This window comes from Microtus pennsylvanicus, chromosome 11, assembly GCF_037038515.1.
Source record: "Microtus pennsylvanicus isolate mMicPen1 chromosome 11, mMicPen1.hap1, whole genome shotgun sequence".
NCBI classification, from domain to species: Eukaryota; Metazoa; Chordata; class Mammalia; order Rodentia; family Cricetidae; genus Microtus; species Microtus pennsylvanicus.
Genome location: NC_134589.1, coordinates 14,031,671 through 14,173,974, shown reverse-complemented (window position 1 = coordinate 14,173,974; position 142,304 = coordinate 14,031,671). Strand labels below are relative to the sequence as shown.

The 142,304-nt window shown below is 49.7% G+C and overlaps 3 protein-coding genes across 6 annotated transcripts in view; 1 reads left to right on the top strand and 2 right to left on the bottom strand.

The window, feature by feature from the left end:
• Helz (helicase with zinc finger) overlaps positions 1-10,312 on the top strand; it is a 141,152-nt gene extending 130,840 nt beyond the window's left edge. For all 4 annotated transcript variants that reach the window (XM_075990298.1, XM_075990296.1, XM_075990299.1 and 1 more), the window contains 2 exons: positions 8,645-8,897; positions 9,765-10,312. In XM_075990298.1, coding sequence (XP_075846413.1) covers positions 8,645-8,897; positions 9,765-10,099 — 588 coding nt within the window. In that variant the 3' untranslated portion in view covers positions 10,100-10,312. The remainder of the gene's footprint in view (positions 1-8,644; positions 8,898-9,764) is intronic.
• Positions 10,313-25,292: 14,980 nt separating this feature from the next.
• Cacng1 (calcium voltage-gated channel auxiliary subunit gamma 1) lies at positions 25,293-38,306 on the bottom strand. The gene is made up of 4 exons (XM_075942154.1): positions 37,912-38,306; positions 27,778-27,852; positions 26,403-26,540; positions 25,293-25,967 (listed from the first exon to the last, which is right to left on the bottom strand). Exons 1-4 carry the CDS (start codon positions 38,144-38,146, stop codon positions 25,741-25,743), a joined length of 675 nt encoding a protein of 224 aa, XP_075798269.1. The 5' UTR covers positions 38,147-38,306; the 3' UTR covers positions 25,293-25,740.
• A 15,491-nt stretch (positions 38,307-53,797) lies between these two features.
• Positions 53,798-116,699, bottom strand: Cacng4 (calcium voltage-gated channel auxiliary subunit gamma 4). The gene is made up of 4 exons (XM_075990294.1): positions 116,270-116,699; positions 63,807-63,890; positions 58,012-58,152; positions 53,798-56,625 (listed from the first exon to the last, which is right to left on the bottom strand). Exons 1-4 carry the CDS (start codon positions 116,487-116,489, stop codon positions 56,087-56,089), a joined length of 984 nt encoding a protein of 327 aa, XP_075846409.1. The 5' UTR covers positions 116,490-116,699; the 3' UTR covers positions 53,798-56,086.
• Positions 116,700-142,304: the final 25,605 nt, after the last annotated feature.

Below are 142,304 nucleotides of genomic sequence, written 5' to 3'. Positions count from 1 at the left end.
TTACTACGTTCTCCAGCCACCTTGTTCCTTGGAGCCAAATATTATAATGGAGGAGTCTCATATTGACAAAGCATTGATAGGTTTCACCTCTTCTCATTGATAGCTTGTGATTTGTGTTGTGTAACCAACTGGAAACTCTGCTGTCTTTTTGGCTTAGTAAATAATGTGTATAGCAAACCTCCTAATCTAAGTATTAGTGATCAACGATTGATAAGATAGACCTCCATTCATTGCCTGAATCAAAGCTAATCACTGAGATGAGATGTTGAGCTTTAATTAAAGCTCCTGGCACTGTAGGTAATGTGACTTGGAATTCCCACTAGAGCACTTAGCTTTTCCTTGGTGATTAACTTTGGTAGCATAATTATAAATATAGGACTTTAATTAATATGCTAACCATTCCCCCAGTTATTTATTTATACACATCCATATTTAAGGATTTGCTAACTTAAACATTATAGATATGTTTTAGAGTAGCAAGCAAATTAAAAATTTTATTTAAATTGACAATAGCAATTTTTACACAAACTTAGTAATCATTTTTACTTAGAGTCCATATATTAAATTGTACTTGAAATGTTAGCATTACATTCTGATATTTAGAAAGAAATACTAGCAGCAAAAATTAAAAATAGTGATCATATGTTTCATATATAATGATATCATAGTTCAACATGTATCAACATGGAACTTTTTTTTTTTTTTTGAGACAGGGTTTCTCTGTGTAGCTTTGAAGCTGGTCCTGGAAGTAGCTCGATAGACCAGGCTGGCCTGCCTCTGCCTCCTGAGTGCTGGGTTTAAAGGCAACATCGAACATTTTAAAAAAGATTTATTGATTTTTGTTTTATGTTTGTGAGTGGTTGCCTGTGTGTATGTATGTGCATCATATCTATGCTTGGTGCCTAAGGAAGCCAGAAGAAAGTGCCGGTTCCCTGGAACTGGAGTTGTAGATGCTTGTGAGCCACCCTGTGGATGCTGGGAATTAAACCATGGTCCTCTGGAAGAGCAACAAGTACTCTTAACCAGTGAGCCATCTCTCTATCCCCAAAAGTCATTTATTTTAACTCCTTTTTTATTATCATCATTACTGAGTTACTGGGAATTGCGTCTAGATTCTCATGCATACTAGACAAAACACTGCCCCTCTAAGCTATATCCGCAGCCCTGTTTGTTTTCATTTTAAGAGAGGGTCTTACTAAGTTATACAGGCTGTTGTTGAACTTGCTGTCTATAGCCAGGTAGGGCTTGAACTTTCCATCCTCCTGCCTTAGCCTCTTGAAGAACTGGGATTACAGGTCTGTGTCAACAGGCCTACTTTCTTTAATTTTTTTAAATCACATGTAAGTTATTTATTTCTGTATGGGGAGGGTTCAGAGAGGGAGGGAGAGAGTTTTGGCCTGGAGGACAGCCTGCTGGAGTCATCCTCTGTGGGTTCTGTTATCAAACTCAGGCTATCAGGCTTGGCAGCAAGCACCTTTACTTTCTGAGCCATCTCACCAACCAACTCCTGGCAACGTGTGTGTGTGTGTGTGTGGTTTATTTATTTTTATTGCTTTATAAATAATATTCAAAATTTCCACTTCCTCCCCTCCCATTTCCCTCCCGTTCCCCCATTCACCCTCCTCCTCTCTCCCTTCAGTCCTAAAGAGAGGGCAGGGTACCCCTGCCCTGTGGGAAGTCCAAGGCCCTCCTCCCTCCTTCCAGGCTTAGGAAGGTATGCATCCAAATAGACTAGGATCCCAAAAAGCCAGTACATGCAGCAGAGACAAATCCCAGTGCCATTGTCATTGGCTTCTCTGCCGTCCCCAATTGTCAGCCACATTCAGAGGGTCCAGTTTGATCACATGCTCGTTCAGTCCCATGGGCAACTTATTTTTAAAGGCACCTGAGGCACCAAGCTGCTTACGAGCTCCTGTTAATGAAGTTGAGATGCATGCCTGACAGGAACATGGAGGAAACAAGGAACGACTACAGCAAATGTTCTTGGGGCAAAGAATTACATTTTCAGTCAACTAAAAATTTCCCCTTTTGTGGGGAGGGGAGGAGCAATTCTCCCATTCTGGAAATCCATTTCATTCTAGCTGCTAAGTTTTTGAATATTCAGATGGCCCCAAATCTCAGAAATTCACAATAAGCAATGAATTTCTCAGTGCTAAGGAGTGAGCAAGCCTTCTCTGACACTCTTTTTATAAAGCTGGTGTCTTAATTGTGGTCATTTTGGTCCTTCAGAGAGAAAGCACATTGTTCTAAGTTGTAGGGTAAACCCCTCTATAAACTGTATCCTATTCAGTCTGGCTTTGCTTGTAAGAGGCATCCTGATGCCTGACCGTCCACTTTGAAGAAGAGTGAGCAGTCAGGTGAAGTTGAGGCAGCCCAGAAGGCCTCCGTGGTGCAGACTTCTCTTAGCTGGAGCATTGTCTTGTTATGATCTGCTCTTTGGGGGTAGGAAAGCACAGCTGGCCAATTCACAAGTGACCTTTCCTGAGAGGTGCTTTCCTTAGGTGGCCCCAAGCTGACGAACACTCTGTCAGAGAGTCACGACCATTTCACTGCCGTGTCTGTTTGCTTTTCTTTTTCTTTACCTTTTTGTTTTTTGAGGGGGGAGGGGGTTTCTGAAACAGGGTTTTTCTGGTGTAGCCCCGGCTGTCCTGGAACTCGCTCTTGTAGACCAGGCTGGCCTCAAACTCACAAGAGACCGCCTGCCTCTGCCTTCTGCTTGCTGGGATTAAAGGCGTGCGCCACCACCGCAGAGCCATTGCATTTCTTATAAGAAGACACAATATAAGCATAGTATGGCTTTAGAAACCGAGGTAAAATTTTGCCTTTATTATTACTGAATTTTATGAAATTAATATGACACTAGAGTTGCTTTTAAAATTCTCTAATAAATCTTTTTAAATGATACTGTACAAACAGTGAAGAAGGCCATAGCTGTTCTGGTGACTGATAGTGGTGGCTTGTGCTGTGGGGTGTATTGGGAAGGACGGATACAGGATCTACTTGTCGGTGAAGTCTGAGGACTGCCTGGTGGCCTAGCTGTGGGTCAGACCAAACCGGGATTAGAGTGGGCGCCCGGAGCCCAGCTCAGCATATTTCTGCTGCCTCACAGCCACTTCAGGGCAGGCATTGCCTTCCTACAGGTCATGGGAATGTACCTCCCAGATCACAGAAAGTCCCTGGGCAGTTTTATGCCCTCAGCCATGTGACATCATCTCATCCTTTGGTAATCTTCAGCCAGCTCTTTCCCTGTCTTTCCTTCCGAAGATGAAGATGCCGGGCGTCCAGGTTCTTTAGTTCTCATTCTTTCTTGGTCATATTTCAGTATTCTTACGAGGTTTCCTGTGTTGGCGAATTGCTCCTTTTTTTTTTTTTAAGCCTGTTTGTATCATTGCTTTTTACATTGGAATTTTTCGACTAGAGAGGCTCAGTGACACAAAGCTTGCCCATCACTAAGCGAAAAAAAAACATCAAGCAATTATTCTGGATTACCTTTGTTTTTGTTCTACAATTATAATACCATGTTCGTGAAAACCATTAGAGTTTGTTATTTTGTTTTGCTTTATATCTACAATAAAACCAAGGCTATATTTGAAAAGAACTTTTAGGTTTTTCGCATTGCCTGTCACAGTGCCAATTCTTTCTTTCTGATTTTTCTTTTTTGATGTCTTTGTACCAAACTGCAGGCGCATGGCTTTAAGCATACAGTGCTAACCTTAGGGAATTTAAGCCGTTAGTAGGACATGAGAGCGTTTCATAGTTGGAAGTTTCTTCGAGTGATGGGAAAATGAAAAGATACGTTTAAATAAATATCAAATATGATGTTATAAGAGTTTTCATGACACAGGAAAATATCTCTGACTCTTAAAAAGATTTATTTTTTATTTTATGTGTATTAGTGTTTTGCTTGCACATATATAAGTGTGCGTGCCTGGTGCCCAGAGAGGCCAGAGGAGGCTGCCAGAGCCTTGCAGCTGGGTTATGGATGTTTATTAGCTACCATGTGGGTGTCAGTCTTTTGCAAAGCATTAAGTGCTCTTAACCCCCGAGTCATTTCCTCAGTCTCTATCTGTGACATGTGAACAAGAAATTATCAAGCAGAATGTAATACAATTTTGTTTTCAGTGAATATTTATATTCATATGCGTGTGGAAGGAGACGCAGGCGGTGTTTAGTTTCCCCACTTTGGTGATGGTAACTTGGCTGCTGAGATGAGGGTCAGGTATCAATCTGACCTGTCAAGTGTAGTTCCCAACTTTCCTGACCTAGTAGATGCTGATGGCTATTTCTTTTAGTCTTTTGTTTTATTAGAATGACAAATAGTATTTTTAAAAAAATTTAAATTTTTTTGTATTATTTTTGTTATATGAAGGAGGAGTTTCATCATTGCATATTAGATACTAAAATATAGTCTATATGGAAAAGGCAACTAAATAATTTATGTCCTTTATTCATTTTTTTAGGGTAATAAATCAGTGTATTAGCAGGATTTAAGGATGGTGTTGAGGCTTTCTCTTTCTGTTTTCACTTTGAATATCATTCTGAATCAAGCATCGTTATGTATTTGAATTGTCAGCACATTGTAGCTACACTTTTTGATATCTCATTCTGTATCTGGATGCTAATCTTTTAAGAATCCCATTCTGGTTCCTTTTTCCCAGATGTCTGTGTATAATGCAGATCAGTGGCTATTGTGTGTTAGAGTAAGAATGTGGTGCGCCTGAGTTCGTGCATTGCTGTCACAGCAGCATCAGAGGGGATGTATAATGCCTTAAGTAGAAAGAAGAAATTCTAAAGGAAGAGCAAGATAAACTCCAGGAAATGAGAATGATGAAGACAGATTTCAGGACGGCTAATAACTACAGAAAACAATAGACAAGAAAGAGTCCACAAAACTCACAGTTGGTTCTTTGTAAAGGGAAAGATAGCATTTAGTGAGACCAGGAAGAGTCTAACTTTCTTCCGCATAACCCCCTCTTTCTCTCTCACTAGCCATGCTAAACCTGCATACCTTGGGTGTGCCGCTGGGTAGTGTGGAAACTCTTGCTTTGAATTTTGCAAATCTGTGAGTTGAAGGTCCTGAGGTCTGGGAACTCCTGAGGCTGTTGAGGGTCACAGTGAGAAGCTGTACCTCATCTCCCAAATGCTGGTACCCTGAAGTCTTTTCTGGAATCCCTCGGAAGCATTGTTGATTCCCTTGAAATGATGATGTTCCAGTGCTCACACTCACACCCTGGTGTCCGCCCTAGTGCAGACAGGTTGAGAGGTAGGGTCATAGACATTGGAGGGATTACAGAAAATGGACTTTAGCCTTCAGCAACCCTTAAGATTGAGGGAGCCTAGGCAGTTTGGATGCTCACCTTACTAAACCTGGATGGAGGTGGGCGGTGCTTGGACTTCCCACAGGTCAGGGAACCCTGATTGCTCTTCGAGCAGATGAGGGAGGGTGACTTGATCGGGGGAGGGGGAGGGAAATGGGAGGCGGTGGCGGGGAGGAGGCAGAAATCCTTAATAAATAAATAAATAAAATTAAAAAAAAACTGTCAAAAAAAAAAGATTGAGGTTCAGAGTCTCAGGGAGAATTGAAGTAGAATAGAAAGACAGGAAAAATTATGAGGCCATGAAGGGAAAGAGTCCTTCATGCCAACTGCAAATCGTGGACTCCCTAGGCTAAAGGCTACTGTAGGTGTCCTGCTCCAGGAGCAGGCACAAAGCCCAGGCTGTTTCCTCCCATTGGAAAACAAGCAGAGACCCACACCTTCAGCCGAGTTTATTCTTCTGAGTGCCCCCCCTTTAATCCTCATGCTTCAGTCTGTATTAGAATATTTTTAGCTCCCCCACCACCAAAAAATGATTGACAAGAGGAAAAAAAGAGAAGACACTGGCTGCTGATACCAGGAACAAAAGGAACTATGTCACTATCATGTAGGTGTCTTTGCAAGAAAGTAGGAAAGTTGCACACAGTTTTCAAGAGTGTAGGTGAGGGGCTGGAGAGATGGCTCAGCGGTTAAGAGCATTGCCCGCTCTTCCAAAGGTTCTGAGTTCAATTCCCAGCAACCACATGGTGGCTTACAACCATCTGTAATGAGGTCTGGTGCCCTCTTCTGGCCTGCAGACATACACACAGACAGAATATTGTATACATAATAAATAAATAAATATTAAAAAAAAAAGAATGTAGGTGAGATGGGCCACATCCCTGAAGTCCACACACTTTCAAAAACCTGGCAGCAATGCAGAAATGTCATAGGCATGGACATCTAGCTGTTGAAGACTAGAATTTATGGTTAAAACGCTTCAAGAGAGAGCTCTCTTGGACAAGAATTGTTTCACTACTGAATTTCTCCAAATATGTAAAGAAGAAGATTTACCAATTATAATCATTGCCAGAGAATGGAAGGGAAAATTTGTCAGTTAATTGCATAAAGCCACCATTACTGTTTCCAAAGCAGGACAGAGACAGTACAAAGATGAAAACTATAGGCTTATTTCTATGGCAAGAATCTAGCTATCCTCAACAGAACAGCAAATTCAGCCAGGCACGAAGAAGAGAACAATACACCATGACCCCGTGCAGCTTATCTGGCTGGTGCAGTATTTGAAAGTAAATCAGTGTGTAACCTACCATGTTAACAGTCTGGGAAAAAGATCACATGATCATCTCAATAGATATCTCCCCTTCTGAAAACAAAAACAACCCACCATCCTCCTTACTCCCAACCCACACACAGTCACACAAAGTAGAAAGAAACTTGCACCTGCTGCAAGGGGTCTGTACACGTCCCGCAGCTACCAGTGTGGTTAATGGGAAGACTCTGCATTAGAGAGAGGTTAGGAGATTAAGTCACAGTGGTACACACCTCAGTCCCAGCTGCTGGCATGCTGAGGGTCGCTTGAGCGTAGGTGGTCAAGACAAGCCTGGGCTACGTGGAGAGACTTGTCTCCAAAAGAAAGATGGGAAAGCAAAGGGGGGTGTGGAGATTGATGAGCAATGAAAAGAACAAAAGAGGGAAGGGAAAAAGAAAAGAGAAAAGGTAGCAGGGTAGAGTGCTTGTTGGATGTTGCAGTCAGTGGCTTAAACAAAGAAATAAAAGTTAAGAATTGAGACCAAAGGAATGAAATGGCCCTATCCTTATTTGGTGTATAAGCCATTTTCATTTGCTGTCTGTTACTTCGCCCATAGCCATCTAACCTTTGAGGAACAAGTCTGATGAAGATAGCCTTCCACGTGTTCACCTTCGTGTATGCGATAGCTGAACCTATAGACCTTGTTTATTTTTCTTTCATTGTATTTATGTAATTTTCTGATAGATTCCTGTGTCTCCCCATGGTCTATACTGTTGGTCTAGGTGCCTGTTAAAGACAGGGCTTATGAAGTGACTGTGTGCAGTGTTCTGTGTCACTGGGCTCTTACGGTCTGCTCTCTTTGAGCCCCTGGCTGACATTAGTGCATTAGCATTCACATATAAAGGCTGGAGAGTGTGGTCCGTGCAGACAGCAGCAGGGCGGAATTCCCAGGATGACAATTAAAAGACACTCCATCTTCATTTCAAGAGCTAATTGTCTTCCTTACAAAAATGACTGCACAAACCATTTGATCAGTCACTCAAGGGTTGTCTGGCCTGGAGAATGAGCACTTCCGAGGGGTTGGCTTTCCTGGCTAGCACCTTTTAAGGACTGTAAAACAGGATAAAACAGTTGGCTCTTCGTAGGCACCAGGGGCCACCCTGAACACCCTCCATTTCTAGCTTATTTTCTACAGTCCCAAGAGGAAGTGGGTGCTGGAGGGCTCAATAGATATCTCCCCTTCTGAAAACAAAATCCATTATGTAGATGAATTTCCTAGGAGGGTCGACCAGTTGCCCAAGGTGACACTTGTAGGTCTAAGGCAAGACCTGAAACCGAGTCCTGCTGGCTAGGCTCTAGACAGGTTGTTCTGTACTGTCTGTCATTGCAGCTGATACCCAGTACCTACCACAGTCAGGCCAGAAGGAACTGGAGAGCCCCAGCTGTCACTACGTCTTGAAATGGTGGTCAAATAGCCCTTTGTCAGGAAGCCAAGAGAGTTTGGCTTGCATACTTTTCGGAAATTTAGAGAGGAGGAGATACATAAGCTAATTGGGTTTTAAACCTGTGAAAAGACTATTGTGGAGAAAATAACGAGTGTTCCGTATCAGCTGATTAACTGGGAGACAGACGGTGAAGTCAGTAAGGAGTGCTTATGCTAGAGGAGACGGATCTTGCTGGCAGGGCCGAGCAGAGCAACTGAGCAGAAGCTGGGATGCCCAGTGGCTCTGGCCCAGCTTCGTGGGTCGGCCGACTTGGGACTCCTATTCATACCCAAGCTCTGCTGTTCTCTGGAATAGCTATTCCAGAGAATGGCTTTATATGTGGCTTTATAACTAAAGACAGCTGGGCACAGGACCACATAGGGAGGGACCGTCCAAAGATGAGTTTCAGGCCCAGGTTTCCTGACACCAGGTTGGAGTACCTGCTGCATTTTAAAGGGGAGAAGCTGAAGAGGAGAGGGCCCTATACCACGGAAGAGAATTTCCTTGAGAATCTGTCCTGCTCTGTGAGGATCCAAAAGTGTTACGGGAGTGGGAGGAGGTGCTCAGACTCACCACGCATCCTTTTCTTTGTGTAGTATGAGCCCAGAGGACCTGGTCGGCCCTTGTACCAAAGAAGAATTTCATCTAGCTCAGCCCAGCCTTGTGCGGAAGAGGCAAGTGCTCCCCAAGGCAGTCTGGCTCAGGGCAAAGAACTGCAGGACCACAGCCGCCCGCCTGCTTTCAGCTTCCCAGCCCCTGAGTCCTGGGCTAACACCACCTCGTCTACCCCCTACCAGAACATTCCGTGCAATGGACCCAGCAGGACTGCTCAGCCCAGAGAGTTGATAGGTAAGAGGAATGGGTGAGTTTCTAGAAAGCCTATTTTGATTCCTCAGTGCCTCAATATTTATGGGCCTCTTTCTTGTCAGTCCTGACCACGTGAAATTGCTCAAAAGCCACTGTGTGCTTGCAAGGGTGCATGGGTGCTCTCTCTCTATCTCCCCTCCCCTTCTTTCTCTCTTTCTGTCGAACACACACACACTAGTGTTATGTAAGTTGTAAAAGATTGGAAACAAAGCTGTGTGTTGATGGACTACACCACTGCCTGGGAAGACAGGTTGAAATGCGATGTTTCCACGTTTTCCCCTCTCATCATTCCATGTCACTTAGAATGTAAGAGCTAGGTATATTGGTGCACACCTGCACCCCAGCACCAAGCAGGCCAAGGAGGAAGATCAAGAGTTCAAAGGCTAAGCTACATACTGAGATCTCATTTGGAAAACTAAAACATTTCTAGAAATGGGAGTGTCTGTAGCGGGTAGACCCGGTGCCCCTGAACCAGGTTTGCTGCTGCTACAAGTGTGTTCTGGTTCACAGTAGCCCAACTTCCCAGGCAGATGAGTGTTTATTTGTCAGCACACCTTCCGGCCTCTGTTGACATTGGTTTCTGTGTTGTAGACCAGGCTGGCCTCGAACTCACAGAGATCCGCCTGCCTCTGCCTCCCGAGTGCTGGGATTAAAGGCGTGCGCCACCACCGCCCGGCCTTTCTCAGTGATTCTTAAGGAGAGGGGCATAAAGTGTGGTTTTACATCCTATGGCTGAAGCTATGTGTGCTTGAGCTAAACTGCCCTTGCTTTCTCGAAGACCGAGGAACCCGTGCGCAGGCTGCGCTCCTGCGCCCCTGGTTAAACCCTGTTACTGTTCTCTGTTTCTAGCGCCACCCAAGACTGTCAAACCTGTTGAGGATCAGCTGAAGCCTGACAGTGCAGAGGTGTCCAGTTCCTTCAACTACACGGTGCTGCAGCACCTCGGCCAGTTCCCACCCCTCATGCCCAACAAACAGATCGCAGAGTCGGCCAACAGCAGCAGCCAGCAGAGCCCGGCAGGGAGCAAGCCCGCCATGTCCTATGCCAGTGCTCTGCGGGCCCCGCCCAAGCCCAGGCCACCACCCGAGCAGGCCAAGAAGGGCAGTGACCCGCTGTCCCTGTTCCAGGAGCTCAGCCTGGGCAGCAGCCCGGGCAGCAACGGCTTCTACTCCTACTTCAAGTGACCGCGCTCTCAGAGTGTTCAGTTCCTATTTGTTAGTAGAGTTGAGGTGGCAGGCTCCTCTGTGTGCAGCCCTCTGCCCAACGTTGACCGCGCTCTCAGACCCTTGCTGCTAGACCTGCGCCTAAGTTTAAAAGTATATCCCATTATTTTGCATTTTTGATGTGAGTCAGAACTTTGACAGCTTTTATGTAGAATAAAAATATTTTTAAATTTGTGTATTGTTACATATGTTTGCATCAAGCTAGCAGCTAAGAGGTTAATTGTGCAACTATAAAAAAAAAAGAAAAAAGTTTGTCTAAAATGTATTTAAAAAGAAAAAAATGTTAAGTAGCATTTACATTTATTTGATAATATTACCATACGCTGGGTTTCTGTACCAGAAATGGCCAGTTGATGTACAAATGGATGTTATTTTTGCTTAAATTCATTTAAAATTTTTTTTAAATAAAGGGGCAGCATCTTCTAAATACTTTATCAGTTTTTTTTTTTGTGACAGGATGCTGCATTCTAAAACTTTCAGAGTTTTAGACTATCTGTGACATGCTGTTCTCTCCATCAGCGTAGGGTAGAGGTCAAGGCCTTCTTTACCCATGTATTCTATATGCCGCTGGGTTTTGAAATGTGAAAAAAAAAAAAGAAAGAAATAAAGCAAAAGAAAAAAAACCCACAAAAAAATTAAAAAAAAAAAACCAAAAACCCAAAACCTAGTGGCATAACTTAGTTTTGGTCTGGTTTGGTTTTTTGAGAAGCAACACTTTTAGTTTGTTTTTAATGTTAATTTGATAGTTTTTTTTTTTAAACAAATCATGAAGCTGAAAAATTTTTAGGATTGTTGGTGCTTAGTAGACTTGATAACTATTTTAAAACTGCGTGAATTTAGTGAGACAAAACCTTCTTTCTCATTCTGCATGTGTAATGTTTGTAGCCTGGCCTCTCCTCCAGGGCAGAAAGGACTGTGCCGACTAAAGGTTTGGCTTTCTTTTCCTCCAGTGAAAATCTTGGTACCTTCTTTGATGTTTACATTAAGATATGACATTACACATGGTAAGTCTAAGATATTTCTAGTTGTTCTGTTTGAGAAAGATCATTAAAGGAAAAAGAAAGTTTGTCAAAAAATCGATCAAATCTGGGGCATGTTTCATATCTTTTGATTCTTCTGAAGTTCCCCCTTGAACTCATTAACAGCTGTCAGCAGTAGTCCCCAGCCTGACAGTTGTTTCGGGTGACGTTGAGAGGGAGGAAGAAGTTTCTGTCCTTCCCATGTGTTCTTTAATGCATTTGAAGTAATGAATGTCATTGTTTCTGACCCAGTAGCTCTAATTTTGTATTTCTGAGATATCTTGAGACTACAATATATATATAATTTTCTTTTTAAATTAAGATGAGCCCAGGGGATATTTCAGAAGAGCCCAACCTTCCTGGTGATCATTCAAGCATAGTTTTCTGGAAGGTTATTTTGATAGAACATTTTAAACTGGGTTGAAAGTGGCAAGGGGAAGGTAGAATTACATCTGTATGACTAGGAGTTAGTCTACGGCAGCCATCTCCAGCCTCCTGGAACTCCCAGTGTGGGATAAAAGGCGGCCTTGGATAAGGACTAGCCAACTCCAGGATCAATGACGGCCACCTCTCTAATTTAGTTCCCTCTCTGTGCTCGGGACTGAGCCATTGCTACCTGGCTTCCTGTCTCAGACTGAGCACTCCTTTGAGGTGGCAGATGTGGACCTACAAACTGGAGATATGTTCATGGATATTACACATCACAGCAGGGAAGTGGAGTTAGTGAGCCAGGGTACCACGCTCTGTGCATGATGTGACATCCCCATGTATTTTGGGTGTGTTTTAGGCTAAACAAGACAGCTTTTGCCACAGGACTGGTTTTCTAACTCTGTGCCCAAACAAGAAGTAGGACTCCCCCATGATGAGGCTGTCCGTCCCATTGTGACAGCCCCTGCCCGCACACATGCAGGCCCACAGGACAGCAGCACATGCTGGCTGGGCAAGTGCTCAGAGCCATTTTGCTAATTCAGATGGAACTATGCTGTCAACTCCCGGTTCACCTCTCGTCAGCGGAATATTGCCTAGTTTTCTTTTCTCATACTTGAACCTTTAAAAAAATATCAGTTTTTAAATTATTTATATTTAGCTAAAGTCACCTATGCTGTGCCCTATCATCTTATAGAGAAACACTGATGGTGGGATGCCTGGATGAGGAACCCATCAGGTTGCAGTGACATTCTCCAAGTGGTTATTTCTAAGAAATGACACTAGCTACTCCCTAGGTGACTGTCTGAGTGTTCCCATCTCTTCCTTTTTCTGCAGCAGGTAGAGGATTTGTTTCTGTGTTTTCATGTTCTGCATACAGTGCGTTTTTGAACCCAGCTCCCTCCTGTCTTCCTGTCTGGACTCAAAGGAGCCTATCACTTAAGCCCAGCATCTTGTAACAGTCTTCAGCAGTCTTCCCAGAACCATTGTGAGTTCTCACTGCTGCTCTTCGCTGTTACTTGGGTATTTTGGCAGGGTTAGTTAGTGTCATGATATAGCTTATTTCACTCATTAGATTCAACTTTAGAGCTCAGATGGAACATACATACATACGTGTGTGTGTGTTGTGTATATATATATATGTTTGTTTACATACATAAGCACACCTTTTTTTTTTTTTTAAAGAAAACTTGATAGCTCTGTGATGCTCTTTTCTTTTGGGTGGATTTCTTCTGAGGTCATTTTATGATTTCTTTCATTTCTTTGTTTTTTTTTTTTATCAGTAGAGTTTCGTTGTCCTTGCCAGTACTGTTTTTACAGTACACCACAACTTGAGATATTTCTTTTCCCTCCTCCCTCCTTTCCTCCCTCCCTCCGTCCATCCCTCCTTTCCTTCATCTTTTTCTTTCTTTCTCTTTTAGGTGATAATTCATGCTAAGTTTGGTCCCCCTTTCCCTCTTGATCTAAAAATGGATTCCTGTTGAATCTGACCAGCCTCATTCCTGTATCATGGATATTTTCTGGTGTGTTTTCTTCAAAGAAGCCCATTCTAGCTCTGCCATTGCTGCCATTGCTAATCATAACATCTTGTCTTGATCAGTCCGTGGTTAATTACTGACCATTCAGACTAACGACCTCAGTCTTCCTGGCCTCACACAGACATGCTTTCTGTGTGGGCTGCCTTGCGTGCGGAACGCATCCAACTGCCTGGTGCGGGTTATTTTTGTATCGTTTCATTCTAATCAAGATTCTAGGATGAGTTCAGGTTTGGTCTGAGCGTCAACTGATCTTTTCTGTTCAGAGAACTGCAGGGTAAGTACGTTAAGCAGAAATCTTGTGGAATAAGCATTACCCAATTAAACACAGCTGTCTCTTGAGCCTATTTAGGGAAGAGGGTTCCTTGTTTCCGAAGGCACTGCAGTCCTGAAGACGCTAACTGGCTTTAACCTCGAGCTCATATGTGGCATTGTATTGCCCTAGTGTAGCCGATGGTTCTGTTGGATTGGTTTTATTCTGAGAGCACAACTGAAAACCTAAAAGAACGTATCTCTAACCACTGTGACTAAGGGTCAGGGTGTGTAAACAATTGTAGGTTAAATCTGAGTATTTCAACTATTGTCATGGAATAAGATAGATGTCCTTAAATAGTTGATTTTTAGGAGATGCCCATGTGTGAAAGATGCCATGCGTGAAATCATTGCATAGTGGAGAGTTTTGTTAATAGAAAAATTCTATAAAAATGAAAGATTCAAACTTCCCATATAGTAAAACATATACATTACTCCTTTCAAATCTTACTAGACTGTTCATCCTTCCCCGCCCACCTTCCCCATTTCCTCAGAGTTCAGCTTGCCTTTTCGCTGTAAGTCGACAATGTTTTTCTTGCCTTCCCTTCGGCATATGGAAACCGTGCTTCTACTAGAAGCAAAAAAACCATACAGGTGCACATGTCTTGGTAGCTCTGGCTTGTCTTCTGACCGCCGTTCAGACTGCCTAGAAAAGAGAACGGTGCGTTGGCCGCTTCTTGTTCCGAAGATCACTTAGTATGTCCCCCATCATCGTGTGCCCAGACAGAGCTCATATCATGTCTGTCTGCAGGACGCTCACATTCCCTTTGAGACTCGACAACAAGGCTGCTAGATTCACAATTGCCAGCTTGATCCCTGTTTAATATGCAATCCCAAGACCGCTGAAGGGGGGGGATCTTCACTAGAATTTAATGTCCTACTATGATATCAGAAAAGTGGCATTATGACTCTAAGCTAGAATAGCAGGTTGAACCATTTTTTTTTTTAAGTTTTAGTGTAACATTCAGACATTCGAACCTACTAAAAATACTCTACTGCTTTGGAGTGATCTTTAAAGAAGGCCTCATCGAAAGGGAGGTACCGAGTAGAATCTAGACGTAGGCTTGTGAGCCACGGTTAAATCCCAGCCCATTTCTACAGTGGGAGCCTACAGCTTTCTGAAGTGAGTTTCAAGAAGTAGCCCATGTGTCTTGTCGTTTCAGTCATGAGCGTGGTAGACCAGACTTTACTTGCAATTTGTTCAACAGAGAGATTTTATTTTGATACAAATATTAAACATAAAGCATAGTAAGTTTTATATAATTCTATGAGTTCATTAAACAATATTATGAGATTTTTCAGTATGTTTTAGGGGGTCTTTTTGGCTATTTCTACCTCATATGAGGTCTGTACTTTATTTAGCGTACTAGCATGTGGTTGCCTGCCTTAGAATGATGTATGGGAGGGGAAATCAATATTACCTTCTAAGAAATTTTGATTTTTATGGAATATTGTTTTAGTATTTTAATGTTTGAAAGTAAGGGGAAAGGGTGGCAAATTACATATAGTGATAGCTATTTACAAATCTGTCATATTTTAAGATTTTGAAATTGTGAGCAAGATAGAGCAAAAAAGAAAAAGAAGAGAAAGTGATTGTGAAACTGAATGGCCTCAGCTTCCCCTGGACTGGTTGTTGACGTAAGAAGACCCCTGTCCCCACCCCCAGGGGGCCCACCACAGCTATCCAGGGACCCCACTGGTCTAGAGAAAGTTGGAGCATTTTCCATCTCTTTACTCTTGGGTCATCCCATAAGTGGCCCATTCATGGAAAAAGCTCTCTCTACCTTTAGGGTCTCTGCCGCTTCTCATTAGGGTGCAGGGGCTTTCATGTCTAGGGTGAGTTTGTCATTAGGGGCGGAGCTGCCTGGCTGTTACCTGAAAGCTGTGCGTTTGTGGGATGTGCTTAGAGTCAACCTTTGTGGAAAGAAGCCATCGGGTGCCCCGAGAGTGCATTCGCACTTATCGAGGCTCTTAGTGCAGGAGTCCCTGTCCGAGGGTGGCCCTGACGTGGAGCATCAGAAACATAGTCCCCGAATAATGGAGTCTAGAGCTTTTAATCCTTCTTCTTTGGTACGTGTGTTGGGGGCTAGGGCAAAGAATTTACTTTCATATTATATGTTTCTCAGGTTAACAAAGTTCTTTGGGTTCTCTGCCATGCCAGCAGTGGTAGGGAGAACATGGGTATTGTATACGGCGGAGAAAAAGCAATTGTTTCTGATTCCCTTGCTACCTTGAAGAACTCTGTATGTTTGCGGAAGAGTTGAGGGGAGCACACCACCTCCACAGCATGAGTGGCCCCTAAGTCATAGCAGACATGGGTGAGCAAGTTACTGTTGAGAAAGAAACTGCCTACAACAGAATAAACCTGACAGGTCTTTGGATATTTTCACATTTGTGTGTTGTGTTTAACATTCAGCCTGGGCTGCAGCTCTGCGGATATTGGGCTCCGCTTCTCTTTTTCGTTTGGCTTTGAATTTACTGTTACTAGCAAGAAAACAAATCTATGTTTAAGGTAATAGAGTGTAGAAAGGCATAGGTGTAGAGGTATAATCCACAGTGGCCATCCTAGAATGCAGTTTTAGAATTCTTAGCCCCCAGTACTTACTCCCTGAAAGGTCCGGAAGCTTTAGCTGCAGATTGCTGGCGTGCCCAGCACAGCTTCCTCTATGCACTCCCAGCTTATAAGGGATTTTGGTTTATTTGCGATTTGTCTTGCATGATACCACTTTGTATCTTTCAGGAGGTCTGAGGACTCTCTCGTCCAGGTTAAAGTCCCAGAGTGTCAGTTATAGCTGAGACTGTTTCTCAATAACACCCCTTCCCACACACACACAGAGGGAGGGTCCTGCTCCTATAAATCCGTCTTTAAGACATATACATCAGGTACTGTATTTGGTCTCTGTGCCAGCCATCTGACCCAATTCTTTGAAAACCATAAAGGTAACAGTTATATGTAATGCTAGCATCCCTGGTGAATAGAGTGGTTCAGATACTTTCTCTAAATTATAAAGCTAATAGGGTTTGCGTTTTAGTAAAGAGTCCTAATCGTTAGTGACACAGGGTCTTTCTAATGTTTTTTAAAAACTACAATTCTCTAAATGTGGCCAGCGGTGGAGAGAGTCATGTGGTAGACTCATTCTGGGTCTTCTCTGTGAGGGAGGCCACGGAAAAAGCGCCCTGGTCCATGTCTCTTGCACGCACCACTTATGCAGCATCTGGTTACGCATAATCTCTGGCAAAAGTAATAACAATGACTACGTTCCGTTGCGGTCTATCATACCTCATGTGGGAGGCCCTAATACCTAAAGAGTTTATTCTTAAAAGTCAAGATGATTTTGTATCATAGAGAACCCCAAAGCTGTCCTCCGAGGCTTTTCTTTTCTCCTTTCTTTGTCTTTCCTAACTTGGTTTTTGGAATCCCCTTAGCTTATGCTACTTCCTTAGGACATGTTTTGAGCCCAGGAGTCTATGGTGTGATCATTGTCAGTGAAGTTCTTTTGTTTTAAAAGATTCATGGTAACACAAAATGTATTTTACTGCTACAACTAAAATGTATTTATAATAAAATGCCTTTTTAATAATTCGGAGCGTGTTTATTTTGTGTGCACTTTCTGTCTTTTCCTTCCATGTTGAAAAGGGTTGGAGCCACCAGCACACACAGAAAGCCGTAAAGCTCATGGGAAGGAGAGCCCACTGTCAAGAAGGAAGGTTGTGACTTTACAGAGAGCTGTGACGTAAATCACTTCAGCAGTAGCAAAAAGCCTTTTGGGCATAAGTAATGTCACCTGGAAGGTTAAAGGCAACATAGAAATGATCTTCAAGGTGTCAGTCTCTAGGTCAGGATTTATTTATGTTTTAGCACATGTTCTTAACAAGTCTTGTAGTCATTAGTACCAGGCCTGTGTGGCTCGGAATTTGAGAGGTCATTAATCTAGTATATGCTGATGTATTAAAGAGGGGCTGGTACTACACCTCACAATACATAAAGAATTGCCCCCGAACCCATCTTGTTTCTGTTGGAGAAATGTTTATGTCTGTGGCGATGCAGCTTTGAGACGCACTAGAAGGTTGCACACTGCTCCCCTTCTCATATTTTCTGTTTAACACCCCATTAATGTGGTGCCCCTAGTCTGGCTTGAATGTACCATGCTTCGGGGCTGCCATTGCGAATGACATGGCTGGTCTTTTCCCGGGACAACAGCTTATAATCCATTGCACTGTATCTATCTTGTTAAAAAATTTTTAGGTTATCTTTTGTGCGTGAGTGTTTTGACTGCATGTATGTTTGCACTATGTGTGTGCCTAGTGTCTGTGGAAGTCAGAAGAGGTTATGGGATTCCCCTGGGACTGGTGTTATAGACAGTTGTGAATCACCATGTGGGTACTGGGATCTGAACCCCAGTTTTCCGCAAGAGCAGCCAGCACTCTAATCAATGGCTCCTCCATTGTAAATAGACAATTTGCTTTATGTTGCTTAGACAGGGTGGACACCCACCTCTGGAATTTAAAAAGAAAAACTGGTTCCTTCCACATAAGTGTGGTGGATTCAGAGACTCCTGGAGTTGTGCTTTCCGCTCTGCAGAAGTAACCCAAGGCCCATGGTCAGTGAATAAATGCAAGGGTGACCCCTAGACGGTTACTTTTAGCAGGCATGGTAAGTGGTTAATCACCAGCTTTCATCAGAACAGCAAGGTGAGAAATCCCACAGAAACCAGACGGAAGGGAAGGCTGGGCTGGCATGAGTGTGTGTGTGTGTGTGTGTGTGTGCGTGCGTGCGTGCGTGTGTGTGTGTGTGTGTGTGTGTGTGTGCGTGTGTGTGCTGTCACTGCTCTTGGTAAATCTAGAACACTCAAGCAGTCCTTAGCCTGTTACTGACCCTTCTGCTTGAATTACATGTTTTTGGAATTACATGGTTTTATCTCAACCAGTCAACCCCCTGTTAGATAGAATTCCTTAGGATTTGAAGAACTGGCCATTGCATGACCTTTTATCCTGTTTATCCCACCAACAGTAGCTGTCCCCCTTTCTGGTCTAAGCTATTCTCTGAGCACCCACAGTGGTTTTCCAATGCAGCATATTTTATTTTTAAATTATATTTTCACTATGTGGCTGGCTTGGGACTCAGTACATTGACCAGGCTGGCCTCCACCTCAGAGATCTGCTGTCCTCTGCCTCCTGAGTGCTGGCATTAATTGTGTGTACCACCACATTTGACACCACACATGTCCTGCATTTTTTAATGTGATGTTTGAAGAATCCAAGTTCTTTTGTTTTAAAAGCTCTCTGTCTCTCCATGTATGAGAGACAGCACATATGTGTGAGAATGCAGGGTGTGTATGTGTGCGCGCACACGTGCTACTACATACATGTGGAGATCAAAGGGCAACCTTGGTGTCTGTCCTCACCACTTCATATGCCAAGCTAACTCTCAGGTCCTTCTGTTTCACCTCACATCCCACCATAGAAGCACTGAGGTTACCGATGTTCGCTAGAGCATCCGGCTTTATTTAACTGGGTTTTAGGATCTGAACCCAGACCCTCACTCTTCATGACAAGCATTTTACCCACCAATGTACCTCCCCAGTCCCCATGACTGGCTCCCAAATCTTGGTCTGGAATAAGAAACACCCCCAGCCTTCACAGACCACTCACTGAAGGGACCTTAGCCCACTGGAACATGTTATAGATGGAAGTTTCTATCCTGCAGTCATTCAGTCCCAAAGAAACACACAGAGGCCTATATTAATTATAAACTGTTTGATCTATTATCTCAGGCTCATTATTAATTAGCTCTTACAACTTAAATTAACCCATACCTTTTGTTGGTGTTAGCCACATAGTTTGGTACCTTACTCAGTGCAACTTTCTCATCTTGCTTCCTCTGCAACTGCCTGGCGACTGCAGACAGCTTCCTGCCTGGCTACTGGTCAATCAGCATTTTATTGCTAAACCAATGCCAGTAACACTCTTTACAGCGTACAAAAGCATTGTCCTACAGCAGCATGTGGCTCAGGCAGGCCTTGTATTTCTCCACTTACCTTTACCTTGCTAAAGGCCACTAGATTACATTCCTAAAGCTAGCCCCAACATCTATTCCCTTCTTTGGCCACTTCCTCCTGAGGCTGACCACCAAAGTCCAGCTATCAAAGTATCCAAATCCAGCAATCAAAGGCCCCCTTTGGCTCACCTAATTAACATGTCCAATTAAAATTAAACACACCTCATCCTAACACGGGGTTCCCTCTTGTACCTTTTTCCATTTTCCTTTGTGCCACATCTGTCTCTATCCAAAGGCAGTCCTTTGTTCTTCCTAAGCAAATATGCCTGCCCCCTTTCCCTTCTCCCACTTCTTCTATCTTCTGTCTTTGTCCCTTATCCCTGCCCTCTGTCCCTCTGGGGCAAATACATCTCCTTTGTGCTGAGGACTTGGTCTTGGGGTCCAGAGAGGATACTTTCCCTTTTCCTCACCATTTGCACCCCAGGAAGCTCCTGACTTGCTTGGTTCCCTACTTGGTCTTGGACCACTCCCTTTCAGCCTACTAAGGCTACTTTGGGGTGCTCTACTTACTAATCGAGACTAGGCAAATTCTACCTCCCCAGGCTCCCCAGCTTGAACACTGCCCCCCTCCTCGGTGCGTGCAATGAAATCTCCGTCTTTGTATTAAAGTGAAGAGCGTGTGAGCTCTGTATGGCAGAGACGGCAGTCCTTCAGGAGTGTTTGCTGAGTGGAATACCAAGGTTTAGTGGGAAGAGCAATTCAAAGATACCCTCCCCTACTCCACTGGCCACAGTGTGGCTGGATGACAGCCCCCTCAAAAGAGGGATGACCAGGGCTGAAGAATGAATAGAAAGCTGCGATGTTCCTACTTGCTCCACACAGCTTCGAGTGGTGACAGCAGTGGTTAGTTCCCCAAGCCATTTGCTATCATACTGGGTGCCCAAAACATTTTCTTTTACAGTTTCACTGTGGTTATACCAATTTTTAATATTTTTATTATTTATCTATCTATATTATTGTTATTGTTATTATTATTATTTTGGGTGTTTGAGACAGGGTTTCTCTATAGCTTTAGACCTGTCCTGGAACTAGCTCTTATAGACCAGGCTGGACTCAAACTCACAGACATCCACCTGCCTCTGCCTCCCGAGAGCTGGGATTAAAGGTGTGTGCCCCACTGCCCAGCGGTTATGCTAATTTTAATGGATAGCCTGGTCTATGGGCCTGTGGTACATACCTATCATGATCATGCAGAGCTCTGAAAATGGGCTGAAATCCCCCCTTTATCTGCAGCTCTGGTTGATGTGGAATCCACAGAGGGAGGGAATTAACTTGGCTAGAAGCTGCAGCTTGTAAAACCTACGGTCTAAGCCCACCCTCGGCTCATTAAACCTGATGCTCTACCAATCGATTTAAACATTTTCAGGAGATAGTTGCTAATCCCCCAGCATGGGCTAAATGTGGGGAGCTGATGCTGAGGAGCCCGTGATGGACTCTGAGGGTGGATCTGGCTGGCTGATCACACGGAACAGGAGGAGAAGGCAACTTGGTGGTGTTTGCTCCCCAATTAAAAAGACAGGCAGATGACAAGCTGTCTGGATGTGGGTGGGTGCCTAAGAATATGGGTCAGAGACCTTGCACAGGACGCCAGAAATGTTCCAATTAGTACTGAAAATGTTCTTCCTCTCTCTCCCCCTCTCCCCTCCTCTCTCCCTCTCCCTCTCATGGTCTTGCTATGTAGCCCAGACTAGCCCTCAAACTCTTGTGTCCCTGACTCAGTCTCCCAGATGCTGGGTTTTATAACCCATGCACCATAATGCCCAGCAAGCTTTGTTTTCTATACATGGAGTCAGGTGAACTCAAAGAGAAATAAAGTCACAGGAAAAGGGGTGTTATCTTTGTTCCTGATGTTTCATAAGGCTAACCAGGAGTGATTGCTCTAGCCCGAGGGCTTTTCCAAGAGATGATCTTGTAGATTCAGTCTCCTTAATTTTGTAACCACGTTTAAAGCAAGGTTCCATAATCTGGGACAAAGTCACAGATGACTGGAAAGTAGTCATCAGTTAGACCTTAGCTTGTGGCCACCTCTGTTTCTGAAGGTGTTAGGTCTAGACAAGTATGTCCCATAGACCCATGGGCTAATGGCACAGTCCCAAGCCTATGGTACAACTGAGAGTGGTGGACCCTTTAAGAAATGGGACCAAGTTGAGTCTTTAGGTCCCTGGGAGTACAACATTGAAGGGGATTATGGGACCCTAAGGAGGTGAATGAACCTGACCTGATGTGTTGTTCCCCCACAGGTCTAAAGTGAAGGAGATAATCAGCCATGTGAAGCCTCCAAAACTGTGCGCCAAAATACTTTCCTCTTTATCAGTTGATTTGTCCAAGATATTTGTTATAGGAATGGAAAGCTGACCAATGCAAGATGAACCTACATGCAATCTAGGAACAAAATGATTGCTGTTGGGTTGGCTTAGCAACAGGGTGGAGGATCAATTGTTTCGAGGAAGAAGAAGAAGAAGGAGAAGGAGAAGAAGAATGTGATTTAGTATAATTAAAGGTGGCTTTGGCTTTGTACCTCGGTCAATGCTCTTGGGAAATCTGTCTGTACTGAAGGCTTCAACTGGCATGCTTCAGCTTGGAAAAGAATTCTATGAATTCTATCTTGTATCTTTGGAGCCCTAAGTTCCACTGTGGAGAATGCAACTGGCTCGGTCTTATTAATTGAACTTTGTGTGTGTGTGTGTGTGTGTGTGTGTGTGTGTGTGTGTAGAATCCACTGTGGAGATAGAGACAACTGAGACTGGAGACCTGGAGCAGGAAGGTGCCCTTTCACACTCTTTCCTTGCTTCAAAGGACTGTGTCCTGTTACTCTCTCTCATGGCGTTCTTGCATAGTTGTGCCTTACCCGGTCTCCCTTGTGGACTGCGCATTCTAGTTCACAGACTAGGCTTACAGGCTATCTGGACACTGCAGGATTGGGGAAATGACTGGTGTAGAGAGGGTCTAGCTACTACAGTGATTCTGAAGAAAATATGGGCCTTAGCTTCAAAGATCTGTAAAATCAGGTACTTGGCCGAACTGTGCCAAAATAGGTTAAATGTGAGGATATGGACGGGGCACCAAGAGCAGAAGGAGAGAGGCATGGATGTCCCATGGGGGATTGGAAAATGTCACCTCATGTGGTCTGGTCTGACTCCAAATAAGCAGGACTTCTGTAAGCTTCAGAGGTGCCGTCCTCATGACCCTCTGAGTGCCCATAGAATGCTCGCAAACCTCAGAGAACACAGACTTTACTTATAGCCACTCAGCATTGAAAGACAAAGAAATAGCCTCTCCCTCTGTGCCCTCACTCACACAGTACCCAACACATAGCACGCAGCATCGACCACCATGGTGGCTCACACAGTACCCAACACATAGCACGCAGCATCGACCATCATGGTGGCTCACACAGTACCCAACACATAGCACACAGCATCGACCATCATGGTGGCTTACACAATACCCAACACATAGCATGCAACATCAACCACCATGGTGGCTCACACAGTACCCAACACATATCACACAACATCGACCACCATGGTGGCTCACACAGAACCCAACACATAGCACGCAACATCGACCATCATGGTGGTAGACATAGTACTGACCCCTGTGGAATGTTTCCATCTTCCCCTTAGAACCTATGGTGTATGTCTGTATCTTAAACTCCAGGACCTTCTATTCTGTTACATGGAAGGAATGACTTTGGAGGCAGATTCTACAAAAGGCACACAGGTTGGGGAGACTCTCTAGGGTATCATAGGGTCCTTCGAAGGGGCTGTCTCTACCTCCCTAGTGCTGGGATTAAAGGCGTGGGAGTCCAAGTGCTGGGATCACCTTTCTGTGAGCTCTGCTTCTCTTTTTAGAGTCAACCTCGTGTATCCCAGGGTGGCCTTGAACTCAGAGATCAGTCTGCCTCTGTCTCTCGAGTGCTTGGCCTCTATGGCTAACTAGTGTGGCTATCTCTGCACTCTGATCTTTTAGTAGGTTTTATTTGTTAAAGCACAAATAAACTATCACTACAGTGGAACCTTTGAGAGCTTTGCCTTGCTGGGCCAGGCTTTGAGGGTTTTTAACCTTGCCCTGCTTCCATGTAGTTGGACTTTCTTTGGACCGCCAGCTCCCAAATAATGACACCAAGACTTATTAATTATGAAAGCTTGGCCTTAGTTGAGAATAGTTCCCAACTAGCTCTTAAATCTTAAATTAATCCATTTAAGTTCATCTGTGTTCTGCCACGTGGCTCATTACCTCTGCCCAGTACTACACACCCCACTTCCTCTGTGTCGGGCTGGCAAATTCCCCTCCTCTCAGATTCTTCCCCCTAGTTCCTCTCTTTCCACAGAAGTCCCGCCTATCCTCTCCTGCCTAGCTATTGGCCGTTCAGCTCTTTATCCAACCAATCAGAAGGCGCCTTAGCAGAGATACATCTTCATAATGTACAAAAAAGGTTATTCCACAACACTTCCAGTTTGCCCTCTCTGCTTTGTGTTTGGGGTTGAAAAGGTGCTTGACTGCTGCCCCGCCTCCCTGGCCTCCCCCACTGCCCTTCCCCCCTCCCCTGCCATGATGGGCTCTTTCTTTGGAACTATAAGCCAAAATAAACTCTTCCATAAATCGCTGTAAGCCATGCTGTTTGTCACAGCAGTAAGAAGTGACGAATGTGTCTGTGTCAAGGGAATAAGGTGGAGAGAGAACCTCCTGCCTCAGCTTCCTGAGTGCTGGGATTGCTGGCATCTGCCACCAGGTCTAGTAGGAAAGTAAATATTATTGACATTGCAGGCAAAATCTTTCTCCTGAGGCTTCTCAGTGCTGCTGTGAGGACAGCAGCCGCACCGAACACCCACGGGAACAGGTGTGGCTGTGTGCCGATAAGACTTATTTATGGACACCGAGATTCAAATGGCATCCACTTTTCATGTCATGAGATACTCTTCACATGCACGGCAAGTTTTTGCGATGTCTGTCGAGCTGTAAAAACCACCCCTGTGTTGCAGGCTGCACAAGAAGTTATGTGCCCCCTGGCAACTGTGCCAGCTCCATGCGGGACTCCAATGTTCACTGCGGACACTGCAGAGAGTCCTCCCTGTCGGCCAGTCAAGCCTGGCTTCTGTTTCTGGAGGCCAGGTTCAGTGCAGCAGGGGTCTGAGGGGTGTTTAAACCATGATGCCACATATGCGTGGGTGCTAAGTGTCTGTGAAGCCCTGCTTCTTAGGTTTGGTTTTGTTTTTTTGTTGGTTTGTTTGTTTGTTTTCTGTTTTCCCAACAAGGTTCTGGCTTCAAAAGCTAGACTGAGACCGTGGGGCTTCAGTGCTGAGAGGGGCTGGATGATTCTAGAAATAACCCCTCCTATTTTTAACACCCTTGCCCAAGTCACAAGGTTTCTAGTTTCATTCCAAACAATTCCAGAGCTCAGACATTCGAGTTGGAATTCAGAACCTCTAAGCTATCTCCACCTCGCTTCTCAAAGTCCTCAGTGCCCAGGCAGTGGGCCTCTACTTTTCTAATGCTGCGACGGCCCTTTAATGCAGTCCCTCATGTTGCGGTGACCCCCCCACAACCATACAATTGTATTTGTTGCTACTTCCTAAGTGTAATTTTGCTACTGTTAGGAATCATGATGTAAGTATCTGATATTCAGGTTATCTGAAAGGTGACACCCAAACGGGTTGTGACCACACAGGGTGAGAACCGCCGCCACGGAGGGATAATCCTACCTTTTCTCTTCCAGGGTTTAGGGTGCCAGGCCTATGGCCAGGAGTCTCAGCAATTGGTGTGCAAGGCACAAGAGAAAAAGGAAAGTTTTTTTTTCTGAGATCTTTTATTTCAAACCACAGATTCTATCCAGTTAAAAATGTCTGTTGGGGATCTTGGAAGCCAAGGAGGGATGTTCAGGTCACGGAAGAGGATTTTATATCATGGTAGAGGAGAGTGGGGGAGGAGCTGGCTCCGGACGCTGGCGCTGGTGAAGCTCAGGCCTGGTGAATGAGTACAGGCTGTCCTTGGGAGGTTTCTAAAGAAAACCAGACCTGTTCTTCAAAGACAACAGGCATGGCAGGCAAGCCTGAACTGGGGCAGGCGTAAGAAAGAGCCCCTTCAAACACCTGCCTGCTTCCTCTGATGCTGGGCAGGTCTCCGTTCATGTCCCTGTACAGAGGAACTCAGAGGAAGAGGCACAGAGCATGACAGTCAAGGGACCAGGGCAGATGTAAAACACCTTCCTCGCCTCTGGGAGACTCCGGTCTGGGCTTGATCTTCCCAAAGCTAGTGTTCTGGCTCAGCATCCATGCAGGACTCCCAGGGGTTCTGGGGCATCCGAGGCAGGGAGAAGAGCAGAAGAAACAGCCCGCCGAGGAAGAGCAGGGTGAACGCAGCGCAGGCACAGGCGAAGGACCATGAGTAGTAGTACTCGATCCAGACGGTGTCCTCGCTGTCAATCATGCGCTTCACCGATTGCCTCATGACCTCCACAGAGACAATAAGGCAGAGCCCTGGGGACAAAGCCAGGAGTCTCAGTGACTGATAGTGCTCCCGCTGCCACCACAGTCCTCCCCCAACCTCCGTTCCCTGCCTTTGACCTGGTCCTGAGAGGAAAATGCTTCTAGATGGTTCTAACTGGGAATCTGCAAAAATGATCCATATCTGCCACTTCCCACAATGCACTTCCCACGTCCTGCAGGAGGTTAGCCAGAGACTGGCCACATTTCCTTCCTTCTTTGTTAATTGCTTTCTGGGGCGGTTCCTCAGTGTTTCTCCTAAGCGTAGTGTCATTGGGGGGGGGGGGGAGGAACAAAGCAAGCTTTCTCCCTCGCATCCTTCCTGGGATCACCAGGGTTCAGAGTTTGATCCTGCATGGAGCCTGAGCATGGAATGGGGAGCCCTAAGGACTCCCCCTCACACCCAGGCACCTCAGGACCCCACTCTACCTGCAAAGGCATAGAACATGGATGCTGGCCTCAGCAGATAATCACGCTTATTCCCAAAGGATAGAAACGCGCAGATGGAGCCCACGATGATGAAGCCGAGGCTGAAGATGGCGATGGCCGCTGCTGAGATGCTGTACTCTGCAAAACAAAGGGAGCCTCAGAAGCAGAGCCTTTCCGGGCACTTCTTCCTGTCAGGGGGTTTAGTGAGCTCCCACAGCCTGGATTCTCATTTCACACCTGACTGAGGCCCACCCCCTTTCTTACCCCTTCCCAGTGCGGTGCTGTGGAAGAGCGAGGCCAGGTGCCAACAGGATGGAATCACCTGTGTCTTTCCAGGCGCAAAACTGCAAGGTTCCCTGAGGCAAAGACCTCCAATGGAGGCAGGACACCCTGCATCTAGAGACGTCCCTAGAGCCAAGCCTTCCTGAGTGACAGACGGAAGGAGGCACTGAGCTGTAGGTGGTCTGTCTTAGATTGACAGGGGGACTCTGGGAGATTGACAGGGTGTGGGTGTTACCTAGCATGGGAGTGTGGGTGAGGAGGATGTGAGTGGGTTGCCTAAGAATCCATCAGAGTATGTCCCCGTGTCTGCACGTGAGAAGTGTGTGTGTGTGTGTGTGTGTGTGTGTGTGTGTGTGTGTGTGAGAGAGAGAGAGAGAGAGAGAGAGAGAGAGAGAGAGAGAGCTAGAGAGAATCTACTGGCATATGAGAATGCTCGTGTGTGCTTTTCTCCTGAGGCTGTCAGCACTTATAAATACCTCACATATGAGGATCTGTCTGTGAGTGCGTGCATGCATGCGTGTTCCTGCATTAAGGCTGTCAGTGTGTATGTGTGCCTTGTGCCTGAGGACCTGTTGGTGTGTGCACGTGACTACAAGTGAGGTAGCATGTGTGTGTCTGTGTCAGCTCTGGTACCCTGTGTGGCCACCTGCTCCCACACAGCCCAGGCCCTTCCTGCTGATGTGGTCTCTGAGTTCCGTTGGTGAAGGGCAGGAATACCATGTGTCCTCAGCTCCGGGAGGACTGTTAGTAAAGGAGGGGAGGACTACCAACTGTCGCCACAGAGACTGTCACCCACCCACCCCATGGTCCTGCTCCAGCACTGTGAGCTGTACCACTTCCTTCTTCTTCTGGCTCCGCGGGCTGGAACATGTTCCTGCGGCAGCTCACAGCCTGCCAGCAAGTCTACACCAACATGTGTGCGCTGAGTACCTGGACCCAGAACTGCTTGTGTGTGCAGGGGATGCGACAGGGTACCAGCCTCCAGCTGCTTTCCATCCCTAGCGGGAGTCATCACGTCTCTGCCAAGTGACTCCTAACCCAGCAGCTGGTGACGGAAGTGGCTTCCTGCCGCCCCTGCCTTCCAGGGCCTCACCTTTCTGAGTGGTGAATTCAAAGATCTCTGAGCTCTCTCCTGGGTTGAAATGCCTGAAGTAGGAGCAGTTCTTGTCTGTGAAGGAGACAGTCTGTGAGCTGGTGGAAAGGGTGGGTGTCTCCCCATAGGGCATGCAGGGGCCTATGACTGCCTATCTTCCCCCACATTCTGAATCTGGGCCAAACATTTCCCTGACCTTTAGCAAGCCATTTCAGCAGATAAAGGATGGCAAAGGATGCTGGGACAGCATTAGGAAGTAAAGGATGATGGATTCTCGAAACAAACAGCACGTAAGCCCTGAGCCAATTAGGCAGTTGGGGTAACTGAGACCTAGGCTCAGTATCGTTCCTGAAGTGGGGGCCATGCATACTTAGCAAATAACCAGTCAATAATCTTGGCGTGTGGATTCCTCTCCTGGAGTCCCTGGGCAATGCCTAGAGGCCAGGGGTTGTACTAAAACCCTCATTTCACAAGAAAGCCTGCCACAGCATGGAGTTATCCAAGGGAAATGTTAGCAATGGTGATGCTGAGGGACCTTGGATTAAGCCAGAAGCAGACCTTTATCCTCCGTTTGCAGCGGGATCTGGGGAGCAGTCGGTGTCTTTCAAAAGATTTCCGGGGGTTAGGGAGATGATTCAGCTTGCCACACAAGCATGAGGATTCCCGGCAATCATGTAAAAAGCTGGGCAAGGGGATGTGTGTCTGCAGAACCAGTTCTGGGGAGCGGATCCCTAGAACTCACTGACAAGCAGTCCAGTCAATCGGTGAGCTCCAGTCCAGCGAGCGACCTTATCTCAGAAAGCAAGGCGGAGAGCGATTGAGGAAGATACTAGATGCCAACTCCTGGCCTCCACAAGCACATACATCCAAGTGTGTGTGAACCCCACAATGTACACTCTCGGGGTGGGGGGAAAGAGAGAGGTGGGGGAGGGAGGGAAAGGGAGAGTCCTTTCCAGAAGATTCTGATGCTCATCCAGGTTGACCGCCCCAGCTCTGCCCTACAGAGGGCTCTTCTGTCTGTCACTTCTTCAGACCCTCGTGACCTGAGTCATGTGGACCCCAGACAAAACATCCCCTAGCAAGCTTCTTGGCCACTGAGCACTGTCATGAAGCCATGTGGACAGTTAGACTTGAGACTAAGATGTTAAGGGCAGCAGGGGAGGGGTGCAGTGTAAATACAGTCATGGGGATCTTATACACGATTCTACTTCCAGCTTTCTCCTTTACTTTTCCCCATTAGTCTCTTTCACAACTTGACAAGGCACCAAAGTATAGTTGTGGTCTTTATTGAGCACATTCAATATTCTTTACCCATGAATCACTCAATTAGGAAGTATACAAATGGGTTATTTTGCTTTATTTCATGTTTGGTTGTTTGTTTTCGAGACAGGGTCTCACATGGCTCAGGCGAGCCTTGAATTTACGCTCTATCCAAATGTAGCCAATGATACCTTGAACTTCTGATTTGTCTACCTCCACCTCCCTAGCCCTGGGGCTGCAAGTCCTTGCTACCACTTCTGGTTTGTGTGGTGCTGGGGTTGGAGCCCAGGCTCTGTGCGTGCTCTCCCAACTGCGCGACACCCTCCTCCCTATTTTCTGTTTCTTAAGAAAACTAAATTAGGTTGTTTTTTTTATTTATGTGAGGCCCCACCTTGGTGTTTTTTTTTCTCTTGTGTTTCTGTCTCCTTTATTGTAAAAAAAGCAGCTCTGCTTTTAGTTTCAATGGCATTGAGTGTGGATTCAGTTTCCCTTCTAGGCCACAGTGGAAAGCTCATTCCCTAAAGACTGGTGCCCAGTTCCTTTTAGATATGTACCTGGAGGCTGCCACCATCGTGGCTTTGAACGAAATGAAGGCTTTCTTCTGTCTGGCTACATCATTTTACTGCGACTTAATCCTGTCCCTCTCCAGGCCTCCTCAGTTCAGTCGCTGCCTTTCCCAAGGCCCAGGACCAGGACGCCTGGAGATGGGGTCTGGCCTAGCAGCAGTGACTGTTCCTGGCAGCAAGCTGCCTTTCCCCAAGCTTCTATATTTAAATCCCTTTTCTTTTGAGCCGAGCTACCTGGGGTGTCTGAAGACCAGCGGTGATGTCAGACTCAACACTGTGCTTTTTCCCTCACAGCGGCCCTGGCTATTTTAAAGCATAATGCAACCCTCTTATATTCATGAGATCAGTAGCTGTAGATGCACTTGAATCACTGCCTCAAAACAGCTCACGCTATGTGACACGTCTCCCTGGGTCTCCCTCCGGACAAAAGGACATTTTCTGTTTCGTTCTCTAAGGGCCAATTTCGGTTGCCATTGAAAACCCTCCAAGAAGAATCAACTGAATTCAAGTGCATTTTCATGGTCAGCTGCTTTCCCAGCTCCTCTCTGCCTGTGAGTTAAGAGCCTTCAGAGTGAGGACTAGGAGGTACAGGCAGCCTGGAGAGATGGTGACCACGGATGATTGACCCTTCTGGGTTGCAGAAGCAACTCTTGCATGGCATGTCGGGAAGTCAGTTGCCGTCAGATAAATGCCAGGCCCCACTCAGGGTGGACAGTGATGTACAGACAGACATTCTGGATATCAGGACAGAGAAGTCTGAATCCAGGTGCACTGGAATAGCCTGCATACCTTGGGGGTGAGGCAGCTGTCCCTGGGATGACTCTTTCCCTTGGGTAGTATACGAAACGTCTCCTCCTCCTCCATTCAACACCCTCACATGTGGGTGATGGGATAGGGAGCATTGGGACTACTGGAAGCCTCAGTTTCTCCCCAATATCCTCAGCTTTGCACCAGAGGACAGACAGGTTGACCTGTCTTCTCTCTTGAGCTTGGCACACAAAGAAGGCCCACGTACTTGGCTTTCAACCTGAGAGAAACGTATCTGCTCCAGACCCAGAGGGCTGCCTGGGGGAGAACACAAATCCCTTCAGAGTCCCTGTGGGCTCCAAAGATGGAGCAGCCGCACCAGACATCAGTCTCATTCAGAACCAACCAAGCCAGCACCTTTAGAGGACAGCACAGGGGCCCACAGATGGGCACGCCTCACGTGACTTAGCTTTTCACACCTTTGCCCCATTGATGGATGGTAGTGTTTGGGAAACTCAGCATTAAAAGAGTCTAAACCAGATGGCTAAGTTGGCAAAGTGCTTGCGCATGAGGACCTGAGTCCCATCCTCAGCACCTTCAGGGCTGGGGTAGTGGTGCAGTTGGTGACTTGCCCTTGTGACGCCAAGCTGGAGGGTCAGAGACAAGTGGATTTCCAGGGCTGTCAGACAGTCAGCCTAGGTAAACTGGTGAGCTCCCAGGCTCAGTGAGAGACCGTGGCTCAAACAATAATGTGGAGACTAACGGAGACACCGCATGCAGCCCTTTGACTTTCATGTGAACTTGCGCGCGCGCGTGCGCACATGTGCACACGCACGCACACACACACACACACACACCATCTGAAGCAGGCCCTAAGAGGGCCATTTGTTCACAGGTAGGATGATAGGGACAGTCCTGTGTACAATACAGATTCCGAACCCTCCTGCTTCTGCCTCTCTGACGTCATTTCTTGTCTCCAATACCAGGTATAACACCCTTGTATAGGTTCGGGGGCTCACACTCTGATTTGATGAGCCTTGTCCCCTCGCTGTGCAGACACAGACACTGATTTAGACCAAGTAAACAGAGGTCCAGTTCCAAGAGGATCCAGGACTGTGATGGGGGGTCTGAGGTCATTGTCATCTCTTTTGTCTCTGAAACTGGCTTATAATGATTCTGAGATTTCTTTTTCTACAAAACTCAGTGGTGTAAAAATGTGAACCGGGCTATTTCTTAAAAATACACACAGCCAGGTGTGATGACATACCCTTTTAGTCTTGGCAAATGGGCAGACAGAGACGGGCAGATCTCTGTGAGATCCTGGCCAGCCTTGTCTACATTGTGAGTTTCAGGCCAGCCAAGGCTACATAGTGAAACCCTGTCTCAAAAACAAAACAAAACAACAAGATCATGAGCTCAGTTCAGGCTTGCCTGGGAACTTGGACAGGGTGGCTGGCTACTATAGTATGGTTCAGTTACCAGCTGTGCCGAATCTAGGGTGGCAATTTCAAAGAACCAGAGGATCAGGCACATGAAACCCCCAAGGTGACCTTTAGCAGGGGAGAGCTCTGAGTTATCACTAAGAATATTACCAGGGTAGCGAGCCCTGGGTAGTACAGATTTATTGTATTAGAAATAACTCATGTGTAAAACCCCAGGAATTAGTGGCTTGGAGCAGGGAGACAATCTCACGTATGGTGCCCATGTTGCTTTCAGCAAGGTTATAAAGATGTATGCTCTTCCGATCAGCACGGAAGAACTCCTAAGATGAGCTGGAGGTATCCCCAAAGTGCTGTTCTTCCATGGGGGAGCCTAAAGCTTCACGCACCCCCAACCCAAGTTCATGTGGGTAGGGGAGGGAGCCTCGGTGAGAGTTCTGTAGGTAGGAGAGGCGGCCTCAGCCTGTGGGTAGGGGAGGGAGCCCTGGAGATTCCCAAGATCAATGATGTCATGCTTTTCCTACGCCCATAATTCTTGCACTGAGGAGAGATGTGTGTGTAGAGAAACGGGCTGCCGGGGCTACCCTAGAGAGGCAGAACTTGAAAGAAACAAGGGCAGGGAATGGTCCTTCTGGGGCTTCCCAGGTGATCCATGGTCTCCCCTGGAAACTGGGGAAGCCCCTCCTCTCGCTCAGGAGGCATTGGAACCAAGCTTCGGTGCTGGTCTTGTACAGATCAGAATTTCTCTTGCTCTTTGTGGACAGTGGAGAACTCACACGGGACATCTTATCCTGCCCACCCTGTGAGGAACCTCCAACACATCATGGCAGAAAGGGTTCTAGTGAAACTGCCTTGTATCAGCTCTCGGTCTGGCTGACTCTGACCATGTCTCATCCTACGTGGGACTCCTTGTGGCCTCTTGAGTCAGAAGGCTTTAGGAGCTGTGTATGTACATCGGACGTTATGGGATGGTTCTGGAAAGCAAGGGAGCTATGGATTTAAGACCTGGGTGTTGAACCTCTCATTGTTAGGTAGTTAGCCTGGGGAAGGCCATGCTACCTTTAGTGTTCCTCCTTGTCAAGTGAAAACCATTTGTAGAACAAAAACCTCTATGATTCAGTAATTAAGAAAGTGAACATAACAGGCAAAAGTCTAGGGAAAAATTCCTGCTTGTCAATCACATAGCCACACTGAAATTATCTGTGTCCTCTGAGCTTCATTTTCCTTATCTGTGATGTGGAATGAAGATGAATGTATGGGTCTTCTGGAAGTTTCTGTGAGATTAGATGAGCTGGTGTAATTGTGTGTTGCTTAGGCAACCTTGTCATTGTGTAAATGTTATGGAGTGAGTGTACAAACACCAACTAGGTTAGCTATGACATCACCATGTGATATAGTCCCACAAGGTCATTCTTTTTCATAGGCTCCATCGTTGACCAAAATATTGATGTATGGGATACAGCTGCATATGTATGGCCTCCCATGATCTCCAGGCTTCTATGGTGTCTGGGAAAAAGAATCTGTTTATCTTATTAAGAAACTCATGAGGGGTTAGAGAGACGGCTCAGTGGTTAAGAGCACTGGCTGCTCTTCCAAAGGATACAGGCTCAATTCCCAGAATCTGTATGGCAGTTCACAACTGTCAGTAACTTCAAGACCTGACACCCTCACACAGACATTCATGCAGGCAAAACACCAATACATGTAAAATAATAATAATAAAAGGAATTTCATGTGTGTGACAAGTGGTTGTGCTGGTCAGTTTTATCTAACTTGACACAAGCTAGGGAGACTCTCGACTGAGAAAATGCCTCCATTAGATTGGCCCGTGAGCACGTCTGTGAAGTATCTTCTTCCAACTCTGGCTCCAGGAGAATTGTCTTGGTTAATTTTGGATGTGGCAGGGCACAGTCTACTGTGGGTAGTCCCGCCCTGGGCATGTGGTCCTGGGTTGTATGGGAAAGCAAGCCGAGCAAGCCATGGAGATCAAGCCAGAAGGCAGCATCCTTCTCCGTGGCCTCTGCTCACTTCCTGCTTCTGTGTTGTTGCCTCGAGTGCCTGTCCTGGCTTCTCTCCATGAGAGATCGTAACTGGACGCTGAAATAAACCCTTTCCTCCCAGAGCTGTTCTTGGTTAGTGTTTTGTCATAGCAATAGAGAAACAACCTGAGACAGTTTCCTTTTTCTGTTGCTGGGAAAATTGGGTTGGCTCAGAGTTCTGGGTCATAGTAGGGAAGTTGGAAAAGCAGGGATTTGAAACAGCTCGTTACACCCATAGTCAAGAACAGAGAGCGATAAAGTAATGCGCCTTTCATAGGCACGTCACACACCAACCCAGTACAGATGATTCCTCCTTGAGGCTCTCTCTCAGGTAATTCTAAGTTGTGTCAAGTAGACAAATCAAAGTCATCATAACCACGACTTCCTTTCTGTTTTTAGCATTCTCTGTATCTTTCACCAGGTTGGATATGATGTATGTAGGTCTAGATTTCTCCAAGTTTATACTACCTAGAATTCATTGAACTTCATGGATTTGTAGGTTCATGTTTTTCATCCAGCGTGGGAAGCTTTTAGCCATTATCTTTCCCAAAGAGTTTTTCCTCCTTTTCCCCTCTGTTCTTCCAGAGACGCCCGTGACGTATATGATGGTGTCTCACATGTGTCTGAGCCATTGCCCCTTTCCCCCTTCCTGTTACTCTGCCTGGAGAATCTCCATGAGCATTTTTTACAGCTCATAGACTTTTTCATTTGCTTGCTCAGGCCGGGCTTTGAGCCCCTCTAGTGAGCTTTCTACTTTAACCATTGTCCTTCTCAAAAGGGTTTCTATTTGATGTTTAAAAACTAATTTCTGCCTCTTGATTGGTATCTATTTCATGAGGGCACCCTCCTCCTCTGCCATTCTTTAGATATGGTTTCTTTCAGTTCTCAGAACACATTTGAAACTGCTAATTTAAAGTCTTTGTCTAACTGGGGCTGGTGAGCTGCCTTAGCAGACACTGGCCAGCAACCTGATGATTTGTGTGTGGTCTCCAGAACCCACGTGGTAGTAGGAGAGAGGTGACTTCCTCAAGTCATCCTCCGACACGCCTCCAGAAACAAACCAGCAAACAAATAAATGTAATAAAGTCTTTGTCCACATCTAGACATTCCAAAGGCTCATTCCAGTTTGTGGATTTCCTCTTCACATATTATCTTCATATATTATCCACATCATCTTAGTACTCTGCATAGTTTGTTTTCTGGTTTTTTTTTCCTTGTTTGCTTTTGAGAAAGGGTCTCACTAAACTCCCTATGAAGATCAGGCTGTCCTGAAAGACACAGATATCCTCTCCAGGGTGGGGGTCAAAGGGGTGTACTCAATGGCTGGTAGTTTTTAAATATGTACACAACATGGCAATTTGGGAAACCTGGCTCTCCTTCCTGAGGCTTGTTCCTGTTCCTGTGTTTGAGCTAATCTTGTGATGTCTATATTCTTAAGCATGAAACCTCTGCTCTCTTAGGTTGACCATCAGTTAACAGAGATATTCTAACAAGCAAGGAGCCCATTCATCCCCCAGTCACAATTTTGCAATTAAGGACTTTTGCAAAATGACAAAAATGCAGTTAACAACAGGAGAGGGACTCTGTAAGGGGTCCAACCTTATTCTGTCTCTACTGTCAGCCAGACAGGTTCTTGGTTTTCCTTTGTTTTACTGAGGAAGTAGCTTCCAGGCACACAACAGAAGAGAGGAAATTAAAGTACCCTAAAACTGTTTCCATGGGCAGGGGTGGTGCACAGCTTCAATCCCAACACTCAGGAAGCAGAGGCAGGCGGATCTCTGTGAGTTCGAGGCCAGCCTGGTTTACAGAACAAGTTCCAGGACAGCCAGTGCTACACAGAGAAACCCTATCTTGAAAAAAAAAACCAACCAACTAACCAAACAAAAATTTAGTTACTTCTCTCAAGTCTCCTGCTTTTCTTGAATAAGCGCTTGCCAGGTTGTTCTAAGATTTAGGTTAATTTCCAGAGTTCTGAAAAATAAAGAATCTTTCCCCCATTCCCAGCATCGTCATTGCCATCACCAAGGGTGAAGACACAGCGGGGGAGGGGTTGTTTCTCCCTCAGTTTTTCTTTCTCATATCGCCCAGAGTTAATACACAGCTCCTTACATGGCTCTGCCTTATCATTATAGTTGCTGATAAGTGAGAGGGCTCTGTGTGAACCCTCTTTCAGAAAAGACAGTTCCCGGGGAGCACAGAAAAGGTGGACGGGGAAGGAAAACGATGTCTGCTTGAATGCAGGATCAGGATCGAGATGACAGCTGGGGGAGGTCAGGTTCCGTGTCACAAGTGTGGGCAGTATGATTCACAGCTGATGGGGCGAGAAGGCAGACAAACAGACTCCGCTTAGGCCCCAGGCCAAGCCTTGCCTGTCGGTCCCCTGAGGCTGGTGTTCTCATCAGCTTGTCTCTGCACAGACCTGGCTCATCTGCTCTGACTTTAAAAGGCACAGGCTCGAAGGACAGGTGGATGGAACCACAGTGCCCCCCCCCACGGTCCCTGGAGAAGCTGCCTCGCCCTGCCTCGCCCTGCCTCGCCCTGCCTCGCCCTGCCTCGCCCTGCCCTGCCCTGCTCTGCCCGGGGAGTTGGCGGAGGATACACCTGTTTACGAGTGTGGAGAGTAGCCAAGGGGTGTGGGCATCAGGCTATGCGATTGATAGCCTCCAAGCACATGTTCGTGCTCATCAGGCCCGCCACCCCGAGACTCTGTGTTTCCAAGACAGCTGAGTGGTTACAAATCTCTGGTTCCCCAGCAGTGATGAGTGACACCCGCCCAGGTTTTCCCCGAAGCAAGAGCTAAGGAAGAGGGAGGAGAAGAGAAGGAGGGTGAGTTCTTTACTCCACATGCAGACTGCTGGGGATTTGAGACCTAGGACTGACCACTCGAGTGGCAAGCGTGAGGCAGGACATGGAAGGAGTCATTCTGAGCATCAGGATGAGAGCCACACATGCTGTGGTCCACGGAGGCCTTGGAGACGCTGTGAGCTCTAGAAGTGATCCTACTGTTTCAGACAGGCGAAGCAGGGGCTGAGATGGGCGCTGTCCTGTCTGAAGAGCCCTTCACAGGGCTAAGGGCGTAGCTCAGATGGTAGAACCTTTGCCTAGTAGTCACTGGGTTCCATCCCCATCATTCTATAAACCGACTAGACAGCTAGCTCAAGATGCTATGTCAACAAGAAAAAGTCCTTTAATGGTTAACGGTGTAATGGGTAAAAGGCAGTGGGTAATGACGGCGAGAGCCTGGGCCTCTTTTCTCCCTGGCATGTTCTTTTTTTTTTCCCCTGGCATGTTCTTTCCCATCATGTATCGTCTGCTTGCTCCAAGTTCCGGGGGCTCTACACTGACAAGATAGAGACACATCACACCAATCAATGCCTGAGCTCCCAGGCCAGGAACTTGCAAGCTGTGGGTAGGGAATGGAAGAATCGCAACAACCGCTATGGAAGGGAACCCTGAGGATCTGAGTGATGGGGACTAAGGGAGAACCCGTAATAGGACCACATTTGCTTCACAGCCATGCAGCCGCTTTCCCCAGCACCCTGACTCCCGAGTACCCCCGCTTAGTTTCATGCTCTGCTGTTAGCCACGTCAAGTTCTCAGTACCTAAGAAGAAGGAACCTGGTATATCCTATTTGTAGGGCTTGACAGACTAGGTGGTAGTCTTATCTGTACTTTTGCTTAGAGGCTGAAGAAGGCGCCAGCCTGACACACACGTTCCTTCCAGCCTGAGGTGTTAGGGTCATCAGCTTGTCCGTACAGGGAGAGAATGGAGCCGAGATGCCTCTGAGTATCAACTCTGAGTATCCGCTGCTGGAGCCAGAAGTCCCGGGTCTGGTAGACTAGCAGTTTCGGGAATCTCTTAACTCTAGCAACCTGCACTGCATCAAGAGCCCAGGCCTCACAAGATGGACCTGGACACAAACATCCTCATCTTCCACCTTAGTTCTAGCAGTAAAAATTACCCCAGGTCGCTCCCATCTGTTCCCGTGCAGGAAGGACTGGCAACAGCTCTGTTTGCGCAGGCAACTTATCTTGGGGTCTTGGAAGGACGAGAAATGGAAAGAGGGAGAACGGGGAACTTACCTCCCGACAGCGTGATGCGTTCGCAGTTTTTGTCTTCTTTGTCACGCACAGCGACGCGCGTGGTGCAGATCCTCCAGAGGCCGAAGTGGGCCGCCTCGCAAGTCTCATTATGGTGCTCCAGGTGTGGGCTCAGCAAGGCCCAGTGGTCGGTCACCACAGCCACCATGGCCAGCACTCCTCCCACCAGGATGAAGAAGAGGGTCACACGTACCTTCAGGGTTTTGGTCTGTGACATGATGGTGGCTGAGGTGTGGGTGCTCTGGGCAGGGGGCAGCAGTGTCTCCCAGGGAAAGGTGACAGCCGGCTAGCTGGTGGCAGCGGCTATGGAGTTGGGAGTGGAAGCTAAGTTTAGTGTGCCTGGCTGAGCCAGAGTGGGCTGGCCTTGGGACTGAGAGACACTTAGCCTTTGGAGCAGCTGCCCAGGCGCGTCAGCGGCCTGAGGGAGGCTTCTATTAATGCTTGCCTCTAGGCGTGTCACTGAGGATACCTTCTGCTCAAGTTTCAGGGCTTTTCTCCCATCTGGGGGCTAGAAATATCCCCCCTCCAGGGTGAGGGAGAAAGCACTAGATAGTGGCTTGAGAGGTCTACAGAGCAGACTTGGTGTGTGTGTGTGTGTGTGTGTGTGTGTGTGTGTGTGTGTGTGTGTGCAACAGGTTCACTAGATGTGTGGGTACTCAGGACCATACGGCATTACCGTGTAAGGGTAGGGGACCCCATGGGTCACTGGCCTCACAACCTTCCTGTCTCACACTGCCAAGGCAGCCACCAACACCAGTAGACATGAAGAACACAGGAAACTGTCTGGAGGACACCAGAAGAAACTCCTACAGTGTTCACCCTCCAAGCAAGCACTTTAGTGGCAAGTCTTACCTCATCCTCCTGCATCCACCTCCAACTGGCCTGAGCCCAGCTTGAGAAGTTTGCTTCTTTTTCTACCATCATCTGCAGCTGGGACCAGAGGAGCCGCTGGGGCCGACCAGTCCCTGCACCTCTCTGCCGTTGGCACCCAGCTGTCTGCAGCACAAGAACAGCCTAGAGGGTGAAGAGGCCATGAACTAGACTGAAGCCATTTCTTTGCACTGTTTTCAGTTTCGTTCCTTGGCAGAGGCAGGAGAGAAAGGTTTTCTATTATGCTTTTCTCACTGCTTTTCTTTCTTGACACTCTCATGTAGCCTAGGCTAGCCTCAAACTTCCTGTGTAGCCAAGGAGTCCTCTTTGTCTCTGCCTCCCAAGGGCTGGGGTAACTGGCACGTGTCACCATGCCAGTTTATGTGGTTGACGCTCAAGCCAGGGCCTTGTGCATGCCAGGTAAGCACTCGACCAGCTGGTTTATGTCTCCAAGCCATTTCACTTTCAAACAGTAGGAGGTTGATTCATAGGTGAATGACAGGAAACAAGCTGGATACGGACAGAGTGTATGTGGGGGAGTTTGGGAAAGTTTGGGACCTCTGTCTAAGGACCATGAGTTTCCTAGTTTAGCTCCTGAGGTTCTGCCATCTTCCTCTGTCCCAGCTCAGCAGGGAGCCCCTTTTGGGTGAACCCATGAGGCTGACGCATGACTGGAACTAGAACTCCTGAGTTTGGCAGGGTGTTGCACCTCAGAATCCCAGGATCAGGTTTATGACGGTTTTAGGAAAGGCTCTAACCAGGTCTGGAGAACCATTCAGACCTGAAAACCACAGAGTGCTGACCCTATTGATAAAAGTGATTGTAGTTACTTTGTGGCCCTCTCCTGGAGACCTGCCTTCAGGTTGGTATTGTAGGTGAACTTTTCTTTTCTGCTCTCCAATTCCCAAATAACAGACATGGAGACTCAATGTTAACTATAAATGCTTGCTGATAGCTCAGGCTTGTTACTAGCTAGCTCTTGCAGCTTAAATTAACCCATTTCTATTAATCTATGTATTGCCACACGGCTCGTGGCTTTACCTGTCCTCCAACATGCCTTGTTCCCTCTTTGTTTCCTGGTGACTCCTCAGACTCCACCCTTCTTCATCCCAGCATTCTCTCTGCCCCGAAAATCCTGCATAGCCATCAGCCAATCAGTTTTTTTTTTGTTAACAATGAGCAACAAATCTTCACAGTGTACAGGATTATTCCACAGTATGGTCTGTTATAAATTCAAGTGTGGGAGGCATAGCTGGGGGCTGGCAGTTCTTTGCTTTCTGATATACTGAGATGAAACAAGCTATGCCTCGAAGCTCCTGTTGCCTGCTGAGCCCTGGCTGCCAAGCCGGCATCCTTACTATGTTGGACTGTAATCTTTCAACTGTGAGCCAAAGAAATTCTTCTACCCTCAGTCACTCCTGTCAGCGATTCCTTTGTAGACAACAGAAGCGGGCTGTCACGTTAATCTTCACACTAATCCATGGGGTGGGTACAACTGTCACTCCCCCTTTATAGATAGGGACATACAGACTCAGACACACAGTCATTGTCAGCCAGGCGGTGGTGGTACACACCTTTAATACCAGCACTTGGGAGGCAGAGGCAGGCGGATCTCTGTGATTTTGAGGCCAGCCTAATCTTCAGAGTGAGTTCCAGGACAGTTAGGGCTACACAGTGAAACCTTGTCTCTCTGTCTTGAAAAAAATAAAAAAGTAATTTGTCCATTGGGAGAAACTTTTAAAGTCTCCTGGAAGAGGAATCCACAGCAGTCCAGAGCCAGCACTAAGCGGGGAAGATCTGACAAACAGGGCCACCGGGCTAAACTGGAACCTGCTGCCTGCATCCAGTAATTCCAGCTGACCTGTCCTTTTACAATAGCTCCCTGCCCTCTCCCAAGAGCTCCAGTGTAAACCTCCCTAACTCTGCTTCCCCTCCCTGTCCACAAAGCTCATCAAGGCAGACGACCCATGGCTGAATGTTTGGCTGACACCCACTGTTGTCCCCACTCAGTGACATCTGTCTCCACAGAGTCGGTTTTTTCCGTGCAGAGCTTCGAGGACCTAAGACTTCATGTCGCCTTTGAGCCCCTTTAGGCAGCCCATGCTTAGGAGATGCTGGGTGGCCTCAGGTACAGCCAATGGGAGCCACATGCCCGGCAAAGCAGCAGTTGGGGAACTGGACAAGTGTGGTGTTTGAAGACAGAGGATCCAGAAAACAAAGAGCGACTTAATCTTAGTAATTAGAGTTGTATGAAGATGTACGAATACATTTGGGATTTCCTGGCATGGGGGCACCCTTTGTTCTCCTGTACTGACTATGGAGGGATTTCTTAGAGTGTGGTCTAGCCCAGGGTACATTCAGTGTCAGTCAGCATCCCACTGTACAGCTAAGAGAGGCTAGGGCAGCCGCTAAGCAACTGCTTCTTGCATTTTCCTCTGCAGGGGGAGGGGAGGGAAGCGCGTGTTGAGTCCTCCACCCTGGCGAGTGGAAACATTAAACATTGATAGCCTTTTCTTTTTGAAGCCGTTTTTGTGTGAAGCGCGCAGCTTGGCAGGCAGCTCCAGCGACTGTAGACGAGTGGGTTCTCTTCTCTGCTAAATCTCTCCTGATGCACCTTTTTTCTGCTTAAGGGCTGTCTTGGTCAACTCACATAAGGCCTTGCTGGGCCAGGAAGGGGCTCAGAAGCCGGGACTTTGCCCAGAATCGCCATTACCCAGTGTGGGTGCTTCCTGGAGTGCCAGGCAGGGGAGGTTTTCACAAGGGCAGCCAGAGAGTGGGCAGAAGTTTACTGGGGACACAGTGGCCTCAGGATCACACCCCACTGGGCCAGTCTCCAGCTGTGTGGCTTCCAGCAGGTCCTGAGCCTCTCTAAGCCGCCCTTTCCTCTGTGAACGCAGGGCAATCAGCCTGGAGGGAGCTGGTGGGAGGATTAAGTTGATGGTTTTATCAGTTTAGCCCATGACAAATGCTATGAGCTGAATTATGGCTCCTGTAATTCACATCTGGAAGCGTAAGTGTGGCAGCGATGCTATTTGAATGGCGGAGATCTGAGGAGAGAATTAGGTTTAGGTGAGGTCACACCGCCAGTAGAGCCTTCTGATGGGATTATAAGATGAGGTCAGGGCTGTCTCAGTCCCTCTGTTGGTCATATGAGGACTCAGAGGAGTCGACAGCTGTCTGCAAGCCAAGGAGTCTGAGCTCTCTGAAGAACCTGACCATGCTGGCACCAGAGCTGTGAAGGAATAGGTTTCTGCTTATTTAAGACACCCGGCCTGTGGCGTTTTGCTCTATTAACAGCAGTCCGGGAAGACTAATATAACAAATGGTTGCATCAGGGTAGTGTTATCTGTAGACTACACATAGGTCTATTTTCCTAGATGGGCAAGAAACTTCCAGAAGGCCGACCCTGAGGCTACATCAGGTACACCTTCTAGATCCCCTCCAATGGTTCAGCCTAGACCTGAGTGCATGGTAGAATCTACACAGTGGTTATTGAGTGACTGTTGGATGGCTGGCTGGATGGGCTGAGAGAAAGGGACAATAGGTCATATACTCTAGTCCACTAGACGACCCTAAGGAAATTTCCATGTGTATAAGGTCACATAAACCTAAGAAATGGCAGTAGGGGGTAGATTTAGTAACACTCAGATAATTTACCTTTACTTTCTAAGTAATGTCCTGGGGGACACAATAGAGGCTGGCAAGCATGGGAATAACATTGCATCTTGGGGTGCCACTGGCCTTGGGCTGTGGGCAGATCGATCTTCTCATAATGCACCTTACAACCCATGACCCTCACCTACACCAGGCCATATGCACAGCACAGGCCTCTTCAAACATCTCGAAACAACAACAAGGCAGAGAGAGGAGGGATTAACTCATAGTGGCATAAGGCTTTTAAACCTCCAGGACCACCCTCGATGACACATTTCCTCCAACAAGGCCACGCCTCCTAATCCTTTCCAAACAGTTCTACCAACCAAGTATCACAGCCTCTGAACTGTTTATGGGGGCCATTTAGTGAGGCTGAAATGGTAGGCGTGGCAGTCACCAAGGTCGTGACCCAAGGCAGGTACTAAGAAGAGGGTCTGTTTGGAAAATCTACAGGTGTAGACACAAACGCCTTCGGTGAGAGACTGACTACGGAAAGGGGTGAAGACTGGGGTCACGAAGGCCTCGGCGGGCAGTAGTGTTGTTGACTGGAAGATGATACTCTAAGGAAAAACTAGGTTTTAGGTTCAGAGTCTATGCTCCTTGGGCTAGTCTGTCTGTGTTGCTATAATCAAGAGCCTCAAAGGCACTGATTTCGTTTGGGAGTGCACTTCTTTACCAGCCCCAGCCTAGGCAATCTGGCTAGTAGCGTGACCATTTTCATCCAGGAAACCATGCACCCGGGAGTCTCCCTGCTTGCTGCTCATCCATGAGGCTAGACCTGGCTCCCTGTGATCAGAGAAGGCTCAGGAAGGAGGAAAGGGTGCAAGCTCAAAGCAGACGTTCCAAATGTGCAGGGGAGACTCGAGCTGCATGAAGTGCTTGAACTGGCAAGAACTCAAACTCACTGTTGTCAATGGACTGGCGGGTCTCTTGCTCCAGTCGGAGGAAATCCTGACTTGGCGATTACAATTCCCTGAGTGTTACCAGTTTTGAGCTTAAGGTGTAGAAGAAGCCTAGGCTTTCTAGAAGGCAACAGCCAGTAAGATGAGGTGTGACAAAGGCCCAGGTCAAAAAGTGTCCATTGCTTTTAACAACTGACAGGCAATAAAGCAATGCCAAGAGCAATAATTTATGATTATAGCTGAGGAACAGATGCCAGGTAAGGGAGGATAGACAGCTAGCATAGACCATTCCTGTGACATGGTAGCTTAGGAAGGAAGGCCACGGGCCAGTGAGATGGCACAGTGGATAAAGGTGCTTGCCTCCAAGCCCGACAGCCTGAGTTCAAGTCCCAGAGCCCACCTAAAGATGGAAGACAAGATCTGACACCACAAAGCTGTCCTCTGACCTCCACGTAGGTGTCATGGTACGTGACTCCCATCACATACACACAGTGATACTAATAATTAATAAAAAGATTTAAAAAAGAAATCTAGAAGAAAAAGATTCAAGAGGAGGGGGCATGAGCAATCGGATCAGATGGGAGGGCTGGCATTAGATGGGGGAGGGGAAGGTTGACTCCCACCTCTGCCTAGGCAGAGGAGAGGAGGATTGTGGGATGGAGCAGTATGCAGGTGGCAGAGAGACTGGAGCTGTTACCTTCTGAAGCCTCCTGTTTCCTTGGTGACGCAGGAGATCAGGCCAAGCTTAGGAGAGGTCGAAGGAACTAGGAAAGCCAACACAGCTGTTGTGGGGGTGACAGCTCAGATGGGGCTTCAAGAATGATGGCCGGGAGGCAGAGGTGCTGAGGCACGTCCAGGAACCCTGTATTAATTTTCTGTTGCTCTGGGAGCAAACTGTCACACGCCCAGTGGTTCAATACTCCACATTTCATATTTCACAGTTCAGGCTGTTTTGCAGGGCTGAAAGGAAGATGTTCACCGGGCTGTGTTACTCCTGAGGCCCTGGGGGAAGAAAACAAACACTCCATGCATCTCCGCCCTCTGAAGGCCACCTCTGTCTCACAGCTCCTTCCATCTTCAAAGCCAGCAATCCTGTCTCTCTGTCCTCCACTTCTGGGCCTTCTGCTCCTCTCTTTCCTTTACAGGGACTTCCGTGAAACACTGAAGTCACATGGGTAATCCAGGGCAGCCTCCTTGCTTCAAAATCTTTAACATTTAAAAAGTGATTTACTTGATTATTTATTTAGATGTACATTTATGTATCCACAGAGGCGAGAGGACCAGAGAGCTGTGAGGCCAGGGAGTCAATGAAAGTTACTTTCCTCTCTGACACTGATCCTCACTCCTGTGATGGGGGTAGGGACTGGGGCATAGAGGAGCTTGCTGGCAAAGGCACCATCGTTGGTACGCATGCAGGTGTAGTGGAGAGGTGGTTAGGGGAAGGCATTGACAGGAAAGAATTTCTGGTGCTTTATTCACGGCTGTCTGCCTCTGCCTCCTCTTGTAACTCTGAGTCTGGGAGTTCATGACCCTCTCTTTCCAGACTTCTGCTCCTAACATCATCTGGTCAGTTTTTGGAAGCTGCACGTCTCAGGCATATCCGTCCCAGTGTCCTTTTGGACCCTACATGTAGATGGACTTTTTTGTTTTGTTTTGTTTTTGTTTTTTTAACTTTTGGGAGCCTGTCACCCAGCTCCCAAATAAACACACAGAAACTTATTCTTACTTATGAGTGCCCGGCCATAGCTTGACTTGTTTCCAGCCAGCTTTTCTAACATAAATTATCCCATTTCTCTTCAACTATGTTTTGTCTCTGAGATTTTTACCTCTCTTTATTCTATATAGCTTTCTTTCAGTCTTACTCCACGGCTGACTCTGTGGCTGGGGGCCCCTGGAGTCCTCTCTCCTTCTCTTCTCACTCTTCCCTTCTTCTGAGCCCATATTTTTCCTCCTATTTATTCCCTCTGCCTGGCAGCCCCACCTGTTTTTCTCCCCTGCGTAGCTATTGGCCATTCAGCTCTTTATTAGACCAATCAGGTGTTTCAGGCAGGCAAAGTAGCGCAGCTTTAGAGAGTTAAATAAATGCAGCGTAAAAGGATGCAACACATTTTTGCATCATTCAACAAATATTACTCAGCATAAATAAATGCAACACATCTTAAACTCATGTCCTACAAACCCTACACATCCCCACTTATCCCTTTTTCACATCACATACCCTGGGACTGGGCAGTCAAGGGTGCTATCCTGGGAACCTGGGCAGGGGCTTTTCCAGGGTGCGTGGCTTTCTTCAGAGAGACTGGGGAGCAGGGTCTTTACAGAAGGCTGTGGAATCACCTCTCCAGGCGGGGGGGGGGGGGGAGGGACTTGATGAAGAGATTTGAAGATTTGGGGAGTTCCGGAGAGCACAGTGGAAATAGAGGTTGGGAGGGGCATCGCTAGAGCTACGGCAGGGTCCTGGGATGTTCTTCTTTTCACACAGGCCCAGAAAAGGGTTTCCATCCTTTGAGACTTCCACTTTTCTTTCTTGTCTCAGGACACCTGTCCTTGGGTTCAGATGCTGTGCTGAGGGGTTTTCTAGGCATGAAGAAAGGCATTCAGTATGCTGCTTCTGACACCAGACCTTTGAGCAAGAGAGTCTCCAAGTGATTCTAGATTCAGCCATGGAGCCTGTCAGCAGAGGCTCTAGGCTGTGCAGCAGAGGGACCATGAGGCCCTGGCCCTGTTGAACTGAACTGAGAACCCTTGAGCATATTTAACGGGTGCACATAACACGTGCACACGTGTATGTGTGTGTGTGTGTACCTGTGTGTGTATTTGTACATGCACATGTGTGGAAACATGCACATGTGTGTGTGTGTGTAGCTGTACGTGTATGGAAGTCAGAGCACAGCTTCTGGGAATTGGTTCCCTGCTTGATGCAAAAATCCCAGGGACTGAAGTCAGGCTGTCACTCAGGCTCGGTGGCAAATGCCTTTACCCACTGAGCCATCTTGCCAGGCCTCCAGCCCATATTTAACGGCTGTTTAATGCTCCTAGGTTTGGAGTGACTTCCCCCACAGTTCTATTAGTTGATGGACTAGCAGGAAATGCATTTTGGTATGGCTGAGGATGGGCAAGAGTGTAGTCTGGTGGGAAGAAGCATTTTAGGATCTAGAATTCCCTGGGAGTCAAGCCTCTAGCATGTCTCTGACAATCTTCTAGAATAGGTCAGCCTCTAGACATGTCTGTGAAGCATCATCTAGAATCGGTCAGCCTCTAGGCATGCCTGTGAGGAATCATTTAGAATAGGCCAGCCTCTAGGTATGCCTGTGAGGGATCGTCTAACATTATTTTATTTGGGGCTGGAGAGATGGCTCAAAGCACTGGCTGCTCTCCCAGATGACCTGGGTTCAGTTCCCAGCATCCACATGGCAGCTCACAACTGTCTGTAGCTCCAGAACCAGCGGATCCCAACACCCTCACACAGACATACATGCGGGCAAGACATGGATGCACATAAAATAACAATAAAAAGACTATTTTAACTGAGATGAGAAGACCACCCTGAACGTGGGCAGAGCCATCCAATGGACTAGGATCCTGGACTGAATGAAAACGAGAAAGGGAACTGAGCACCAGCGTTCCTATCTCTGCTTCCTGATTGTGGATGTCATGTGACTCGTCGGTTCACGCTTTTCCCACCACACTCTGATGGGCTGCATCCTCACACCGAGCATCAAAACAAACCTTTCCTTCCTTCCTTCCTTCCTTCCTTCCTTCCTTCCTTCCTTCCTTCCTTCCACTGCTTTTGCCAGGTAGTTCCTCACCACAGTGGGGAAAAACTACGAACACACCAAGTGTGGAAGCGTGAGGTTTTCATCAGCCACTCGGTTAAAACCGGGCTGCAGTCCCGAGTGAGAGCTCACCAGATCTCCACCAAATGTATTACAAGAGTCCGGGTTCTGGACGCCAGTCAGGCGTCATCTGTGGGGAAGCAAATAGCGATGTCCAGCAATGGGACACCACGCAAATGCTCCACTCTTGGTAGCCACCAAATCGCGGTTTTGAGTTGAGCCCACAGCTCAGTGGTAAAGCTTGTGTTTAGCATGCTTGAGGCTCTGGGTTTTATTTCCAGCACGGCAAGACAAAAATACATTTTTAAAGAATGCTTAAAGGTGTGGGTAGGGGACTGGGGATGCGCTCAGTTGGTAGAGCACTTATGTGGCATACATGAAGACTTGAATTCCGTCCCCCCTGCATTATATAAACTGGACGTGGTGGTATATACCTGTAAGGCCAACACCTGAGAGGTGGAGGCAGGGGGATCAGAAGTTTGAAGTTATCCTCAGCTACAGCTACACTGTAAGGTTCCAGGCTAGTGAGGGGAACATGGGAACTTGTTTGAAAAAAAATGTAGCAAGAATGTCATGGTCAAAACCAGCAAGTACAAACAGAGGCAACACCTGAAGCCGCAGCTCCCCCGCCTCCTTTTATGGGTGCAGAGATGTTAACTCCTTTTTATTCTTGGGTAGAAGGACTTTTGACTGATGCTTTAAATTTTTCACTCTCTCAACGGGGCGGGGGTGGTCACACCTTTAACCCCAGCACTCAGGAGGCAGAAGCAGGCGGATCTCTGTGTTTGAGGTCAGCTTGGTTTACAGAGAGAGTTCCAGGACAGCCAAAGCTACTACACAGAGAAACCCTGTCTCAAAAAACCAAAATATCTCTCTCTCCCTCTCTCTTTCCACATGTGTGTGTGTGCACACATATGTGCACATATGCATGCATGCAGAAATGAGAGGTCAGCCCTGAACGACTTCCTCTATCCTTCTCCATCTTTGTTTGAGACAAGGGCTCTCACTGTTTGGCGCTCACTGATGTAGCCAGACTGGTTGTCTGGCTGTCAAGCCACATATCTACCTGCCTCAGTGCATCTCAGCCCTGGGGTCCCAGATATCTGCTGCTGCCACGCCTTAGTTTTTCACATGGGTTTTGGGTTCCAAAAACTCAGGTCTGTCGATGGACAATCCCTTATAACTTTATATATATATATATATATATATATATATATATATATATATATATATATATATATTTTATATATATATTTGAGACAGGGTTTCTCTGTGGTTTTGGAGCCTGTCCTGGAACTAGCTCTGTAGACCAGGCTGGTCTCGAACTCACAGAGATCCGCCTGCCTCTGCCTCTGAAGTGCTGGGATTAAAGGCGTGTGCCACCACCGCCCGGCTTAACTTTTTATATTTTAAAGATAAAGGTATTGACCATAGAATTTTGAAGATGTAAGTATTTTATTATTTTTTAGAGGGACTTGCATGTTGCAATTTTATTTGTAGGTTCTGGGTGTCCCACAGGAGCCTGTCCCCTAGAATGCTTACCAGGGGACAAAGGCCAGGAAGGACAATCCCCTCCCTTGCAGGCTTAAGCACACGGTGGCAACTCTCCTGGACTGCAGGCTTCAGCTTCTGAGGTTGCTTCTGCAGTTTTGTTGAAAGCTGCAAGTTTAAAAATATCTCTACTGAGAGTATCTTCTCCATCTGCCCTCTGGACTCTAAGGTCCCCCTCCCCTATTTCATGCCTCTCATCTTGGGAGCCGGGCAGCCAGGTGTGGTATCTGGTACCTGCAGCAGGGACCCGAAGTCAAGGGGCTTATTCTGGGCTCTCCTCCCTCCGGTGAAACCCGCTCCAGCGGCTTCACTTCGGTGAGCCATTGGCAAAAGTACTCTATTGGTACAGCTAGGCTTCTGGCACTGCTGGACTTTTTCAGTCCTGTGTGTGAGCTTTATGAAGCCAGACATTTCCCCATGGGGTAATAGAGGTTGCGGGATAGGACCTACAAGCACCCTAAACACTACTACCCAAAAGTCTGGGGGACATGAAAGGTGCAGGAAGTGGATGTTAGTGGAACTGGCCACAGGAGGACTCAACAGGATGCAGGCATACTATGAGCAGTATGCATGGGCAGGTCTGGTCTTCAGACTGTCCCCCTTGAGAGCTGTTCTAGAACATTCCAACATTGGAAACTCCTTGAGAGTTGTCAGCAAATACTCTATTCATTTATATTTATTTATTTGTTTGTTCATTTATTTATTATTATTTTATTGCATTGGTGTTTTGCCTGAATGTGTCTGTGTGAAAGTGTCTATCCCTGGAACCACAGACAGTTGTGGACTGCTGTGCGCTTGCCGGGATTTGAACCCAGTTCCTTTGGAAGACCAGCCAGTGCTCTTAACAACTGAGCCATCTCTTCAGCCCCCTCAGTGAAAACTCTTGAAGATTCAAACGCAGTCTTTAAAAAATCGATTTGGTTTATTATTTTAATTATGTGTAGATGTTTGTGTCTGTGTGTGGGTATGTGTTCGTGAGTGCAGGAGCTTGCAGAGACCAGAGGCGTCCGATCCCCTGGAGCTGGAATTATAGGTTGTGAACTCTCTGACATGGTTGCTGGGAACTGAACTCAGGTCCTCAACAACAGCAGTAAATGCTCTTAACCATTGAGCCATCTCTCCAGACCCTCAGATGAAGTGTTTAAAGTGGGTATTTTAAAGCATTTCCTTATTTAAAATCCAATTCATTCTCTCAAAGATCTGGTGGCAACTTCTTCCTTGGATGGTGGGGACAGAGCTGTGATAGGCTGCTCACTGCGGTTGCCCTAGGAGGAAGGCCGGAGGAACTGAAGTTTTATTGGATTCTTTCCTGGCCTTTGGCCACATCACTGCGGCTGCTGGATGTGGGCTGAGGAAGAAGACACCACCATGCTGTGTGCCCGTATGTCGCACTGGGCCATGCTTAAGGGCTTGTTCAGTTCTCCTAACATTCTGTTCCCCAAATCCAGGGACAAAGACTTCAAGGAGGTGCCCCATCTTTCGCCCCCAGTGGGCCATTTTCCCATGCCCTTCCTCAACCTCCAATTTCTATTTTGGAAATGTGTGGGTCAATATGATGCAAAAATCCTAACACGGAAGGAAAAAGGGACGTGGAGAAAAAAAAAACTTTTTTTTTTTTTTGACAGGGTTTCTCTGTGTAACAGTCCTGACTGTTCTGGATCTTTTTTTGTAAACCATAGACCAGTCTGGCCTTGGACTCACAGAGATCTACCAGCCTCTGCCTCTAGAGTACTGGAATTAAAGGCATGCACCGCCACTAATCAGATACAAAAGTGTTTTATGTTCATAGTCTAGACACACGTACCTCAAAGCTGCTGTGTGATCTTGCACAAGTGACCATCCCTTTCTGTGCCTTGGATTTCTGCCCTGAAGTCAGGCTTGTGTGGGGCACTTGGCCTTGAGTTTACTGATGTTTGAAACAGACTATTCTGAGGGCTGAGAGGCTAATTCTGGGCACTGTACAAGATTCAGAACCTTCCTTGGCGGCTCCCAGAAGATCCAACTGCAGCTGCTTCAAGCAGAACTGTCTCCAGATATTGGCGAGTGTCCCCTACAGTGCGAAATCTCTTCTCCCATTGGGCAGGTCATGAGGTCATGTGTCTCCTTTTAATGGTTATGAAATTGAAAAGGGTGCCTTCCTTTATTTCATCCACACATTCTCCACCTTTGAACTTGGTTCTTCTATGATGAGCAGGTGGGATGAGGCCAGGCCAGACCTGCTGGTCACATGTTAAATGGTGTTGTGCTCTTGGGTGATAAGAGCATGAGCTCAAACCTATTCCTCACTTGGGAAGAGAGTGACACAGGCCCATTTTATACAAAGGACATCTAGAGCAATGAGCCCAGATGCCATGTAGGATCCCAAGGAAGGCTCTGGACACATGGGTGTTGGGACTATCACGAAGATTTTACTTTTAGGTGAACACGCCTCAGAAAGTTTGGGAGTAGGAGGGCAGAAGAGAGAGGTACCAAAATTGTCCAGCACTCCCTGGGAGTCGTCAGCTGTCCCCCAAACTCTTTTCTCCTCTATAGATTACATTCCTAGTGTAGCGGTTTGAATGAAAATGGTCCCCATAGACTCATAGAGACTGGTAATATTAGAGGTGTGGCCTTGTTGGAGGAAGTGTGTCACTGGGACTGGGCTCTGAGGTTTCAGATGTTCAAGCCAAGCCCAGTGTCACTCTCTCTTCTTGCTGCCTGCTGATCCAGATGCAGAACTCTTGGTCCCCTCTCTAGCACAGTGTCTGTCTGCATACTGCCATACTTCCCACCCTGACAATGGGCTGCACCTCTGAAATTGTAGGCCAGCCCCAACTAAATGTTTTCCTTGTAAGAGTGCTAGGCAGTGGTGGCACATGTCTTTAATCCCAGCATGTGGGAAGCAGAGGCAGACAGATGTCTTGAGTCTGAGGCCAGCCTGGTTTAGAGAGTGAATTCCAGGATAGTCAGGACTCCATTCTCCAAAAATCAAAAAGTAAAAGAAAAAGAAAAAAATAGAAAAGAAGAAAGAGTTGCTGTGGTCATGGAGTCTATTCACAGCAATAGCCCTCAGTATAACACCTACCTTCTTTCTCTTGAATGCACAGATAGGATTGAGTTCCAGCCTATGGTGTGTGGACAGCCAGTCACAATTTCCTGGTCCAATAAAATCAAAATCATCCACGCTCACCTTCCACTTGCCACAGCAGAACCTCCACAGCCTGGGCCTCTGAGTGTCTGCATTGAGAGCATAGACGAGGGCTGCCTCACACTCCCTAGGTGCACCTAACATGAGAAATGAAGGTCTTTTGTCTTCAGCATTTACACTTGGGGCTGCTGAGCATGTAGCTGGCCTACTCTTAAATAACACAGTGAAGGTTAGAATGGTGGCTACTGAGCTGGCCTATGGCTAGGCTAGGAATGTTTACATAAATGTCTGGGTGAGGTAGTTCACATGTGTGCACATATGTATGGAGACCATCCGCAGGGACCCTGTCTTTCTTTCTCCTTTGAGGCATGGTCTCTCATTGACCTTGGAGGTCGTCTGATCAGCCAGAGAGTACCAGAAATCCTCCTGTCTCTGCCTTCTCAATACTGGGATTGTCAGTGCCCATTATCTTTTTTTTTTTTTTTTAGTGGGTTCTGGGAATTGAACTAAGGTCCTCACGCTTGCAAAGCAAGTGCTTTACTAACTGAGCCATCCCCCACATCCAGCCCTGGAGCTTATTGCATTAGGGAATACACTGATTTCTGTGTTGGTTCTAACAGACCCAGCTCTGCAGGTTATGGAGGCAGCAATTTTAGCTGAACTAAACACGTGACCACGTGACTGCAGGAAGTAGTGGCAAGTCCCTCAATGCGGCCTGGCACGAGAGTCTGCCCAGGATGGCTGGACAGCTTCTGCTGAGCCAGGGTTTCCTTCAGGCTAAGAATAAACAGTAGACATGGGCGTTTTGGCACAAGGTGCTAACTCCAGGCAGAACTGGCTCCAGGCTAGCGGCACAACATGGTCACTGGTGGGACCCGGCAAAAACCTGAACTCTCCAGGCTGTCCTGGTGGCTCAGCATACCCGGGGACATGTTAAGAAATATAACACCGAGTTCAGACAGGCTGGGAGAAGGCAGACATATTGGGCCAACAGTTCTTGGCTTCCTAGCTTAGTGCCCTTCCCTGGGACCAGACTGTAAGAGGCCTTCGAAGGAGCCAGAAGAGTTTGGTTTCTGAGAGACCAGAGACCATGTGAGCCCATCACCCTTGAGAAGAAAATTCCAGATCGCAGTCCTGCAAGACAGGGATGGTGGCATGAGGTGGGAAGGTCCCCATAGGGTGGGTAGGATAAGGGAGGTCAAGCCTCCGATATCCAGCAAAGGCCGCACAGGGGGGAAGCTGGAGAGCCGTAGCAGCTGTTGTTGGGCCTGTGCAATCTGCTGAGTACAGCTTGGTGGGATGGGTCACTCTGGCCCTTTCTCTCCCTCTCTTACCTTGTCCCTCCCCTGTGCCAGGGGCAGTGGCAGTTGTCTGCCCAGTTGACTGGGTTTTGGGGGTCCAGTCATCTAACAGCAAAGGGAAGCCTACTGGCCTCTTGTCTCAGGCAGTGTCTCCTTCAAGAAGACCCATCGCATCCTGGATCCCAGGGAAAGGCACCAAGCTAGGAGCATGGGGCCTGTTGTCCCCACACCTCTGCCTCAGCCTGTCTAAACTCACTGTCCTGGTTACTTAGTCCTCTTTCTTCCTGCCTTAGAAGGGTACCTCATAAAATGTGTCTCTGGCTATGCCGAGCCACTAGTTCCCATGGCTTGGGGAGTTTAGGCTTTGGTCAAGTCTCACCAGTGACTTGCTCAGCTGCTCCCAGCTTATCCATGGAAAGGCCTCTTAGTGGTACCTTCTCCAGAGGTCACAGCCTAGCCTGGTCCTCAGAGACAAGCCAGAGAAGCCGGTCTTATCCACATGGTGTCTGCCCTCACCCTGCCACCCTCCTTCTCGTGGATGTCCCCCACAATTCCTACACCTGGGATACTAGACACCCATAAGGACCCCAGGGGAGTACCCCCACCCACCTACCATATCAAAAGTAGAACATTTTAAAAATGTTTTTATTTAATTAAAAAAAGAGGGAGAGAGAGACAGAACTAACAACCGCAAACCATTGGTGGGTACAGAATCACAGGGGCTTAACTGGTGAGACACACAGGGGAGGGGTCAGGAATGAGGAAGGGTGGGAAGATGGGCTCAGGCCTCATGTCCCTTCAGAGAGGGAACCGGATCTGATCCTGTCAGCAGTGGGGCCCAGCTCCACTCCCCTTGTCCCACTGTGAGAGCAAGCTGGTGATCAGGGTCCCCAGAGTGAGGCCAACAGTCAGTGGGAGAAAGGCTGGGGGGCTGGAGCACTTGAGGTTTTTCTCTGTGTTCTAGCCCCCCTTCCCCCCCTGCCCCTGTCCCTACTTCCTTTTCCTTCTAGCTCTTTCTTGGTCCCTGGAGTGGGCCTGTGAACTCTGCCTGGGACTGGACAAGAGGTAGGATTCATCGGAACACAGTTTTCTTACGTGGACTCGTGGAAACTCCTGGGACCACAGGTGGGAAGGTAGCGTGTGTGGAAGTTACCATAGGCTGCTCTATGTCCAGAAGAGACATGAGACAGATCTTGGGTCTCCCTGGGGGTCGGGGCTTTCTTCAGCCTCAAGAGATGCTACACCGGTGGTAGAGGGGAGGTGGGTGGCTGGGGAGGTGGGTGGGGACAGACCACACACCCTGACACTGGTGTTCACTGCTGTGCAGGCTTTGACACATGCTGAGGAGCCCACCTGGCCAGGAAGGGATGGTTGTGAGCAATACATAGCACGCTCTCATCTTAGCTCCCCAGCTCCTGGGCAGCCGGCTGCAGCTATGACATGGGATGTCTCCCTTCGGGGTGGTGGGGGCAATGGAGGGCAGGCAGGGAAGGACAAATGGAGCTGGGTCTGAACTCGGTGTCAGCCTAGGGGGCTCCATGAGCAGGTGACTGAGGTAAGAATTGGCTTGTCACTTCTAAGTGAGACAGTTACCGGGGTCACAGATGACTGTTCAAGATTGGATTAAGAAGTCTCAAAAAGTAAGAAACAATTGATCCTTAGAAAGCACGTGTGTTATAGAAAAGGGGGTGAGTTCCACTTCCGGGAGAGTTCTCTCTAATCTGAACACAACTCACATGTTTTTTTCTCACCTCAAGAGGGAAAGGGGGAACGGTTGGACAAACTGTAAAACACAGAACTCATCCTTAGATTCAGGCAAAGTTAGAAAACCCAGGACGGCCCCTGGAGTCAAATGTCCACAGAGTCCTTCATGTGTCGGCGGAATAAATTATGATGACAGCAGTTGGGGGCGATGCCATTGCTACTTTTTAGGATGAGGAGTTGCCTGCAGCTTGTTCTCCTGCTGTTGTTTTTCAGCGTGTCACGATTCAGAATCACCTGCAAACGGATGCTCTTTCTTTGTTCCTCTTTGTCTCTGCTCACCCTCAGGTTCCCCTTTCTTGTACGGAAGTTTATACATCTGTCGTGGAACACCAGTCAGGAGGTGGGAAGGGCCCCACCTCCCTTCAGGGGTCAGAGTGGTTCCTCAGGCAAGTGGGAGAGAGACACAGCTAGAGGCTGTGTGCCTACCTCTCCTTAGACCCATGGAATCCTCCAGATCTCCAAGTTTAGTGAGAAGGTCTTGCCTATTCTGAACTCGGGAGAAACTTCCAGAAGCAGGCAGGAAAGCCGCCAGAGCCTCTGCCTTTACCCCAGATTCCCGGTCTCCTGAGGTGGAGAGAAGCCGGCTGCAGGACAGCTCAAGGCTGAAGCACCAGTTAGCCACAGAGCTTTCTCTTTAGGACGGATGACATTTTCAACCACAGGCTCCACCAGGCCGCTGGACAGAAGCGAGAGGGAGACACAGAGGGAAATGGAGCAAGCCTCAGCTCATTTCAGGCTCCAGGACACAGGAATGTCTGAGTGGGAAGTAGCTGACGGGGGCTCAGTGGTCCAGTTCTGGAAGAAGCCTTCCTGTGGCCCAGCGCCCAGGGAAGGGGAGGGGGTCTGACATCTTCTTCGGGCCTGACAGGTTTCCTGGTTTCCAAGAGGCAGGTCAATGCAGCTTCTGGAAAATTCTTGGGCCTCCTGGGAAATTTCAGAGGGCAGCAATACACCCTGTCGTGGGAGAAAGTTAGCCTTCAGTTTCTACCTGAGCCCTGATTCTGGTATCTAGGCTTCCTTCACTCTAAGCCAGCCCATGGCATCTTCTGGAAGCCAGGGAGGGCTGCCCTCGGCTCCAGTTCACTGTCTATAATCTTAAGGGTCACCCTGTTGCGTGTCTGGGGGAGGCCGGCGCTGAGACGGGTGGGCGGGTCACACGGGAGTTGTCCGCCGGTTCAGCATGCTAACGTGGAAACCCTCTTTTAGGTCCTGTGGGAAGAAGTCGTGCATCTGGAGGAAGCCAGCATCCTGGTCCGGGGTGTAACTGGCAGCTGTGGTTACTTTGAGGGGCTCCCTGGACAGCGTGTACATGGACAGCTCACCCATGGGAATGGCCCCGGTGATCTTCAGGCCCACGGGAGACGCATCCCTGGAAGGCGAGGCCTCGGTGGACCGTGAGCTGGACCTGGACCGCCGTCGCCGGTACCTGTAGCTCGGCATCCTGGCGTATGGTGAGGAGGAGGAGGGCTTAAGGAATTCCCGCTTGGTTTTAAACCTCAACTCTTTATTTTTCTCAATGTAAATGTTTACAGCCAGGACACCCACTGTCTCCGCCACAATAAACGACAGGGCTCCAAAGTAAAAAGACCAGCCGTAATTGTAATGGTTCTTCTTGTCTTCGTCACGCTTGTCACTGGGGTCTCCTGTGTTGCTGGAGATGTAGACGATGATGCCAATGATATTACTGAGGCCTGAAAGGGAAGAGGGCAGGAGAGACTAGAGGTCAGACTCACAGCAGTAATGACAGGACAGAGAACAGGCCCCTGAAGGTGGGATGGTGGCCAGTGTTCTCCATGATATTTATTTACTATGGTAATTTATTCATTTATTTATTTTGAGAAAGAGACTAATGTAGCCCAGGCTTGTCCTGAACTTAAATAACCAAGGAAGACCTTAAACTTCTAGTTAATTCTTTACCTCCCAAGTGCTGGCATTACAGGCATGCACCATGATACCTGGCTTGGTAACTAATTTTTCTTCTTTTTACACTCTTTCCTTCCCTCCCTTCTTTCTTTTTTCCTTCCTCTCTTTCCTTTTGATTGGGTCTCATGTAACCCAGGCTGGCTCAGACCTCCCTTAGGTAGCTAAGGCTGGCTTTGAATTCCTCATCCCCATTAAAAAAAATATTTTCTCTATCTGTGCATTGGTGTTTTGCACACACCACGTGTCTGCCTGCAAAGGCCAGAAGAGGGCATCAGATCCTCCGGAAGAGGAGTCACAGATGCCTGTGAGCCACCACGCGTGTGCTGGGAACCGTACTCCACTCCTCTGCAAGTACAGCCAGTGCTCTTAACCACAGAGCTGTCTTTCCCAGTCAGAACTCCTGATTCTTTTGCCTCCACTTCCCAGCTGGGATCAGAGCTGTGCACCACCATAGCTATCTTGGCAGCTAAGTCCCGTGGGTGTTTGTGAGAGGTAAGTTCTACACTTCTCAGCTGCACCTGAAATCTGGGCTGACCATGTCCCTCAGGGGAACACAGCCTTTACCTATAGCCCACCTACTCCCCAATCCATCTCTAACTAGTTTGTAACAGCCAACACAATCCTATGCTAAGTAAACGGATGTTATTCTGTCCTTCCTAGTCTAGTCCCTCACCCTGGCTTTACATGGCAAACTTCCTTGGGACTTGGCATCCCAGGAGTCTCCATGTTCTTTCCTGACGATCCAACTCAGCCAGCTCCCAACCCTCTTATAGGTTTGGAAAGCAGCCAAGCCCAGTACCTTGGTTGAACTTTGCATACCCACCTTTCCGAGATGAGGTGAAATTCATATACTATCCAATTAACCTTTCTGAAGGACACGGTCCAGGGGCATTTAGTGTACTTACAATGTGTGCAACCCTTCACAATGGGTGAACCCCTGTTTGTAAGACCGTCATCTCCTCCAAAGGAAACCCCATTAAGCAGCTGGCCCCCCATCCCTTGCCTCAGCCTTACACATCTGGCCTCTTAAAGTCAACCATGCTCTGACTTCAGACTGCCCTCCTACCGGGACACACACTCCTGGCAGTGAAGACCACACGCTCAGGTACACTACCATGGCTCCATCTCTAGTCCCATGGGGTAGCCCAACTTACCTGCAGCCACAAAGAGGATGCCTGCACTGAGGACAATATTGTTCTTGCGACTGTAGATCCTCCCAGCGCCGATGCAGAGCCCTCCAAGCAGGAGCAGGATGGTGCTGAGGATGGGAAAGACACTGGAGGCTCGCACGATGCCTAGGCCAGGGTAGGAATAAAACAGAGAGGGCGGTGAGTCCAGCCATCCTCTCTGTCATGGCCACAGGTGTTTCTCCCAGGGGTCCTGCTGCTGGACCTAGGCAAACGATGGCTCTAGGTTGGCCGTTGACTCTTCCAGAAGACACGTGACCAGCAGTCACACCTGCCTGCAGGTCACTGGGCCTCTTTCTCACATTGCTTTCAGATGAGAGGGACTGGAGTCTCCCTCACTGGCACTGGGGAGGCCACAGTAACGGTCACTAATGTTCTAGATGGCAGGGACATTCACGCGACAGCTCACAGCCCACCGAGTTCTCTCCTGAACGTACCATAGCTGCATTAGAAGGCTGGGAAGTAACGTGCCCAAGAGCCAGTTTGGATCAACAGTCAGCGGAACAGGCTTTGGCACACTGAATGGGAGTGGGTGTCTGTCCTGCTCTGTGACATGCTGTGTGTCCTCAGACAAATTCCTCCACTCTTCAAAAACTCACTTTTCCCACTCGTGCACATGGTTTTAGTAACTCGGTGTCTCCTCATCTCTAAGGAGGCACATTCCAAATACCAAATCGGAGAAAGACCCTGTGTTTCCTATACATACATACCCAGGATAAAATCAACGTGTTTACATTTTCATATATTATTATTGCGCGTGCATGCATGGGCCACAGCCCATGTGTGGAGGTCAGAGGGCAACTCTGGGGACTCAGTTCTCTCCTTCTGTCTTTATGTGGGTTTTGCGTTTGAACTCAGGTCACCAGGCTTGCACAGATAGCAAACACCTCTACCCGGAGCCATCTTGCCAGCCCACCATGATAAAATTTAATCGACAAATCAAACATAGAAAGTGACTGGTGGGAGCTAATGATAAAACAGAGCCACTGCAACACCACGCTGTAATAAACATGACTTGAGGAACCTACGGGCTCTTTGTTTCTGGCATTTTCCATTTCATAAGTTTGAATTGCTGCTGACTAAAATTCCACAAAGCAAAACCACAAATAAGGACTGAAATCTCACAAATTTAGACCGTGAATTAGCAGGGGCCACTGTGCTGTGGTTGGTTTTGTCTCTGTGAGGTGACCAGTACAGGGCTGGCTGCCACACGCATTTCCTAAGTGACTGGTTCTGTTCAGCAAATCACCGCTGTGTCTACAGATAAAGAAGTACAAGTTCACAACACACGCGAGTCACGGAAGAGGCAGCAGGACGTGGTGAGACGTGGCCTACCATGCTGGTCAACAGAACCATGTCCGAATCCTTGTTCTACTCCTGGTCAGCCTGTCAGGGGTGGGGGGGGCAGGGTCAGGGAACTTCATAAAAGGGTTCACTTTTTCATAACTTGGCCACAGTGGTGATACCACGCTGGAAGGGCTGACTGTGCCCTCACCTTGTGAATGTGGCTTCCTGTGGGAAAAGGTATTACATATGTGTTTAGAGACCTTAGGGTCCCTTAAGATAAGACCGTCCTGAATGGACCAAGTTGTCCCTGAGTCCAGGGATAAGCATCTTTCTAAGACAGTGGGGAAGACCTTGAGGATGAAGTCAGAGGATGGTGACATGGTCAAAATTCCAACCCTCCCAAACTGCAGAAGCGTCAGGGAAAGAGTCTCACTCCCTGAGCATGTAGAGGGGCAGGGGCCTGACAGTGTGTCCCCTTTTTGACTTCCAGTTGTCACCCAGGACTCAGTCTCTGGAAGTCAATCAGCCGCATGGTTCATAACGGTTTGCTACAGCCCTTTTGGAAGTGAACGCCCACCAGAGCACAGGTCAGGCTTCCGGTCTCCACCCTGAGCACCTGGGTGGATGGCAAGGGGGTCAGAGGAAGAGGACAAAGACATGGGGGATGCTCAGAGCTCGGCCTTCTCTGTGTCCTCCCAGCTCTAGAGAAATTCAGTTGTGTGGGCCTTGGTGGCGCCAGCGGAGGACCGTTGAGTCAGGAAGTGAGGGTAGGTGCCCCTCCTTAGCCAGCTGACTGGCTTGGGGCCTCGCAGCCTCTGAAGGCGGTGTTTGTCTCCTTTCTGTGTGACACAGTGTGAGCCCTTGTTCCACAGAGAAGGGATTGTGTGGGGGCATTAAATGAGACTCCTCTCTCCAGTGCTTCCTCCCCCACTCCTCTTAGCTTTCCTGCACTCGCAGGCTCTGGGAGGCGGCTTCGGGTGTGCTTCGGAAATATGCCTCTGAGCTGAGATGGCCAGACTCAGGTCAACACCCTGTCCTGCCTTCTGAAGACCAGTCAGGTGGTCCAGAGAGAAGGGGACTCCAGTTCCTTCAAAGACACTGGAGGCCTGTGTCTCAGAGCCCTCCATCCAGGTGAGTCCTGCAACCACCTGTCCCTTGCCACAAGACTCGGATACTTGAGTGTCTTGTCGAAGATGTGTCTGAGGGACGAGAGGCTAGAGCCAGCCACACCACGTGACCACATCAAGCTACATGGATGATATATGTCTGTCTGGAGGATGGACGGGGATGATGTTTGTCTGTCTGGAGGATGGACAGGATGGACACGATCTTATAACTTACTCTAGGCATCATTGTGGACTCACAGCTGTCTCGACACCTGTGCTGAGGCTTGGCACAGACATCCCCCCATCTAGCTGGAAATCCTGAACCTAGGAGGGAGGTGCCAGGTCTCGGGCAAGACAGGCAGGGACCGGACCATGGGGACAAGACACACCCAAGGAAGATACTACGTAGGGTATGAGGTGGTGACTCCCCCGAGCTATGAGTGTGCAATGCTCAGAGGTCCCCAGAAACCCAGCGACAAAAATGCAACTCAAACTGCATGCTTCTCTGGGAGGCTTAGGAACTTGAGGGTCAGGGTTGACTTGATTCTTGAATTTTCTAAGGTAGAGTGAGAGCCGTCTAGCCTCGGGGCCTACTGGGCTGCTGCTGTCTCAGGGGCCTTCCCTTGCCACAGAACCTTCTGGGCTCCCCAAACTACCGTGCTCTGCTACCAGACCAGCACCTGGAGGGCAGAGCTATTTCCATGCCACTGTACCCACTTGCTCGGGATGGTGACAGGCACGCGATAGAGTCACACTTTCTGTCAAATGAATGAAGAAATAAGTGAGATCACCATACGAGCCCCCAGAGACCACTCTCCCGGGCTTCTCTACAGTTTGGAGAGAACAGCCTGGACAGAAACCAGAAAGTTGAACACTGAGAATCAGGGTAGCCTGGGAGCCACAGGCCCTGTGGCTACAGAGACTACGACCTTCACAGGTCTCAGAGTTGCGTATGCAGTTGGCTCCAGGTTGCCCTGTGTTCTGGGGAAATGTGGAAATCAGTTTTCAGGGCCAAGTGTCCCTATCTCCACAGCCACCGAACGGGCACACACTAGCTTATTAAGAACTCACCTCTGCCCCCAAACTCACCAACAGCCAAAGCCTTCAGGCCCGGGGGCCATCTGTCATCTTTCCCTGGGTACCTCTGGGCTTGTTACAAACCAGCAGGTTTCCTTGGGGATCTGATACATTTGAGAACACGTGCTTTGTAGGAGAGACAACTGTCACACTGATACTATCCCTCTGAGGCACTCCAATCCTCGGGGTACCCAGGGGACACTGCTGGCAGGAGGACTTGTAGCATCAGGGCCAAAGCTTTGGTCACATGGCTTGTGTGACTCAAGACCCTAACTCTGTCCCTCTCTGTCCCATCCTGGACCCCAGGAGGCTGACTGTGTGGACCAAACCACGAGGCTTCCAACTCTGGCTTTTGGAGGACAGTGCCACTGATTGGAATTATTCCCAAGGCTTCTCTCTGCCAAACTGCAAAACAAAGAAGCTGCCACATTCTTCCCTAAAGGTCACAGCTCTTGCCACTGAAGCCCGTCCTTCCAGCTCCCTTTCACGTGCTCTGCCTCGCAGAGCTGGAAGGATGTCACTCACCCATAATTCATGTAACTAGCAATCCTTGTGTTGCATACCGTGCAACCTCCACGGTGATCCACGGCCACTCTAAGGGGATCCCACCTACCTGGTCAAGTGGGAGCCCCTAATATGCAGGATCAGAGAGCAGGAGGGCGACAGAGGAGAAGATACGGGAGGTGGGTATTATTTCAGGTTCTGGGCCTGGCTGGAGCAGCCTGGCATGGCCTTGGCTCCATGGGAACGGCACGCTGTTCTGTTTCATCAGATGACTCATAATCCAAATCCTTTCTTGTAGGGGAAAAAAATACCCACAATCAGGTGCACAGTGAATTGTGCTCTCTCTGAGGACACACTGGGATCGATTCTCCATGTGTGAGGCTGGGCCCAAGCCCCAGGGGAGCTGCGAGAAGCAGCTCTTTGTGTCTTTTGGCTGATGGGGAAGGAGGAGGGACACAGAAATTCTAGCATCCACTTCTAGCCCCTCTGGCTGCGGCTTCCTGCCGTGTGTGTGTGTGTGTGTGTGTGTGTGTGTGTGTTTAGAGGCCCACGGATGAACTCTGGGCAGACTGCAGGAACAGGAGCAGTTTATTCTCTGGAGTCCAGCATGGGCTGTGGATAGCACCTGGGAGGCAGCACTCAGCCACAGGACCAGATGGGAGCAAGGCTTAAGGGCAGCCCATAGGCAGAGTCATTGGCGGTATTAGTCAGGGTAGAAGGGACTCAGGGACACCTGTCAGGGGGTTCCCTGCTATCTCCATCACCAACTCTGGATACCCTGAAGCCCCCATCACCAACTCTGGATACCCTGCCACCTCTATCACCAACTCTGGGATTCCTGGCACCCCAGTAAGCTGTCTTGGCTGGTGAGTTAATCCCTACATAGTGTGCTTCTGATGTTCCACTCCTCAGGAAGCTGTGGTCTGGGCAGAACTTTTTCAAGACTGGGACTCCTAAGGCTCAGGGTGGCCTCAGATTCACTACACAGCAGAGGAGGCACTTGGTCTCCTGATCCTCCTGCCTCTTGAGTGCTGGTATTATTGGTGTGAACAATCACACTGGGCTCAGAAAGCTTGTATCTTCTCTTTCCCTCCCTTCCTCTCTCTTCCTCTCTCTCCCTCTCTCTCAATTTTAACTTTATTTTATGTTTATTGGTGTGATGGTGTCAGATGCCCTGAAACCGTAGTTACAGACATGTGTGAGCTGCCTGGGGATTCTCGGAATGGAATCTGGGCTCTCTGGAAGAGCAGACAGTGCTCTTAACCACTGAGCCATCTCTCTAACCCTATTTAAAAAACAAAAACAAAAAACTGGAGACAGGGGCTCATGTAACCCAGCCTGGCCCCAAACTTACTACACAGCAGAGGATGCCCTCAAATTCCTGATCCTCCACACCTCGCAAGTACTGAGATTACAGCACGTGCCATCAAGCTGGGTTTTAACAGTGCTGGGGATGGAGCCCAGAGCTCTGTATGGGTTAGGCAAGCACTCTGCCAACTGAGCTACATCCCCAGGAAGTTCTTGCCTTTAACTTCAGTTGCTCCACCAGCAGTCCCTTGAAGCTGCACCCCACTGCTTGGGCTTCACTGGGTCTGGGGTCTTGACCAACTGTACCCACCCACACTCAGGGCATCCACACGTCAGGGCACTGCTAGGCTCAATCCCACCCTCTGAGCTCAGGACTTCCCCAGGGTAAAGAACTGCAGCAGAACCCACAGGGCTCACCCCTCTAGCCCCTCCCTTCCTCTCCCCTCCTGATACAAAGCAGCTGAGGTCCTTGGCACTCACGGAGGAGGTACTCTGAGCTGTCATGGTCGTAATCGTTGTCCTCTGGGAAGTGGTTGATCCGGAAGCAGTGTCCTTTATAGATGCCTGGAAGAAACAAGGGCAAACACAGGCCGTGAGTGTCCTGTGGGTTCGCACACCGTTCATTTCAGACATGGAAGCTTTGGGTGGGTCACAGGGGCAGAGGGAAGAGAAGTCGGATCTGGAGTCCCCACTGCTGAGTGCCCTGTGGGGACACAGATACACACTGAGATGAACCGCAGTCACAACCTTATCACTTATGCTTAAGACTAGACATCATCAAGAAGGAAACGACACGCCACTAGTCAGTGTCTGGACAAAAAGGCTCCAAACGGCAGGTGAGATCCCCACACCTAAGGGGATACTAGAACTGCAGCTTGAAAAATGACCAGGAATTTGTTCCTGACGAATGGGCAGAGGGCCTTTCAGGCACAGCAAGACTCATAAAGGCAAAGGCCGTGTGGTTCTTATTCAATATGGTACGAATTCCTTATACCGATGCAAGGATGGTCTCGAGACTCCACCCCCTCAATCTGATTGATGGTAGAGAGCCAAGAAACTTCCAGAAGGGCTAAAAGACTGGAAGAGCAGGATTCCTGGTTTGTTCAGTAACTGTGGGAGGACAGGACAGTTCTCCCTTCCAGAATCTTCCATCCATTTTCTCCTAATCCTCTGCTGTCCTGTAGTGGGGGAATGCCCACCACTAAACACACCAGCAGAGAGGGAGTCACATGGCCGGGGTGGGGGTGGGAGGGTGGGGGGCGGGGGTGCGCGGAGTCATGTCACTTCGTGCCTGCCTGCCAACTCCTCTGCCTAGTCAGCCGACTGACTGACTCTAGCTGAGCTACTCCCCCCCCCGCCCCCGCCCCTGCCCATGCCCCTTCACCCCCGCTGTAACTGGTCAGAGCTGGTCTATTTCCAGCTGTAGCCTGTGCCTTTCTCGCAGCTGCTGCCAAGCGTCCTGCTGGCCTCTAGCTGCCCAGCCCGACCTCACAGTGGGTGGGAGTGGTTCTGGAGGCTGGCTGGGTGTGTGCCAGAGGCGCATCTGTCTTCCCCTGCGTCCAACTAAGGTCTCCCTGCTGAGCCGGGAGCATGCCATTTTCCTACCTGGCTAGGAAATGAGCTGCTGGCCAGCTGGCCAACACCAAGCTGTCCCTCTGTTTCCCTTCAGCTGCCGCTCCAAAGACCTGCGTGCACTGCTGCGGCCCTGTTGCCCGGGACCCCAGATCCGAGGTGCAGGGGACAGACTAAGGATCTCAGAGGCGACATCTTAGGTGGGATGTACTTTCACAGTCTTTTCTGCGGGATCACCGTTAACCTCGCATTTCCCCACCCACACAGTGGCAATCACCTCAGCTCTCACCTCCAAGGCCCTGGGAACTATGTGAGACAATACGGGCAAAGGGAATGACCGAGGCGGTTCTCGGCGATGGCAACGACCCAGGGAGATTTGCTGCTGCTGGCCCCAGAGTCACCTGTCTTTTGCTTCATGTGTCCCTGCGCGATTGAGTCTGTGAACAGATGCAGGGATTAGGGAAGGAAGGGGCAGTCCACCAGAAGAGGTTGGTCCCAGGACATCTGGGGGTTGGGAGACTGGCAGGGGCTCAGTGGGCCAGCAACAGCCTCCACTTCATTCCTAGGACCTGCTACCAGATTTAAAAAATGTCCCCATAGATCTAGAATTGGCCCTTTCTGGAGGGAGCAGCATTGCCAAACGCTGCCACTGCCCACCCCCAACGCTTCTCTTTCCCTTATTTTATTTATTCATATTTTTTGCCACTTCCTGAATCTAAAGAAATCACCAAGTCACACCTGCTTGTTGGAGCAAGTCAAATAATAAGAGGCTGGAAGAGAAGAAAACAAACTTTTTAGAGCTACAATCCTGCGGCTGATTTCTCAGGTCTGTGGTCTGTCTTCCCGCATCCTCCCACGCACACACATCCAGGTGGGGTTCTCCTCCAGTTTGAAGGGGTGCTGGGAGTTGGCCCCAAGTCCTTGCTCATACAAAAACATTTATTCTACTCCTCGACCCCAGTCTCTATATTTTTTTTAAATCTTAATTTTGAATTACTGTAGTTTCGTATGCCCTTGTTAGAAATAAGAAGGGCAGGGGCTGGAGAGATGACTCCGTGGGGAAAGTGTCTGCCACTCAAGCAGGACTTCCTGAATTGGAGTCCCCAGACCTGTGTAAAAAGCCAGGTGTGGTGGTGCTCTACCTCAAGGTGTGGGGTAGGGAGGTGGGCAGATAGGAGGATCCTGGGCATACCAGACCACCAGCAGAGTCTACCCAGACCAGCAGGCTTCTGGGCACACCAGCCAACCAGCAGAGTCTACCCAGACCAGCAGGCTTCTGGGCACACCAGCCAACCAGCAGAGTCTAGCCCAGACCAGCAGGCTCCAGGTTCAGTGAGAAACCCTGTCTTAAAAAATAAAGTGGAGGAGGCTGGGGCGATGACTCGGCAGGCAAGCGTGAGGACTGGAGTTCAGGTCCCCAGAAAGGATGAAATGTCTGATAGGCAAGGAAGCCTGTCTGTAATCCCAGGTGGGGTGTGCCTGGGAGATGTATGGTTGTGGGGGCAGACACAGCTAGTCGGACTAGCACAAACGGTGAGAGAGATCTGGTTTCAGTCAGAGACTGCCTCAATACATACGGTGAAGAACAAAGAGGGGAGACACAACAGTAACTCAGGTCTACATACACACATACTACATGCACACTCACACATACACACACACACACACACACACACACACACGAATAAGCATGATAGTAAAACAGCTGAGAGACATCCCAAAGTCTACTTCTGGCCTCCACGCATGACCATACGGGGGAACACACACATGTGCAATCCCACCCACATATAGATAAAAAGAAAGAATTAAAAGAAGACATGGAATGTTCTTTACTCAGTTTCCTGACAAAACTAGCAAGATGTCACAGCTAGGACAGTGACATTGACCTCATGTGATACATAACCTTCCATCACAAGGGTCTCCCCAGTTGTGTCTCACTTCCCCCCATTTCTTTTGCCACACATACCTTCATGTCTACCCTAGTCTGTCCGGGACCCACAGCAGCCTCTACGAGGTTCTCAATTGTGGTAGTTTTGCCCTTTTAAAAACGGATCTACTTAAGGAAGCTAAGGCATGGCATGGTAACCTTTGGGGGTGGCTTTTTGCACTCAGCACAACTCTCCAGTTTGGGTGCTGGTGGCTTGTGCCTTCCCTGGCTGGGCAGCGTTCCATGGCATGGAAACCTCATCCTCTGCTGAATCAGGACCCACCAAAGGACGTCTGCTGCTTCTAGCTGTTCCCAGCAGTGTTGCTGGGGGCGTTCATGTTCAGGTCTTGGGGGGAAATATGTTAATACCACTCAGGGAATATGCCCAGGGGTGCAATTGTTGGGTCATATAAGAGCAACAAGTTTTTTAAGAGAGACTGTCAAGCTGGACTCTGGTATGCTTGTAGCTCCCTATTTTAAATATGGAATATCATATATATTATCTATAGCCGCTTTTTGCCACTGGCCCACAATCACGAACATCTCTCCAATTAAGAATTTCAGTCTTGAGAAAATTGCTATTTTCTAATTAGAAAAAGAGTAAGTCGATAATCAATCCAAATGATGCAGAAAAAGCCCTAAAAAAAAAACCATAGGAATGAGAGAGGTGGGGAGCCCCTCCCCCCAACACTGAGGTTGCCAAGGGTTTTAGCCTCCATCAGGTGTCATGAATCTGTCTGTATGGCCAACCTGAAGACAAAGTGGGGCCAGTTTGCACACTCCCAGAAATACCTGCTCTGAGCATCCTCCCAACATTTCACTGTTCTCCGCTCTGCAGTTAGAGCGTTATTGAACTGAATTAATGAGTTGATTTTTGTGGCACCGAGGACTGAGCCTGGGGCTTTGAGCATGCTCAGCAGGTGCTCTGTCCCTGAATTGTCCCAGACCCTTTATGTATTTATTTGAGGAATTATGAACAAGATCATGCAGTCCATTTATCAGCTTTCATAGCGTGTTTGTTTTAAGACAGGGTCTCACCGTTTAGACTAGGCTGGCCTTGAATGTATGAGATCCACCTGTCTCTGTCTCTCAAGTGCTGAGATTAGCTCCAGTAGGCCTGAACTGTGGCCTTGGTTTTAAGTGTTGGGAATGGCATACAAAGTCTTGTGAATTTATGTCAGGCAAACACCCTGACACTAGGCAACACCCATAGCCTGTTAACTTATTCGGTGTGTGTGTGTGTGTGCGCGCGCATGCATGGGTACACATTGTGTAAACGGTACACGTGTGGAGGCCAGAAGTCAACTTTGGGTCTTCTTCCTCAAGGACCATGACCCTGTTCTTTGAGACAAGCTCTCTCACTAACCTGGAACTTGCCAAACCATCTAGGTGGGATCCAGAGACCTCTGCTTCTTCAGGGTGGGAACCACAAGAGTGTCAACACGCTTAGTTTCTGTCATGGGTGTTGGGGATCAAACTTGCATAGCATTTGGCTGGCTATCTCCCCAGCATCTTGTTCTTAAGCATGTTATTTTCGGGAGCTCATGAATGTCGCCAGTTCCAGATACGTCACTTCTGTTTCGTCCAGCTCTGTCCATACATGGTGGGTACCAACCTTTGGGGGAGTATGAATGCATATGTACTCTGCGGTAGCTTTTCTGGTCCTCCATTCCCCTTTCTTCGCTCCTTCCCCCTTCCTTCCTTTTTTTCTCCCCGCTTTCTCCCAAACCCAGAGGAAAGCTAGCATAGACGAGAGATCAGCGTCACCGTGGCTTAGCTTTGCTGCCCTCAACGGCATCTTGCACTCTAACTGGCAGAAGCTGGGAAGATACCTGTGCCAGCCAGCTGTCCATCACTGTGACGTGACATTCCAAGAGAGAGTCAAAACGCTCATTTGGCCCACAGTTTCGGAGGTTCCATGTAGACGGACATCTCTGTCCCACCTGGTCCTGCAGCCGTTCAGTCCCAAATAAACACAGAGGCTTATATTAATTGTAAACTGCTTGGTTTATTACTTGGGCTTATTACTAACTAGCATTTACAACTTAAATTAACCCATAGTTCTTATCTATGCTTAGTCACATGGCTTGGTACCTTTTCTCAGTAAGGCATTCTCAGCCTGCTTCCTCTGTGTCTGGCTTGTGACTGTGTCTCTGCCTTTCCTCTTCCCAGAAATCTCCTAGTCTGGCTGCTCCGCCTCTACTTCCTGCCTGGCCACTGGCCAATCTGAGCTTTATTAAACCAATACCAGTGACAAAGCCTCCCCCCCTCCATAGCATCTCCAGCTTGGGGTTCTTTGAGCCTGTGGTATAGTGTTTAGCTGCACACTGTGATGAAAGTGTAAGGCTGAGAAGCCCATTGACTTCATGGGGCTGGGAGCAAAGAAAGAGAAAGGAGCTAGGGTCCTCATCTCCTTCATGGGCACACTCCCAATAACCAACCTTGCTCCAACTAGCCCCATCTCTTAAAGACTCCACTGCTTCTCAATAGAGCCTTATTTTGAAAAGAAGTTCTTGCAGATGAAAAGAAAAAGTTATGACGAGGCCATTCAGGGTTTTGGTGGGCAGCGTCTGTTTCACATGTGGGGAGGTAGACCCACTGCAATCAATGTACCCCATCACCGTCTAAGAAGGCAGTGGGCAATGGAGCAGGTGGTCACCCATTGTTTTTGCCCCCACTGACTAGAAAAAGAAAGAGATGGCTCCCTGTCCCTGAAGGTAGGAATTTGAGTATTTTCCTTAAATGTCCTGCTTGGTTATATGTCTTTAGCTTTTTCTTTTTCCTGGTGGCTCCAGCCTTGTTCTCCATTCCCATTCCGTCCTCAGGGACAGACAGAAACTCTGTGCCCTGCACAGCACACCTAGTAGCAAATCCAGCATTCAGGCTGCACCCTCCTCCTCCTCTGGACCCTTTGCTTCTCTAAATGGGACCTAGTATTCCCGCTGCCTCAGTTTCCCAGGAATTTTTCCACAAGAGTTATCTCACCTCCTTCAACCTGTTTATGTGGAGCGCAACAGTTTCAGTCCTGAGGACTTCACATTTATCTCTGTCAAGTTTTAATTTTGTTAGCATTGGCTTGAGGCATTTAACAGGGAGAAAATTAATGGCTGATGAGAGAAGTCGGCGAGAATGCCGTTTCCAAATCACTCGAGTTCTTTTTCAGCAGGTCGGGACACTGGCTGTGTTATCTACTAAGTGATATTTAGGGTGGTTTATTTTGAGACCCTGGACTGATCCCACCACAAGAACATGGAGGCACTAAGGGCAGCGTGGTTACGGGCTTGTGTTCACTGGCTTGTGTTCACAGGGGTGCGGCGGCCCTCGGGAAGAGCAGGAAGCTGTGTGGTGGCAGAGGAGTCGCGCTCATCTGTAAGGAAGAAGCCAGAGGGGCCACTCCTGCTTGTGAGCCAATGGCTTCCTGTGGAGAAGACGTGCAGGTGTGTCTGTCAGTACATCCATTCTTCTCCTTCCACCATGAGCCAGTTTCCTCAAAAAAAGTATCTACCAGCATAGGAAACGTCTGGAAAGAAATTTCCCAAGATATGTGCTCTGTTTTACTTCCGGGTGGCAGGATAATGAGTGAGCTAAGTGTGAGAATTCCTTTGCGTTTCTGAATTTTCTGCCATGTCTTAAGTGAACTACTAAGGCTTATTAGAAAAGGATAGAGCTGCTGGGCCATGGTGGCGCACGTCTTTAATTCCAGCACTCGGGAGGCAGAGGCAGGCAGATCTCTGTGAGTTCGAGGCCAGCCTGGTCTACAGAGCGAGTGCCAGGACAGGCTACAGAGAGAAACTCTGTCTTGAAAAAAAAACAAAACAAAAAGCAAACAACAACAAAACAGAAAAAAAGAATAAGAAGAGACTAGAGCCTTTAATTTTAAGAGAAAACATGGTGATGGTGGCATAGTTGAAATGACTGCAGATGCCTTCAGCTGTGGAAGCTGCTGAGTCAGGTAAGAACCGCGGTGGCAGGGGTGTGTGTGTGTGTGTGTGTGTGTGTGTGTGTGTGTAGCGGGATAGAGTAGCTTCTCCTTCCATGATCCTTTTGAAGGTTGTACCTCAGGCTTATGCCTCTCTCAGAGAGCCTAGGTGACCAATCCCAGGGACCCAAGGAATTCTGGAGACAAGGGTGTCAGTATGAAAGCTGGGGTACTTAGTCACTCTTCAAGTCATTTCAAGGATGCTGGCATCTGACGCCAGCCTTGGGAAGGGACACCTTGCAGCCCATTCTAATTAAGGGACTCGTAGGGAAAAGGATGCCAGCTGCTGACTTAATAACAGTGATCATTCGCATAATCCTTTATCTCCTATGTGGCCCTCCCAGAGTGTCATCGCACTCGAGCCCCACCTCACATCTGTGGCAGCCATCAGCCTTGTGCATATGTCCCCTGTCCATTCCTCAACTCAGCTGCACCAATTGTTTCTTGCTTTTTGCTCACGGCAATGGGTAGGTTGCCTGGGGGAGCAGTTCTGCAGGCATCCCTGTCTACCCAACCTGCAGACTTTGTGCGGGGGAGGATGGGGATGGGATCAAGTGGGGGAAACCGTTCCAGTCTCTGTCCCTTGGAAACAGGTTCTGTGGTCCATTCTAAATTACTTCTTTGAAGTGGGGTCAGGACTTCCTTCTTCTCCAACATATCGGTAGAGGCTAAAAGGACAACTTTTGGGAGCCGCTTCTCTTCATCTCACCAGCCCCTCAGACCCCGGGCGACCTTTCTAGAGACTCCTGTCTCCAAACAAGGCCACATTCTGAGGTACTGGAATGACAGTATCAATGCAAGGTTTGGGGGCAGGGGAATCTTTGAACCTGGAAGACAGAGTTGGAAGTGGGTGCACTGGCCAGGCATGCAGGCAGATAAACCGGAGCAACGGATCTCGGTTTAGGCTCTTTATTCCGCCTTGCACCCCACTTAGAGGTCTTCTTCGTAATCCACATCCACTCCCATCTCCAGAGAAACTTCCTAATGACTGTGATTTCCCAGATTTCCCAATTGGCATGTTCTGGTCTCCTGCGGGCTGGCTGCCCTCCAGCGAGGCAGGCTGCTGGGAAACCTTTCCCTGGGTTCCTACAGAGAAATGCCAGGCTCTGAGAAGCAGGGTGGACTGGGCTGCACTCCAAGGAAGCGCTAGATTCTTGGCCTACAGTGACACTTCAAGACCCTAGTAAATAATATAGATTTCACTTTCTCAGTGCAATTTATATTTCCTGAGAAGCTGCTATTTTCTAGATGATGGAGTCTGGAGATGCAGCAGTGTATTTTCTCATTATACCTGGTCCCTTTCGCTGGGCACATGGCTACTATGAATTCCCAACTCTTCCCATGGTCACCAGTCATGGGGTAGGTGACCGTACTGTCCTTTGGGCTATGAGCAGAAGCAATACATGCCATGCCTGAGACAGGTTCCGAAGCAGGAAGCGTACCCATTTACCTCCATCTCCAAGCAACGGCGGAGCAACAAGAGTCACACTGTGGAGGATGACGGTCCTCTGATTGGACCGGTCGCTTTCGACTATTAACTCCAGCAGGTGACCAGCTATTGTGCTGGCTGCTCTCCACATCCCAGAGTATTTCTGCTGTGGCAAAAATCAATAATAAGAGAGATTATGGCGTACAAAGTCTATGCCTTTTGGAGCTTTTTATTGACAGTTCCTCAGCGGTGATAAAGGAAAGGGCTCTCCAGGACAGTCCAGGGCCTCAGAGAACACACGGCTAAGGAGTCTGGCCAAGGCTCTGGTGCCAAGGTCAGAGAAGCTGTTTCTCATCTCAATGTCATGAGGAGGAGGACAGTTTTCCACTCCTTACATCTCAGGGTTGCCTTCAGCCCGGACTAGAGTCTGGTGAAGAGTTGTCTCTGTCCTCTTCAAGGACGGCTATGTGGGGTTTAGAGCTTCCTCAGCCAAACAACAAACCTAACACTAACGCCTGAAGAAAGTCTCACGCTGCTCTCCCTTCTATTGTCTGAAACAGGCTTTCTCTTTAGCACTGGAGCCTGTCCTGGAACTCGCTCTGTAGACCAGGCTGGCCTTGAACTCACAGAGATCTGCTTGCCTCTGCCTCCTGGGTGCTGGGAGGCTCCACAGCAACTCTTATAAAGGAATACATTTATAATTGAGGTGACGGCTTACAGTTCAGAGGTTCAGTCCATTATCATCATGACGGGGAGCATGGCAGCACGCAGGCAGACACGGTGCTGGCTACATTTTGACCAGAAGGCAACAGTTAGTAGACACAGAACCGGGCAGTATCCTGAGCACAGGAAACCTCAATCCGTCCCCACAGTGACACACTTCCTCCAACAAGGTCGTACCTACTTCAACAAAGCCACACCTGCTAATAGTGTCACTCCCTATGAGCTTAGAGGGACCAATTACATTTAAACCACCACAATGTAACCACATTTGACCCTTTACCCATTTTTTCTTTAATTCAGTATTCCTATAATGATGCTAGGCCCCATGGGAGTGAAAATACACAGATCCCGTTTGGGAGAACAAACACCTTGCATGGGGAGGTGAGTGGACACCCTAGCCAACACAATAAGGGAGGAACCTGTTCAAGAGGGGTCAAAGAAGTTCAGTGCTAGACAGGGTATAAGGAGGAGCTGCAAGGAGCTGATCCCTTAAATAGTGCTGGGCAAATGGCAGCCCAGAAGACCCAGAGATTTGGGCTTTTGAAAGAGAAAAAGTGAAGGACCGAGGACTGAAAAATGTAGGCAGATGCAGATACAACAGCAGCCTGAGGGTCCCTGGAATGGGGCTGCAGTTCATGCTACCTGCTCAAGGTGCCACCAGGACAGAGAGATCATATCGTGAGACTAGAGAGTGACTGGCAGCTAGAAAAACCCCTCATGACTCATACGGGGAGTGCTACTCTCTGGAGGCTCTGGATGTCTCTGATGCTATTCCCAGCCTGCCTGGGCATCATTTGGCCTGCTAGGTTTGCCCTACCCAGGGCTCTTGGGTATCTGCCTCTAGTCCCAGAGGGGCTCAGCTCCCTGGGGGATGGCAGGCTGTGCTTGTCCAGGACTCACAAACTCTCTCTTCGTCATGCCTTCTTACACGGGAACCCTATGTAAGGACACATTTAACCCCGGCTCTAAGCCAGCAGCTTCCGGCAGCTGCCAGAGGGCCTTGGGCAGCCTCTTGCTGGCTGCTGTCAGAGCAGGGGGCAGGGGGAGGCTAGGGAGGCATGTGGATGCGTAAGAGTGGGTGCTTCAGAATCAGCTCATCTGTCCTCACAGGCTGTTGGCTGGAGAAAAGCATCACCATGAGAAGTGATGGACCACAAATCACACTGTTGCAAAAGCAACAGAAGAGGGGCTCCAGGGACTAGGACCTGGGAGGAAGGCATCTTCTGTGGTTTCGCTCCCACGGTCATATGTTGGGAACTCTGGGTCCTATAAGGAGATATTAAGAGGTGATGGATTAGCCAGGCATGGTGGAATGCACATATAATCTCAACACTCAGGACAGCGAGCAAGGAAGGCCACAGCAAACTTGAGAAAAATTAAACTCATTCAGAAGAAGAGACCCTGCATTGAGACGGCCACTAAAGAGGTTCCCAGCTTCAAAACAGCCTGGAGAGGTGGTTTCTTCGGCTCCACAGTCAAAGTGCACAGAGATTACCACAGGTAGGGGGATCACGCTAGAGATTCAGCTGACCCCAGAACCTGGTTGTGTTGCCCACATGGGGCTGGTCTTGCAGGCTTGCAAAAGCCAAGAGTTACCATGTCCTAGAGGCTTGCATCAATGTTTCAGAAAGCTGCTGAGGTTGGGTTTCCTGCAAGGAAGTCCCCAAAGGACGATTTCCTGCAAGGAGCATGGAGCATTAGTTGCAGGAGCAACTCTAGTAGGTCCTGGAGATGCCAGGACCAGAGGACATCTGTGGAGGAAAGATGGAGGTGTGGGGCAGAGCCAGCCCGAGAGATAGGCTACGTGTGCTGCCCGAAACAGAACTGAGGGGTGGGGCTACTCACCCTTTGCATCTAGACAATAGCACCACAAGGTCCAGGTGCTGGACATGGAGCTGCAGTATTTAGTGTTCTCTCTGCTGGGGTTGGGTTTTGCTTTGGCCCAATCTTTCCCTGCTATTCTCCCCATCCCTTCCCTTTAAAATGGGAACATTTCCTCTTTGTGATCAAATGTTGGAAGAATGTAACTGGCTTATTAATTTTTACAGTGACGTGGAGCGAAGAGATGGCTTTGAGTCTCAAAAGAGTTTCCGTTTCTGAACAGTATGGGAGCTGTTAACAGCTATGGAGAATGCTGAAGTTGGAACGAATGCATTTTGCATCATGAGATGACCAGAAGCCTACTGGGGCCAGGGGTAGAATATGGTGAGCTTACAAGGATATGCTTGGGTGTCAGGTTGGCAAGGGGTGACCGTGTAACCATTCATCTTAATTGTCACCTTGATGGGATTTAGAGTCATCTAAGAGATGAACCATATTTATGAGGTTGTGAGACAGGCCTTAAGGGAGAACCAACCTGTGCTCGGATGGCATCAGTCTGTGGGCTGGGGTTCTGGACTGAATAGAGAGAAGAGAGACGGGCATTGCGTCATCACCCTTCCTCTCTGACTGCAGATGCAACACGGCCAGCTGCCTCCTGGTCCTCCTGCCACCTGTTGGTTCTGATGGGCTCCACCCTTAAAGTCTGAGCCAAACTAGACCTTCACTCCCTGAAGTTGTGCTTGTCAGGCATTTGTCCGGTGACAAGGAACGTCACGAGTGCAGAGACACACCAGCCCTGTCCTTCAGAAGTGGGATTCCTTGAATCTATTGTTTTAAATTTTTTTTTTTTTGGTTTTTCGAGACAGGGTTTCTCAGTGTAGCTTTGGAGACTGTTCTGGAACTCACCCTGTAGAACAGGCTGGCCTTGAATTCACAGAGATCCTCCTGCTTCTGCCTCCCCAGTGTTAGGATGAAAGGTGTGTGCCTCCACGGTCCATCTCTTTGAATCAAACCAAGGCATCTCTTTAGGGTCTTATGCTATGGACAGCTGGACGCAGGGTCAAGTAGGATGTGAGCCACCTGCCATCCTGAAGCCATGCTGTCCCCTCTGCAGTGTGACTTCTTCCCTGGAATAAGGTCCTTGCACAGAACCACCCATGGGGACCCAGGCTGGCCAATCAGACACTCCTCCATGAATATAGATTTGAGTTCAGTCAGGAGTCACAGGAGATGCTGGGGAATTCACAAGAGGAGTATATTTGAGTGGTTCGTGATAGAGGCCTGGCTTTCCTCTTCTTTGGTCATGGCTGAACTCTTCCCTACCTTCCCTACACCCTTAAGGACTTCCAGTCTTCCACTGAAGTCATTATCTATGCTTGTAACCAAGAGGATCCCAGCTCCCAGACAGGCGAACCTTTGCTTGGGGGAAGGGTATATTGGGTTCTGGCTGACTTGGAAGCCTGGACTCTACTGGACGGGGAGTTCCGGAACATTGCATCTGAGATGCGAAAATATGCACAGGTTCCCAAGAGATCACAGACCTCGGGGGACAGAAAGGACACTGTATCAGAAGACATCCCGCCATCAGGAAAAGAAGCACGAGACACATGCCTCCCAGCCTCTCTAGGTCTCAGTCACCTTGAAGTTAACCAGCCCAGCCAGTCATCTTCCCACAAGCACCTGAGGTACCATGTCTGAAACAGGGGTATCTACGAACCCCACGGAGTTGCCATAGAAGAAATGAGACAATATAAGACCAAGAGGGAGAGGGGCCCCACAAATGGCAGATTCTATTCTATCACTGATTAAGAAGGGAAAAAAAGCCTCTCTGCTTGCTCACAGCCTACAGTGAATGCCTCGGCAGTCTCCTGCCGGGGGGCTCTGATCTCTAGAAACACAGACCTGCATAGGGACCATCTTAGTGTTTCAGGAAACATGGACCTGCATAGGGACTGTCTTAGTTTTGTTTCCTGCCAGGGTGATGAAACACCCCGACAAAAGCAACTTGGGGGGAAAGTATAGCTCAGCATAGCTCACAATTCTGGTTACAGCTAGTCATTGCTAGGAAGTCACAGCAGCAGGAGTATGGGAGAGATGGTCATGTGACATCTACAGTCAGGAGCAGAGAACAAGGAACGCATGCATGCTGACTGGGGCACAGCTGGCTCTCTCCTTTTCATTCAGTCTGGGGTCCAGACCACAAAAAACGGCACCTCCCCCATTGTGGGTAGGATGGGTTTTCCCACTTCAATTAACCCAATTAACAAAAATCCTTCCCAGGCCTACCCGCAAGCCAGTCTAACTTAGATATTTCCTCATTGAGACTTCCCAGCTGATTCTAGATCGTGCCAAGGTGACCATTAAAACTAGCCATTATAGGGGTTTCAGAGGTGACCCTGGGCCTGCGGCTCACAGCCCAGCTCCTGACCCTGGGCCTCGGGCTTTCTCCATCCCTTCTGGGCTCAGAGAGTGCTTGGAGGGCAGCACAGCCCCAGGCTCACCAGTGCTGGGCTGAAGAACTGTCGGGATTTTCCAGGCTTCCTGCCGAGATTCATAATTGAACAGAGCCAGCCATTCCCCAACCAATAGCCATCTTCTCCCCCAGCACCGAGGAAAGGAGTTCTCTGTGCTTTCTCTACTTCTATCTGCTCCATAAGGACTGTTTGGATGAAAGCTTCGGGTTGAGGGCTCCGTTTTTTTTTCTTTCCTCTTTACTTTCTTCTTTCTTTTTAAATGAGGAACAAATATAGTGTCGAATGGGGCAAAACAGATCTCTGCAGATTCCAGACTTTTCCACAGCTTCTGCAGATCTCTGGGAAGTTATGCCCCAAATAACCCGAGAGTTTTAATTGGAAGACCTGTGTCGGGGAGGGATGGTGACAGTGGAGACATACAAACTTCTAAAAGGCACCCTAGGGACTGCCTACTTCATCTCCATCACTTTACTCATTAGGAACCTGAGGCCTGGAGAGGTGAAAGGACATTTCCATGGGGACGGACTTGCTGGTGGACCAGCCAAGCCTAGATCGCTAGTCTCTGGCCTCCCAAGTTCAGCCTTCTTTTGCTCACCCTTTGCTGCCTGCTCTGGGTAAGAGCTCTCAACAAATGATTCTATATCCCTGGTGTTCCTGATATTTAGCCGGTAAGGATAGCGACATGGCCAAACATTTTCTAAGATGCTGCCCTCCCACGCCAACAAACTCCACCTTAATCCTAAATGTCAAAAGTGTCTTTATTGCTGATGAGTCAGTGGCCTGCAGTGAGTTAAGGGACCACCCCCGTGGCAGACACTGCTAACCGGTCACAAGTGCTAGTCACTCAGTCTGAATCGGGCTCAACACAGCACCCCATCCAGGGACCACTAATGAAGACGCCAGCTGCTCCTCTATGCTGAACAACCGCAGAGGTGGTGGCTTCAGCACTCTCTAGGGGGCGTTGTCTTGGCTCTGCTGTCATCCACCGGCTGTGTGACATAGGTCCTAATTAAACTCCCTGTGCTTCATTTTCCCCACCTGTGTAAAGGGGATCCTAAACAGGGGAGACCTCAGAGGGATTTCTGAAGGTGACAGCAGGGTTTGGGAAGGTCACTGAGCGGGGCATACAGCAAGTGCATCCAATGCATTACCTGCTGTTATAACCAGGTCACCAGAAGGCAGCTGTTCTAACAGAGAGAGCCCAGGTTGCCTGCCACCTCCCCGGGGCTGTCAGAGAGCCCTCCCTGCCCTCACATGGCCACAACACTGTGACTTTCAGAATGAGCAGTTTGCCTGACCGTGAGGAGGCCCTGCAGAACGACTCTTTCCCCTCCAGCTCCACTGTTAATGGACTAACAGGAGCAGCCCGCAGCTGAGCACTAAACTCTGCAAAGCCCTTAGCTAAATGCCTTCCAATTTCTCACTTAAGCCTTGAAAATACCTTAAGAAGCAAGAGCTCCCACAGCTGGGGAGGCAGTTTAGTGGTAAAGGCCTTGTCTGGCGTGCACAGGGCCCTGGGTTTAATTCCTAATGACCCCAAAACAACAACAACAACAACAACAAACCCACAAACAGCAGGCACTCCTTGTAAGCCTGTGCCACACAACAAAGGCCCAGGCCTAGAGAGGGCAAGTAACTTGCTAGCAGACTCCCAAGGAGCCACAGAATGCTCCAGGAGAGATGAGAAAGAAGTGTGTGTGGGGGGTGGGGAAGGGGACAGCATCTGGAACAGAACACACCTGCCAAGTCACTGGCGCCTTCTGGTAGTCAGGCAGGGCTCACTGAGTATACCTCAGGTGAGGCCAGCAATGCCAGCCACACAAAAACCCGATTCAAACCCAGTTTCCAATGCCCGCCCCCTCTCTCCACACCTGTGGTCCACAGTGGCAAATAAACACAGTTATCAGCGGCAGCCTGGTGCTGACATGCCCTTTGGGGAAGAGCCACCAGCTTGGACGAGGCCTCAGAGCCTCTGGGCTCATCAGCCACACCTGATGCCCACGTCCTCTGCCCCGGTCTCCAGGGAACCTCAAGTCCTGTCTATGCCAGTCCATTGGCTGCTTTCCAAGAGGAGAGTCACTATTTTTGGCCCTCACACGATCCATTCTCCATGGCAGCAGAGACAAATGTCCCCTTATCTTGCCCAGCATGGGTCCCCCAGCACTGAGGAGCAGGTGCCTACTCAGTCATGAGCTCAGTCTTGAGTTCAAGTCAATACCGACATGCCCACAGCCTGCCATGGACCAGGGGCCTGGCCAGGTTTGTGGTTCACAGCTGGCCCATCCCTGCCTTTAGCTTAGCGGTGACTTGGTGACTTGGACAGCCTTTGACCAGGCCATGGAAGCCACTGAAAGGAAATGATATCTGAACTGAGACTCATGAAGAATCAGTAAGCCAAAGACTAGGAAGATGTTCCAGATGCAGGGAACACAAGGTAGGGTCGGGGCCAGAGGCCGGCGCATGCGCTGGTAGAGTCAGGGCTAGAGACCCATATGCACGAGTGGGTAAAGTTGCTATGGACATAGAAGGGGTGGAGAGGGAGGAGAAAGCAGTGTGTCCTAGGGGGCTTTTGTGAACCTGGGAGCCAGGAAAGGTATTGAACCAGCAATGCGATGAGATTAGAACTGCTTCTAGTTCTCCGGGGTCAGGGACAGAGAAGCAGAAGGACCAATCAGAATCCAGACTTTGGGACAGTTTCTCATGGATGCTCACCTGCTGATTTGGGGCAGAGAGAGAGGATCCCCTCAGAACAAGGTATCTCCTCAGCTCTATTACCTAACCTCCCATCCCCCACTTCCAAGCATACTTGGTTTAAGACCACAGTAGTTTTACCGGTCACTTCTCCCAGATTGTACCCACACTCAAGGCCACCAATGATCCTGTATTGGCCTTGAGGCCAATACATCGCGGGTTCCCTGTTGGCGGTTCTAGATAAGTTGTTGCTGTTTGCAGCCCACCCCCCCCCCCCCCACTTCCCCAGATCTCTCTGCTTCATCTTCTCCTAGGCTTGGAGCTGAGTCTTGGGGATTTTGCTTGCTGGAAGAGAAAAAAGTAGTGAGAATGTAAGAGCCAGCCTCCTTCCCTCCACACAGGCCCAGCAGGCCCAGAAGCTCCAGGCTTTGGTGGGGCTGGAGGCAGAGAAGATAGGTTGGCCCGAAGCCAGGCTGCAGAGAAACCCCCGGGAACAGAGCAGAACAATTGCCATTGAGAGTTAAGCAGGCCATTTATGGGGAGGATAAAAGTTAATGAGAAGCTGTACTCCAGCCCCCACCATTAAGCAAGAGCAATGCTGGTAAATAAACCACACAAAGAGGTGGATTCGAGGCCACAGCCTGCTCTGCAGAGGGAGGCGCAACCGCAGCTTGCTGGAGGAGGGGTGGGAGCCACCTCCATTGCCTTATTAGGAAGACGGTCAAGGTGTGGACATCATCAATTTCATCTACTTTTCCAGGTGGCTTCTTAATCTCTCACCCACAGTCCCCTTACTAGGGACAGTGGAAGCTAGTCAGGGAAGGAGGTGAGGGCTCTTTGCTAATTTACCTAGATAAATAAAGCTTTGCTTCGTCTCTAAAAGCCATCCAGGCAGAGAGCTTTGGCTATCCGAACAGTTCGCTCTGGTTCGAGCTTTGCCTCAGGGTCTCAGAGCTGAGAAAGAGGCTTGGGACCACAGCCTGGAGTGGTGTGGGCGCCAAGTGTTACTCTAGTAATGACAATACCAGCGGCTGACACCTCATGGGGACGTCAGTTCTGAGTGCACTGTTTTAACTCTTCTGAGCCTTGCTGTGATCCTCATGTCACAAAAGGAGAAGCCGAGGTCCCCAGAGGTTCCGTAAACGTAGGGTTGTGTTTAGAACACAAACAGTCATCTTCAGGACCCAAGCGTTTAGATCACACTGCTCTACCCTCTCCGGGACCGGTGTGCAAATGGAGAAGGCTGACAATGCCCAGCACGGGAGATGGAGTATTTCACATCACCTCCCCTTTGGCCAGATTCTCAACCATACAAGGTACCCCGAGAACCAAGGAGGAACCCTTTGGAAATGTGCCTATTTATTAAAAAATTTTATTATTATCATCAGCGTTGCTGCTGTTTGTGTGAGTGACGTGGGGAGGGTGTACACGCTGGAGAATGCATGCGGAGGTCAGAGAATAATTATGTAGGGTCAGTTCTCTCCTACATATTTTTGTTTTGTTTTGTTTTCTTCTTTGAGACAGGGTTTCTCTGTGTAACCACCCTAGCTGTCCTGGAACTCACTCTGTAGACCAAGTTGGCCTCGAACTCACAGAGATCTGCCTGCCTCTGCCTCCCAGGTGCTGGGGCTAAAGGCTTGCGCCACCATGCCAGGCTCCCTCCTCCTACTTTTACAAGGATTCCAGGGATGGGATCCAGGTAGCCAGGGGTAAACCTGCTCAGGTATCTGGCCAGCCTTGTTCTTTTTTTTTTTGAGTTAGGGTTTCACATAATCCAGGCGGCCCCCAAATTTGCTATATAGTCAAAAATAACCACGAGCCTCTGGCCATCCCGTCTCCATCTCTCAAGGGCTGGAATAACGGGTATACACCTCTCTCTTAACTGGAGATGTATGTCTTCTGGAGGTGTATTTCCCGGAGGACTCCCCTCTCCTTCACTCGGCCTTGTAGATCCACCAGGTCTTCCAGCTTCACACCCAACGCTGCCTCCTTCCTTCTCTGCATGGCCTTTCACTGGTGTCCTCACTCAAAATCACCCGCCAGGGTGATCTGCTGACCCAGGACTTGCCCACCCTGCGGGAGCAGATCTGGGTATGCCAGCCTTTCTCTTGCTCTCCAGTTCTCTTGTGGGCACCGCCCTCCAACCATACTGTACTGTTTATTACACGAGACTTATTACACGAGACTGTTTCCAAGCATGCTTCCTTTGTCTTCACCCCTGCCACATCTTGCAAACCTTCAAAGGTCATCAGGACAGGTGCCACACCTTCTAAGAAGCCTGCAGGCTTCTGCTCCTCCATTTTCCCTATCACCAGCCTTCTGTACCTACAAGTTCGGCATCAACTGAGTCAGTCAACTGTAGGTCAAAAATATTCAGGTAGAGCGTGCACTCCGCACACTTACGGACATTCCTCTTTATTGCCTAAATAATACAATGTACGTATCCTGTATCAGGACTCAGAAGCTGGAGATGACTCAGCCCTCAGACAACTTTCTGCAAGTGACCTGCAAATCCGCAGCCATTTCGCACAAGGGATTTGAGCCTCCTGGAGTTTGCTATCCATGGCTGGGGTGGGGAGGAGAATCTATCCTCTATGCACCCCTCTCCCACCGTAGCCTTTTGCATTACCTATATTTAAACTGTGTTTCTAATCCCTAAGCCAGAGATCTTGGTCCGTTGCTTTCTTTATGTTGGTAAAAACCGAAGGACCCTTGAGGCTGGGGGATATAGCCAGCACTGGTCTCCTCTGAGCCCCGGTTCCATACTCAGATACAAAAGGCAGAAAGAAATGCTCACTCCGTACTCTTCTCCCTTTGGCCCTGTAGTGGGAGAAATACCCCAGGACCTAGAATGCCCAACCTAGACAGGGAGAGCCACAGTTAGGACATCAGTGTCTCTGACCCAAAGATGCCGTGGACTGAGGTGCTTGTCATTGGCCTTCCAGAGCCCACTAACCAGTGCTGGAAGCCTAGGTTGATGTAAAACGGGAAATACCAATGTTCTGGAGGTGAATCCATGGGCTGTACCCCCAAGAAGCACAGTGCAGGGTGCAATGTGACCAGATGTCTAACAAGCACAATTTTAACTGACTTGCAGTATGTGTGTGTGGGCATGAGTCCCCGTGTTTGCGCATGCATGTGGAGGTCAGAGGTCAACCTCAGGTTTCACTCCTCAAGAACTGTCCCTTGGCTTCCGTGAGGCAGTGACTCTCACTGAGCCTTTGGGCTCACTGATATGGTTGAGCTACTGGGTCACTGAGCTCTGGGGACACAGATGCCTGTCTCTATCTCCCAGTTCTGGGATTACAAGCACATGCCACCATGCCTGGCCTTTTATGTGGGTCTGGGCATTGAACTCAGGTCCTTAAGCTTGTATACTAAGTTTTTTGTTGATTGAGTTATGTCACCAACCTTTTTAAATGATTTTATGTCAACATGAAATAACCACCTTAGGTAAGCAGGGTGGATGGACAGTTCCAAGAACAAAACCCAGAAAACCCAGAGATCTGTCTGAATCCTGCCCTCAACATGTCTTATTCTCAAGTCTGGTTGATTCTGGGGTCACGCAGGTAACCCCAAGATAGCGGCAAGCGGCAGGTAGATCCCAGGCCTCAACCCCTGCCGGGTTCTACCCTGCCCTTTTCTTGCCTCCTTTTCCTTGGCTGGAGCTCAAAAGCCAGATTCCTCAGGCATGGCGAGAGGCCACCTTGTGACCGCAAGCTTTCATTATTCATTAAAGCCATTTCCCTGTCGCTGGAAATCCAGGTTCAGGCACACGGGCCACGCATCTGCAGTCCTCTGTCCTCTCCGGGTCACAGACAGAAGGCAGTGATTCAGACAGCGGCGGCAAAAATGCAGCTTGCCAGGGTGCCGTGAAGCAGGTCAGCGGCCTGAGTGCTGTGGCCGGGAGCCAGCACCGTGTCCACCCAGGTTGGATATTTTACACCTAGTGACTCCGAGTTAGAGGCTTTAGAGCTTCAGCCGGCAGATTAAACTTGATTTGAAACTGGCCCTGGAGGACATTTGTTAAAGAAAAATAAAGATGCTAGATGGAGCCTAATGTCCTCTGCAAGGCGGCTCTGTCTGCTGACACTCTGAGGCCGTGTGCTTCTGGAAATATCCAGGTGTCAGCTCCCGCCTTCCCCACCTTCCTCTTGCCCCCTTTCTGTCCCCCATCTCCTCTCCCCACCAGCAGCCTCTGCAGAAGCAGCATGGAGATGCTGACACCTCCCTGCCCCCTTCTGATGTGTCTGCGTGTGCTGTGCGTGCATGTTCACACGGGTATGGGTACATGTGTTTACACGCGTGAGGAGGCCAGAGGTCGACGTCAAGACGACTCTCAATTGATCTTTCATCTTATTCATTGAGGCAGGGACTCTCAATCGAACCCAGAGCTCACCAATGAGACTACCTAGATAACTCCAGGGATTCTGCCTCAGCCTTTGGGGCTGACGTTATAGATGGGCTGGCAGGCCCACCTGGTATTTGCTTATGCAGCAAGTACTTTAGCCTCTGAGTCATCTCCCCAAGCACCCCTCCCCCAAAGCCTCCAACTTTGTATCAATGGATCCCAGAAGTCTAGGAGATAGATACTACTGTTCCATTTCACAGAGGGGGAAACTGAGGCTTCAGGAAGAACAAGCAGGTACAGAGAGCTGGTTTTCACACTGCTTCTGCTTGGCTCCCAAGTTCATGCTGCTTTCCCATGAGTCACCGAGCTTGTGGTCAGTACTGATCAGAACAGGGCCACTTGGAGACCAATTCACAGTCTGGCTGAGGCTGTTCATGGCCACAGTGCTACCTCCTTCCCCCACCTCATACTTTGCTTTCCTGTTTCGAGGAGCCAGGATAACAGCAGGATCTCCTGGAGGGTTGGGATTAGAGATTCAGGGAACACATAGGAGGTCCTGATGCACAGCCTTGATGAGCCTCCTGGGTTTCCAGACTAAGAGGAGCAAGCACTTGGTCACCGATAGCCTCTTCACTCCACTGCCGTTGTCCTTGAGGGGCAGGAGCAGGCAGACATCTCATGCACTGGGTTAGCCGGTGCACCATGCCCTCTCGCCGGCATCGCGATGGGGGCTTAGGTTTGCCGGTGCACCATGCACTCTCGCCGGCATCGCGATGGGGCTTAGGTTGGCCGGTGCACCATGCCCTCTCGCCAGCATCGCGATGGGGGCTTAGGTTAGCCGGTGCACCATGCACTCTCGCCGGCATCGCGATGGGGGCTTAGGTTAGGCGGTGCACCATGCCCTCTCGCCGGCATCGCGATGGGGGCTTAGGCAGACGGATGGCTACAGGTAGGGATGTGTGGTGATGGCTTAGGAGGTGCGGCCCACAGTGGCAGCTGCAGCAGCAGCAGGAACCACGCTGGCAATGAAGAGGAAGAGCAAGAAGCTGGGTCTGGCCCGCCCAGCCTCTCTGAGGCCAGGCCTCCAGCTGGGCCCTAATTCGCATGGCCGCTACCAGCACTCATTCATAAATGATGAAAAAGCTCTCAGCAAATGCTGAGGAGCTCTGCATCGGGCCCCAAGGCCCCTGCTGGGGACCTGAGAGCCAAGCAGCCCGAGTCCCAGGCACTCTGGGGTTGGCGAGTCTACCCTGTGTGAACTCTGAGGGTCATTACAGCCAGTGTCTCCCTGTCTCCCTGGGCCAGTGAGCAGGGCTGACTATGACATTTGACTGCTGGGGACAGGTATGAGGCATGCTCTCAGGATTTCCCCCCAAGGATCTCAGAACAGCAAGGTTTGAAGGTTTCTTTTTGCTGACAGGGTTTGTGACGGCTGGCGCTGGAAAGGGCAGACCGAGGGACATGTTTTCTGATAGTCTGGGGAGTCAGAGACCAGACCAAGGTGAGGGAAAGCAGGCATGATGGCCCCTATTGGTGGACCAGACTTAGCCTTTGGAATTAAAGCCGGTTCCATCCAGGAGGAGTCGCCAAGACTACTGGAAACACACTAAACTCAAGTCCTAGCCGCCTACTGTCCCCATCATCACAGGGAGACTCAAAAAGGAAGCTTCACCCAGAGGTACGGATTTCCACCGTGGACCTCCACACCTCCTTTCCTAAGGGGCCCCGCAGAGCAACCCCACTCTCGTGGAAAGTCCACGTTTATCTGCAGTCTAGCCAAGGGCAGGCGTACATTGTACGGGTCCCTACGTTTGTGTAACTGGGCAGGTCCTCTTTTAAAAAAAAGAACACCCAGTAAAGGCTGAGTTGGACTAGGCCTTGGTGGGGTGGGGCTACCGAGGCAGCTGTTGAGGGCTCCCCAGCCACAGGAGTGACAATGTATGCAGAAGCATTTGAAACACAGCAGCCCTTCCTATGACTCAGGGAGCCCCGCACCAGACGGGTGGGCTCTGAATCAATGTCTGGGGGAACTTTCGGACTTACAGGTTCCTGCCTGACACCATGGCCCCATCTCCCACCACTAAATCTACCCAAGCAGGACTGCTTCAAGCTATGCAAACCTAACGTTCTCTGTCTGAGAAATGGTGTGGTGGTGGGAAGAGACGGGTACTCGTGATGCTACTGGGAAAATGTTTTTTAAGATTTACTTTTAACTTTAAAAATATTTGCCTATTTTGTAAGTCCCTTGTGTACAGAGCCCTCCAACTGAGGTGTGTATTTGAATAAAGGATAAGTTCACCATGTTGTCCAAATTAAAAAAAAAGATTTATTTTTGACTTCAATTGTGTGTGTGTGTGTGTGTGTGTGTGTGTGTGTGTGTGTGTGAGTGAACGTGGGTACAGATGTCCTCGGAGGTCTGAGGCATCAGATTCCCCTGGAGCTGGAGTAACAGGCAGTTATGAGTCACCTCACATGAGTGCTGGGTATTGAACTCAGAACCTCTGTAAGAGCTCTGAACCACCTCCTCAGTGCTCTGTAAGTTTCTTATTGCTACATGCTGAGTACCTGGGAGTATCCAAGATTAGACTGAAAAAATGACAGACAGGTGGATGGATGATTGATGGGGGCTTGTCAGTCAGACTCTGCTTGTCTCAGATTTTACAGCTTCACATAGGGACTCTTGGACTGACCCAATTGTGAGGTTTCAGGAGATAACAGATGCCCCTTTGTAGATGAAGATTCTTCTCCTGTCTATGTATGTGTGTGTGTATGTATATACATATATATGTGTGTATGTATATGCACACACATATATACTGTATATATGTATATATATATTGTGTGTATGTATATACAGATGGTTTTATTACTTCCCACACATTACAGCCTGACAATGACTTACATTGGCATTTATATTGTTTCAGGTACCGTAAGTCATCTAGAGACCGTCTGAAGTACTCCGGAGGACGGTCAAAGGTGATATGCAAATACCCCCATTTCATACAAAGGGTCTGACTATCCTCGGGTATCCAAAGGGGTCTGGAACAACCCCTATGGATAATAGGGATCTACTGAACAACGGAGAACAGTTAGGTTCCCTGCTCTCCCCTCCTTCCCAGATCCACTCAGCAAACACATTCACTTAGACCAGTGATGTGGATGCTCTGAAACCCTAAGTGAGGACCACTAGCCCCGCCCTCCAGGAACATGGCAGATATACTGTACCCAAGTCTAGGCCCAGACTTTCTCCAAGCAGAGCTACTGTGGTTCCCACCATTGGAAGAAACAGAAGGGTGTGGAAAATTATGATTTTTTTTTTTGGTGAATCCCACCCAAGACCAGGCTAGAGTCCCACAGGCCTTCAGGCTCCAGGATGCTGCGTTCTCCCTCTGAACCACCAAGCCTGTGATCTGTGTGCACAGGGGAGGGAGGAGGGAGCTGCCATTTGCTGAGCGTCTAGCACTGCCTGGGTTTGTGGTTGAGCTGATCTAATCCTCACAATAGCCCTTTAAGTCTGGCATTATCATCTTCCTTTTATAAATAGGGATACTCAGATTTAAAGAGAGCAAAAACAAATTCCCCGAGATCATGCTCCTAAATCAGGAACAAAGGCGGAATTCACAGTCAAGTTCATCTGCTTGGGAGTCACCCTTTATAATGGAGCCCCTCCATCTGCGGCAAGCAAATCCTAAGGTGGCCCCAAGATATCTCCTGGAGGGTGGGTGGAATCTAGGAATATGCTAAAGCGATTATGTAATATAGATCGCTCGTGCAGGCTGGAGAGAAAGGAACTAGGGAGGTGTGTGCCCTCTGCTCCCAGCCTGGAAGCAAGCAAAGGGCCTCACTTGTGAACTGTCAATGGGGTCATGGGGCAAGCCACCATGGTGGCTTCAAGGCCCCTGGATGATAGTTAGCAGGTCAGTAGGCCTCCAATGGACAACCACAAATGCTGTGTTTTCTGACAGCAACCAGCAAGATTGTGGATAGAAGAATCCACACTCCAGGAAGGAGCGTATCCCATCTGTATCTTTGGGACACTTGAGCAGAGGGCTTAGGGATATGTCCCCATTTCCAAGCCACAGAAACTGTCTTTGCTCTCTGAAGCCATTGAGATTTGGTGATGTGGTAAAAAGTCTTTTTTTTTTTTTTTTTTTTGGTTTTTAGAGACAGAGTTTCTCTGTAGTTTTGGAGCCTGTCTTGGAACTCGCTCTTGTAGACTAGGCTGGCCTAAAACTCACAGAGATCCGCCTGCTCTGCCTCCTGAATGCTGGGATTAAAGGTGTGCGCCACCACTGCCTGGCTTTTTTTTTTTTAATGAGTATATGTTTCACAGGAAAAGTCCATTTTGCCTTTGGGAGCTCAATCCAGACTTGAAAAGAGTTATGGTCCCAAAAAGAAATTTATGCCACCATTGGGAAACTGTTTCATCTAAAACTCAAGTTCCTACAACAGAAATGGGCCTATGGTTAAGACTTCTATCGTGTGTGTGCATGCTTAGACTCCACAGTTAACTGTGTGTGTGCACACACGTCCACACTCATGTGTGTGCATTCTTAGACTCCACAGTGAACTGTGTGTGCACGTGTCCACACTCATGTGTGTGCATGCTTAGACTCCACAGTGAACTGTGTGTGTGCACACATGTCCACGCTCATGTGTGTGCATGCTTAGACTCCACAGTGAACTGTGTGTGCACGTGTCCACACTCATGTGTGTGCATGCTTAGACTCCACAGTGAACTGTGTGTGCACGTGTCCACACTCATGTGTGTGCATGCTTAGACTCCACAGTGAACTGTGTGTGTGCACACAAGTCCATGCTCATGTGTGTGCATGCTTAGACTCCACAGTGAACTGTGTGTGCACACACGTCCACACTCATGTGTGTGCATGCTTAGATCCACAGTGAACTGTGTGTGCACGTGTCCACACTCATGTGTGTGCATGCTTAGACTCCACAGTGAACTGTGTGTGTGCATACACGTGTCCACACTCATGTGTGTGCATTCTTAGACTCCACAGTGAACTGTGTGTGTGCATACACATGTCCACACTCATGTGTGTGCATGCTTAGACTCCACAGTGAACTGTGTGTGTGCATACACGTGTCCACACTCATGTGTGTACATGCTTAGACTCCACAGTGACCTGGGTGTGCACGTGTCCACACTCATGTGTGTGCATGCTTAGACTCCACAGTGAACTGTGTGTGCACGTGTCCACACTCATGTGTGTGCATTCTTAGACTCCACAGTGAACTGTGTGTGCACGTGTCCACACTCATGTGTGTGCATTCTTAGACTCCACAGTGAACTGTGTGTGCACGTGTCCACACTCATGTGTGTGCATGCTTAGACTCCACAGTGAACTGTGTGTGTGCACGTGTCCACACTCATGTGTGTGCATGCTTAGAGTCCACAGTGAACTGTGTGTGCACGTGTCCACACTCATGTGTGTGCATGCTTAGACTCCACAGTGAACTGTGTGTGCACACGTGTCCAGGCTCATGTGTGTGCATGCTTAGACTCCACAGTGAACTGTGTGTGCACGTGTCCACACTCATGTGTGTGCATGCTTAGACTTCACAGTGAACTAGGTGTGCACACGTCCACGCTCATGTGTGTGCATGCTTAGACTCCACAGTGAACTGTGTGTGCACGTGTCCACACTCATGTGTGTGCATGCTTAGACTCCACAGTGAACTGTGTGTGCACGTGTCCATGCTCACGTGTGTGCATTCTTAGACTCCACAGTGAACTGTGTGTGCACGTGTCCACACTCATGTGTGTGCATGCTTAGACTCCACAGTGAACTGTGTGTGCATGTGTCCACACTCATGTGTGTGCATTCTTAGACTCCACAGTGAACTGTGTGTGCACGTGTCCACACTCATGTGTGTGCATGCTTAGACTCCACAGTGAACTGTGTGTGCACACGTGTCCAGGCTCATGTGTGTGCATGCTTAGACTCCACAGTGAACTGGGTGTGCACGTGTCCACACTCATGTGTGTGCATGCTTAGAGTCCACAGTGAACTGTGTGTGCACGTGTCCACACTCATGTGTGTGCATGCTTAGACTCCACAGTGAACTGTGTGTGCACACGTGTCCAGGCTCATGTGTGTGCATGCTTAGACTCCACAGTGAACTGTGTGTGCACGTGTCCACACTCATGTGTGTGCATGCTTAGACTCCACAGTGAACTGTGTGTGCACACGTGTCCAGGCTCATGTGTGTGCATGCTTAGACTCCACAGTGACCTGGGTGTGCACGTGTCCACACTCATGTGTGTGCATGCTTAGACTCCACAGTGAACTGTGTGTGCACACAAATCCATGCTCATGTGTGTGCATGCTTAGACTCCACAGTGAACTGTGTGTGCACGTGTCCACACTCATGTGTGTGCATGCTTAGACTCCACAGTGAACTGTGTGTGCACACGTGTCCAGGCTCATGTGTGTGCATGCTTAGACTCCACAGTGACCTGGGTGTGCACACGTGTCCACACTCATGTGTGTGCATGCTTAGACTCCACAGTGAACTGTGTGTGCACACAAGTCCATGCTCATGTGTGTGCATGCTTAGACTCCACAGTGAACTGTGTGTGCACACGTGTCCACACTCATGTGTGTGCATGCTTAGACTCCACAGTGAACTGTGTGTGCATGTGTCCACACTCATGTGTGTGCATTCTTAGACTCCACAGTGAACTGTGTGTGCACGTGTCCACACTCATGTGTGTGCATGCTTAGACTCCACAGTGAACTGTGTGTGCACACGTGTCCAGGCTCATGTGTGTGCATGCTTAGACTCCACAGTGAACTGGGTGTGCACGTGTCCACACTCATGTGTGTGCATGCTTAGAGTCCACAGTGAACTGTGTGTGCACGTGTCCACACTCATGTGTGTGCATGCTTAGACTCCACAGTGAACTGTGTGTGCACACGTGTCCAGGCTCATGTGTGTGCATGCTTAGACTCCACAGTGAACTGTGTGTGCACGTGTCCACACTCATGTGTGTGCATGCTTAGACTCCACAGTGAACTGTGTGTGCACACGTGTCCAGGCTCATGTGTGTGCATGCTTAGACTCCACAGTGACCTGGGTGTGCACGTGTCCACACTCATGTGTGTGCATGCTTAGACTCCACAGTGAACTGTGTGTGCACACAAATCCATGCTCATGTGTGTGCATGCTTAGACTCCACAGTGAACTGTGTGTGCACGTGTCCACACTCATGTGTGTGCATGCTTAGACTCCACAGTGAACTGTGTGTGCACACGTGTCCAGGCTCATGTGTGTGCATGCTTAGACTCCACAGTGACCTGGGTGTGCACACGTGTCCACACTCATGTGTGTGCATGCTTAGACTCCACAGTGAACTGTGTGTGCACACAAGTCCATGCTCATGTGTGTGCATGCTTAGACTCCACAGTGAACTGTGTGTGCACACGTGTCCACACTCATGTGTGTGCATGCTTAGACTCCACAGTGAACTGTGTGTGCACGTGTCCACACTCATGTGTGTGCATGCTTAGACTCCACAGTGAACTGTGTGTGCACGTGTCCACACTCATGTGTGTGCATGCTTAGACTCCACAGTGAACTGTGTGTGCACGTGTCCACACTCATGTGTGTGCATGCTTAGACTCCACAGTGAACTGTGTGTGCACGTGTCCACGCTCATGTGTGTGCATTCTTAGACTCCACAGTGAACTGTGTGTGCATACGTGTCCACACTCATGTGTGTGCATGCTTAGACTCCACAGTGAACTGGGTGTGCACACGTGTCCATGTTATACAGGCCAGAGCTTGACCGTGGGTATGGTTATTCAGTTGTTGTCCACTTATTTTTTTTTGAGACAGGGTCTCTTATGTCTTAGAACTTCCCACGTAGGCTAGCTCGTGAGCTGTAGGAGCCACGGACTCCACATTGCCACTTCTGCAATGAGCTTGAGCCACTATGCCTGGCATTCTTTTTTTTTCTTTTTAAGATGCATCCTGGGGTTGAACTCAGGTCCTTGTGCATAGAAGGCAAGTACTTTCACTGACCGAACTATCCCCCCAGCCCTTCCAAAGTGAGCTATCAACACACAGTGGCTAACAAAGTTGTGTGAATTTTAGTCTCAGAGTGATGCACAAAAGATTTTCAGGAGTCAATTGATTTTGGCAATCCTAGGTGAGGCTGAATTCATTCCGACTTCCCTTCCTGAGGTTGTTATTACTAAGTACCACATATTGGGTGGGTGGCTTCAAACACCCGATTTCATTCTCTCTTGGACCTGGGAAGCTTGAGGTGTGGACAGGGGCCAGGATCTCTGGCTCAGAGGGCAAACCTGCCTCGTCTTCTCTCTTCTTCCCTGTGTCTCTCATAAGCACTCAGGTTATTAATTCAGGCCACTTTGGCAGAGAATGACCTCAGCTTAACTTGATTACATGTGACTCTAAAGTCCCCCTCAGGTCCTGGAAGTTAGGACTCGAATATGTCTTTGGGGGTGGGCACAGTACAGTCTACAGCTGCCCCCCATGCTACATATGATGTGGCTAAAAATCCCCTGCAACCCCCGCTTCTCCGGCCACTCCTGACCCTTTGAGATGATATGGGTGGGATGCCTCTGCCGACAAACTTCTAGGACGTTCAGGCCCCTGATGGCTTCTGGAGAACAGTGGATGGCATGGGACATCCGGGATAAATGATTGATCAAGGCAAGGGGCAGGCGAGATACAGCAGGAGAGGGTGTGGGTGTGGAGGGGCAGGGTTAGGGCTAGGGCAGGGTGCACCCTGAGTTCCCAGGTTAGTTTTCTAAGAACAGAAGAGCTGTCCTGTAGCTTCAAAGAAGCACAAGCACTGCCCATGCCCAGTGCCGCCTCCTCTTCCCCGGCTCCTCTGGCTGCGTCTCTCTCATGAGCAGCAGTGTAGAGGAGGAGGATGCCTCAGACAACCAGAATGGCCAGGTCACAGGGAGGAGACAGTGGAGTTTCGATGCCCATGCTCCAGCTTGAGCTGTCCTACTATCCCACCTGAGTGTGGGTGACAGGGTCCAGGCAGACACAGCTTCAGGGGCTGTACGAGGAACATGTGTGCTCCCTGGTGGGCACCAACAGGGACTCATGCAGCCAGCCTGGGGACTGTCAGGAGAGTGGCTTTGTGGCTATGCACGTTCACATGTCGTACGTGTGATAAACAGGTGTGCAGTTGTGGGGTGTCTACACACGCATGCACACTAATTGCTTTCCTTCCTTGGCGGACCTCCAGGGCTGGCACACACACGTGTGATCTGAGGCCCATCAGCACGCAGGAACTGGCAGCGAGACCAATAGGAGACACTGCTCACCAGTCACCTGCCTCCTGAAAGTCCCTGTACTCCAGGGATCTGCGGTTCCCAGTTTCCCCTGCCTATGGTGCTTGGCCAAAGGGAGGCTATGTGTGGAGTCTGTAACAGGAGGCCACTCGGCTATGGTTCTTTGTTATAGCAGCACTGATTGGGGCGTTCAGTAGGCTCTATTCTACCCTCTCCACCTGGCCTCAGGGTCTTGAAGTCACCTAAGGAGTGGCCTGTCCCATTATTGTGCTTCGGCTTCTCCAGGGACCAGAACCAGGGTGCTGACAGATAAAGGTCTCTAGACTGTTCGTGGGGGCCATGCTGCCAAGCAGCATTGCGGGAAGGAGGCATGAACAGGGTGGGAGGAGCATGGAGCAGGGTGGGAGGAGCATGGAGCAGGGTGGGGAGGAGCACAGAGCAGGGTGGGGAGGAGCACGGAGCAGGGTGGGAGGAGCATGGAGCAGGGTAGGGAGGAGCATGGAGCAGGGTAGGGAGGAGCATGGAGCAGGGTGGGGAGGAGCATGGAGCAGGGTGGGGAGGAGCATGGAGCAGGGTGGGGAGGAGCATGGAGCAGGGTAGGGAGGAGCATGGAGCAGGGTGGGAGGAGCACAGAGCAGGGTGGGGAGGAGCACAGAGCAGGGTGGGAGGAGCATGGAGCAGGGTAGGGAGGAGCATGGAGCAGGGTGGGAGGAGCATGGAGCAGGGTGGGGAGGAGCATGGAGCAGGGTGGGAGGAGCATGGAGCAGGGTGGGAGGAGCACAGAGCAGGGTGGGAGGAGCACAGAGCAGGGTGGGAGGAGCATGGAGCAAGGTGGGAGGAGCATGGAGCAGGGTGGGGAGGAGCATGGAGCAGGGTGGGAGAAGCACCAGCTTGTCAAGTTCTTCCTGGAAGCAGAGCAGGTAAGCCTCCCTAGAAGGTCCAAATCTTCCCATGTCCCAGCTCTGGGCTCCTGCAGGCAGTACCACCTGCCCCGTGGCTTCCTGAAGAACCGTGCATCTCCTATCACCACCCCAGAGACATTCATCACTCTCATCCTGCATCTGGAGGGCACCGGCCTCCTTGGACAGTGGCTAGGGACATGACTCTGAGACCGGACTGCCTGGTTTCAAATCCCAACCTTAGCCCCGCCACTTGAGAAAGTTCCCGACCCTCATGGTTTTTCAGTTTCCCGATCTGTGAAATGAGGATAGTTAAGGCACAACAGCCTCGTACGGTCTGTCCAACTGGACCAGGGCAGTCAAGCCGGCTTATCCTGCACGTGCCCACACTATGACACGCCATCCACTCCATCACCCACAATGGGTACCCTACATTCTTGCATCTGGTCCATTTCTCAGAAGAGAAACAGAAGAAGTGCCATATTTTCTCCTTCGTTCCCCTGTCCTGACTCAGTTCCCTCTGTGCCCGCTCTGGATTCCCCTCAGATGTTTCTGAAGATGTCCTGCCCTGGGCCTTGCTCCTTCCCTCCCATTCTGCATTGCACAGAAGTAGTGAGCAGTTTCACCCAGCATCTCCTAGCCAGGAGGGCAGACACAGGCTTCTCGCGGAGCGGGAGGACAGGACCTGTTAGCTCCGGCCTCTGCCTCTTCCCAGCCCGACTGCTTGTGCTGTCTGCTCGGACACTGCTATATGTCTTAGGCAACCCAGGGCTGTGCTCACACCTTCCAGACACTCCCCCATGCCCAGGGTTGCAGCTGTTGCTGAATGGCCATGGATGCCCAGAGCATCCTCCCTGTTTCCTCACCTACCTTCTGCCCTGAACCCCCTTTCACTGTTGCCCTGATGAGTTCATGGTTACCTTCTCAACCTGGCTCACATGGTGCCATCTACAGAACTTTCCACAACAGAGAGCCCCCTTCTCCCTGTCTCACTACCGAAGCTCCTTGTGTGTGCATGGTCGTCTGCATGTGTGTGTGTGTGTGTGTGTGTGTGTGTAACCCTGATGGGGGTGGCTGTCCCTCTCTCCACACTGGACGCTCACCCTCTCTGAGGGACAGGCTAGCATTCTCTGTGTCACTGGAAACTTTGTCATTAAGTGTCAGCTGATGAACAGAGCACAAACCGTGTGACTGTATGGAGACAGGTGTCTCATGTGGCCATTCCTCCTGCCTGAGGAACTCTTGTACGCTCTCTAAAGCAAAGAGGCAGTACCACCTCCTCCGTGGAGCCTTTCCTGATTTCCTCCAGGCTGACAGAAGCCAAGGGTTCCAGCAGCTCCTCTCCCACCCGGAAGTCACCCGAGGGTAGGCTTCCTGCGAAGCAAGGGACTGGAAGGGGATCCTGCTGGAAGTCAGGTTAGGCCACACCTCGATGAGTTCAAGTCCAATTCTCTTCCTGCCGTGTAACCTTCGGAGGCTGGTAGACCCCACCTTCCATGGGGTTCGTGAGAATTCCAGGAAGCTACAGATCCTGATGCATGACCCTGTGGGAGGCCATGTCATCCTAAACAGCCTTACATCCCAGAACTTGCCCATAAAGACCCCCTTCTCCCAGCTTCCAGGGCCACACAAGGCAGTTGAAAGTATGAACAAACGAATGAATGAATGAATGAGTCCTCACATTCCTGGAACTTAGCACAGAGCTGGCTACAGACACCTCCAGCAAGCATGCGCTGGGTTTATCAGGTTCAAACAACAACAGCCAGAAACCCCAGAGCACAAATCGTTGGGGGACGAGCACCTGAGGGCTGGAGCAGGCCACCTGGGGGCCTTTGTCATCCCAGATTGCATTCTCTCGTGGGTAAGTTTTATCGAAGCTAATACAGAGAGCACAGTCCCCAGAGAAGAGTTAGACAAACAAACCGTCTACATCCATGTAACTCCCACACTGGTAGAGACAGAACATGTTCACAGCCTGGCGGGCTCTCTCTACCTCTCCCACCAACAGCCCCCAAAAGAAGCCATTTTGCTGCCGTCACCTTCGACAGTCTTGCCTGCTCTGGATTTGATCTGAATGGAAGCCTGCCTGCCGCATGGGCACACTGACTTCCGCCTGACTGGTGCCAGTCAGCAGACGAATGGCATGGCTGGGATTCAGGTGTGAGAGTGACTGCAGTGGCAGCCCCTGTGGGACCTCCTCCGGGGGTGTGTGGTGAATGTCGTCTCCAAGAGGTGTCTCAGCAGTGTTCCCTGTATCGCTGAGAGCACCCCATCCTCAGAGCCGCCCCCAGTCTCACAGTGGCCTCCATCCATGTGGGCTGCATGAGTCAGATCCGGACTCAGCATCATGCAGAGTTGTGGTTCCACAGCTCTACCTACCTCCTCCCTGAAGCCTGCCACGCCAGCCTGGCCCACAGCCAGCGTACCAGCCACTGTGATGGCCCTGCTGGGTGGGTCCTGCTCTTCCCGGGGCCTCGACTGCTTGTACTGGGACCCCCCAATCTCCTAGGGTCATTTGGGATATTTCAGAGACAATACAATCCCCTCCTCTTCCTTATCACGCAACAGGTACGTGGCAGCTTTTAGCAGAGGATGGAGAAAGAGTTCAGACCAGGCTGTGGGGCCAGAGACCCGAGTGACAACACCCACAGTGTCCCAGCAGTCACAGCGATAAGCCGGGCGTGCTGAGATGCCAAGCTGGGGCTTACCATGGAATGTTTGTGCCGTGGTTTTGGCAGGCCGCAGCCAGCACTGTTGCCGAGCGGCAGCTGGTATAGCTGAGGTGCACAGACCCAGGGTTCACTACCTGCTGGCTCCTCTGTTCCTCAGTTTCCCCATCTATGGGAAGCAGTGGCAGTGCCTACCTCAGGAGGGAAGCTGAGGATTAACCAGGTGAACGTATACTAATGTGTACAAACCACTCGGGGCAGCTGCCGGCACACAGTAAGGGCCATTGCAGCTACTAGCTCTCCTTCTGCCCACACGCTACCTGATTACTTGGTAGTTAATTCAATAATTAATTAAACACCGTTAAGTCCTAGCTGTTAGAAGGAGAAAAGCGAAATAACATAAAGGGAAACGCACAGAAGGGGAGATAATAGACATTTGTGCTGGGTCCGCAGAGAGCGCTTGGTAGTTGCTAGAAGATTTGTAATTATACTAAAGAGAAAGGTGATCGGGAAGGGTGGGTGGATAAGTTGCTGTCGTGGCGGAGAAGGCACACATCCTCAGGACAGGAATGGGCTAACCTGGGCTTCCTCTTCCTCGGGTTGACTTCTAAAAGGGGAGGGGGTTGCCTGGAGGGGCCTGGACTCATCATCTCATCAGTGCTTGGCAGCAGCCCACATTTTATAAAGGCATGTTGATTTTAAGCCAGAAATGGGCAAACAACCACACACACACACACACACACACACACACACACACACACACACACACACACTATACAACCACATACATATAGAATGTAACCATGTATAACCTATATCACAACTACATATAATCTGAAATGCAACTACCATATATTTTACATATATAGACGAACAAGGCAACCACATATATATACAATGTAACCATATATAACCTATATCACAACTATATAATCTATAATGTAATTACCATATATTTTATATATATGTGTGTGTGTGCATATATACATATAAATGCACACACATATAAAATCCAGGTAAATTTCCTTTCTTCTTCTCCAGAGATCGGCAGACTCAGGAGAAATAACCACTTCCGAGAATCTGAAGGGCCTTGCAGGGCCAGAGACGAGTGCTTTGTTTTCAGGTTCCAGGAAAGACTGAAGAAGAAAGGAGTGACGTCACTGCCAGAGGGACGGCAATTTTGATCAGAATCAAGAATAACCTTCCCAGGTCAAGAGAGGCAAAGGAGAGCTGGAGAACCTGTGCTGGCATCCACGGCCTCTCCTGCTGGGTTCATTTACACCTTTGTTCTAACCGCGACCCCGGCTAGCTGGATGCAGCGTGGTGACCTGGCCGTCAGGACGGACAGGGAGTTTAAAGGGCCAAGTGACTGTGACACCAAGAGAAAGGGGTCACGTTCACTAGCATGAAGAGGTCCCGTGGAAGCTGCTTTTCCTCCCATGGACCTCTCTATGCACAGGATTTGTCCAAACTTCACACAAATGGAAATTTTCTCCTTCCTTCCTTCCTTCCTTCCTTCCTTCCTTCCTTCCTTCCTTCCTTCCTTCCTTCCTTCCTTCCTTCCTTCCTTTTTCGTTTCTTTTGGAGAGAGAGCCCTTTACTGAAAGAGTGTGAGAAATCTTGGTGCAACGAAGCATTGTTTAAGCTTGTCACAGGGGAAGAACCCCAGGGGCTGGCGGAAGCAACAGATCGAGACTGATTCTGTCTGAACATCACTAGAGTCAGTCTGGCCTTCCCTAGGGAGGTCTCAGGACCTTCGGGGCTCGCCATGAGGTACGCGGCTTTACAGATGTGATAGAAGTCCCCGAGAGCCCACATCTGCATTTCATTTTATCAATTACTTTGAGTGCTTTTTATGGACAGAGCTACATCTCCAGGATGAAAAACCCAGTGTGTAAACTGCAACGTACAGGAAATGAAAGAGTCGGCTATGGATGGCTCCCCAGAGCTTTGATCCAGGAATCAATTTGGTTATAAGTCAGGGGTGGCCAGTCGTGAAACCCTGGCCACAAGCCATGGGCATGGCGACTAGACGCATTTAAGAATAAAGAGGTGAAACACACCTCTTCAGTGTGTTAGTGGAGAAGAAACACACACACATCCATTCATCTGTCTGGAGCCGGGCCCAGTGGTTTATACCACCCCCTCCAACATAATAAAAAATTTGGGAACCATAGGAGATAAGATAAATGACTGGTTGTCGTGACTACTGCATTAACATTTTGGTGAATTTCCTTTCAATATTTTTCCCAGCCTAATAAAGCAGCCATCGCCACAGTCCCATCTACTCTGCACCCAGATGATCTTTAAAGGGCCCACAACTGTGGGGTTTTCGCTAGCTCAATTCGTTATTTAATAGAATTCTCTCTGTGTTTAAGAACACTCCTAATCATGGTAGACTTAAAATAATACATTTTTTCTTAAATCCTGGAAATGCTTCAAGGACTTTAAAAAGGCTGCTTCGTACAGGAAGTGAATTAAATATGGCCGGCCAGGAAGGGAAGAAGAGAAATGATTAGAAATAAAAAGGAAAAGAGGGAAGATGGGAGGGGGGACTGGAGAGATGGCTCAGAGGTTAAGAGCATTGGCTGCTCTTTCAGAGGCCCTGAGTTCAAGTCCTGGCAACCATTTGGTGGCTCACAACCATCTGTAATGAGATCTGGTGCCCTCTTCTAGTGTGCGAGCAGGACACTATACATAATAAATAATTAAAAGAAAAGAGGGAAGACAGGAAAGAGGGGGAAGAAACTGACATTTATGGAAGGAGGACCTGGGATGGGGAGAGAGCTCAGTGGGTGAGGTTATTTGTGATGCAAGTCCCAGGACCCAAGCTCGATGTCTGGAGATGTGGTGTGTGTCTGTCATCTCGGTGCTGGGGAGTAAAGACAGGCAGATGCTCGCGGTTCTAAGACCAGCTAGTCTCACTGAATTGGTAAGCTCTAGATTCAGTGAGAGACTCTGTCTCAAAAGACAAGATGGAGCGAGACCAAGAGAGACACCTGGCATTGAACTCTAGTCTCTCTCTCTCTCTCTCTCTCTCTCTCTCTCTCTCTCTCTCTCTCTCTCTCTCTCTCTCTCTCCACACACACACACAAACATACATGGCAGAGGTGGTCAGGTATGTAAGTCGTGGTGGCCATGTTGGCACGGTGGTTACCCAGGAAGAAAGGAACCTTTGGGACACGTCAAAAGCCACCACTCATGGACAAAGGAGCTGACTAGCATGAGAAAAGGAGCCAGAAACTCCGAGGCCAGAGAGGCCCAGCCTCATTGCCTCAGGCTACAGACTGTAAGTGATCACCAAGGATAGGCCAGTGGGACCTCTCAGCCACCAGGCATCTGGCCTGGACTCATGTTCGGGAATCTTTGGGCTCCTTGGACTCGAAGACAACAAAAGCCATTTTTTTTTCATGCAAGAGGAGTCGGCCATCAGGAGGAATCAGAGCCCCCTTTGTATGACAAGCCAAACTGCTGAAGCGAGAAAACATCTCGGGCGAGGGCTCAGATGCGAGCCGGGGACAGCATGCTCGCCTGGGGAACCCTTGCTGTCAATGTGCACTTGTTATCAGGGCTTTTCAGTGCGAGGTCCGGAAGCAGCGCTGGGTAGCCTCACCCCACACCCACCGCATCTTAATGGCTGGGCTGTGCAGTCCCTGGATGGGAGCCTGGGTGTCCTGAGATGTCCTGAGGGAGTCTTGGGGTGGGGGTTCCTCTTTTTTTCCTTGACCATGATTTGGGGTATGGATTAGGAGTGAGATGTGCAGAAGTCCTGGGGTATAAACACCGACAAGAATTATTTCTTCCTTCTTTCTTTCTTTCTTTCCTTCCTTCCTTCCTTCCTTCCTTCCTTCCTTCCTTTCTCTCTCTCTCTTTCTTTCTCTTTTTCTTCTCTTCTCTTTTCTTTTCTTTCCTTTTTCTTTTTTTTTTTTGAGACAGGGTTTCTTTGTAGCTTTGGAGCCTGTCCTGGAACTAGCTCTTCTAGACCAGGCTGGCCTCAAACTCACAGAGATCCTCCTGCCTCTGCCTCCCGAGTGCTGGGATTAAAGTCGTGCGCCACCACCAGCTGGCTAGAATTCTGTTTCTGATACCCATGCTCCTTCTGCGCTATCACATAGTATCTCCAGGTACTGGGCATCCTGTGTAACAGCGAATGAGACGCAGATGGTTCACAGCCACAATTCCAGCCCCACGCCAAGTCCTTGCCTGTCCACCCTTCCCTCCTGTCAGAAAATGAGCAAGGCGGGGCTGCCGCCAACCCATTTTACAGAGAAAGCAACTGAGTCTCAGAGAAGGCAGAGTGATTGGCTTAGGGTTCCCTAGCTAGGAGAAGGCAGTCTGGATTCAAAACCTGACAGACCAGGTCTGGCTTTGCCTCCCTGCCCTGCCTGCCGTCCACGATGCCAATTACAGGGTTACTGTTTAGTTCAAGCCTGTCATAGGACATGCTCTTTTCACACCCCACCCTGGGAAACGTCTCTCTTGCTGTACATGGCTCTCCACGATCAGAGGGGACGTGTTTGGAGGCTTTCCGGACCCACAGTACTTAGTGCAGAGCCAGGGACTCAGCAAGGTCCTGCAAACGCTTGGGAGTGGTGTTTCCCTTCGAGGCAGTCCCGATCCTGATGGGAGGGGCATCCTGGTGGTCGCTCTTGGGAGATGCTAGAGATGTGACTTCTAGCTTTCTGTAAACAGCAGCCAACTCCATGCCCCTCCTCCCCTCAGCACCGGGTTGGGATCACTGTTGGTATCTGCAGGGTCCTCTCGTTCAGAGGTGGTTAAGGAGCTGGGCAGTTGGCTCAGTAGAGCTTGCTATATGGGCATAAGGTTTGAGTTTGGATTCCCAGATCCCACCTAGGTGTCAGGCTGGTTGGGTATGGCTGTAATCCCAGCCTAGAAAGGAAGGGACCAAGGACCCCCAGAGTAAGCTGGTCTGATGAAGAGACCATGCCTCGATGAGTACGGAGAAAGAGCAGCAGCAATGACCGCCAGGATCAAATTCTGGGCCTGTACACTCTTCACTCCCCCACTGTCCCCAGGCAGTCTGTGAACTCAGGCTAAGGAGTGGCTAAGGATGACCTTGAGCTGGTCCTGACCCCGCCCGCCCCCAGCTCTCCCAAGTGCTGGAATTACAGACACTATGCTTGGTTTGCAGGGTTGCTAGCGATCAAACCTAGGGCTTTGTGCACTTTACCAAATGAGCTGTATCTCTGACCCCTGGAATCTGGGTTTTCCTAGCAATCTTGATATCAAGTTTTCTAGTCGTCTCTGGCTTTCTTGCCCAAACTAGAAGTGCCAACCTTGAAGGATCCCAACCGCACCTTTGGAATTGCAGCTTTAATACCTACAGCAAACGCCTACCGCCAGGCCTCCCTGGCAGTTTCAGTTTAGAAGTGTGACCGCCACCGTGAGCCCAAAGCACTGAGGCTTACTGCACATCACCATGGAAAGCTGTTTCCATTCCTCCACATCTATAACTCCAGGCCATGGCTGTCTCAAACCCAGGAGACCCTAGGACTTCAGCCAGATACATAGTGAAGCTGAGCTCTCCTCTCCCCACTCAGCCCTGAAAAATGGCTCTTCTGTGAACTTCCCGGGCTGAGGGTTCCTCCTGGACTCCTGCTTCTGGACCTGTCCCTGAACTGACACCCATCACATCTCCTTCAGTCTTTGGAACAAACTCTTCTTTCTGGATATCCAACAGCTGCGGACCTCCCTCGGACCACTATCTTGGCTTCAACTCTTGTTATTTCAACTCAGGGACAGATTGGGTGGCCACCCAGCTTCATTCCATCTCTGCTCCACAGGAGGAGTGCACCCACAAAACCCACTACATGCTCAAGCTTGGCAGGTGGCACAGGGGCTAAAACTTTTTAAAAAATCTATCAATCTATGTATGTATGTATTATGTTTCTATGTATGCATGCATCTATCTATCTATCTATCTATCTATCTATCTATCTATCTATCTATCGTGTGTGTGTGTGTGATGCTGTGCATCCCATAGCACAATTATGGAGGTCAGAAGACAACTTGCAGGAGTCGATTCTTTTGTCTTCTCACCATGTGAAGATCGGCTATTAAACTCAGGCTCGGCAGCAGGGGTTTTCACCCATTGAGTCATCTCACTGGTCCATGCACCGGTCCAGCTCCTTTCCCAGACATCACCTTGTGGTGTTCCCAGCCTTCTGGGTGCACCTTCAGCATAGTACGCTCTCCAATGAGACAGTGGAACCACATATGGGCAGAGTGGGGGTCCTTGGGTTCAATCCCATTTGACCTTTGTGACTAGTCTATGACATGGGGACAGCCTACCATTAATACCCCCATTACTCAGATGATAAAACAGAGGCTCAGAGAAACAAAGGAACGTGCCCAAGCAGACTGGAGCAAGACTCCAACACAGGCCTTTCCGACCGCCTCCAACCTCTCCTCCTGTTAAGCATCGCGGGTTCACAAGAAACCCTGGGAAATACCAGAGCTGGACAGGGTTAGAGCTGGAGGCATCGGGGCTGAGCCTGGCTTTTTCACAAGTGGGTGCGTTCTCACTGGAGGGAGCTGGGGAGCGATGTGATCTGACTGGTAGCTTGGCAAGACCTTTGTGGCTGCACAAAGAGAGTGAGCAGAGGGCTAAGGACGCCACCGGGCATCTAGGTGCGGGTGCAGGGGCAGCCTGAGTAGAGGAGAAATGGCTGGGGAAGGAGGTAGAAGCTGTGTTCTAGAGGGGGCCCAGACGACCAGCAAGTATCACACACACGCACACACACACACACACACGCACGCACGCACGCACGGACACACACACACACACACACACACACACACACACACGCACGCACGCACGCGCGCACGCACACACGGCTCTACCCTGTCTCTGCAGTGGCCGCTGCCATTCCGGGCACAAGGCAGAGACCCTGAATTTTTGATGGAGGATGACGAGATGACGACAACCCGTGGGAGAGGGAAGGGAGACTCCTCCCGCTGGCAGACAGCTTTCCCCACACCTCATGTGTGAGGCGTTCACGAGCCTTTCCCTGTCAAGGTGTGTTGGGGGTAGGGGGCAAACCCAGAGCATTTCCAAGAAAAGGAGGAGGAGGAGGAAGGCAGAGGGACAAGAAAGGAGGGAGGAAGGAGGAGGGAGGGAGCCTGGAGACTAGAATGGGTATCTGTCCAATCTGATGACTGAGCAAGTCAGGGAGACTCAAGAGGTCAGCGGACCAGCTGAAGAGTATCCACTACACACTCTGCTGACCCTCTGCAATGGTCTCCACATCCCGGGACCCTGCCATTCTTTATCTGTCCCCATCCCTGACACTGGGAATCACAGCTATAGCTTTGAGGTCTGAGCAGAGTTTGGCTCCAGGCAGGAGGAATGAAGGATGCGTTGGACCATCCTTAGCTTTACCCCAGCAGGAGGAAGGAAGCACTGGACCATCCTTAGCTTTATCCCAGAGAGAAGAAAGATGCAGTGGATCATCCTTAGCTTTACCCCAGCAAGAGAATGAATGCATTGGACCATGCTAAGCTTTACCCCAGATGTTGCCTATTTGTTGTTGGATATCAGTGACCACTCAGCTTCTACCTCAGCTATCAATTTAGGGGCTCTGGACAGCCAGGTGGAGCTCTGTCTCCCAAAGTGATGATCTAGCATCACTAGCATCGATGAGCTTCCTCCATCCCCAGACCTTGGAGGCATGGAAGCTGCCCAGGTCATCTGCTCAAGTCAGTGGCAACATCCGGGAGAGCTATTTCTATTACGACAACTTCCAAACCACAGGAATGACAGAAATGGGGAAAAAAAGTGATGACATGCTCCGAATGCCGACAAGGTGCCAGGCGCAGGGAAGGGCTCTTTACATGTTTTGTTGAATGACATTAAAACAATCCTAGGAGCTGATCTCACAATACCTTGTTTTATGCGGAAAGAACTGGTGTTCAGAGGGACTAGGTCATTTGTCTGGAGACACACAGCTGACAAGTGGTAAAGCTTAGATTTGAACCCAGGTCTCTCTGACTTCCGTGCTATTGCTGCTTCTCTATGGACGGATGTGGGGAGAAGGAGTTAACTGTGATGAGCATTCAGATCTTGCTTCTGTCCCTGGCAGCCAGGAAGTAAAAGGCTGGGGGCAGGAAAGGCAGGCAGACTGGCCTTTTTTACTCATTCATTTCCCTCCTAGGCTTGATGTGGAACTCTGCTGGGTTAAGAAACTTCTTAGGCCCTGATGGGGAATCTTTGCCAACCAATTATCTTTAAGACCTGGGACCAAGATAGGGTGTGGCTTTCTGGGACCCGGATTAAAACGGCAGCACACAGCCCAGGTGCGCTCTCTCTGTGTGGTTCCCTCACAGCACAGCTGAGCTTGGACTTCTCGTTCCTGTTTCGTGAGTTTTGTCCTTATAATAAATAAAAATATAATTGTTTTATCTTTTAGCTAGCCTGGTTATTTCCCGAATTGAGATAACATATATTCACACTAATAATAATAGTGGGTAATAGAGTGAATACTTGTTAGCTATTATTTATAAATAATTTACATTGGTATAGTTTTTTTGTATATTGAGACAAGTTAAAATTATATTTGTTATTTCCGTTTACAATATTTGTATACCTATGCAAAGTTGTTCCGTTAGATTGTATACATGCATTTTTCTACCTCTCTTTAGGGCCTTTTGTATATTGATACAACTTTTAGGAAATATTTTCATATTGCATTAAATATATACCTCTGATCAAGATACTTATACATTGTTTACATTTTGAGGTCATTGTCCTCATTTGCTGCACATTTGTTTACAGATTATTTAATATTCTGACATGAAGTCTTAGTCTTTAAGTTATTTTTTATTTTTATTTTTTTGGATTTTTGAGACAGGGTTTCTCTGTAGTTTTTGGTGCCTGTCCTGGAACTAGCTCTTGTAGACCAGGCTGGCCTTGAACTCACAGAGATCCGCCTGCCTCTGCCTCCCGCGTGCTGGGATTAAAGGCATGCGCCACCACCGCCCAGCTTTAGTCTTTAAGTTATACAGGTATTAAATATTATAGGTCAATAGTTGTTCATGTTTGTTGTACATATAGTCAGATTAATTAGGTTCTTTAGATACATAGAGATTGTATTCTGCCTAGATAGGTAATCTTCAACCACTTCAAGGATCTGTAGAATGTGGTATTTAAATAACTTAGGGTTCTGTTGACATGAGACATGATCACTCCTGACAGCACCGATCTACTGCCGAGAGAATGTTGAGCACCGAAGACACTCCAATCTGAGTTTGTTTTCTTCTTGGCACAATTGGCCTTTGGGCAAGGAACTGCCCATGCCTCAACCACTGACAAAGTTGTCAGTGGTTGAGGCATGGGCAGTTCCTTGCCCAAAGGCAATTAGAGACACAAGGAAAAGGACTGCCAAACCTTCCAGCATTGGAGTGGTTCTGGTGCTCAAATTTCTCTGCCGCTAAGATGGTGCTGTCAGTTGCTAGGACTTACCAAATTGTCTCAACATGTCAAATGAACTTTGTTATTCTAAGTACCAATTCTCCTCGATACCCCTTAAACTGCTTGGTTGAAGCTTCCTCCTCTCAAGAGAATACTGTCTCTCCGTATCTAAGGCCTATCTAATGGCTATATGTACAACAAACATAGTGACCATCCTCTTATTCAGCCTAAGCCTATTTAATCTGATCAAACTTAAGACCTAAGCCTGGGCGGATGGTGGCGCACGCCTTTAATCCCAGCACTCGGGAGGCAGAGGTAGGCGGATCTCTGTGAGTTCGAGACCAGCCTGGTCTACAGAGCTAGTTCCAGGACAGGCTCCAAAGCCACAGAGAAACCCTGTCTCGAAAAACCAAAAAAAAAAAAAAAAAAAAAAAAAAAAAAAAAAAAAAAGACTTAGACTCTTTGGAATAGAATGTCTATTAAAACATTTACCATGTGTTCCTTACTTAATATTGTTTATGTTGGTTGTAATTTTATACTTGTTATCTGTTCCTATTGTATATAGTTTAGTATTGGGTTTGGATCGCTCTTATTTAGACAAAAGGGGGAGGTAATGGGGAATCTTTGCCAACCAATTATCTTTAAGACCTGGGACCAAGATAGGGTGTGGCTTTCTGGGACCCAGATTAAAATGGCAGCACACAGCCCGGGTGCGCTCTCTCTATGTGGTTCCCTCGCAGCACAGCTGAGCTTGGACTTTTTGTTCCTCTTTTGTGAGTTTTCTCCTTATAATAAATAAAAATATAATTGTTTTATCTTTTAGCTAGCCTGGTTATTTCCCGAATGTAGCTAACGTCTCCAAGTCCCTTTGGTTCTTTCGCTGAGATGCAGCAGCAATGGAGAGGGTGGCAGGGACGAATGGCACAGGCAGCAGGTATGGTGGTATAATCCCAGCACCTGGGAGGCTGAGGAGGGACGCCGCAAGAGCGCCTGGGCTATGTAGTGAGACCATCTGATGGAACCAAAACAGGCCGGGGATTGTAGCTCAGAGGCAGAGTGCTTGCCTAGCATGTGTGGGGCCCTGAGTTCAAACCTCTGCATTGTCAAAAGGAAAACAAAAGCAAGATGAGCGTGATGGTCCACATCTGTAATCCTGGCACTTGGAAGGCAGAGACAGGAGGATTAGGAGTGCAAAGTCTGCCTTGGCTACAAGGTGAGTTCAGCCTGGACTACATGAGATCTTGTTTCAAATATCCAAAAATAAAACCCCAAAACAACGAACAAATAAAATCTTGGGTTAGCACAGGGACCACGGCTTTAGTCTGCAGGTACCTTTATATCTGTATGCCCTGCCTGAGAGATTGGGGTTTGGAGGTGTTGTGGCTGCAGTCCAGATCCGAACTCATACACCTAAGAGGCCACCAGTGTCTGGGGGCAACCAGGTGAATGTCTGAAAATCCCAAGGAAGGGCTGATTGGTGGAGTCCCTGCACCCATCTTGGTTCCAGGTACTTAGCAACACTGGGTATGGCTGAGAGTCCACTCTGATGTGTCTGGAAACCAGGACAGAGAGAGAGAGAGAGAAACAGAGAGAGAGAGAGAGAGAGAGAGAGAGAGAGAGAGAGAGAGAGAGAGAGAGAGACAGAGAGAGAGAGAGAGAGGAGAGAGAGAGACAGAGAGAGAGAGAGAGGAGAGAGAGACAGAGAGAGACAGAGAGAGACAGAGAGAGAGACAGGCAGGCAGACAGACAGAGAAAGAGAGAGAAGTTGGGGGGGCAGCACTGTCTATGAATCGCACAGACCCTTGAACCCTTGAGCTGCACTGGGAAGGTCTGCTGTGTATGCTGGACGCTGTCACCGAAGTCCCTCATCTGCCTAGTTAGATTGTAGGGCTTATCCCTGGGGCCTCATGCAGGGAAGGGCCTGGGACAGATCTACCAAGCAGCCTCCTACAAACCCTCTATCTGGGAATCCCTACTCTGAAAGTGTATGCTGGTTGCTCTCCCATTCCCTTCCCTACTATACCATTTCAGTGAGACCTGGTTTCAAAAAATATAAACAAGCAAACAAAAAGATGGCTGTGGTAAAGACATATCTCAGTGGTAAAGCAGTTGCTAGTAAGCGTGGGGTACCACAAGAAAAAAAACAATTAAGGGTGAGGATTTGGGGGGGGCTGTCTTCCTGGGAGAATGGAACCAATGTGTTCCTTTTAGAAGGTGTCCCAAGAGTGACTCCTGCACACATACCAAGAATGAGGCTGCGGAGGAGAACAGGGGCCACCACGGCAGAAATGCCGCACTGAGACATGGAGCCCTGCAGCAGTGCCCGTCCCTGTGGCTCTGCATTTATGGCTGCTACCCTGATGCTTAAGCTATGGTGGCTGTTTATTGCCCCAGTGGAAGCTGTGCTGGGGACAGATCCTAACGGGGTGACCTCTGCACTCACTGGAGCTCAGCTGTTAGTGACCCTCATCGCTGCCTTATGACTTGGGCGAGCCACTCTGCTTTGCTGGTCCTGAGTTCCCTTCGCCTGTGGTGTGTGAGGACCGAGCTTCGTCAGCAGTTCACAGGCCGGCTGCGGCCTCGTGCTGGGGTGGCACAGGCAGGTGAGCCTTGCTATTAATAAAGGAAGGAGTTTGGGCACTTAAAGCAGATGCCAGGTCACCCCATTAATAGACCTGCCCCACCCCTTGCTTGAGTTCCCTGTGTGTCTCTGGAGGTTAGAGAACAGAGTAGAGCTTCTGTCTGGAATCAGGCCTGCCTGCCTTCACCCCAGACTAAAGGATGCTTCCACTAGACCAATGGGCCAGTGGGACATGGTGACATCTGAAGACACATGGAGTGGTCACAACAGGAGGAGCACAGGGCAGTGACAGAATGCCGAGGTTCAGAAACCCTACCTACTAGTGAGCCGCCGGTGGCAACGAACCTTGGGCCAGGTTAGCTATCACAGGCTCCTGTGAGGCTCCATGGAAACTTCCAGCGCTACTGCCGATTATGAACATGGAGGTTCATGATGTCCAAAACCCGAGTCAGCCCTGGATCTGATTTCCTACAACTTCTTCTTCCTTCTCCAGTCATCTCCCTTCTGGACATGGCACCATCGCCCAGCCGGCTGTACAGCGTCAGTTCCGACCAGCAGCCTCGGCTTCTCTCATTCTCTGCTCCCCACCCATCCATCCTCTCCTTCATACCTCCTATCTCTGCAGCTGCCGTTTGGCCCCAGGACTTTAGCGTGGCCATCCACCATAGGGTCCAGCTGGCCTCCTAGTCTTCTGGAATCCCCCTCGTCCACCTAAAGCCAGAGGATCTAAAAACAAATTGTCTCAGCCAAGTATGTCTGTGGCGGTGCATATCTGTAATCCCAGCACCTGAGAGGCGGGAGCAGGAGGCTCAGGGTTCGAGGTCAACCTTGACTACATACAGAATTTTGGCCTTGGCCTCAGCTACATAGGACCTCGTCTCAGAAAAAAAAATAACTTAAAAAAAACATCAGATACTTAAACCCAACCAGTCTGACTAGCAGCAGCAATCCCCAGCAAAAGGAGGAGGGACCCCTAATCCTGGTCTTGAGCCTCCCTGGGCCACCCTATCTGGACTGCCCTCGGCCCACCTTGATGATCCATCTTCATTCACGTCAGGTTTGGTTCAGCTGTCACTAGGACTGGGTTGCAGCCTCCCCCAGGACACTCCTTTTCTGACTCCACCAGAGAACAAATTAGCAGAGAGCTGTCAGTTGTTTCGTCAGACTGTGTATCCTGCTCGCATCAAGGATCTAGGGCCTCCCAGGTCTGAGGACACCGGGTTTTTTAGCGTGCTTGTGCCAAAAGAATGAATGAATGAACGAACGAACTAACGAATGAATGAAGTGTGCTGACAGGCAGGCAGCTAATATCGCAGACAGGTGACAATACAGTACAGCTGAGGTATTCAGAAGGAGCATAAAGCTCCTGTCTCTAACAGAAGCGCTCAGAGCTTCACCCAACCTGCAAGCTAAATCTGATTCTGGGAGGTGAGAAGGTTCCAATCAGCTAAATTGCATGTGTCAGATCAGGAGACAGAGGCCAAGCAGTCTGTCCTCTCCACACCGAATGAGCCCAGCTTGGCTGTGTTGGTCTCTGCCTTCCACGTTTCTGAGACCCTGGGTCCTAGGACCAGAGGTCCCTTCCCCACTCTGCTTTTCTGTGACTGCTTGCTTCCTGGAGGTCCTCAGAATCCGAGCTACCGGGGAGACTGACACAAGAGATGGATTGTAAACCCGTGGGTTGCACTGCTGAGCCTCCCTGAAAGGGACACAGAGCTTCTCCAGAGCCAGGTCTGTGGTGGGACCCTGAGAGCAGCCCTCAGACCGGGGTCCATCAAACTGTCTGGCTTTTCCTTACTAAGTCAGCTGGCTCCAATGAAAAGGAGCTGGTATTTCTTTCAAGAAGAGAGAAAGGAGGGGGCTTGGGCTGCAGCTCAGTTGCGTGAGTGTCCAGCATGCAGAAAGTCCTGGGTTTGATCCCCAGCACCTGCATAAACTGGGCGTGGTGGTGCACGCTCGTCTGCAATCCCAGCACCAGGAAGCAGAGGCAAGATAAGAAGGAGTTCAAAGTCATCTCAGTGTGCTGAGTTCAAGGCCAGCCTGAGCTACATGAGACCCTAGTGTGAGACAGAGAGAGGTAAGATGAGGACAGAGAGAAACACAAAAGACTGAGACCATCTGGTGTTACGAGCAAGTAGATATGAGAGGGGGACCCCCAAATGACTGGGGAGTGAGTGCCAGCTGCTGAGTGGGGGCAGGAAAAAAAAGCACTGTTGACATGGACTAGCTGCTGAGTGCCCCCAAGTTCCTATGGTGGTCCCCTAATCTTCAATGTGAACAGCAGGACATGCAGATGGGGCTGGGGGCATATTTAGATGAGACCATAGCGGAGGATTCTCTTAGAAGGGATTGCACAGACAGCTTCCTCCTTCTGTTACGTGAACACTCTAGGGCAAGCAGCCATCAACAGGCCTGGAAGAGCATCCCACCGGAAGCCCAGGAGCCAGCCTCTCTACCTTGGTCTTCCTGGGCTCCAGAACCACGGGAAGGAAACGCCTCTGGTTTAAACGGCCCTGCCTCTGATATTTTCAGCCAATCTCTTAGGTGAGCAGATATGGTAAAACAGTCCCTCAACTGCCCTTTCCCAAGCCTGAGTGGTTGACATACAAGATCCCACAACTGCTGGAAAATGAATGGCCTACATTGAAGCTGACGTGGGCTGGGAAAGGCAGCCCTGACGCAGAAACTCCACCCACCTTGAACCTTAACTTCTCCACCTCGAAAAGTCAGGAGAATTAATATTTACCTGAAAGGGTTGTTGACAATTACACACATCTATGAACGTCTCCAGTAAGTCATGACAGCTATTAACACCAAGAGGCCAGCGACCCAAAGGTGGCACCTCAAAGCGGTAGGATGGAGAGCCTGCTGCGGCCACTACCACCCACCACAGCCAGACTGGATGCGTTGTCTGTGGTTAGCACAAGTTAAAGAACAACAAACTCAAAAGGCGATGTGTCCCGGCACAGTGCAGGGCCTTGCAGCTGCTGTGGCAAAGCGACCGTTTGGGTGCAGGCTGAGTGGCCTGGTTCATCCCAGAGTGCGGCATGAAGACCCACTTCCCAGCTCACCTACCATGAAAGAACTCAAGATGTATGAAGAGTACACACCCCTCCCACCTGTGGACAGGTGGACAGGGCTTAGAAGCCCCGGGAGCAGGCACCCTAGCTAGCCTCTCGCTTCTTTCACACAAGGCACAGTGCTAAGAAATACATTTTCTAAATCTGTGTGCCATTGTGGGAATAAAGCCTGGGGACACTAGTATGAAAGATTCTGGCCAGCTGATGGTGGTGGATGTGACCAGGGCAAAGGAGTTGTCTGTCTTAAGGTTCTAGAACCTTCTCTACACTTTCTCCTTCTAGTGCCCAGCACTGAGCTTGCACAAAGGAGGCATAAGAGCCACACCCCCAGTGTCAAGACTGTCTTGTTAAGCTTCTGACAGAGTCGTGAGTGTGCTGGAGGCGGCTTCATCTACGGGTGATGTGGTGGAGGGGGAGCACGGGAGGGAAGTGTGCTGTTCAGGCTCCACTTGGCTCCAATGCTAACACTGAGTCTCTCAGGGGTCTGGGCCTCAGCAGCCTGTGTGTGCTTTGGGGTGCCTGATGGGTGTGGAGCCTTGGTAGATGGCTCTAGGCTTGCGCTTCTGGACCCAGGGTCTTCTACCTCCACATCCAAAGAGTGCTCTGTCTTTGAGCAGGAAGTGATCTCCACCTTCCACATCCCAACATTACAAGGGATTCAACAAGGATTTGTTGCTGATGCCTGGGACAGAACTGACTTTGTTTCCCCTTTCCTTTGTCCCTGGCTTCAGAGATAGACAGAGAGATGCATAGTGGGGTGAGGGCAGGGTGGGGAGGGTAGAAGAGCACCTGGTGGGACAAGCTAGTCCAGAACACAATGGAAGGAGAGAGCGAGGGAGAGAGGGAGGGAGGGAGAGAGAGAAGTGTGTTATGCAATTAATGCACTGGCTGTACATTCTCGCTTCCAAAGGCCTTCCTGCCAGCCACCCAACCTTAGAGCTGGGCTCCACTGAGTAGCCAAATACTTGGTTCTATTTTTAATGGCAACCAAAAGCTGCTGGGGGGAAAGGGCAGGATGACAGGGCGGGAAGAGCTTCGTAGTGATAGAGGCTCAAATCTGGCCTTGCTGCCTCCTCCCTGGGTGCCCCTGGGCAAGTCCCAGAACGGCTCCTTCTTGCCGGCACGGCACGTGTGGGTGAAGGCAGTACTTCACAAAGCTGTGTGAGCCTGCTGGGGAGTACTGTGCCCCGTGTCTTCTGACATTTGTCCAGTGGAAAGTCAGGTGGGTGGAGGAGATGCTATTTGATGGGTGGGGGGATGGGGCAAGGTCAGCTCTGCTGAAGCTGGACATAGCGGTTGTCCCTCTCAGGGGTCTCTGTGGCCCCAGCACAGAGTGTTGAGCTCTCCAGGTCTAACACGCATAGGAAAAACACAGGAAATGGAATGGGCTGTCAGTGAGTTAGTTGCCAGCAAACCCACCACCTTCCCGAAGCTGCACTCAGCTATGGGTATTCGCTGCCCGCTGCAGTAGTCCATTTCTGCCCAAAGGTTTCGTCTCTTCATCTCCTCCATCTCTTAATTTAGATGTCATGCTTGTGTGTGTGTGTATGTGTGTAATGTGTGTGTGTTGCAGATGTCATGCTTGTGTGTGTGTGTTGCAGATGTCATGCTTGTAGGGGGGACTGTTGCTAGAAAACAGGAAGAAATAGTGTATTTTACCCACATGAACTAACACAGAAGGAGCAACCCCCGAAATACCTCTCAGTGTCCCTAGGGAATGGCCCAAGGTGAGCTGCACTGTCTTGGTCTCAGACCCTGGCCACGTGCTGGCTGGCATCACAGGAGGCATCAATAGCTCTGGGAGCTGTCAGCTTCCATGCCGTGTTCTTATGAGATAAGCTGGCAGTTCCCGCCCAGTTATGGATTTGAGCATTGGACAAGGAATCCTGAACTAACTCTGGATGGCGCTGGGTCTCGGGAGGCTGTTCTGACCCGGGGGGGGGGGGGTAGACACAGCCTGCCTGTCCCTCAGAAACCCCTGAGCTTTGGGGACTAACAGAGGCAGCCCAGTTCTTCCCATGAAGTCCCCCAGATGGCTCTCTCTGCCAGGCGAGCCAGCTGCCCTGATCAGCTCCGGGCTCTCTTGATGAACAGTGAGTTCAAACGGCTCGAGGCAGCTGGCAAGACGCTAAGTGCAGCATCAATCCTAATTAGGATGAGGAATTAATACAGAAGCACTGGAGTCACCGAGCAGGCCAGGCTTGACAGCGTTCAAGTTTCCCTTGGGAAAGGGGAAGGTCCCAGCTCCATAGGCTTCTCGGGGGTGGGGGCGACAGTGGCCTGATTCCCTATGCCACACTTGGCAAGCAGGTTAGCTTGGGAGGTAGAACACGGCCCGCAGCCCTTGCTCTCTCTCTAACTCCGGTGCTGTGGCAGGTAGTGACGTGGGTACATTCTCCAGTAGAGGAGTAGGTGTTCATAATCTGAGCATCTGCATACCCAAAATGATGGTTTTCAGAAGAAAAGAGGGGGGTGTCATCGAGGGCCCACTGGCTCCTCTGTGAGGCAGGCGTGTTTTCCCCCTTAACTATTAATCTCACACTTCTGTCATCGACAGACTGCTCAGAGCTCTGGCATGAAGCTCCAAAGTGCAGAAGCAGCCCTGATCTGGAGTCGGTGTTGGGGGACAAAGGTGGATAGGAGTCCGGGGTCTGGCAGGGACAGCGGGGGCGTCACGGAGCAGACACGACCTCACAAAGCCTCCTTTCAGACGGCTTCAACTGCAGCCAGGAAGGGCCCTTTTTCTAAGAGCGGGTCCCCAACCTCCCCTCACATCCCACCACACTTAGCGGAAGGGGTCGTAGTTGCAGCCAGAGGATGGAAGAATTTCCTCAAGCACCCAGGGGCGGAGTGAACACAAGACAAAAGGTGACGGGAAAGAAAGAGGAAACACTATCCAAGGATTTTTTTTTTGAAAAATTAAAGCAATGATTGCCAACTCCCGTTCCGTACCCAGTCTCAGAGCCAAGACCAAGCAGTGGTTCAGACAACAACCTGGCAGAACCAGACCGCCCCTCTGTAGACACCTGTTAGTTCGAGTTTCACAGTTGGGTACAAGGGCGCCAGGAGGGCTAAGAAGTCGCGTGCATTTCGGGCGTCGGAGGCATCTGGTCCGCGCTCCTGGAAGCGGTTCCCACAGTCCAGGGAACCCGATCAACCTTAGCACACCTCTCAGGTCTCTTAATGCGAGGGCGTCGAAGAGCCCCGCCCTGCCCTGACAGAACGACCACGCCCCTCCCAGCCCACTATCGGTCCGCGGACGGCCCCACTCCCCAGTGTGGTTCCTAAAGAGGTCTTTTGCAGCCTTCCTGCTGAGGGGCTGTGATCCAGGGCACGCTGCTTCAGTTATAGGAGACGCGGTGTGGTTCCCCTCTTGTCCCCCATCGCGCATGGAGGAGTGAGTCTGTGGCCTCTTGGAATGTGAGAAGGGCGTCCGGCTGGAGCTACCTGGCTCCCCCAGACCCGCTCGGGGGCCCAACCTGTACCCCATTCTCACTCCCTCAGTTGGGGGCTTGGAGTGAGCACCTAGATGCCCCGGTGCTCCCCGCCCCCGACCGGCCCCGCCCCAGGATGGCCAGTTCCCATAGCAATCGCACAGACACCGGTTGCCAAGCAACCCCTCCCCCTCCTCCCGCGTCCGCTCCCCCACAACCCTAGACTCCTCCCGCCCCCACGCCAGCCTCCACCTCCCCCAGGGGCGCCGGCGAGGCCCCTGGGGATCGCTCCGCTCTCGGGTTGCGCGCGTGTGCGTGAGTTTCTGTGTGTTTCATTGTGTCTGTGCGCGAGGGGGTGTGCGCGTGCGATCGGAGAGTTTGTCGGATCAGTGTGTTGGGGAAGGTCCCCAGCCTGGAGGGACCCGAGGCTACTGCACCCATGTCCGCTCGGGGACCCACCCTCCCGGCTTCAGGTTCTTTGTGTCTCGAGTGGAGCCAGCGCCGCGCCCACCCCTCCCCCGGCCCGCTCCCCAGGGCAGTGTGTGCGTGTGCATGTGTGCGTGCGCTGGGGGCAGGGGTCGTACCTTCGATGCAACACACCCGCCACAGTCCCGAGTGGGTGAGGTCGCCGCGGGCGCGGCGGGGCGGGGGTCCATCGTCCATAGTCAGGTTGGTGCCGTTGCAGATGTGCGCGCTGGAGTACAGCCAGTAGTCGGTGCCGATGGCGATGGCCATGAGCGAGAAGGCAGCAAAGGCTCCGGCCGTGGTCAGCAGCATCTGCAGCCCGCGGTCGCATCGCACCATGGTGGGCGCCTCATAGTCCGCCGCCCGCCGGCCCGGCCCGCCGCGCCCGCCCGCCCTCCTCCCTCGGCGCGCAGCTCCGGGGGCGCCAGGGGCTGGGGGGCCGAGGGCCGGGGGGCGGCGCCGCGCTGCGCGCTCCGACCCCGCGCCCCGGGCGTGCCTGCGCTCGGGTTGCGCGGGGCTCAAACTCCGAGGCGCGGCGGCGTGTGAGGGCTGCGCGGGCTACGCGGGCCGCCGGGCGGGCTGGCGGCGGCGGCGGCGGCGGCCGGGGGCTCCTCCCTCTCGGCCCGCCCTCCCCTCCGTGAACGGCCCGCGCCCTCCGCGCCTCCACCCACCGCCCGCCGCGCTCTCTCGGCGCCGCCCCTCCGCCTCGGGCCCCGCGCTCGCACTCCCCCGGCCGGGATTTCCCCTCCCCCCACTCCCCTCCCCGCGCTCACGCGCGCTCACTTTCTCTCCCAAGCTTCATTCACATTATTAGAGCGAAGGAAGCAGAGGGAAAGGTTGGTTCCCTGGAAGGACCCTGGGGAAGCCGCGTCTCCGGTCACCCCTCTACCCAACCTCGGGGATTCTGCAATCTGTGGAATTGGGGAGTGTGTTCCCTTTCCTCCTTCCCCACAGCCATGTGTCTGTACCTGGCTGTGGAGGACTAGGCACGGATGTAGAGTGAGACTCATGTCAGTGTTCCAAAAGCCCCAGATATGGGTCACAGATCGGAGGCGTTCTTTACGGGCAAGCCAGACGCAAACCACCACCATCCCCACCCAGGCAGCCCAGGGGTTCTGGCTGGCGCTGGGAAGCTCTGGACTTCCGAGGGGGCACTGAGGATGTGACTCACCACTGTCCCTTCTGATGGTCCATTGCTGGTAGAGGCAGGGACACCGCAACTGTATTAAAGCGGAGAAGCCTAATATTGCAGCTTCCAGCTGTTTCCACTCTGCTCGCAGCTCCTTCTCCGAACCTTTACTTTTTCTTTGCTTGGCTCCGCTTCAGCTTAACCGGCATTGCCTCACCTCCCCTTAACCATGCCAGACTCTGCCTCAGGCCAGTGGCCTCTTCACTTAATTGCTTTTGGAGCTGGCGGGGTCTAAGCTGAATACTCTCCTCTTTCCACCGAGCCACTCCGGGCTCCTTCGTCAACACCCAGCTCTCCTCCTCCCCCACATGAGGCCTGAAACCCACACCGGTGCTCCTGTTGCATCCTTGAGGGATGTCCTGTGGGTTGCTCTCCCGAACCCCTGGAGATTGAAAGAGGTATCTGGAAAGCTGCTATCCTTGCAATTTTCCTCCCTGTGGCACCTTCCCAGAACTCCTCAGAGAATATTAATGACCCCAGGCTGGAAGCGCTCGCTGTTCTTTCTCCTCTGAGAGTGTGAGCGCCCCCCTTGTCTAACATGTCTGGTAAATAGTGTGCAATGTGCAAATGTGCAAATGCTTGCCCCGGGAAAGTTATCTTTTGTTGGGGGATGGAAATACAAATAAACAAATAGGAAAAAAACCGAAATAATAAAGCCCAAGGACCAGGCTGGCTACCCTCAGCAGCATTGCTGGCCCTTTATTCTGCCTTTAGGGGTGTCTATTCTGCCTTCCAAAGGACAAGAGCCACTGCTTTTTCTTGCCTTTAAAAAAATTTACTGTCACCTAGTCTGGTATGCTGTACACAGCAGGTGCCTGATATATGGCTGAATGGACCAGAAGGTGTCTCCTTGCTCAGAGCAAGGTTGTCTCCAGTATCCTCCACGATGAACTCAGAGGGTTCTGGGCTCTGAGAGAGGTGATTTTTGATCTTCTCTTTGGGAGCAAATCTTTGTTTCAGAGCAAACCCTTAACAGAAGCCCAGCATAAATAAACCTGGCCTCTCCGCCTTCCGGAAGAACTATGACTCCCTGAGCAAATAGGGAGTGGATGGAGAGGAGTAGATTTCCCCCATATCTCTTCTAAGGTAGCTATGAGAATGATGACCCCTCCAAGTAAGCAACCCTGAAATCCCACAGGAGATGGGACACAAGTCTTTTGTCCCAGGATGCAAGTTGGACCAGCTTTTGCACTACACCCTCAGAGGAGCCTGGGGAGTGTGGGAGAGTTTGAGAATGGGACCTGGGCCTTCTTGAGTATTGAGCAGACTGGTCTGGAAAAGCCATGCCCAGGTCGGGGAAAGCTATTCCTTCAGTCTGCCTTTCAGAGCTGCCTTGAGTGTCTCAGAAATAGCCTTGGACACCCATGCATGCTGGGCAGCCGTTTGTGGAAGGAGTGGCCGACGCCACTTCTTCTGCCTTTCTTGGAGACAGGGATCGGGACGTGCTCTGGGAACGCAGAGGCCGCTCTTTGTATTCTTACTCTTACCCCTCACCCCAACACACACCCTAGAACTCCTGGACAGCAAAGACAAAGAGAAATGGAGGAGTTTGCCCAAACTCTCCCATTAGAAGGCAGTGAATTCTTAAGGATCACCCACCAGCCTGCCTGCCATTGTCAAGTCCTACTTGACTGTGTCGTTATTTCCTGTTATGTTGGGAGGACCCTGATGGAGGGTTTGATGGCTTGTGGGTCTGTCGGTGGACACCCAACCTGCAGCCACACTTGGCCTTGAGCTTTTGTGGGTATAGGCCGTGGAGTCAAATAAGGACTTGACCGCCGGCAAAGAAGCTGGAGCAAACACAAGGCTGTCTGAGGCCATTCATCATGCCTGGGTGAGCACAATTGAAATCTGGAAATTTCTGCTCAGCTAGATTCGAGACTTCTAAATGGCAGAGTTTGGCTGTCTGGGGACCCTAGAGTTTTCAGTGTCTCCTGGGGCTGCTTCTAGACCAGAGAGAAGGATGTATCCACCCTTTGCTTGGGAGAAGATTCTGGACCGGTCTAACTCCAAAGCGATATGACACTTCTTTCAGGGAACCAGCCAGGACAAATAGTACAGCTAAGTACATATTTTATTGCCTCCCTGTGTGGTCAAAAGGTGGGGCACGAGACCATCAGTTAAAGGGGTTCTCTAGAACCATTCCCCCCAATTCCCAGTGGTTCCTTTCTCACTGGTTCATTCTAGTATTTGCCTTAAATCTTTACTCAAACCAGCAAGGTGAAGCCACTGTGGGTGAGGTTTTCAGTCTCAGATCCAGGGTCGGGCAGCCACATCAGGCAGTTAGCGAGGAGGGAGAGGGATACAGTTCTAGGCTGTTTAACACACATGTCAAAGTGGCTGGCCTGGCAGAGCAGGTTACCTCTGCAGCTGGAGGAGAGACCCTCCCACCAGGGATGTAGCCCCTGTGGGTGGTGTTTCCAGAAACCTTTATTAAGAGCCCCTTTGTCCTCCTGAAAGAATGACCTTCATGTGGCAGTGTTTTGTGATATCTTATTTCTATGCTCAAAGTAGATGGTTGTAGTGATTTGAGGGAGCTTAGCTAGGGGGATCTGAGGGAGCCTAGGCAGCATCTCAGGGCACCTAGGCAGAAAGAATAATTTCGAGTTTTCATAGGCAAAGGTTGGAGATGAGCCTCAGAATGTTCCAGGGCTTGACTGGGGGGTGGAGGAGGCTTATCAGCTTGGAGGCTGCTTAGCATCCTGCAGAATGCCCCCTCCATCAGATTATGCAAAGTCGCAAAAAAAATGGCTTTCTATTCCTCCTTGTTTCAGAAGGTCCTTTTGAGGGAAAGCAAAGATCAGAAAACGCTGCTTGCCTTTGTGGATTCAAGTTTATTCCATTTCATTTGCTTATCTCTGAGATCCCATTTGAGCTGGATACACAGCTTGCTTTCTCAGCTCCACCGCAATAAGCTAGAAACCCCAGAGGCGCAGCCCCCACTCCCGCACCATAGCGGGAAGGGAAGAGGCATTTAGTGGGTACCTATGGGTGAAGGTCACTTTATGGCCTCATGTTAGCCCATCATGATATCGATCTTAGAAGGTGGGTGTCTTTACCCATACTTTGTAAGCAACACACGTGTGGATAAACAGTAAACCTGGAAGTAAGATTTAAACACAGTTCTCTCTGGAGCACAGCCAGGCTCTGACAGTTACTGTACTGCACCCCACTTCTCAGAGGGTGCTGAGGCCACTCTGCCTACTCTGGTCCCTCCTCCACTTCTCCTCACCTATCCATTTAGATGAAATCAGGTTCAGAGCATTATAAAGTCATGTGGGGGTGGAGTTGAGGACATTCTTGATGGCCTTGCCTTTCTTCATAGAAGGTAGGGGTGGGTTGGGGCCGGGGGCAAGTGCTGGAAGCCACTGGCCTTAGGAGTTCACCTTCCTCTCCTCCCCTCCCTAGGATCTTCCTTAGGTTCTAGCCAGAGCAGAAAGCAGATGCTCTGTTCTGTAATATAAGAGCCCTATGGCTCCCCCACCAGACAATGTCGGCCTCTGGCTGCTGCAGTCTCCCGGGCATTGCCTGTGGGCGGAAAAGCCAGCACGTTGCTGTCGGTGTTAAACAGTGAACCAATGAACTGTGAGTGAAGTCCCTGTGGGCTTCTCCGGGACCCGTGTGCTTTCAAAGGGAATCACATTAGAGCCTGTTCTGGGTGAGCTTCCTACAAGAACCTGTTCTGGTTCCAGCCCCGCTGATGCACAAGTGGACATGAAGGGCCAGCTTGGCCAAAGCTTCCAGCCCAGCTGGAGAGTGAGGTGGTTATTCTGAGAGCATTCTTTTCAAAACACTCAACAGGACAAACAGGCCAGAGGTTCCTTTGTCCTCAGCTAGCCTCTGAAACCGAGCTAGCCGGCTCTTAAGAGGCAACTCCGAGGAAAAACGGGTAGGCACTGAGAGACAGAAAGCCTTTGAACATGGGGCATGAGCGGCAGGTGGGGAGGGTGGCCAGCGAAGGCACATTCTTCTGCTAAGGCGCATGGCGTTGGTGCTTTTACCAAGCACAGCTTTAATTCCTAAAATATAACAGCCCTGTGAAGGAGCTGGGAGAGAGGGCAGGGCTTCATGCGAGACTGTGCTGCCAGCGCCAGCTGCAAAAGGTTGGCTCTGGGGGAAGGTCCAGTCCCTTACCTCCCGAACCACGCCTTCCTTTTCATCTTCTGCCTCCCACATCTCTCTGCTGCCTACTGGGGCTGGAGGTGGGGTGCTCTTGGCCCTCGAGTGGGAGGGCGCGCTTTATGTTACAGGCGTCTTTCTGAACCATGCATGTCAGGAGAACACTTGCCCTCTCTTCCCTCCTGTCACCCTGGCCCACTTGGTCATTGAGACGCTCTGAGTCTCCCATGCTCTTTCCTCTGCAACCTTTTGAGGACTTGGAAAAGGAAAGTCACCCGATTCATGCTAACCTGGAGGTTCTAGTCGTGTTTTGCCATCTGCTCTTTGTGACGTTGGACTAGTGGCCGAACCACTTTGGTAAAATGGGACCCAAGTACCTGTCTTGGGTGGCTGCATGGAGCAGAGGCTACAGGGAAGCAGAAATGCTGGTTAATAGCGACCGTTTAGTATTCACTGCCAATATTTTACATGTTTGGCCTCATGTTGACTCACCAGCACCCCCAATTCTTCAAGGTAGGAACTATTATAACCTCGTTTTACCAAAGTGATAACAAGGGCCTGAAGCAAGCAAATGGCTTGCAAAGCATGGTGTGAGTTTTTTTTTTGAGACTTAGCAGTTTGGCCTTAGAGTCCACACTTACCATTTCAGCCTAAATATATCCTGAACGAACAGTTATTATCTCGTTTGTTGATACCTCTTAACAATTAGACTTAAGTACTCAGCTTCCTCCTCTACCAAAAACCAGGGGCCAGACCCAAGTTTCCTTTGCAAGACAAGCCCATTAATTTACCTAGCCTAGAAATGTTGGTTGTCATCAATGAATCCTCTGTGGTCCATATTGTCTCCTGGGAACCTATGAGTGGGGGACATATATTCTGGGTGACAGGCACATTGTTGTTTGTTTGTTTTTGTTTGTTTTGTTTTGCTTTGCTCTTTTTGTCTTTCGAGACAGGATTTCTCTGTGAAATAGTCCTGGCTGTCCTGGAACTTGCTTTGTAGAGCAGGCTGGCCTTGAACTCACAGAGATCTGCCTGCCTCTGCCTCCCAAGTGCTGGGATTAAAGGTGTTCAGACAGGCGCATTGTTAAAGTCGTTGCTTTTAGTCACTAAAAGGCTCTTGGAATTCCTCTCCCCAATCCAGAGGGCTGAGGCAATGCATGACACAGGAGAGAAGCTTGAGTTACATCCCTCCTCATGGACTCGTGGAGAACTTTATCTCCCAGCCATGAATGGCGTCTTGGCCGCTGTCTGTAGACAGCTGTTGTGAGATCTGGAGATGAGATCTAAACTCTTTGGTGCAAGAGCGGCAGTTAGGCGTCGCCTGACCCAGACAGAGTGGCCTGACATTAGCTCATCACATGGTAGATGCTTGTAATGAGATTCAATACTTCCTGGTAGGCATGGTGGAGTGCTCGGGTAATCCTAAAACTCAGGAACTGAGGCAGGAGGATTATTGCAAGTTTGAGGCCCATCTAAGCTTCACAGTGGGTTTCTGGCCAGCTTGCTTATACAGCGTGAGACTGTCTCAATCAATCAATCAATCAATCAATCAATCAATCAATCAATAAATAAATACCTGGGAAACTATTGAGCAGGGGAGATAGATGGCTCGGTGAGTAATCACTGTGCCAGCGCAAGGACTTGAGCTGGGATCCCCAGCACTCATGGAGAAGCCAAGCACAGTGGTGGAGATTTTATGACCCCTGTGCTTGGAGGCAGAAACAAGAAGATCCTGGGGAGGTACTGCCCAGCCAGGTTAGCAAACCCACACGGCTTCAGGATCATTGAGAAACCCTATCTCAAAAAAAAAAAAATAATGTAAAGAAGCAATTGCTAAAGAGACACTGAGGCCACCTCTGCCCCCACACCGATGCAGGCATGCACGCACACACATGTGCACATGCACACACCACAAACAACAAAAAAGCAGGAAAGAAAGTTTCCTGTGTGAACAAGCGACACACCTAGGGCCTTCCAGAGTTTCTTCAGGTGGCACGCAGCATCGTCAGGGGCATCTCCAGTGTGTCTGTCCAGAAGCACCTGCCCCCTGGCACGATTGCTGTGTCCCCGCCTCATGCCAGCTCTACTCACAGCAGCCAGCGTTCTTAGACACCACAGCCCATCTCTGCCCTCGCTGGATTTCATGCCAGCCGGGAAGAGAGTTGGCTGCCTAGATTGACAGTTTAGATGCTCTAGGTCACTTGAAATTCCAAGAGAATTAGTGTTGGGTTTTGTTTCTAAAGGGAGTGCTGTCAATTAGTGGGTAGTAATGCCCCGTAACCTGCAGTGACTCCTGCAGTGTCTGTGCACACACCTGGGACCCCATAGTGGTTCTGTGAGTAGGAGAGGTGACACACCTGTAACACCATCTTGTGATTCTCCACATCCAGGTGCGACTGTTCCCAGTGACCCGGCCAGGCACTCCAGATTCCTCTTGTCCCCAAAGTTGGGGTGCCAATGGAACTTGATCAGTTCAGCTAATCAAGTTTCTATGGGTCAGGTCCCTCCCTCATCATGAGAAAGGTGCAGGGAGCCCCATTTACCAGATGTTACTACTGGGGTTTCCAAAGGGCAATTAAAGTAGTTGATTTTCCGTCAAGACTAAGAAATAAAAATTCAAGGATTCCAGTCTAGGAGTCTCCAAGATACATATTCTTCCTAGAGTACAATACTTTTCAGCCCTAGATGCCTTGGACAATGGCTTGGGAGATTTTAGAAATATATGGTCCACTCTCCGGTGTTCTGGTTTGTCTGGAAGAGGGCCTGACATTGTATATTTGCAAGCTTCCAAGTGATTAGTAATGAAAATCTTGGAGAACCAGGGCATAGTGCCATAGTGCCTTTGGGGCCAGGTTCTCGGAGAAAGTGTTGAGCTTTCAACTGAGTCTATCATGGGTATGCACGGTCTGTCTTGGTCTCTGGGTAATTGAAGGGAACTAGAATGCCGGGGGCTCTCAGAATTAACTTGACTAGCTGAGTCTTCAGGCAAGCATCAGGGGTAGCTGTCAGGCTAGGGGAGAACTGGAAGGCTCTCCTTTATTCCTTCTACATAGCTGACTCCTGAGTGGAGCATGCTTTCCTACTACTGTTTGTCTGCCTGCCCCTACCTTGCATGCAGGAAAGGCTCCCAGGCATAGGAGAGCCTGGGGCTGCAGACCCAGTTAGCATGTTCTTTACCAACCTTCCTCCCTAGGATTGTCACCAGAGACCCTGGGAACGGATGATTGGAAACTCAGTCACTGCCCCGGTGGTTTTCCTGGGAGAGTGGGGGGCTTTTATATCGAAGTAGTGAGGGATGGGTGAGGGTGCTCCAAATGTCCCGAGTCCTGGCTGGCACAGGGTGTTAGGACTGTGGGCTGTCAGATTCCAGACAGTCTGTCCTCTTGAGTTGCCCCAGTGCCCTCCACCAGAGCATCCCAAACCCAAGGAACCCACACTGAGGCCATGGGGCCACCAGCCTGCCCCTTTCCCCTGTTCTGCCTCGGCCAGTCCTCAGGAAAGGCCCCAGTGCATTTGCCAAGAGAGGCAGCTGCTGCTTTGGGGAAAATACCTTCTGGAGTTTGTTGTCTGAACCCTCCCAGCTGACGCCCACGGGGGAGAAGACGTGCCAGGATAAATGGGAAATCTCTTCATAAATATTTGAAGAAAAAAAAAGGCAAAAAGGAAATGGGAAAAAAAGGACAAAACCCCTAAGTCCCAGTGTTGGAGAACTGCATAGCAATTGCTCCGAACAGATGGAGGAAGCCAGTTGTGATGTTCATCATTCCATAGAGCCATTTAGGCAAGAGTTCCTTTCTTGATCCTCACTGGGAGTCCTGAGGCTCCATGCTTGGTTCCTGGGGCTGTGGGTACCTGGAATGATCTGTTTACTCCTGTGGACCTCCAGAAGTAAGAACAGACCTGCCAGACCCCAGTGATAGGAGCCACGGGAGCGAGCATGGATGAAGAGCTGACGAGTGGGGGAGGGGCTTCTCTTTCTCTAGTCACACTGAAAATTTGCTTCTTCAACTCATCTGCCTTGGGACATCATGACAAGTAGAGCAGAGAGAAAAGTGGCTTTTAGGGGAGTCCTTGGGTTATGAGCAGAGAGGCCCCAGGGGACTGAAGAGCTAGCAAGACAGGGCTAACAAAAGACAGCAGTATGCCCCCGGTCAGATGACTGGGTAGGGTAGAATCTCTCTTGCTCAAGAGTTTGTCTAAAAGAGGGTGAGGGAACCATAATGTTGGGGTGCCAGGTACCCCAGTGAGAGGGAGGTCTCATTGTCAAAGAAGCCAAACACCCACAGCGAGTGCCTTGGCCTTACCTGTTTGTGTTGGAGGGTGTGTGACACCCATGGGCATTCCTGGAAACCTAGCTGGCGTCCTTGCCTGGTGAGTTCTCCCCGTTTGGCCCCTCACACATTTTGACTTGTCCTCCTGCCGTGTCACTTACCTGGTCCCTACCCACCTTGGGGTCAGGACATGCAGACTCTCTGTGGGACAGAGACAGTGGTCAGAGGCTGGGACTGGGGCAGCATCTGTGGGAGTCAGATCCCTGTGGACATAGGCCTGGGGTAGGGAGAAGCTGTATTCCTAAGTCTAGGTGGAACTTGGAAGTACAGCTCTGTAGACAGTCACCTTTGCCTCGGAATTTTTTTGCCCAAGTCATAATCAGGCTTCTCTCCATGTCTTCAGCAGCTCAGCTTAGCGGATCCTGTCTGGGATTGGTGCTCTCAAGACGCAAGGGGAACTCGGCACTGGCTGGTCTCGTAGAAAAAAGTCTGCCTTAGAGCTGAGGTGTGTGTACAGTGTCTGTCTTCAGCACCACGTTGACCTTGGCCGAGATGTATTTTGATCATCATCTTCCATGGGCTTTCTTCTTCCAGAAGGTTGGAAACCACCATGGCTTCTGGAAGGTGCGGGATGACCTTGCAGGAGTTTCTGGAGGAATAGAAGACCTGGGAGCTGTACAAGGAGTCTCAGCTGGGAGATGGTACCTTGGCTCTTCTTCATCTTGGGAGGAAGACACAGAGGCAGCTCTGGTTATAGGACTAGATCCATGTTCACCTTTGGAAGGTTCCACCTGCTTCTCGGTGTGGCTTCCCTCTTCTCCAGCGTATCCATCATGAGTTCTGCCTGGACCCCCTCGCTGTGGAGTTACAGCTGATGTAAGAAGCTGGTGGTGACATAAACACCCCGCAGAAGACTGGGCAGAAAGCCAGAATTTATTTTCTGAATTACTCTTGGCTCTTCTCTTGACCAATGAGCCTTCCTGGAGCTTGCAAATGCCTCCCTCTGGGTTATGCCCCCTGTGATTAGGGGATTGTGGGATTCAGTCCAATCATCCTCTCAATTGTTGGGTTGACTTTCTTGAAACATAAGCCCATGTCCAAACTCCAGAATCTGCAAATGTGAGCTCATTTATGGGAAAAAAAAGATCTTTACAGAGAGAAACAATTTTAGGATCTTGAGGTCATCCCAGACCAGGGGAGGCCTGAGGTCCAAGGATAAGCGTCCTTTTAAAAAGGAATGCTGGGGAGGTAGCGTGAGTGTGTGGTGGGTGGGTCATGCCTGTAATCCTAGCCCTGGGAATGTTGAGATGGGTGGATCCTGGGGACTGGTGGCTGGACAGGGTGGCTTGATCCTGAGAGCCTCTGTCTCAAAAAACAAGGCGGACAGCTCCTGAGGACTGAATCCAAGATTGATGTTTGGCTTACACACATACACCCCCTCCACCCCCCCCCACATCATTCATACTAAATAAATACCAAATAGGACTTGGGGAGATGAGCTCAGTGGGTAAAATGCTTACCATATAAGCATGCGCACCTGAGTTCAGATTCCCAGAACCTGCATTTAAAAATGTGTGCGTATGTGTGCGTGTGTGTGTGTGTGTGTGTGTGTGTGTGTGTGTGTGTGTATGATGTTGAGGCAGGCTTGAAATCTCAGCACTGGGGGAGGAAGGCAGACACGGAGGCTCTTGGCAGTTCACTCGTCAGCCAATTTAGTTGACTCCGTGAACTCTATGTTTCATGAGACCCTGGCCAGCTGCCACCGTAGGAAGTCAACCCTGAGGAGGCCACCCATGGGACAGGGGGCACAGCTTCCTGGGCGTGGCACCCCACTGCCTGGCTGGCCCTGGAGAGACCAGCCATGTGAGAGGGGACATAGCTTCACCAAACTGGTACCCCAGGAACTGAGCACATGTGATCCCCACCTCTCATGGATCTTCCCATTCAGTTAGAAGGGGACGGACCTGACTGTGTGATAATAGAGAGGCATCTAAGGACTCAGACCACACAGAGTCTCTCTCTTCTTGGCAAGCTGACTCCTCCTTCAGTTTGCCATCTCGGTACTACACAGCCATCAGCTCATTGCTCAGGCCACAAACCCATCAGTCACCTACACATTCCCACTGCCAACCTCCCCCAGACTTGTCCACTCTCCCAGATAGGGTATATTTAGAAGCTTTCTGTGTCCCCTGCTCTGAAGCCTCACCTGGCTAGGCCAATATCATCTGTCCTGTGGATGACAAGAAGACCCTCAAGCTAATTTTCCTCCTGGTTCATTCTGGCTCTTCAGTGGCCCCGTCCCTCCACAGGCTAGGGAATCTCAGTAGTGAAGCTCAGCTGTGATCCCATTGGAGCTTTCCATGTGCTCAGCATCAGCACCGATGCCTACCCTGGCCCCTTGTCCTGCCCCGATGCTTACCCTGGCCCCTTATCCTGCCCCAATGCCTACCCTGGCATCTTATCCTGCCCTAATGCCTACCCTGGCCCCTTGTCCTGCCCCAATGCCTACCCTGGAAACTTGTTCTGCTCCACGCTCAGTTTCCCCTCCCTAAGAATCCACCTTCCTCTCTTACCAGCCACTTTCCTTCCTCTAAACCACCCAACTTTGAGCTTTTACAACTGAGAGAGTCACAGTATAGTTCTGGGCACATCTATAAAGTTCTTCCTGGACTCTTTATTTCAACATCACCTCAGAGAGACCTTTCCACTCTGGTGAATGGTTTTAGTTGTTTCCAGGTCTCTTTCTTTTGCTCTTTCTTTAAAAAACAGGCTCTGATTATATACTCTTGGCTGGCCTGGGATTCAGTACTTGGATGAGGCTGGCCTTGACCTCTTAGAAAGCTTTCTGTCTCCATCTTCCCAATGATGGTATTAAAGGCACGTACCACCATGCCTGGCTCCTTCCTTTTCCTTGTCCCAAGACATAATATAAAGACTTCTGTCTTTTTTTAATGCTGGGAATGGAACCCAGGACCTGTGCATATGAGGTAAGGCCCCTCAGCCACAGGGCCTCAGTCCTAGCCAGTGGCCAACCTGTTTGATGTCTATCTTCCTACTTCCAGCAGGTAGGAACCATATTGGCTCCCAGTTCCCCGCCCAACCCACAGGGCTTTGAATATAGAAATGCTCAACAAATGTTTGCTGAAAATTGTAAATGAAGATATTTCCTGAGCTATATGAAGTCAGAAGAGTAAAGAAGAAAAACCAATAGTTGTATGGTGAGCTTCCCGGCTCCCCAGACCTTACAAGTTCAATATTGCATGGGTCACAGGCTTGGCAATGTAATTACTTTGGTTTCCTCTCTCTCCTCTAAAAGTTATGTTCTTAAAGTTGAGTTCCTCCCTTGAGTAAATATGTATAGTCACCCTCAGGGTTGGAGGAGGGGGAGGGGCCACAGACGTCATACAAGGTGAGCAGGTCCCCACATGGGGATTCTTAGGGAGGAGAAAGTGAGTTCCTGAGAAAAGTGGTTAAAATGCACTCTCAAAAGAAATGGGTTGCTGTAGCAACCACCCTTGTTCTCCCCCAGAAGAAAAACAGAAGGAAGAGGAGGGCAGAAAGTCAGCTGACTCTGTCCTAAGCAATAAAACCGTAGGACAGGGCTGCAGAATGTCCCCTTACCAGGGTAAGAGGGCACTTTGCTTGCTCGCCTGGGCAGTGGACACTTACCTCACCTGATTAGTCTTTTTTATTGCTTTTGGCCTAACTTGTATAGGTGGTGGAGGTTTTAAGGCTGCTGGACAATGCGTCTTCTATCTTTTCAAAGTCATATGCCAGCTTCCCCCAATAAAGGTTCCCAGTAACTTGGTCTTTAGGAAGACCCTATGCTGGGTCCTTGACTGAAGAGGGCTTTCGTCTTAACAAACCTGCAGGTAATGCAGATTTGTACCTATAAATGGCTTCCTAGAGGGGAAACCACCCACTGGCACTAAGAGAGTTCACCAAAGGTATCAGAGTGGGGAACCGACTCTCTGAAGTGGCTTTCCAACGAGCAATCAGAGCTCCTGGGGCACAGCCACCAGGAAATCCGTGTATGTGGGAGGAGGGTGGTAGTGGGGCCCAGGTATGGCTGAGGGACACGGTGAACATGACACCCACCCCAGCTCATCTGCCCCATCCCCTCGCAGCTGACTGGTCGAGGGCTACTTTTCATGATGGCAGGAAGGTACCTAACCTTTCTAGGTTCCCTTTAGTCTTCCATGTCTGCAGGATGCATGTGTTGAACCCTCTCTATGGTGGATAGAATAATGGGCCTCCGTGGATGCTTACAACCTAACCCTAGAGTCCATGATGGTTGAGCCGCTTGATCAAGAGATGCGAATGAGGCAGATCGAGACTGCTGCTCAGCCCATTTGGCGAGCTCGTGTCAGGGGTCGACTGGATTAGATCAGTTCAGCCCTCACTCTGGTACCCTTGGTGAACATCTTATGAGTATGAGCGCTTTGTCTTCCTGCATGTATGTGTTGTCTGTGCATGCCTGGTACTTGAGGGGACCAGAAGGCACCAGATCTCTTGGGACTGGAGTTCCAGGCAGCTGTGTGCCACCACGTGGGTGCTGTGAGCCAGGAGCAGCAAGTGCTCTGAACCCCCGACCCATCTCTCTGGCCTTTCAGTGATTCCTTTCTAATAAATCAGTAAGCCTGTTTCTACGAGTCTTGTGAGACACTAGAAAATCTGGATGTGGAAGCCCCAAATTACACCATAGGCCAGAGATGCAGGCCAGACAACCTTGGACTTCCAACTGACACTGGAAGTGGTGAGCGTTTTCGGAGATGGGCCCTCCTGCATAGGATCTGAGGCTAACCATAGGCAAACAGGTTCAGAATTGAATGCACTGGGGATATCCAGCTGCAGAATTCCAGGGTTGCTGGCAGAGCGATCCCACACATAGCTCTTGGTGACCACAGGTCTCAGAGGTCCCTGATGCTCTGAGACTGGGAGAAACTGGGTTGCTTATAGCTGTTTTCTCGATTGGACGCAGAGGGTTAGCGTGTGGAAGCAGTGTCTGGAAAATGACATGGGGTGTGTGCCCTGAGGCCTGGTGTGTAGCCGAGAGGTGTGGGGTCGGAAAGGCAGTCTCACAGGGGAGCAGCCTTCGGGCACCATAGGCTGGCTTCAGCTTGTTTGACCTTCTGGAATCTCACCCAGAGCCACAGGGAGCCTCTGCAGGGTTTCCAGCTAGGTACTGACGTGTTTTGATCAGCCTGACTGGAGATGTCAGCCAGAAGTTGAACACGTCAAAGACGATGGAGCCCAGTGGATTAAAATAAAGGTTTACTGAGGCTTTGGTCTGAGAAGGGGTCAGCTTGCTGGGGAGAGATGAGGGGGGAGGCCACACACTTGGCCCTGTCTCTTAAGGGTCCATTCTTCACCTCCTCCTGGCTCCTCATGCTGGTCTGGTTTTCCTAGGTAGTGCCTGACCTGCTTCAGAGAAATTGCTAGAACCCTGCTGCCTCTCTGTCCTGTGTCCTTTCCTCTTCCTTAAGGGATGGGTACCAGGAGAAGAAGGCGGAGGGAAGACAAAGCTGTGGTCACAGATGGGAGCACTGGGCCTGTCATCCTTTTGTAAATTAAATGTAAGCTGTAAAAATTGATTATTTAATGGATAATTGGCATTATTTTCAAATGGGAAAAGGGACGGAGAGTGCTGTGATGGATTGCTGAGTGACAAGAGGCCATTAATTAATTTCTGGACATCAGCTGTGAAACCAAACTTTGCCTCAGGCCGTGCCGTGTGGTTGCCATGCTGTGTGGCCTAGCTTCTGGTGCTGGGATCTATCCACAGAATGGTGGGTGAGTGGGACTTCAGCGGGGAACCAAGTCTGCACTGTGGTCAGGGAGGTGTTTAGTGGAGACACTTAAGGACCTCCTATTCCTGCCAGCCCTCCTGAGCAAGTCCCACTGTCCTCTCTAGCTCTGGGTGTTGTCTTGTTCCCCCATCCCTGTAGTCACAGCGACAGTCACACTTTATTTACAGCATTCCCCACTCTGCACACGGAGACACGCTGTTCCTCAGTGCCTGCAAGAATCCAACTTCCCGCTGCACAGACAGGAAGCCTGAGGGTCGAGGGCATCTAGCAGTTTCCCCGTGAGCGGATTAATCCCAGGCCCCAGGCCTGGGAACTGAGGAGACAGCATCATTGGCAAAGTGTTTGTAATGCAAATATGAGAACTCTAGTTCAAGCCCAACATCCATAAAGAAAAAAGTCAGGCAATGGTGGCACTCATTGTAATCTCAATGCTGGGAAAGCCGGAATAGGCAGAGCCCTGGAGTTTACTGCCCTGCGCCATCCTAGCCTACTTGGGGGAGGTGCTCCAGGCTATTAAGAGACTCTGTCTCAAAAATAAAATAAAAAGAAAGGACAACACCTATCCAGGCAGTGGTAGCTCACATCTTTAATCCCAGTACTTGGGAGGCAGAGGCAGGTTAATCTCTAAGAGTTTTAGGCCACCCTGGTCTATAAAGCGAGTTCCAGGACAGCTAGGACTGTTACACAGAGAAACCCTGTCTCAGAAAGCTAATAATAATTTAAAAAAAGACAACTCTTTAGGTATGAAATCTTAAGTATGACACAATTTAGGTATGAACACATATGTTCACTGACCTGTATACACACACACACACACACACATACACATACCCAAATACATATGGATACACACACACATGCACACCCACAGACAGAAAACGAACCCATGGAGAACCCTTCATTCCAATCTACCACAGACCACCCAGGTTCTGCCCTGCAGTCCCCACGGTTCTCCTCTGACAAGTCCTGGATGGGGTTGGACCAACTAGTGGGGGCTCGTTTCTAGCTTGGTGTGGCTGCTTTCAGCATTTCCCAGGTACCTTCAGAGCGTCATGTCTCCCAATCACACTGCCTTCACACATCTGTGATGGCTGAGAAGCTGAACTACAAACAGACAAGACGACTGGCTGAATTCTGGCTCTGGATCCTGTCTGTCCCCATCAGACCCCCTCTATCTGGTACACACACACACACACACACACACACACACACACACACACACTTCCATCCTCAATGCCAGGCCAGTTAACCACAAATGTCCTTGTACCAGAAGCCCAGACCTGCCCTTGTCCCAGCTGCAAACACAGTGTGAGCCACTTATAAAACTCTGAGCTAAACTCAGAGTCCAAACCCCTGTTTGCCCCCAGGAGCATCAAGCAAATAGAGGACCATTCTATATGATTTATGTATATTTAACCAAGGAACTCCGGAGAAGGAGGTCATGATCTGGTCTAGGGAGCCGAGGGCGCTTCCCAGAGTAGCAGCATTTACTAAAATTCTCTAATGGTGACGAGAAGCATGAGGGAACCTTCTGGGATAAGGGCACACAGCATCCATGCAGCCACCAGCTTTGGGAGCGGGAAGGCACAGAAGAGAACCTTGTCTCTATGGCTATAGAGTGGTAGGAGGGGGACAGCCAGGCCCAACCAGGACTTAAGTGGCAAAGGTGTCCCCATTTTTTCTTGGAAATTGGTGTATGCCATGGAAGTGATTTAAAAACAAGGGATGGGGTTGGGGGTGTAACACAGCTGAGTTTCCTTAGCATTCCTTAGATGCTGGGTGTAGTAGCCCAGGCTCGTAATTCTAGCACTTAGGAAATAGAAGCAGACGTATTAGGAGTTCAAGGTCATTCTCAGTTGCTAGTAGGTTCTTTAAGACTAGCCTGGGGTACATGAAACCCCCTCTTTTAAAAAAAAACCTGTCAAGAGCACGGAACTGAGGGATGCAGCTGGCCCTCTTTCTGGGAAGCTGTGGCTGGGTGAAGAGAAGCTCCAGTGGCCTCCGAAGGGATGCTGGGCATGAGGGCAGGAGGAAGTGCTCCTGGGCCCAGAGCAGAGGATGGGAGGGAGGCAGCTGTGGGAGCTTTTTTCTGACTTAGGCTTCCACAAGAGCCAAACTAGAGAGGAGATAAGATAGAAGCAACCTACACACCAGGTGGTGGTGGTGCATGCCTTTAATTCCAAAACTCAGGAGGCGGAGACAGGCAGAATCTCTGTGAGTTCGAGGCCAGCCTGGCCTACAGAGCGAGTTCCAGGACAGGCTCCAAAGCTACAGAGAAACTCTGTCTCAAAAAACCAAAAAAAAAAAAAAAAAAAAAAAAAAAAAAGGAAAGAAAGAAAGAAAGAAAGAAGCAACCTACTCACACCCCAGTGCCTATCGTCATTCCTGTGCCTTTTGCAACCAACCATGACCCTTTATGGCTGTGTCCCTTGAAACTGAGCAAACCACAGCTTCCCGACATTGGTGTGACATTTGGTCCCTGTGACTGGCACTCGGGTAGCTGGCATCTAATTAACTGGTCACATCGGCCAAGGAGCTGCTGCTTCCAGAATGAAGGCTGAACTCATATGAACTCCCCAGCTGTGGTAGAGAAGGACTCTACTCCAGCAGTCCCAAGGCAAGAGTAGTGGAGGCGGCCGTGGCGGAGAGCAAGGGCCGGCCCTGGAGTTGCTAGCTGGGCCTTTGATGGGCCTCCTCATAGGGAGTTGGGGTGAGAGTCTTGAAATAGGGGAGCATAGCCACTTGTAAGAACACAGATTCTGCCTCCCCAACCCTGCCTCTTACAGTGGGGGGTGACAATTATGGATGTTCTATGAGCAGTGATCCTCTGAAGAGAGCTGATTGTCTTCAATTTTCATTTTACTGGGCCCCATAATTCTTTATTACCCTTTGCTTTACGACCTGGGAGGCTTGGGCTCTGAGCTGCCGTGTAACAGGCAGGCCGTGTAATTCACACGACAATCATTCATTTGCCAGCAGGATGAACAGTGCCTTGTGTCATGAAGGGGATGTTCAGACTCTCATCTTGTCACTCCCCTGTCTCCATCCAAGACAGGTGTGTCAATCTCAGAGCTGTAGCAAGCCTGTCCCCAACTCTCCCGCCCCCTCTGAGAAGACCGAAGGAGGTGGGAGTCCTCAAAGGAGGCTCAGAGATAAATCCAATGTCAAGGCCACCTTCCCTCCTGTGTTCCAGAACAAATGGGATGGTTGGGGAGAGTAGCCATGCTTTAAGATGGTTCCCTGGTGGCCAATGGCTTGAAAAGAAAGAGAAGCAACCCGGCTACGGTTCCACGTGGGCAGGGTGCTCTCCACCCCTAAGCTGGCCGGGCAGAGATCCAGGAAGCCAGGGCGCTGGGCGGCTTTTCAAAGACTTGGGTCATCGCTGCTCTCTCCTTTCTGCAAAGATACAGAGGAGAACGCCAGTGCCTCCGGCAGCTGCCTCCCCGCCTTCCCAAATGCATGGCCTCATTCATTCACTCACTCATCCCCTCTCTTACTCCGCACGCATTTATCACGTCCTCGCAGCGGTGTGGCAGGCAGGCACCGGGGACATCGAGATGAATAACACTCGCAAGGCTGTTGTCAAGGAACTGGCTCTCTGGGAAAGGGAGGAACCCAAATGCAAGCTTGGAAGAGATCAACAGAGTTCAGAGAGGCAGCTAGGAAAGGGGCAGGTAGAGGGGAGGTGAATAAAGGGGACTAGAGAAGGCAGGTGTGCGCGCGCGCGTGCGTGCTCATCTGTGGGGGGTGGGACGGATACGCAGAGGATTTTGAGAACCATTAACAGTCTGCATGGCTGGAGAGGAGATCAAGGGGAGGAAAGGCTGGCTCTGGTGAGTCAGCTCACGAGGCTGGCAGCCTAGCTAAGCAATTTAGATTTTATTTTGGAAGCATTAGGGAGCCAAGGCAAGCCTGCAGCCCCAAAGAGACACCGGCGAATGTGTGATCTTTGCATTCTAGCAAGATGCCCCCACCACACACTTGCAATGGAGAGGGGTTTAGGAGGTGAGTGAGGCTTGGTTAGGGATGGATAATTGCCTGACCTACAAAGTGGGCAGAGATCATGGGGTGCAGAGGGGAAGACCCAAAGGAGATCTCTGGGTTTCAGTGACTGACCGATGGGCATGAAGGGGTCTGAGGAGAGATTTTTGCCCATGAGATCCTGCACTGGCTCTTCTTAAGTGAACTTGACACAAGCTATAATGATTTGAGAGAAGGGGCTCTCAGGTGTGAAAATTCCTCCATAAGAGTTCGAAGCCAGCCTGGTCTACAAGAGCTAGTTCCAGGACAGGCTCCAAAAGCTACAGAGAAACCCTGTCTCGAAAAACCAAAAAAACAAAACAAAACAAAACCAAACAAACAAACAAAAAAGATTAGGCTGTAGGCAAGGCTATAGGGCATTTCCTTAATTAGTGATTGATGGGGGGAGGAGCCAATTTATTGTGGGTGGTCCTAGGTTCTACAGGAAAGCGGGCTGAGCAAGCCATGAAGAGCAAGTCAGTAAGCAGCATCCCTCCATGGCTTCCATATTGGCTCTGAACTCTGGGTTCCTGCCCTGTTTGAGTTCCTGTCTTGACTTCCTTCGGTGATGAACAGTGGTATGGAAGTATAAGCCAAATAAACCCTTCCTTCCCCAAGCTGCTTTTGGTCATGGCGTTTCATCCCAGTTGTAGAAAAGTAACTAAGATAGACCCTGACATGGGCACCAGATAGGGTGGTGCTGCCTCGCCTGCATCAGGGCACTTCCAGCCCTGGTGTCAGCAGGGACTCGAGCTTTGAAAGCATTGGACTGTTTCACACACTAGAAAGTCTAGAGCTGGCTTGAGAATCTAAGTAGTGTCATTGAGACCTAAGACCTGTTTTTCACTCTGCTCAACCATCCAAGGAGGCCTGGCTCTTTACCTCTTGGTAGCAAGATGGCTGCTGTAGCACTAGTCATTTTTCTGTGGCAAGACAAGGAAATTGGGGTAAGAGGGGCTACATTTGCCGGGCGGTGGTGGCGCACACCTTTAATCCCAGCACTCGAGAGGCAGAGGCAGGCGGATCTCTGTGAGTTCGAGGCCAGCCTGGTCTACAAGAGCTAGTTCCAGGACAGGAACCAAAAAGCTACGGAGAAACCCTGTCTCGGAAAAAAAAGAAAAAAAAGAGTGGCTACATTTGTATCTGTTCTTTTTAATCGAGGGAAACATATCATTGACTACACCATCGATATGGAGGCTCGGAAAGTGAGGGCTTTTGTTTGCTCCTTGTTCCTTTGTTTTGTTGTTGTTGTTTTTCAGGTGAAATATCACTATGTAGTGGAGGCTGGCTTTGACCTCGGACTCCTATTGCCATAGCCTCTCCTGAGTGCTGGAATTGTGGGCATCACCACTACATTGGCTATGGGAAATAAGGCTTTTGCTTTTAATTATTCTGGTTAGGGGAGGCTAGTGAGACAGAAACACATCGGCTAAGACGGAAGAGTTGAAGGCAAAGCCAGGAGAGCCCTGAGCTCTGGGACAAAAAGCAATGGTCTACCCCAGGGGATACTGCATGGAGGAAGCCTAGGTAACCGAGGTTGGGCCCGCTGCTCACCACAGCAGCCCTGACTCTTGCACAGGCTGACCATTTGGCTCCTGTGTTAGCTGGTTCTGGATGGCACAGCCAGTGGGAGGCACTTACAGGATGAGTGCAGGCTGGGTGTCTCTTGCCTCTGTCTGTCTTCAGTGCCTGTGTTGCCTTACAGCCTCCAGTTCCCATTAGTGATGACTCTAGCTTCTGGTTGTCCCCAGGCCCTCTCTCATCTGTCCTTTCAGAGAAGGAGACATTTGGCTTCCTTCAGGTTCTCCAGTCTGGATAGCCTGATCCCCTTTCTCATTGTGAACCAAGACCCCAGGTTAAACCCTCTGTTGGAAACACCCAGGCTTCAGTAGGCAGAACCCTCACTGCTCTGTTGTCCTCGAGCAGGATGATATTCTGTGTTCTCCAGAGAAGTAAAATCCGTAGGGTGGATTTATGTTGCAAAGGGAAGTTATTAGGTTGGCTTCCATAGTAGGGCAGGGTATTTCAACAATGGCTCTGTCTGCATGCTGGAGAGACGGAGAACCTGGTAATTGCTCTGTCCACGAGGCTGGGTGACTCCACTGTCCCAGTCTGGAGCTAAAGACCTCAAGGGTTCCTAGAAAGCCACTGTTCTTCTGTCCACGCTGGAAACTCAAAGAATCTGAGGTTCATGTCAGTGATGGACGGTGACTGCAGTGGCAATGGGAAAGATGCTCTCACCAGCAGAAAGCAAAGGCAGACAGCAAGTGAGGAGCCCTGTCTTTTCCTCAATTCTTTATATCTGAGCTGATATCCAAAGTTCCACTCGCCCTGGGGGAGGGGCTTCTCCCTCAGTTAATCCTTCTCAGTAATGCCCTCACAGACCCACCCAGAAGCCTATCTCTTGGTTAGTTTCAGATGTCATCAAGTTGACAATCAAGACTGATCACCAGTTTCCGGAGAGGACTTTCTTTTCTGAACTAATAGTCACATGAGACTGGAGGAAGCAGAGCTAGAAAGAGAGCGCCAAAAATGAGTGTCCAACTGTAGGAACAATTGAATAGTAGGCCAAGGAGGGAAAGCATCTCTTTGAGGTCCTGACGTTGGCAGGATGAGCAGAGACCAGGACAAGAGGGGGGGGGAATCATGGCTATGTACTTCTGTTAGCTGGAGGACCAGGGATTCTGAATAGGGATCCAGTTGCTGTCTCTAGGCTGCTCTGGGATCTGTGGACATCTGATATCCAGAAGTAAGTGCTGCTGTGGCCACTGTTCACAGGGAATAAAGTCACAATGTGACATTCATTGGGTACACTTGATAGACGGATGAACAGATAAGGCAGGCTTGCAATGATTAGGTGTTCTGTTGGGTTATCTACTAAGAAATAACACAAGGACTGGAATACAGAGAACTCATGTTGGGTAGGTCAGTGTCTCTGTCAGTAGGTGCTCAGTTATGTTGCTATAACGAGCATCCCCACCCCCAAATCTCATGAGGCATTACTCTTCTCACTCACAAGGCAAGTCCACTGTGGAACATGCCTGCTCACAGGGGTATATTCCTGTATACTTCAGCTGTAAGAGAGAGAACTCAGGAAGCTGTGTCTTGACTCTGAAAACTTCCACTCAGAACACAGGCCATGTCTGCTTCTGCTGCCTTGGCCAAACGAGGCACACGTTGGCTTCCTCACTTCACTGCCCATAAAGAGGAGAAATAAAAATCTTTGTGAGCAGAGCTAATGAATGCATCCTGACACGAATGTTCTGGAACCGTGGGGCTTGCTACGCTGCTGTGGTCACTGCTGATTAGAGAAGAAAGTCACACGTTAGTAGTGATTAGAGCGTATGATAGTCTATGCTGTAACCTCTCCAAGGGTCAGAAGCGTACCAGAAATAATTGGGCAATGCCGAATACATTGGCTCAGACATCAGCATTAGCTGGGACCCTGAAGATCTGCGACAACTCTCTCTCTCTCTCTCTCTCTCTCTCTCTCTCTCTCTCTCTCTGTGTGTGTGTGTGTGTGTGTGTGTGTGTGTGCATGCGTGCATGCATGTGTGTAGATGTTTGTGCATGCAGGGCCCAAACATCAATGTTAGGTGTCTCCCTCAGTCGCTTTGTCACCTAAATGTTTTGACTCAGAGTTTCTCACTGAACCTAGTCTCACTAAACTGCCTAGGCGGGCTGGCCATCACATACAGGGTCCTTCCCATCTCTGCCTCCCCAGTCTGGGATTTCAGGCGTGTGCCACCATGCATGTCTAGCTTTTTATTTTTTTTTATTTTTATTTATTTATTTATTAAAGATTTCTGCCTCCTCCCCGCCACCGCCTCCCATTTCCCTCTTCCTCCCCCAATCAAGTCCCCCTCCCTCGTCAGTCCGAAGAGCAATCAGGGTTCCCTGCTCTGTGGGAAGTCCAAGGACCACCCACCTCCATCCAGGTCTAGTAAGGTGAGCATCTAAACTGCCTAGGCTCCCACAAAGCCAGTGCGTGCAGTAGGATCAAAAACCCATTGCCATTGTTCTTGAGTTCTCAGTAGTCCCCATTGTCTATGTTCCGCAAGTCCAGTTTTATCCCATGCTTTTTCAGACCCAGGCCAGCTGGCCTTGGTGACTTCCCGATAGAACATCTCCATTGTCTCAGTGTGTGGGTGCACCCCTCGCGGTCCTGAGTTCCTTGCTCGTGCTGTCTCTCCTTCTGCTCCTCATTTGGACCTTGAGATATCAGTCTGGTGCTCCAATGTGGGTCTCTGTCTCTGTCTCCTTTCATCTCCTGATGAAGGTTAATATTCAGGAGGATGCCTATATGTTTTTCTTTGGGTTCACCTTCTTATTTAGCTTCTCTAGGATCACGAATCATAGGCTAAATGTCCTTTATTTATGGCTAGAAACCAAATATGAGTGAGTACTTCCCATGTTCCTCTTTTTGGGTCTGGCTTACCTCACTCAGGATAGTGTTTTCTATTTCCGTCCATTTGTATGCAAAATTCAAGAAGTCATTGTTTTTTACTGTTGAGTAGTACTCTAATGTGTATACATTCCATACTTTCTTCATCCATTCTTCCATTGAAGGGCATCTAGGTTGTTTCCAGGTTCTGGCTATTACAAACAATGCTGCTATGAACATAGTTGAGCATATACTTTTGTTGTATAATAGGGCATCTCTTGGGTATATTCCCAAGAGTAGTATTGCTGGGTCCAGGGCATGTCTAGCTTTTTAGATGGCTGCCATAGATACAACTTCATCTCCAAGCCCTCCAAAACTATCTCCTTTTTCTATGCCCATACTTCTTCCATTTTTGGTGAGATGCTCTCAACCTGTATGGAGGATGCCTCTTCACAGTGAGAGAGAAGCAGTCTTTTTCGGTACCTACTCTGGATCTATTCACTAGCCATCAGAAGATGTTCTCCTTGGTCTGGTGATTGGTGGTACCCATTCTGGTCACTCCAGTCCTTACACGTGCTTGGAGTCCTGGGCGGGAACATTCCCTGCTTTACAAGCCTCAGATCATCTGTGACAGATGGGGACAGAGAAGAGCTGCCCCTGCTTGTTCACACACCTTGTTACTCTCTGCACGTGTCATCGTCAGGAGACTTATGTCATCTTCCCATTCAGTCAGCATCACTTAGAACACTCAGTGGTGGACACTGCTTCGTGTTGGCCTTGACCCGGGAGAAGCTCATAGCCAAGGGGAACGGATTCCTGGAGAGAAGGGAAAACTCAGAACCACAGACAGCGGCAATCGCTAAAAAGGCAGCCCTCCTTCTGTTCATCCTCGACGGCAGAAATAGAGTAGGGAGTAGAGATGAGGCTTGGTTGGTAGAATGCCTGCCTAGTTGTCGTAAGGCCCTGGGTTCCATCCAAATCGTGGCATAAACCTGGGGTGGCTATGCTTGTGATCCCAGCACTTGGGAAGTGGAGGCAGGAGGATGAGAAAAGCCACCCTTAGGTAAACAGAAGGTTCGAAGCCAAGCTGGGTTACACAAGACTGAAGGTCAGTGTTTCTGGAATCTGGTGGATGGTTTCTTAGCCCCCAGCCATGTCCTCCATCCTTGTGAGAAATAGCACCCATTCAGCCCGTAGAGAACCTGCCATCCTGGTCATAGCCTGGTGGGACACCTGGCCAGAATGCCATGGCCTCTAGAGTGTACCCGCGAGGAAGGCTCAGGAACATACCCACAGGTTATGAGACGACGTATTCTAATACTGGTCCCTCTGGGAAGACCTCACCTCCACCATGCCTCTGCCTGGCTGCTGGAGGCCATCTCTCCCATAGGTCCTCGGTCTACGCCCTCACAGTGTCCCCTATCTGCTTTCTCCGCCATAATACCTCATCATTATATAGACACAGCTGTGCAGGCCTCACTGGAAGCCTCTTTGCTCTCTGCGGAAGTCGTGTGGTGGTTCAGGCTCCCATGGGAGTGGATCTCTGTGGGTCTACAGACCCCTTTTTCCACCTGACCCAAGAATTGAGTGATCACTCTTTATCTTATATAGGAGCATGCTTCCTTCAAGCTTGGGTGTTACCCTAGAAAGAGACAAGTGTGTGTGCATGTGTGTGTGTGTGTGTGCATGTGCGTGTGTGGATGCAGAAGCCAGAGGTTGACGTCGGGTAGCTTCCTCTATTGCTCTCCATCTTGCTTTTTGAGTCAGGATCTCTCACTGAGCCTGGAGCTCACCAACTTGACTAGACTGGCTGGCCCACACGTTCCAGGGATCATCTTGCCTCTGCCCCTCCGATGTTAGGATTATAGGTGTGCGCCATCACCTTTGGGTCAAACCTGGCATTGAACATCAAGGGACAATGCATTGTCCTCCTGGTGTCATTGACAGTCTGCACAAAGACTCTGGTTCCTTCCAAAGTCAGAGCCAAGCAGCTGGCACTCTCAGCTTCCCCTGTGTGGAGGTGTGGGAAGGCTTTTCGGTGCTTTGCCACATAGTCATCTGCTCACCAAGATGGAGGGAGAGATGATAAGGTGTGTACTAATGCTTGAGACAGGGCTTACCTGTGTGGGTGCCGAGCAGAGCAGATGGCGTTAAATACAAAATGACAAGCAGGGGTGAGGAGCATCCTACCACATAGCAGCATCTGGGCAGACCCGGGGCAAGGCAGGCTGCCCCAAAGAGGGAGAATTTTGGGAGACAGCAGTGTGGTTTCAGGTTAATCAGGGCACACCAGAGAGAGAACTGCACAGGCCAAATGTGGGTCACCTGCTGAACCCAACAAAGACCACAGTGAAGACCAGC

Excerpts from the sequence above, each read along its gene's own strand:
- Cacng4 (XM_075990294.1), bottom strand. The coding sequence starts at position 116,489 with ATGGTGCGATGCGACCGCGGGCTGCAGATGCTGCTGACCACGGCCGGA. Across the intron at positions 58,153-63,806 it reads CAGCTCAGAGTACCTCCTCC|GCATCGTGCGAGCCTCCAGT; the intron begins GTGAGTGCCAAG and ends ACCCTGGCCTAG. Across the intron at positions 56,626-58,011 it reads CATCCTCTTTGTGGCTGCAG|GCCTCAGTAATATCATTGGC; the intron begins GTAAGTTGGGCT and ends CTTCCCTTTCAG.
- Cacng1 (XM_075942154.1), bottom strand. The coding sequence starts at position 38,146 with ATGTCACAGACCAAAACCCTGAAGGTACGTGTGACCCTCTTCTTCATC. Across the intron at positions 27,853-37,911 it reads ACGCATCACGCTGTCGGGAG|ACAAGAACTGCTCCTACTTC; the intron begins GTAAGTTCCCCG and ends TCTCCTTCACAG. Across the intron at positions 26,541-27,777 it reads TGAATTCACCACTCAGAAAG|AGTACAGCATCTCAGCAGCG; the intron begins GTGAGGCCCTGG and ends TTTGTTTTGCAG.